The sequence below is a fragment of the Felis catus genome, chromosome F2 (assembly GCF_018350175.1).
Source record: "Felis catus isolate Fca126 chromosome F2, F.catus_Fca126_mat1.0, whole genome shotgun sequence".
Classification (NCBI taxonomy): domain Eukaryota; kingdom Metazoa; phylum Chordata; class Mammalia; order Carnivora; family Felidae; genus Felis; species Felis catus.
This window is the reverse complement of record NC_058385.1, coordinates 16,940,400-17,084,578: the sequence shown is the minus strand read 5'-3', so window position 1 is coordinate 17,084,578 and position 144,179 is coordinate 16,940,400. Positions and strand designations below refer to the sequence as shown.

Genomic DNA, 144,179 nt, shown 5'->3' with positions numbered 1-144,179 from the left:
AAAAATCAGCCATAAACTCAATATCCAGAAACAATGAGTTAACAGCCTGGTACATATATTTTTTTCTACATACAGACATACCCACATACATGCATGTATATATCAATTTACATAAAAATATTTTGTAATGACATAGGATTATATCATATATATTATTTTATAGCTTGCTTTTTAAATTTAAGAATGTTTTTGTGGATATCCTTGGATGCCAACATCCACAGGCCTCCAGCATCACCTTTCATCACTACATGGTATTTTATAGTGTGTACGTTCCACAATTTATACAACCCAACCCATTCTTAATTGTTAGAGTTGTTTCTAAGTTTTTGCCATCATGTGAAAAGGTGGTGCTGGGAACCTTTGAAGTCTTTGTCTTTGGGCCCTTCTGGATTGCAGTCTGGGACAGTCTTAGGAGTTAGGAATTGCTGAGTCAGAGGCAAGCGCATTTTAATGCATACTGCCAACTCAATGGGGTCCTGGGGCTGGTCCATCCTGGGGCTGGTCCATCCTCTTTCTCTGGCTGAGAGCCATAACCCCCGCCCCCTGCCCCGTCACCTGTCAGTCCTGGGCTGACAAACCATGCTGGTGCCCGCCCTGAAGCACAGGCCCACCTCGCCAGGCACGGCCTTTGTCTTCCTCCCCTGAGTTGCCAGCCGGTCTGAGTGCCTGGGAGGCCCCTGGGCCTTGGCGCACGCCAGCAGTGCGCCCTGTCGGGCCTGGCAGGGTGGGCCTAGTCCAGGCTGCACAAATGCACAAAACTGCCCAGAGAAAGGCCGGGGGCGGGGCTGGGCCGGTGGCCTTTGTGTGTGCCAGACACCAGATGGGACGCAATTAGGGACCTGCGGAGCAGGTCAGATGGCAGGCTCTCCACGGACCTGCTGCTGCTGCTGGTACAGACATTTTGGCGGGAAGAGAAAATTCTTTAAGCACACACACACACAAGACTTCTCCTCTGTGACAGGCCTTTTGGACAAATGTCTTTTTGACTTTGTGTGTGCTTAGGGGCGTGGTTGCTGCTCAGAACTGAGCTCTTTCCTTCTGAGATAAAAGACTTTAGCTCTGTCAGATGTGGCGGACAAATGAGGGGGAGTTTCCATATGGCCTTTCAGGGAGCAGAGAGCAGAGCCCTGTTTGCACTCGGGTGAGCGCCCGGCTGGCCATTGTTCAGAGAACTCTTTGAAGGCAAAGGATGTCAGTGAGGGATGGGTTTGTACTGGGTCCAGGCTGTGTGAGCTGCAGAGAGAGAGGGTAATGAAGAGGAGGGAGGGACACGGGGACCTCCCAGAGAGAATCCCCCCTGTTGATGTCTTAGGCCAGGGTTCATGGGCAGAGCAACACCTGACATGTAGGAGATGTGGCCAGCTCCTTGACCAGGTGTTGATTTGTAGAGTGTTTGTGTGTGTGGGAGTGAGGGAGTGGGGAGCAGGGGGGGTAGGTTGGTAGGAGATAAGTGGACAGAGCCTTACTCTATCCGCAGCCACATGCCTCATGGCCCTACCACCTGGGGTGATCCTATCTCTAGGTCTGCAACAGAACTGATTCCAGTAAATGGGGCTTACCCCAGTCTGAGGCTTGGGCACTATTTAGACGAAATGGTAAATGCCCTATAGTTTAGGTTTGAATGGGGCATTCATTTCTGGAGCACCACTGACCTGGAACAGTAGACTTAAAAGGAAATGATGTGAAGATCCCTCTCTATCTTCTGAACATCTGCACCACTGATTTACTCTCTTCAGGTCTAGGTGTTCTCTCCAGAAAAGGCCCCTGTTATATCTGCTGTGGTGACTTTGAGTCCAACACATGAGCATACTTCATCATTTAAGCAGAGAGAGCAGTGTGTGTAGGTAATGACACTTGGCCCAAATGTACTATGGGGCATGAGGAGCAGGGAGAGGTCCATAGTGAGTGAATCCAGGGTAAGAGCCCAGTGCAGGGGTGAAGGGAGGAGGTGCTCCAGAGGGGACACCAAAAAACAATTCTGACATGTTTGTCCATGGCCAGCCTTGCTTGAATCCACCTTCCCACCTAACCCCACATTTCTAGAAACCATCCTGGATAATATACACAGACGCCCATCTCTGTTGGGTTGATGTGTCATTGGTCTTCTAAAAAGAGAGTAAAATCTGTGTGGGACAGGCAGAAGGATGTCACAGAGAGTCCCCTGGAGTTTCAGGAATTGTCTCCTGGAAGTGGGGCTCTTCCAGAGCATTGCATGGCCAGCATGAGGAGTCAGGAGGCCTGGGCTTGAATCCTATATCCACTTATTCCCCGGGGACTTTGGCCCAGCCTTTAGACTACTGACCCTGTTTCCTTATTGTTAATCAGGAGAGAATAATATCCAGTTCACAGGGTCAGGGTAAAGATGAAATAAACTCCATAAAGACGACGATGTGGTGGCATCTTCCCAGAGAAGCCATCCCCCTTTGCCTCGACTGCAGTAGGCAGGCAGGCTCTTTTCAGAATAGTGGTGTCCTTAGATTATCTTTCTCATTTATTTTTAGTTCTCTGACTCTGAGGGGTTCAACACAGTGGCCATTAACCACGTGTTGCTATTCATCACTTGTAATGTGGCTGGTTTGAATTGAGATGTGCGATAAGGGTAAAATACACACCAGGTTTTGAAGACTTAGTACAAAATGGAATGGAAAATATATCCCTAATAATTTTTATATTGGCCAGATATTAAAATGATAATATCTTGGATTCATTGTGCTAAGTGGAAATATTAAAATTAAAATTAATTAAAATTAATTTAATTAAAATATTAAAATGATAATATCTTGGATTCATTGTGCTAAGTGGAAATATTAAAATTAATTTCTGTTTCTTTTTGCTTTTTAAAATGTGGCTTCCAGAAAAATTAAAATTCCATACGTGGAATGCATTATATTTCAATTAGACAACAGCTGACATAAGTATTAGGAAAAAGATGACTTTCTTACTGTCCAGCCCTCATCCTCCCTCATCAGGCTGGCTGCTTGGGTGACACAATTCTCTGATCTGTCTTTATCTTACTCTCAGGAATCCCAGTCTTTCTGACTTCAGTGTTTTTTGTTTTTTCTTTTAATGTTTATTTATTTATTTTCAGGTGGGGGAGCAGAGAGAGAGAAAGAGAATCCCAACAGGCTCCATACTGTCAGTGCAAAGCCTGATAGAGGGGTCAATGCAGGGCTCAATGTGGGGCTCGATCCCACAAACTGCAAGATCATGACCTGAGCCAAAATCAAGAGTCTGACACTTAACTGACTAAGCCACCCAGGCGCCCCTGGCTTCAGTGTTTTCTAGTACGAGATTGTTTTGAAGCTGGGAATCTTGCCTTGTTTCTAAAAATCAGGAGCCAAGCAAGGCTCTGCCCTCCGGTTGACTGGCACTGTTCTGGAAATGAATTCTGGCTCTTAGCCTTGTGTTTTAGCACCGGTGATTAGACAAAGCCCAAGTCAAAGGAAAATCTGCCAAGAACTTTCAATGTTTGTTGTCTTTTTATCTCACCGTGTCTTTTCTCTTTTATAAGTTTATTTCTTTAAAGTTTATTTCTCTATTTTGAGAGAGAGAGAGTACAGGGGAGGAGCAGAGAGAGAGGGAGAGAGGGAATCCCAAGCAGGCTTCGTGGAGGGATTCCACAGCCCAGAGCCCAATGCAGGGCGGGATCCCACCAACCTATCTGTAAGATCATGACCTGAGCCAAGATCAAGAGTCAGAGGCTTAACTGACTGAGCCACCCAGGTGCCCCTCTCCTTTATAAGTTTAAATCAAAGTGTAAGACAGTTAAGGCCTGAGGGGATATTTTGATATGGTGAGATCTGTGGCCGTGACTTGGAGAAGGTGTCTGTGAGCAGCAATAAGCCCTGAACACTTCAGCAGGGAATTTCCCCACGTGTGGTGGTTCTCCACAAGGACTCAGAGAAGGATAATTCCTTCTCACCTCTGCTGGGAAGCCACTGAGCGTGTCTCACATAGTTCCCATTGAGGAAGTGATTTCACACCAACCTCTTTGTATTTTGGTCTAGGCCAAGCAGAAGAAGTTGTGTTTTCTTAACGTTGAATTCCCTTCTAAATAGTTTATAATTCCGTTACATTTCTGTTTTTAAGAGGAGTGAAAATGGGAGTCAGGCCAGGGGTGGGGACATCCAGGCCAGGCCCTGCGGGCAGGTCTCCTGCTTCTGCAGTCAGAGGGTCTGCTGACCTTGGCACCTGGTGTAAAGGAGCCTTCCCACTGGCCTGCAGCCCACACTGAGGCTGGAGCTGGGCCTCCTGGGCACCCACCCAACAGACTTGTGGACGTGGATGATGGGGAAGCCTCCCCACTTCCGTTCCAAGTGTGTGTGTGGGGTGCTAGGGACCCTCCTCCAGGTTTTACATTTTGTTTATTTTTAAAAACATTTTTAAAAGTTTATTTATTTTGAGAGAAAGAGAGGTGGCACAAGCAGGGGACAGGCAGAGAGAGAAGGAGGGAGAGAGAGAGAGAGAGAGAGAGAGAGAATCCCAAGCAGGCTCCACACTGGCAATGTGGAGCCCCAAGTGGGGCTTGAACCCACGAACTGTGAGATCATGACCTGAGCTGAAACCAAGAGCACATTCTACCTACCGAGCCACCCAGGCACCCATATGTTTTGTATATTTTTAAGAGGTCCTGTTCTCGCCTGGCTGATAGCAGTTGGGTAAGTCGCCCAGCCTCTCCAACACATGATGGAATTGGCAAAATGGTTCTGCAGTCCTATCCAGTTCCCAAGTCCTGTGATGTGAGAAAGAAGAAACAGCTGGTTCAGGGGAATCAAGTTCACCAGAAAAGGGCCTGGATGTTCTTCTCAGAACAGCACATACCCAGAAACAGAACAAACAGAAACAAGTACAGGTGAAAGGAGATTGTTGTCAAGTGGGGTTTCTTATCTGATCATCTTCTCATTTCTGATGATGAACATGCCCAGTGGTAGTCATCACAACCCCAGGCTGTGATAAATCGGAGCCTTTAATATTTACTGTCATAACACACCTGTGTTCTGTGGCCATCTCCCTGGGAACAGGGCTCGTGCCACTTCCCAGCCCTCGGGCATGGCCTTGGGGTGGGGGGAGGGGTGCTGGACTCCACTCCAGCCCCTGTTAACGTCGAGATGCTGAGCAGGTATTGACTGCATGGTCGTAAGGAAGTGGGGGGAGTGTGGGGATGGTCGACTGTGAAGGAAGGGGATAATATCTATGTCTTCCACTGGGAATTGCAGGAAGCAGAAGTCTCATAAATTGTTATCCTTTCCCACTCACTCCCTCACCTGCAAAGAATGCCTGGCGTACAAAAACTCCAAAGCACAGATATGGTCATGTCACTGCTCTACTCAGAAATCTTCAGTGACTTCCTGCTGTCACATTTGGGCATTTGGGACTATGCCTGAACTCCTGGCCTTGCTTCTTGGCTTGCTCCCTCACACTCCTCAGTCGGCTTCTCTCATCTCCTCAGAGAAACGCTTCATTTTCCCGCCCCCATACTGCTTCTGGGCTAGCTGTTCTTTCTAAAGTGCTCTAATTCTATGTCTACCTCTTGAAATCCTAACCATCATTTAAGGCCCAGATGGGTCTGCTGACTTCTTCACAAAGCCTTCACAAAGCCTTCCAGGATTTCCTGAGCCAGGAATTTTCTCTCCCTTATCTGAACATTCATCGTCTTCAGTTTCTTTCTTTCTCTCTTTTGAGAGATACTACTTGCTTTCTACCTATTCTTAGAATTATTTCTACACATCTTTGACCACTCCTTTATGTACCTGACAGCATTTAGCTCATGTTAGGTACTTACAGGTACTTAATAGGTATCCCCTGCAAATGTTTCTGGATCCACATATGAGATGAAACCAGCATAAACATGCACGCATTGGTGCTGATGTGGCAGTACAGCAGGACAGCTGCCAGGCCAGGTGAGACAGGGATCTAAGAGCAAATGGCCTCAGACCACCTCAAAGCACAAAGGCTTTCTTTTCTAGAACTGAATCTGCTGGTAGCTTGCCAGCCCTGTCTGCCTCCCAGACAGGATCTATTTTTTTCTCCTTCTCTTTTCTTTTTTGAGCCTCACACACCTGCATCCCTCTCAGATTGAATAAAGGAAGAATTGGAAATACAAGATGCACTTAAGGGAAAAGAAGGACTAATTTTGAAAGATTATGTTGTGGTTAGGCTAATCTCACAATACAGAGAGTTTAGTTCTGCGTATTGTTTACCTTAAAAAAAAAAAACATATTTAAAACAAGCTTTAGAGCTGTGTGGGCTCGAAACCAGTACTTCTCAAGCTTGACTGCACATCCACACCACCAGAGGGTTTTAGTAAAATGCAGATCCTGGGTAGAGTCTGCAATTCTGGATTTCTTACAAGCTCCCGGGTGATACCTATGCTCCAGCTGTGTGGCCCACACCTCTAGAAGCAGGGATCTACACATAATTTTCAAATTGTGCATAGTAACTAAGTTTCTCAAACCACTTTGCTCATTTTGAATCCCCATAATATCTTCTTTGTGCTGTTCTCAAGGCACATTTGGTGGATTTCATTTTCTTATAGCTATGGTATATATCAAAAGAAATCTCCCTGAAGACAGAAGCCCCAGAAAAAACTAGCAAGTCCTCCTCGGGGCCCCTGTCTCTTTGCTCCTCATCTGTTTCATGTTCATCCCATTATGTTATTGCCAGAGCTCTACCTCTGTCCCACCTGCCTTCTCTTCTGTGTCTTCAGTCTTCTGTGGGCACTTCACTCATGGCTATTGAAGACATGAAGTCAACAAGGGAAACTAAATCACTGAAAACTTTCTGAAGATTTTGTCTGCAGATTTGGGACCCAGAATTTAGCCATAGGCTAAAAATTGGGGCTCTAGGGACCTAAATCCCATTAAGCATGCACTGAAAGCATGTGCCTCCTTAAAAAGGCTGATTGGTTGGGCAGGGAGTCTGTCGGTGGCATCTGAGTCACTCATTCCTGAACCAGGACTTCCGACGTCGAGTGGAATTTCCCCTCTTTTCCATCCCTGGTACATTCATGTGACTCAACCTGAGGGCACAGTAAGTAGGGAGCTCACTGACTTGGTAGGTATGACATTGAGGGTGGGGCAATATTTCTTAACCACAAGTAGCCAAATTATTTCCCCTTTCAAGAGGGTTTATTGTTGCTCATGGTCATGTAGCCATCGTTTGAAAACATTTTCAAGAAATTTTTTCTTTTTCTTTTCCTGTTAAATTTAAAGACAAATGGTTTCATGCTTCTTGTGTAGTTCTTTCAGATACACTACAGCTGTGGGTGATGGGCCAGTCTAGGATTGAGGCCACACACAGACACACTGAGGGTCTGTGTGACCTTTGGCAAGTTCCTGAACCTCCCTGAGCCTGTGTGTCCTCATTTAGAAAATGAGATTGCAGGGAGGGCTACCTCATAGCACCTATTTGTGAGAACAGGTGCCGGGCCTATAGTAGCCACATGTACAACATCAAGGGAATCCTAATGTAAACTGTAGACTTTCATAATTTATAAATACTGGCATATCAATTGGAAGGAATGTACCATACTGATGCAAAGTATTCATAATAGGGTGTGAAGGGGTGAGGGAGTACGTGGAAATTCTGTACTTTCTGCCTATTTTTTTTCCTGTGAAACTAAAGCTGCTAAAAAATAAATTTAGAAAAAGGTTTTTAAAAAAATAAGTAAGAGATGCATATAGTAAAAAAAACCTCAGAGTTCAAAAAGATATGTTGTGAGGAGTGATGTTCTCCCCACTCTTGGTCCCCTGTGCCCTACATCCTGCCCTAGAGGTAATGGATCATTGTCTTTCAAAAAATGTCCTTCCAGGGGAACCTGGGTGCCTTAAACGGTTAAGGGTCTGACTCGGTTTTGGGTCAGGTTATGATCTCACAGTTTTGTGTGTTCATTTGAGCCCCACATTGGGTTCCGTGCTGACAGTGTGGAGCCTGCTTGGGATTCTCTGTCTCCCTCTCTGTCTCTCTCCGACTTCTGCTGTCTCTGTCTCTCTCAAAATAAATAAATAAACTTAAAACAATTTTAAAAATATTCCATAACAAGCACATATAAATATAAACTGCCTACATTTTTAATATAAATGTTGCATGTTGTATATAATTTTTCATTAAAAAGAAATAAAAGACTAATACAGGTCAGAAAGTAATAGAGTAAGCAAAAATCCTCCATAAATGATGGTGACGGGGACAGAGCAAGTGTCAAGTGTGCCCATGGGGTTGGTTGATGGGGTGGTTTTGATGCAGCTTTGTCAAATAGTTGTCCTGTCAAAATAGCTGCGTCACAAAATCTGTATGCAAATAGTCTGCTTCTGCCTCTGATCAGATGGTAATATGACGATCATATGAAAGCTGTACATTCTAATGTGGGTTATTTTCTCCAAAACCTTGGCCAGCAGTCCGTTGATTCTGGTGATATCATCTCCCAAATGTTTTTGGAACATCTCCTTTGTAATTGCTCTTCAAAGCCTGTGAGACAATTTGTTTTCTTGCATTTTTTTAATAGTGAGAAAAGGGGTCCTCTGATGACTGAACCCTGAGGGTGTAAGCCCTGGGACACCTGATGGAGCTGCCTGTGCACCTGAATTTGCCAATATAGTTACTCTGTTGTTTGCTTTTTGTATAACTGGAGCAACGGACAAAGCAACAACCCCAGCTTACTCCCACCACCTGCATCGTGGTATAAAAATGTGGATGCAGCGGGCTGCTTTGCATTTGAGAAAATGACTGCTAACATCGCCACTTGATTTGTTTCTGACATTTCCCCCCAGATTAAATTAAATGAAATCCAGGGAATTAGACATGAGATCTGTGTACTGTCCCATACGATAGTTATGAGCCACATGCAGCCATTGAGCATTTACTACTTACTAATATGCTATATCCAATTTACTTAGTTATTAGTTTATTGTTCATTGTTCCTCCGTGGTCCCGCATCTCTGCACCCCACACCACTAAAATATTAGCTCCACGAAGTCAAGGATCTTTGTTTTGTCTGTTTATGTATCTAAAACAGTATGTGCATATAGTAGACGCTCAATAAATGTTTGTCGAATGAATGAAAAACCTTACCTCTACTTGAAGAGATTTTACTCTGGCTGAAATGTGCAGGGAAGAGCATAGGATATATATATATATATATATATATATATATATATATATATATATATTTCAGATCGTGTGATGTATTAGAATTCACAGAAAGAAAATAGTGAGATCTGGAGCCAGACTTGAAAAAAAAAAGTGTAAGAACTGGGGGGTCTGGAGTTTGGTATCAAGAAAGGATATGGATCTTTAGTTACATGGATTGTAGGTAATGCTCCAAGAGGGTGATGGTAAAGCAGGAGGAGCAAAGGGCTGAGGCCTCAGTGTCCAGGGACCTACAGTTACAGCATGCGGGTGGAGGAGGAGAAACTAGCCAGGAAACCAAGGAAGAGAACCTAAGGAGATGAGAACCTAGGGGAGGCTGGCCAAGGAAGCCTAGCAGGCAGAGTCTGGAGAAAGGGAATGTGCAATCATGAGGGTTCCATGCAAAAGCAGGTATGAGATGTAAACACAGTGAGGGTCAGTTTGGGGCTGAGGGGAGTTACTATTTGTTATCACTTACTAGATTTTGATTGCCTGGCTGGTTTTCCGGGTAGTTATTGGTATTTGGATAGCTGCCCTGGTTTGATTGGTTCGTGAATAACTAAGAAATCATAGAGGATCCTACAGTCCATTCTCTTAACTGTTTCCTTGAAAATGTGTATCTTCTTTGTAAAATAAGCTATTATGAATTTATTCTCATAAAGAGATCCATAATCTAAAGTAAATACAGGTTAAATTCCATTGTTGTTAACCTTGATTATTAATTACCAGTAGCTACTTAGGTAAATCTTGGCTTGCTTTTCTTTTTTCCTAATTTAAAGGAACTATTAGAGGCACCTGAGTGGCTCAGTTGGTTAAGTGCTAGACTTACAGCTCAGGTCATGATCTCATGGTTGTGGGTTCAAGCCGCATGTCGGGCTGTGTGCTGACAGAGCCTAGAGCCTGCTTCAGATTCTGTCTCTCTCTCTCCCCTCCCCCGCTCTTGCTCTTACTGTCTCAAAAATAAACATTGAAAAAATTTAAAGGAAATATTACATTTTCTTTCACTTTTTAGAGCAAAATCATAGGTCCCGGTTTACTTGGAACAGTCCTTATGATACCTCTTTTTCTCGCATCCTGTCTGGATTAGCCTTTGTCTCAGATTTCCCTTTTTACTTTATTTACTTATTTATTTTTAATATGTTTATTTTTGAGGGAGACAAGAGACAGAGAGAGAGAATGTGAGCAGGGGAGGGGCAGAGAGAGAGGGAGACACAGAATCTGAAGCAGGCTCCAGGCTCTGAGCCATCAGCACAGAGCCCGATGCAGGGCTCGAACTCACAAACCATCAGACCATGACCTGAGCCGAAGTTGGACGCTTAACCAACTTGAGCCACCCAGGTGCCTCCAGATTTTCCTTTTTATTTTTTTTTATTAAAAAAAATTTTTTTTTTTCAACGTTTATTTATTTTTGGGACAGAGAGAGACAGAGCATGAACGGGGGAGGGGCAGAGAGACAGGGAGACACAGAATCGGAAACAGGCTCCAGGCTCTGAGCCATCAGCCCAGAGCCCGACGTGGGGCTCGACGTGGGGCTCGACGTGGGGCTCGACGTGGGGCTCGACGTGGGGCTCGACGTGGGGCTCGACGTGGGGCTCGACGTGGGGCTCGACGTGGGGCTCGAACTCCCGGACCGCGAGATCGTGACCTGGCTGAAGTCGGACGCTTAACCGACTGCGCCACCCAGGCGCCCCCAGATTTTCCTTTTTAAAAAGGAGGTATTAATACTGCTGGTTCCAAGAGAAGAAGGGATGGTTTTGGTAGCCTCTACCGTGGCGTCTGGCCTTGGCAAGCAGTGTGTGAGATACAGCACAGCGGCCAGAGTTCTTCCTTCAACACGTGGCTAAATCTGAAAGACGGCAAGGCACACCGGTCACTTCTCTTCCAGTTTTCCAGATGCAGCATAACCAGCAGCTTGTTTTCAAGGACAGTGTGCAGCACGCTTGCTGAGAAGATGAAGTGTTCTTGGACAACAGCAGCTAGGGATAATTAACGCCCTCTTGCCCCAGGTGGTGGTCGTTGCTGCTGCTGTACCAGCTATTGATCGCTCTTGGTGACTCGGTGTGCGAATCAATTGTGCGGTGACCCATGCTTTGGCCTGTGGGATGCCGTATGCTCCAAGTGCCCAGGCTGACAGTCCATGTGGCCAGTGTGAAGTATGGGGAAATACAGGCTAACATAGGTGCACTTGAGATATGTTTAGGATATAAAGGCTAAGAAGTTCCACTCAGAGCATATAGGGAGTATCTGAAAGTTCCTGCTACACTGGCTGTGTCATTTATTGTACTGTGTGAATCTGCATCTAGTTTTTACATTGCTTAGTGTGGTAGGCTGAGTAATGCCCTCCTTCTCCTGAAGATGTCCCAAACGCTGGGAACTGTAAATATATCACCTCACATGTCAAAAGGAATTTTGCAGATGTGACTAAATAAGGATCTTGATATGGGAAGGTTATTCTGGATTATCCAGGTGGGCCTGATGTACTCAAAGATCCTTATATGAGGGAGGCAGGAGCTCAGAGTCAGTAACTGATGTTACCACCAAAAAAGAAGTTGGAATGATGTGAGGAAGGGATCATGAGCCAAGGAATTCAAGTGGAGTCCAGAAATAGAAAAACACAAGGAAAATGATTCTCCCTCAAAGCTTCCAGAAGGAACCAATTTTTTAAAAACATTAATTTTTAAAAACTCCAGTATAGTTAACATACAGTGTTATATTGGTTTCAGGTGTATACTACTGTGATTCAGCATTCTATACATTACTCAGGGCTCATCATAAGTGTACTCTTTAATCTCCATCACCTGTTTCACCCATGCCCCCACCCACCTCCTCTCTGGTAACTATCAGTTTGTTTTCTATAGTTAGGAATGTTTTTTTGTCTCTTCTTCCCCCTTTGTTCATTTTGTTTTGTTTCTTAAATTCCACATAGGAGTGAAATCATATGGTATTTGTCTTTCTCTGACTTAATTCACTTAGCATTATACTCTCTAGATTCATCTGTGTTGTTGTAAATGGCAAGATATCATTAAGATTTCATTCTTTTTATGACTCAGTAATATTCCATGGTGTGTGTGTGTGTGTGTGTGCGCGTGTGTGTGTACACACACCTTCTTCATTCATTTATCTATTAATGGACATTTGGGTCGCTTCCATAATTTGGCTATTATAAAAAATGTTGCAATAAATATGGGGATGCATATATCTTTTTGAATTAGTGTTTTTGCTTTCTTTGAGTAAATACCCATTAGCGGAATTACTGGGTCATATGGTAGTTTTATTTTTAATTTTTTTGTTTTAGTAGGTTTCACACTCAGTGTGGAGCCTAAAACAGGGCTTGAACTCATGACCCTGAGTTCAAGACCTACACTGAGATCAAGAGTTGGATGCTTAACCGATTGAGCCACCCAGGCACACCAATTTTATTTTTAATTTTTTGAGGAACCTCCGTACTGTTTTCCATAGTGGCTGCACCAGTGTGCATTCCCATGAGGTTCCTTTTTCTCTACATCTTTACCGACATTTGTTGTTTCTTGTGTCTTAACCATTCTGACTGGTGTGAGGTGATATCTCATTGTAGTTTTGATTTGCATTTCCCTGATGATGAGTGATGTTGAGCATCTTTTCATGTGTCTGTTAGCCATCTGTATGTCTTCTTTGGAAAATTTGTCTGTTAGTCTATTCTGCCCATTTTTTAATTAGGTGGAAGGAACCAGTTTAACTGATGTTTTGACTTTAGCCCAGTGAGACTGAGTTTGGGCTTCTGACCTCTGGAACTGCAAGATAATAAACTCGTCTTGTTTTAAGCCACTAAGTTTGTGTTAATCTGTTATACCAGCATGGGAAATCTCATACACTTGGAATGCTTTTTTGCTTTGGCAATAAATCATTCTGCCATAGTCAACTAAAAAATGAAAAGTTCACGTTTTATGAAAAATTAGACACTCCAATTTATGTGTCTCAAGATAACTGATGTAACTTGTAACATGTTCTAACATGTAGCTGATGTAACATGTAACTTGAACAAAGTGTCAACATTTATTGTCCACAATGGAAGGCCATAGTGGCCACAGGAAAAACAGAAGACACAGGTCCACTGAGGATGCATCAGCATCTATTTCAAAAGTTTTTTTTTAATTTTAAGACTGGGCAGAAAGATGATATAGCTGTAGAAGATGCATTTATGGATCACTCAGTGAAGCATGACTTTTCATTAGATCAAATTCCATTTCTTCTAGATGAATTTCAGTCACTTTTAATTCCAAGTTTCATGTATGTATTCAAAAAGTGAAACCATTGATATTAATGTGGTGGCTTCTTTAGTAGCAGAAGAAATGTTTTTTGGTAAATGAGTCCTTTGCATTTAGATTAAAATAAGTTTTAAATGTTTAATCAAAGTATTCAATGAAGGACCAAAAAACTTCAGAATTGGAAATTTATAACAAATTGCAGCTATTGAAAACAAAGTTGCAAATAGGACAATAGTGAAATTTACCCTCACAAGGCAAAGGAGAAATTTAACAATTAAACATTGAAGCCTTAAATGTTGTAGAAGTTTTAATTTAAAAAATCTATAATTGTGCTGATGCTTTGGAGAATTTTGACTTGTGCAGTCTTTTGACAAAACACCTACTTTTAATTGGATGAATTTAGATTCTGTAGTGGAATGGAATGATAGCTAGAAGGCCTATAATTCTGCAACATTTATTAAAATATTTGTGAAAGAAATGTACTTTGACCTTAGGAAAGATGATAATATCCATGAAAATATTTGGTCTGAATTATTCATTTCAATGTAGAAATTATACATTTCAATATAGAGAAAATTAGAACAGTGAATCCTTCTATTTAGCAGAATTTGTTCTCGGTTTACCAGGTATTTGAGCACCTGTAGAGAGTATTTTCCCAACTAAACATATTGTTGTTCATAGAGGAATCAATTGAAGATGTACACAGTTTAAAATTTGTTAATCATAAAATACAACTTTGCAGAAAATTGCAGGCAACTTCATCAAGTAAAACTTATAAGAATGTAATAAAAAATACACTCTTCAAATTTTTTCAATGAGAAAGATATGACTAAGTAACTGATTACACAAATATGTACTGAGAATGATTTTATTTTTAGTCTTCAGATAATCCATATGAATACATTTTTTTTCTTAGTTTCCTTTAATATACATGGTCATTGGCTGTTTATTTTAAAGAAAGAATTTTAATTCAGAATATAACTATTATATAGGTCCACTCATATAAGAAATTCAATTTGTCCATTAAAATAAATATTTCGAAGTGTATATAATTTTAATTTATTTTTATGTTCACTTTTACTTTCAAGAGTGTGTAGGTTTGGGAGATAAATCAGATGGTTAGCCAGCTATGATTTTTCTCATTGCCTGTAAGTCCTGGGCCATTGGCTGCCTATGACCCCTTTGCTAGTGACATAGATTTTAGTTTTTGTGTTGCTCTCCTTGACAAGCATTGATGGCCTTCCTGCTTCATGACTGCACTTGGGGGTTAGCTTCCTCCAACCACTTAATGCTACTCTTGATAAAACTAATTTGCTCATCTCAAGGAAGCCCTTAAATTCTCTTTTCTTAGATGTAGTACTACTTCATATTTCCTCTTCTGGAGGAGAACACACACACGCGCGCGCACACACACACACACACACACACACACACGAGCCTATCTCTTGACTTAGTTCCAATGACTATTTTTTTCTAACCAAAAATTATTTCCTTGGAAATCAAGTTTCTGCTAATTTTGGCATCTCTCTTTTCTGTATGAGTTGCTTTGCATCAAATCACTTGCAATTGCTTAAGTAACCCAGCAATTACCAATTCTTTAAACTATGTAGAAGAAGTTTTATCTTTCCCTCCTGCTGAATATTTAAAATGTGTTTAACGGGGCGCCTGGGTGGCGCAGTCGGTTAAGCATCCGACTTCAGCCCAGGTCACGATCTCGCGGTCCGTGAGTTCAAGCCCCGCGTCAGGCTCTGGGCTGATGGCTCAGAGCCTGGAGCCTGTTTCCGATTCTGTGTCTCCCTCTCTCTCTGCCCCTCCCCCGTTCATGCTCTGTCTCTCTCTGCCCCAAAAATAAATAAACGTTGAAAAAAAAATTAAAAAATAATGAATAAAATGTGTTTAACAAAGTGAAGTAATTTTAAGAAAAAATTTCATACAATTCTAAAATGTGGTTTTCAGGAGATCTGGTCCAGTGAATTGACAGGTGAGGAGCCAATCATTGGAAAATGATACAAGTTTAGATAGATCTTTTATTTATTTATTTATTTATCTATTTATTTATTTATTTATTTAATTTTTTATGAAAATTTTTTTCAAACGTTGATTTATTTTCGATACAGAGAGAGACAGAGCATGAACGGGGGAGGGACAGAGAGAGAGGGAGACACGGTATTGGAAGCAGGCTCCAGGCCCCAGAGCCCGAAGCGGGGCTCGAACTCACGGACCATGAGATTGTGACCTGAGCTGAAGTAGGACGCTTAACTGACTGAGCCACCCAGGCACCCCTAGATAGATCTTTTAGATAATGACTGATAGTAGTTGTTTGTTGACATAAATTTTAATAAGTAACTTCAATGTCTTTTATAACATTTTATTTTATGAATAGGTATTTATTAAGAAAAATACTTTAAAATATAAGATCAAAAATTTTGTTTTCAGTTTATTTCTTTTGAGAGAGAGAGAGAGAGAGAGCACAAAATGGGGAGGGGCAGAGAGAGTGGGAGAAAGAGAATCCCAAGAAGGCCCCATGCTGTCAGCACAGAGCCCCATGTAGGGCTCGAACCCCTGTGAGATCCTGATCCGAGCTGAAACCAAGAGTCAGATGCCCAATGAGCTCAGCCACTCAGGCGCCCTATTAGTGATTTTTTTTTAAACATGGATTATTTCATTTAATCCTCAAAACAATCCTTTGAGGAGGGTGAAATTATTATCCCTATTTGCAGAGAAAGAAGCCGAGATTTAGAGAAGCCAAGCTACTTCCTGAGTTTATGTGGGAAATTATGGAACTGAAATCTTGTCTCAGAGGTGTCTGATTCAACCACATGTTCTAACTACTACTTTATAACGAGATGATTAGGAGAAATCCAGAGGCAGCCCTAGCCAAAACCAGACCAAAAATCATGATCATCTTCAAGAATCAAACCAGGTAGCTTCTGTTTGTTTTTCTCTCTTCATTTACATCTCCCAATTTATTTCAGTTCCTTCTGCTATTTTTTCAACCTTTTTTAGGCACCTAATCATAGTCTTTTGCTGCTTTCTTTTAAAAGTTTCCTCCAACCTTGTTCTCCACCTGTATTTATTTTCTCTGGATAGTAGTGTGCCTTATGAATAAAAGTTTCTCAAACTGGAGGTCGAACAGAGGCATCAGTGAGAATTTTCAAATATGTGCTTTCATTTGTGATAATCTAACACTTCCTTGGTGATCTGGGTAATTGTCTTGTTACTGAAGTTATGACCATCCCTTCTCAGTGTCAGGCTTTGGTTGATGATGTTATAATGGCATCAGTGTCAAGTAGGTAAGAATATCTTTAATTGTCTAATAGAAGAAGAATGGAGGAAGATGGAATATGTAAATGATGTGTTGGAGCCAAGAGTTTGGACCGCAGCTGGTACAATGGAGGCTTCGTGGTGATTCAAATAGAAAGTGGTAGGAGCCCTGCACACTCAAGTTTCTCTAGCATAACTTTGCTGCTGTGACCAGCACTGCATTCCTGTTGTGTGCCATGAATTAGCTTCAGCAAAACAGTTCAATGTGTCACATGAGAGTATGGAATAGTTTGGATTTTGTTAATATTTACATTTTCCATATTCAACATACAGTTCCATATTTTAAGGTCTATTTTCCCACCTAATTATATGTTTGCACATATTTACGTTGCCTCAGAATAACACTAAATTGAGTCAGTACTGGGGATACAAGTGATTTTTTTCCTTTAAAAGGAGTCTGTGCATTGCTCATGTTTGGGAAGAACTGTAATAGATACTACTCAACTTCTTCCTTGTATCACAACATGTAATGCCTTCATCTCAGTCCCTTGGGACTCCTTGCTGAGCACTTATGTGCTAATGGATTAATAAGCTGTTACCCTTGAATCCTTTTGTAGATGATACCTGACTATGGGCAGCTACTGGTGGTGGGGATTTGAGGGCCTCTTGTTGGACAAAGTAAGAGATCATTTTGGCTGGAGGGTCTCTGGACTATTTATGTTACACAGTACAGGCTGAATTTGCCTAAGAGTGAACTGTGGTCTGTGCAAAACTTTGACGCGTTCTGTAGAAGACAGGGTGACCAAGTCCTTATGAAGCTCCACGAATGGACACAGGCTTCATTTCCCTGGACCACCCAACATGAATGTCTAGAAAGCGGGTCTGTGGCCTCCAGTGCAGGCACCACCCAGGCCCTGGTGTCAAATTGCCTGCTCCCTCTCAGCCGATCTTGGATATTGGATCTTCTCTTCACATAGCAGGACTTAGGGCTGGCAGATAATTTGGGGATTTTATTCTAAGTGAAATCCCCTTGTCTCAGGGGTACCGAGGGAAAAGTCCCTGTGGCTCAGGTCTTCTCGAGGGTCCTTCTTTTCTTCTAGGTGCAATCAGCAAGGGAATGAGTTTAAATTCTGTTGTCAGAGTCTCAGTGAGCAACAGTTCTGATATTCAAACACCACAAGCAAAGCAAAATAAAACATTCCCTATTTTACGTTATTATAACAATACGCATTTGTTGTAGGAGATCAAGAAAACACTGATGTGAAAGTAATAAAAGTTAAATCATCCATAATCCCATTTTCAGAGGCCATCTCTATAAATGTTTTGGTGTATATTCTTTGTTTCTAAATATGAAGTTAGATCTCATATGTTTCTGTTTTTCATTCATATATCCAGCACATACTGAATAGGAGACCCCTGTGTGCTCTTGGTCATAGCAGAGTGAGACACAGTCCTGGTTTCTCAGGAATTACAGTTCGGTAGAGGAGATAAAACATTTCCACAAATATCCAACCCTGATTTCCACAACTCCCAAAGCAGCCAGCATCATGCTCTCTGCAGGGTGGTCGGACACCCACCCATATCATGAACAAATAGTGTGCTGGGGGATATTGGCTTGGAGAGATCATCCGTGTGGCATGCGAGGGTCGGGGGTAGGGGGATTAATTTGCTGGGGCCGCCATAACAAAACACCACAGACTGGGTGGCTTAAACTATAGAAATTTGTTTTCTCACAGTTCTGCAGGCCAGAAGTTTGACATCAAGTTGTCAACAGGTTTCGTTTCTCCTGAGGCCTCTCTCCTTGGCTTGCAGGTGTCTGTCTTCTCATTGTGTCCTCACATTGCCTTTCCTCTGTGCTTGTACACCCCTGGTGTCTCTCTCTCTCTCTTCTTATAAGGACATAAGTCCTGTTGGATGAGGGTCCTGGCCCTTATGACCTAAATTAACCTTTATCACCTATGTAAAAACCCTATCTCCAAATATGGTTACATTCTGAGGTACTGGGGGTTGGAACTTCAGCATATGAATTTAGGGGAACACAATTCAGCCCCTAACACGTGGGGCACTTTAAAAATTATTTATCTAATTATTCTAATAAACCAAGCCTGTGAATCTGCTACAAAGCAGACACAGTGAATATGGAAGGGGACAAGCACACATGGGGAGCCTGCCTACTTCCATCCCAAATATCTCCTCCATAGCCTCCTACTTGCTCAGGGCTTCAACATTTGACTACAGGCCCTGAGCTGTAGGAAGCTATCAGTTTCTTAACATCTAGAAGATTCTCTGCAGGGGAACAGAGAAGTTGTTTCCTTAGAGATATACCAGCTTTAGTGCACAATCCATCCAGCTGTCCATCTGATTCTACGATTCCTGGGACTTTTCATCCATGTCTACCCACTGGCATTGCTTTATAGTGACACAGAGTCTTCCCAGCATATAAATTCTTCAGGGTAGTTTTCCTTAAAGTGACACCCCCAAGATTGCCACAAGAATTTTTAAATTCTGGGATTTTATTTCAGTGGATAATCTTAATGCAGAGAACATTTTGTTTTGATTTTTTTAATTCTACAAGAGCAGAAAATATAAATGTATGCTTGATTTTATGTTTGTAACTATTTTTACTAATATTTATTTATTAATTTATTAATTTTATTTTTCACTTTTGAGAGGAGAGAGAGAGAACAGAGCATGAGTGGGGGAGGGGCAGAGAGAGAGGGAGACACAGAATCTGAAGCAGGCTCTAGGCTCTAAGCTGGATGTGGGGCTTGAACTCATGAACTGTGAGATCACGACCTGAGCTGAAGTTGGATGCTTAACTGACTGAGCCACCCAGGCACCACTATTTTTGCTACTTTAGAGATAATTAAAAAATAATTTAAATTGCCATGGGATAGGTATGGAGCAAGAGAATGTCCCCCTCCACCCTTAAAAGGAATCTATCTGTGCATCATTGAAATTTGAGCACCACTTGAAGGGGGCCTCAGTAGAGAATGGAGCAGGGCTGGCACCTGTGTTAGTTTGCTAGGCCTGCTGTAGAAAGTACCACAGGCTAGGTGGCTTCAGCAACAGAAATTGATTGTCTCACAGTCTGCAGGTTAGAAGTCTGAAATAAAAGTGTCTGTAGGGTTGATTCCTTCTGAGAGATGTGAGGGAAGTCTCTGTTCCAGGCCTCTCTCTTTAGCTTGTAGATGGTAGTCTTCCCTCCACATCTCTTTGCACTCTGTTCCCTTCAAGTGTGTCCAAATTCCCCTTCTTACAAGGACATGTATTGAAGAAGGGTCGGCCCTAATGGCCTCATTTAACTTCATTACCTCTGTAAAGACCCTATCCCCAAATAAGGTCACATTCTGAGGTACTGGGAATTGGGACTCTAATCTGTGACTTTTTAGGGGGGACACAATTCAGCCCATAACAGCATCATTCCCCTGAAGTTTGGTTCCATGTCTTTTGCCCAGAGTTTCTTCTACTAAGAGGCACAACCAGGAATGGGGTGACATTTTTTTCCTGGGCCAGGGTGCCATGAAGTGGCACACTCTGGGCAAGAGCCTCCATCACTGCAGCTACAAGCACCATGCCTCTCAGCCTCCCACCTCTCCATTCAGGAATGATCTTGGCAGTTCCAGGGTAATCTGCCTCATGTTCCCATGGAACCCATGGTCTGTGGGGCCACCACCAATGCCTCTACTGTAGTTCCCCTCACATGGTTGGCAAGGCAGGAGTGTTAAAAGGAGTGGTTGGCAAGGCAGGCTCTTATTCCCTCCTTTGGAGGGCATAGTACCAACCCCACTTTCTTAGGAATTCTATTTTCCAGGAAAGCGATGGATTGTCTTGATTTCCTCTAGGTAAACTGATATAGTTAACTTTTAGTTCAACAAGTATTTATTGGGTCCCTACTTAAAAAAAAAGAGTATTTAGTGATCACTCCCCCCAAAACATGTTAGAGGTGTGGGTATCCTTACCACGTATATTATTATCTCTATTTTATCGGCAAGTAATCTGAGGTGAAAGCCTCAGATTTTATGCAAAGTATAATTAAGACCATTCTCCCTCGCTTCCCCTGCTCACCATGCTTTTTCAGTTTAGACTGATCTGTAGTGTCATTTTCCAAAGCCCTTAACAAAGAGTCCAGACATCTTGCCCAGGATGCTATCTGCTCTCATAGTAAGAGGAGTCTCCCTGAACTGACTTCTTTGCCCTTTGCTTCAAGTTCTTTGTAACTGACTTACCTTTGGAAGGTCCTCAGGCCCTTTTCCTTTCTTGGCAAAACTTGTATCATCCTTTCCTTTCATCCCAGCTTGAATGTCCCTGACTCCCCCAGTCAGATGCTTATTCCTTTATTTTTCCTTGGCCTCTAAATTCTCAACTGTGACTAGGATCATGGGGTTTTTGAATTGGTTTATGTCGGTATCTTCCACTAGACTGTTTCATTTTTCAAGCAAGGACTATCTTTACGTTTTTGTATTCTCCATGTCCAGGATAGTTTGCTGAATGGTCAGTTTCTCCTGTCTGAAATCATCCTGCTTTCTGATTCTAAGCTTCTTTAAACTCCTTGTCTTTTCTTTCTACCTGCCCTCCCACATTCTCACATCTGATTCCCTGAGCTCACTTCTGCTAGCTCATATCTCCTAACTTCCTCTTCCTCTTGCTTGCCCAGTAATTCCTATATAGGCACCATTAAATTTGGTGTTTCCTTAGGATAAATTTGCTTTTTATTGTCTTATAGGAAGGCAGGGGTTGCATTTCAAAACAGTATTAAATTGTGGAGGAGGATGTGCTTCGTAAATCCCTGTCACAAATCCAAGTTTCATGTGAGGGAGGGGCTGTCATTCTGAAGGTCCTGTATAAATGACTTAGGTGGGAATTGGGCCCACGGTTTCTTATTAACTGTATTTCTAGGCAAAGTAAGGGGCCTAGAAGTGTTCCAAGACTGGAGAAGTGTTCTCACGTCAAGAAGCGTACCTGTTTTATTCTGTGCTCTGCCCCCTCTCAGCACACATGAGGTAGGAATTTTATGTGAGGGAGTACTGACCTGAACACCCCCCGCACTGTTTGTGCTGTTGCCCTGGACACTGGGACAACTGTCTTTCGCAAACAGCTCACCTGCTGAGTAACAGGCTGGGAACATCAGGCAGCATTTCCTTCCTCTGAAAATTAGCTGTGGTTCTGGTCAGGAAGGCTGGAGTTTCTACCCTTCTCTTGGTCCTTAAAATGAAAGACTATCCGACAGAAACAGATTATTGGAAATGCGGAAAATATCCATGCCCTTTGCCCTGAACGCAGAGGAGCAGGTAGGCATGATCTTCATGGTGTAGAAACTGGATAGGGACACCATTCTAGGAGCCTGGACAGTCCCAGGCTGGGGACATCATCATTAGACCTGGCACTTTCTCATACCTCCCTCCCTCCCAAGACATTTCTCCATCAATATTAACTAATTCCAGAAAAGTTCCTGCCTTTGGAGAGGAAACCCAGAGTACAATGACCACTTCTTCTTTAGGGTGATTGTTGCAATCAATAAAGTGTGGTGAGACCTTGCAGGCATTTTTGCTGCGGGAGTGGTGGGTGGAGGCAGGGGTGCGAGTCTGGGCAGTAGAGAACCTGGAGGCATTGCTGTTTAGGTCATCTTTTCTGCTGGAACTCCCAAGTGGAGGCTGGAGGGCGTGAAGTGTCCCAGGGAGCATAGATCCACCAGGAAGGAAACCTCCACTCCCTGGGGACACTCAGAGCACCTGGTATTTCTAGACAGCTTGGCTTGGGTATGGCCAGACTCCCCAAATACCCTTACTTTAGTGCTTCTAATGGCAGAAGACCATGGAGATACGCCCTGGGGGTCTCCAACCTAAGAGCAAATTTTCTTTCAAGGCTTATGTTTGGTTTGTGTGTGTTTTCTTGTTAATTTTTAAGATATGCTGAAACAATCCCAACATTACATTGCATTACACACATTACACACATACCACATTGCATTACAGTGCAAATAACTGCTTTCCTCTGAAACATGTAAAAGTCAACTGGCTATATATTTTTTTTCAAAAGCAAACTATATTTTATTAACCTTTTTTGACTTTAACAACCAATGTAATGAAAGTTTCACAACAGTATTTTTTTGTGTGTGTGTAGTGAGAATTAAAAATTTTTTTATTATTTTTACTTGGCTATTTTACTTTTTTCAGTTTTATTGAGATATAATTGACATATAACATGGTATCAATTTAAGGTGTACAACACAATGATTTGATATATGCATACATTGCAAAATGATCACCACGATAAGCTTAGTTAACATCCATCACTTCACATAGCTTCCATTTTTTTCTTGTGATTAGGACTTGAAGATTCTTTCTCTCCCTTATATGTTTGTATTCTATGAAGATATCACCTTGATAATAGTGGTAGCTTCTGACAAAGGCACTGATAATTGAAAGGGAGGGAATGGTATTTTTATTTTTTAATGAATAACTTCGGTATTGCTTGATGTTTTTTTCACAGTGAGAGTATATGCATACATTACGAGTTTGTTTTAAAAATAAATGAAAAAGGGTTCTCTTGGCCTTAGCACCATCTTCTTGGACACCTCTGTGCCATGAGAGCCAAATGGAGGAAGAAGCAAATGTGCAGACTGAAGTGAAAAAGAAGAAAGATGGGGCAGAAGTCTAAGTAAATTGCTAGCTTGTGCACCCATGGAAGCCAGCAGAAATAAGGAAAGCCAGAGGGACAGATTGTTGGACTGCATGCCTACTTTCTAGAACTTGATTCAATGCATCTAGAACATCCATCCACCTTTGAGAGATCCACCTTCCTCATACTAAAAGAGTCCATTTTGGTCCTTTACCTTGAACCTGTGACTCTCAGGACTAATTCTATTTTCATTTGTGGCTGAATGTAACCCATGTACAACAAATCATCTCTTTGGCTGTCTTAGCTGAAGGAAAAAAAAAAGTAAACAAAAAGGTAAAAATAGTAAAGAAGAACATTTTAAAAGAATAAGTCTCTGGCATCATCCCCCACCCCCCACAAAGACATTACCTTATAAAACCCAAAAGACTCATCCAATCAGGAAACTCACATGGATACATGACTGCCATCTGCAAACCCCACTCGAGTTTCTCCAACTGACCCAGTAGTGTATTTTACCTCAAAAGGATCCAGCCTGCCTTCTCACTGGGTCACTGTGGCTCTGCCCCCTCACCCTGCATGGGTACCTAGCTTGCTCTAAGGGGCCAAACTACATTAGGACTGAGTTATTTAGGAAGGGAAGAGCAAGAGGAAGAATGAATATATATATATATATATATATATACATATATATATATGTATATGTATATATATATGTATATGTATACATATACATATGTATACATGATTTATATTTTACTTTACATCTAAAAAATAAATTGTATGGATTAGATGTTTCATATAACATATATAATTTATATTATTGTTTGATACAACACACTCAAAGAGACCTCAGGCTTTAACTGAAATATTTGAGTGAATTTTGCCTCCACTGAGCAGGTGCCCCTTCAAGGCAAGCTGACAGGTGCTTGTGTGTCAGGCTCCTGAGCCAGGGCACATGGCACTCGCCCCTAGAAAGGCCCTTTAGAGCACTGAACAGACTGGACATGTGCATGTAGTGGGCTCTGGAGTCAGGCTGCCTGGGTTTATATCCAGGCCTGCCACCCACAGCTGTGGGAACTCTCTAAGCCTCTGTGAAGGGAGGGAGTAAAGGAAAGAACTATATCATAGCACTGTTTGCAGCACTGCAGGAGCTGAGGTACTTTAAGCACTTAGCCCAGTGCCTGGAACATGGTAAACACCCAATAAGTGTTTGCTCTAATACACCTGTATTTATCTTAATGTAATGAAGTCCACCACGCCCCGCTGGAGGGCTTAGGGAGATATGTAGGTTTAAAGCCTGTGGCTTCAGGTAGACCCTGGCACACAGCCCTGGGCAACTGCAAGTGAGTTTCTCCAGTTTCTGAAGCCAGGATGGCTTTCCGCCGTTCCTCTCCTCCCGCTGGAGGAATAGAGCGTAAATAGCCAGAGCATCCAGGCATTCCTTCTCTTGCCCACTTCCTACTTCTTCCCCTAATCTCCACCTCTCGCCACATCCTGAGGAAGAACAAAGTAGCAACAGATGGGGGAAGTGAGACAGGGCCAAGCTGAATGCACTCAACAGCACCCGCTCCCCAAGCTTGCCCAAGGCAGCATGATGATGGCTCAGAGCCTGGCCAGGGCCCTAGAGAGCCCAGATGACAGATAGCTTTGGCTTTGTTTTGGTTTCTTTATGTTGTGGCAAGAGGGAGGACCCTGAGGTGGAAAATGACCCCCCTGCCCCAGCCTCCAGTCCCTACCCCTCTGCCCTGGAATGGTGGTTTCTCCAGACAGTAGGAAAAGAAAGCTCCCTCCCTGCTCCCAGCCTGCTTCCAGACTGGCCACCTGCTCATTCTACACGGTAGGCCTCTCTGGGACTTTTCATGACAAACAGTCTCCTGGGTTGTTTGGGGATGTGGGGTGTGTGTGAGACACTGGGGAGCCTGCTTTCCTGATGAGGTCACTGTTCCTTGAGTTATTACCTTGCTTTCCTTGGCCTGAGCCAGCAGCAGGAATGCCTGGGAGCAGTGTTTGTTTGTGAAACATCAAATCCCTGCCTAGTTACATCCAAGCAGGCCAGCTTGCCTCCAGACCCCAATCCCTCAGTAGGTCTTCAGTCTTTAGTCCTGTGGGTACAGGTGTCTGTTACCTGCCTTGGAACAAAAGGGCTGGAACATGGTTGGGGCAGGATGGGCAGGGGCCAGCTTCCTTCCTGGAGCGGGAGCATGTGGGCAGGGCCTGTGGTCCCCTGGGCCAATGTACTTTGTAGGTTTCATTTGCAGGCTAATTTCGCTGGTAGGGAATACGGGCAAGAGGCCAGGGCAGCATTTGGCAGCAAGGGGATATCTAGAGAGGGAAAGCCGTTTGAATTCACAGTGAAGTCACCCGAGTTGTCACTGCCCTTCACTTCCTGCCTGTGAGCCGATGGCCGTTGGCCTGCACTGACCTGGCCGAGGCACAGCCACCGGGCTGCAAGCACTGGCCCCACAGGCCATGTCAAAGGAGCAGGTAGCCTGGGCCCCTGCCAGCCTGGAGCTCCTGGCTGCCAGCTGCTGGTGGGCCTGGTCCCGCAGTCTGGCCCCAGGCTCTGAACATGATTCTATTTTAGGTTGCTGACTAGCTCTTCAGCCCTCATTCCTGTCTTGAGCTTCCTGAGTCACTTCTCACTCCCAGCTCTGTTTCTTTCTGAATGGAGTGGATTAGCATAACACCATATGTTAGAAGAGCAATTCACAATTTATAAAGCCTTTTTATGCACCAGCTCTCTTCTGGTCTTTCATCAGCCTGTGAGGTCCACCGGGCAGGTAATTTAATCTATGTTTCACAGATGAGCAACAATGGAGGCTCAAAGAAACTCAGGCAGCTTGATCAAGACACCCATGCACACAGGCACACTGCAAGTCAGTGTGGAGTTGAGTCTTAAGAACCAGGCTTCCTGTCTTGAGTCTGGTGTTCATCCCTACCACTCTACCTGTCCAGGTGTGTCCAGGATATAGGGCACTGGCAAATGAGACACTGCAGGACCACCTGTGGTGGCCATTTCTTTTCTTCTTGATGGAGGAAGTTTGCTTCTGGGGAGCACTGCACTTTGGATCCAAGGTATTTAAAATGCTGGTGGGGGATAAGCAGGACTATAGACAAAGTAGAGGAAGTAGCCTGAATTTGTTCCCCCATGAGGGTCCCTTTCTAGATGTTCACTCCTTCCTCAGCACTTCACCCATTCCTTTCACCTTACCTCCAGGTTCCTAAGAAAACCTCTTCTCCCTTCCTTCACTCTCCTAAGGCATAAATGATTGACTACAGTTTAAAGGGCTATTGCTCCAGGCCTTAGCTTACCTTACAATTATGTAGTTTATGCCTCAACTTACAAGAAAAGCATATTCAAACCCACAGTCTTGTGAAAATGAATTAAAGAAAGCGTCACTAAAATGGAGTCAGGAGGTTCAGGAGGGGAGGCTCTCACACCCTTCCACTTCACTTCAATTGCAAATTCAATAGGAAAAGGTGGACTTTGCTTGTGGATACCACTTCACTACAACAGCAGGAGGAAGGAAAGCTTTCTTCTCCCCTCGGTAACAGCCCAGCCAATGAGGGACAGTGACAACTCAGCCAATGAGAAGCCACTATACTTCAAACTCCCAGTTTATTCCAATAGGCTTGCTGTTTATAACAGCCGCCTTCTATAAAAGAGCGGTCCTTTCCTTTGTTCCCTAAACTTGCTTGTGGTGTTCGCATAGCTTCCGCGTCCCAGTTTGTAGTTCTCTGCTATTCCTTAATAAGTGCATTTTTGCTGGTTAAAGAACCAGAAGTTTTATTTTTAAGGTTATTAGTCTCCAAGAGAAAGTATAAGTTTTTAGCGACTGGCATAGCCTGAGCAGACAACTAGCGAGAACAAACAGCGGCTAGAGCACGGAGTGGGTGTTGAAGCCTCTTGTCACCCCCTCCGTAGCACCAGGCACCACCTCAGCTGCTGATCCATGGGGAAGGTCTGCAAGAATCCCAGGAGGGGGCTGGGCAACCAGGGCAAGTGTGGCGCCTTGGGGAGCTCTGGGCATTGGCCATTGCCAGCTAGTGGGGAAGCGCTCTGATATTTCCACACTTGTACCACCATGCTTGGGGGCGCCTTTGTATATTGATGCCAGTTGTCTTGTTTAGTCTTTTCTAGGATATTTGGAGGAAGATACTACATTTTCTTTTCAAAGACTGAGGAAACGATATCCATGAGGTTCAACAGCTTCTCAAGCTCTCACAGCTGGTGAGTTTCTGGCAGTTGGGTAAGTTTAGAGCATGGGGTATCCAAGATGGGAGGCTCTTTGTGAGACAGAGGAGATGGGAGCCCTGGGCTGGCAGAGGGCACCACACGGGCTCTAACCCCAGATGTCAAGGAGCAGATTGTGGGGAAACAACAGAAAGAAAAGGGTGTGTGTGTGTGTGTGTGTGTGTGTGTGTGTGTGTGTGTGTTTTGATGCTGGCTGGGAAGATGAAGGGGGGTGGAGGTGGGCAGACATGGGAGACATTGTTGGCTTTGCTTCTTGCCCTATATGGGAAGATTGTCACCCAGAGAATGTGATCACATTTGGAGCATTAGGTGTGGCATTTGATTTTAGAAATAGCTGTGTCTTGTTCATCAGGGGCTGCTGATTAACTCCTGATGCCCACCCCCACCCCCTCCCCCACTCCCTGCAATTGCTAAGCTGCGTAGAATCCTGAGCTCTGTGGATTGTGATGCGAGCAAAAACCTGGTTCATGTTGGAGTAGGGCCTCTCTTTGAAGAATTGCTGGGGCCTAGGTTGTCAAAGATTAGGAAACTCAATTTGCTCCTCTGTGGATGGAGTCTGAAATGCTGATCAGCACTTGCCCAGAATTCTAGGTACCACCCCCCAGCCCTGCTATTTCGGGGGCTAGATGGGGTCCAGATTCCTCCTCCCCTCCCCATTCTTCCTGGAAAAGCACATATGCTTCTTAGGGTATCAGGTAAAGGCCTGGCTGCTTGCCCCCCTGGGAGGAGAGTTTAGCCTCATGACAACCTGTGCTCCAGTGGCTCTGCCCAGGACTCAAGATTTATGAGGTCTCTAGGAGCACCAGGGGTGTGGGAAGGACTTATGATGTGAAATGCTATGAGTCTATCTACTTGGTTTCCCCACAGATCCTGACTAGGGGCTAGGAACCAGGTTGACATGGGTCCTGTCAGTGAACAAGTCCCATGTCAGGTTTCTTTTGCTGCCACTCCCTTGATAGCACATGGCCTTTCCCCAAACTACATGCTCCCTCCCAACAAAGGATATTAATAGGTGTGAGTCTTGTGCCAGGTCCAAAGTGACTAAAAAACCCCCAAAATAAAAAACTTTGTTTCTAGGCACATGGCCTGTCTGCAAAATGAAGTTTTTCTTCCTCTGCACTTTGGCAATGCATTCACCACCAGCCTCTCAACAGAGGCTGACATTTCTTATATTAAAAACTACATGCAATTCCTAAGAATTAGAATCCTTAGGCGAGGTATCTTCGTGTGTTTTTCCTTGCTTGTCCCTAGGTCTCTGCCAATTTAGAGTCAGAGACAACACATCACATGATTCCTTTTAAAATTGGGCTCTGGCTGCTGCTGCTCTGCCTGCCCACTGCCCATCTGCCTGCTCTGAAGGCAACCCAAGTATTGGGAGGGGTGGGGGGACTTCCAGAGAGCACACAAGTAAGAACTGAAATATTTGACTGGACTTGGTCCTAACAGAGGCGATTTTATTACCCTAAATGTCCTGGAAACCCTGTTGCCTCTGGCACAGGAAGGCTCGGGCTCCGTCATCCTGGACAGCAGTCTGCAGCTGGCCTCAGCGTCCTGCAAGTGGCTGCAACGTGAGTCACGGGGCAGTCTCCAGCGAGGCTGAACGTGAGGTGGGCACAGAGGAGAAAGGCTCTTCTTCCCTCGCCTCAGGGGAGAGAGAGACCAGCAGGCTGGGATGGCCACTGGCCCCCCCTGGACATTGTGGTGGGACTGAGGGCTCAAGATCAGGGAGGAGGGTGAGCCCAGAGAGGATGGGTCATGCCAGGCCAAGCCCTGTCAGAAATGGCCCTAGTGTTGACCGTTGGGCAGGGCCTGTAATATCAAAACCAGACACTGCCTTAGGATGGAAAGAACATTCTGGATTCTTTCTCACAATCCTTTTCATTTAGGTAAAGGAGCAGTGAGGTCCAGATTCATAATTCTTTCCCTTGGTGAAAGCTTCTCAGTCTATGAGGGAGCCTCATACTCTTGTGGTGGTTTATTGAGGTCACAAACAAAGCATACTTTATTTTTATTTGAACTGGTCAGTTAGGATGTTTTATGCCAGGCAAACACTTAATCGTGAAATATTTAAATTAAAAATAAGTTAGTTCCTTATAAGTTAGATCCTACAGAAATCTCCAGGTGCCACATACAAATAGAGAACATCAGCTATAAATTAAATAAGTTAAAATAAATAGTAGAATAGATACTCTGATAGGTCCAGCATAAATCACCACCCCTCCCCCCCCCCATTATCTATACTGTGCAAGACTATTAGTCCATTGAGACTAGGCCCTCACTGAAAGAGAACTCAATGCCCAAATATTCAAGTCATGTTCCAACGTGAGGATTGGGTGCTGAGAGTCTAAAACAATGGCTGAAGGGCAGGGATCAGCAAGGTGAAAGACCAGAAGCCCAGGCCTTTTATTCCTCCATGCCTCCTTACAGTTGACCTGGAGACATGGAAACAGGTAACTCAGCAAAAGGCAACATGTGGCCACAGAGCAGTAGCCTATGAATAACCATTGAGTCTGAGACTGGTAATGCAGCCAAATTCTTCATTGTACCAAGACCTGACAATTTCCAGCCCAGTCTTGGACTTAAATTTCATCATGGAGTGTCTGATTTTGTTAAATGGGTTGGATTAATTGAAGCTTCTGAATTAGAAAACAAGCCTTTTGGGGGTAGAGTTGACGCTACAGATGACAGATATTTAGGACATGTGCAACTAATGCCCTCCACAGGCAGGCATTTCTAATGGACCACCACACTCTTTCATCTCAGACTCCTCCCCACACAGCACTCTAGGCAGCCTCTGCCCATCATCTGTGTTTAGCCTTTGAGATGAAAATTGTTTGCTAACCATGATCCTTCTCTGTGTTCTGAACTATTCTGTGTAAAGGGATACAAGCACAGGCACTGATGCCTGACACCCATATGGGTCAGGCACCTTCAGACTAATCATGTAACTGCTTTAAACTGTCATCCAGTAGATAGATAAGGCCATCTAACTTAGAGTTGTTAGAAAGATAGGGAGGATGTATGTAAAGTGCTCAGTGTCACGTCTCGTGCATGGTAGGCATTTAACAAATGAGAGCTGTCATTATCACATTATCATTGTAAGTCTATTGATATTAAAGATGGGATTGATGACATTTCCATTAAGAGAGGGAAAGCACAATATTATATATTAGGTTGAACCATATGAAATAAATGATCAATTTATTTTTGACCTATAGAAATGGCAATTTCTTCTAGTTCAACCTACTACATAATGTGTTTCATTTAAGTCCCTTTTTCCAACTTTATCAAAATTTTCCTTTCAAACATTGCCCCCAGAGACATACGTCTGTCCCTCAAAACCTTCCTCAGTTACTAGAGTAAGCAAAGCAAGGAGTCTGGTGGACTTAAGGACCTAGTATCTAATACCACTAACTATATCCAGTCACATAACTTCATAAGGCCTTGGCTTCCCCATCTGTAGATTGGGAATAATTGTGCTTTCTTTAACAGGGATTTTGTGAAGATAAGAGATATTGGATGGGAAAGCACTTTTAAAAGTTAAAATCATTATACCAATGCAAGGTATTATTAATTTCACTAGACTATGCCACTTCAGAAAACATTAGCATTCAACATTTAATTTTTAATCATGTTTTTCGATAGAAAAACTGCATGTAAAAGAATAGAGAATTCATGCAATCATGCCAAATGATCAATATCAATCTTGACAATACTGTCAAATGGATATTAGAAGTAGAAGTAAATATATAGTGCTTTGTCATTAAAAATTGTACTTTGTCAAGATGAAATAAATGTGATAAGAGGAATAGTAAGAACCACTGTGTTCACAAGTGCCTCAAACATCAAGCTCTTATATTTATACCAGAAATCACACACATTAGAACAACTCACAAGGAAGACTGAGGAATTGCCTGCTTCCTTCCTTGGAGGTCTTTAAAATGGGTCGAGAAAGTTTGATTGTGGTGTGGTTTGCTTAAAGATAGGTATATAAACTCCATGACCTCCCAAAGCCACTTTCAGACCGATGGCTTTATCAATTCTAAGAAGGCACACTTTTCTTTTGCCTTCGAGGGAAGTTCCTTGCCTGTATCCTAAGCCGGGGCTATCGGTTAGTAAGGGGCGGTGATGTGTTTGGACCAGCTACTAGCAGAGGTGAGTGTGTCTCAGTTCCCATCTGGAAGTTTTCTTCCCTTGTACGGTGAACTTTGGCCAACGCAGGGCACCTAGGGAGGGTCACCTTTAGTCAGCCTCAAAGGCGCTGTTAGTAGCTCCCACATATTCAGACTTCTTCTTGTGCCTTGTCCACATTTTCCGGAGGATGCTAGGGACACCGCAGGAAGCACTTCCTGTCAGCGGTAAGGAGGCTTCTGCCCCCTGGGGAAGGGTTGGATACTCTTCAGTCATCTTCTTGAGATGTCTGGATCTAAAGAGAAAAGCCAGGGGTGGGTAAGGAGGACAGTCATTTCACAGAGCCAGACTTTTAATTTTTTCCCTCAAGGAGTAGACCCCATTCATCACTTTTCCGCTATGTGCAGTATGGAGGATAGTGGCAGGGGCATAAATGTACATGTTGACTTGAGTTTTGCATACATGCTTGCCATCTTAATGCAACACTGAAGGCAGTGAGGGAGTTCCTGGTGGGGGGATTATCCGCTCCTGCTATTCTAGCTGCTGGTTCTGGATCAGTTAAATCGTGGGGGTTATAAACTTGATTAGAAACTTTTCTCACGTACCTCTTTACCTTTGGGCAGGAGCCCTTAACCTTATTTATGAAGCATTTCTGAGACCAGTGTGCCTACCAGCAGGCTCTGAATATGACCTGTAATTACATTTATCTAATTAACCAAAAAACCCTCCCAAATGACACTTCTCTAAGTCTACAGAGTGGTGTTAATGAAGTGGAAACCATCAAAAACACTTCAGCTTAATCCTAGGGAAACAGTTGAGAAGACACTGCAGAGACCCAGGATTATTGCCCTCATTAAAAGGTAATTTAAAGCTGGCATGGATTTTGTTTTAGCATCTTGAGAGTCTGTAAACCAGGCCACCTGTTACTGTTCTGTGACAGGACCAGGACTGTGTGGGGAGCCCTGCAGGCAGCAGGCGGGGAGACAGCACTTACCCTCTTGTCAGAACAGCTCCGTTCTCTGAGCCTGTGGCTGTCGCCTCTAGCGTGGCTGGGGCTTTCACGGAGATCCGGGCCACCGGAGGAATCTGGGTTGTGTGGAAGGGGAAGGGAATATGAGGCTGTGGCCATGGTCCCAACTCTGGCACTGACTGGAGCCAGTTGACTAAATTGATCCACCACCTAGGACAATGGTCCTCACACTTTGCCAAGCATCAAATCTCCTCTGTGGGGCTTGTTAACACAGTGCTGGGCCTACCCCAGTTTCTGATTCAGCAGGTCTGATATGGGCCTGAGAATCTGCATTTGTAGCAGGTTCCTAGGTGCTCCTAGTCCCAGAACCCCACTTTGAGAACCACTGACCCAGAGAACTTGAGAGAGTTCTTACCTGAGAACCTGTCCCCCCTCATGTTCCTGTTGCCTGTGTCCACTTTGTTGTCAAATCCTGCAGATTCTTGCTTTGAAAGACTGCCTACATCAGTGCCATTCTCTCCATTTCCTCTGCTGCAGCCTTCAGATCCTGTCACCCGGGACCTCCTTGCTTCCAACCAGACCCACCACTTATCCCAGCCCCGCTGGATTTGCAGGGCCTCCCCGCTGCAGGCCAGACCTAGGCCAGCTCTGCAGCCCACACTTCCAGGCTCCTCAAAACTGGGCTCCACCTCATCTATGTGGCTCCAGCTTCTGGGATGCCTGTGGGTACTGTGACAGCTCTGGTCCCAGAAGGGCTGGTCCTGTCTGTCCTCGTGCTCATGCACAGCTCTGCATCTTCCCTTAGCTTTTCCTTGCTCTCTGGATTGAGCCTCATCTCTGCCTGTCCTTCAAGGCCACTTTTTCCAGGAAGTCTTTCCTCAGGCTGGTGGCCCAAGATGGTTTCTCTCTGCCCTTGTGTCCCGTGTCCTCGCAGCTCTGAGTACTTATGTGACATGTTTTGGCATTTCACCAATTCTGTCTTTGTTGTTGTTGGTTTTTTTTTTTTTTTTTTTTTTTACCAATTCTGTCTTTCTACCGTTCTCTTCTTGTGTCATGTGCTTGTCTAGTCTCCTGATTCCCAGAAACGTGGCATGGTGTGTGTCAGGGTCTGGGACTTAATCCCTTTGGTGGGATTAAGAAGGTGGTGAGTGCTCAAGAAACATGGATTGAATTGAAAAGTAACTGAGGGCCTAACCAGGGCTAACTCCAGAGTTTGCTCAGTCAATGGGTATACACTATGCTTTGTTCCTTCACCCCAGCCCCATTGAAAGCTCAGGGTCACCACATTCCTGGAATTGCTGGGAAATTCCAGGTCAAGGACATCATGATTTCACAGTCCCTTTCTCTCCTGAGCTGGCCAAATGTGTGGGCAGAGTTACTGTGCCACCTTGTGGCCTCTCAGGAGCTCTCCTCCCCATCAGGCCAACAGCCCAGCCCTGGGAACATACATACATACATCCCTCCTCTTCCACTGTCCTTAGTCCTCCTCCAGTGCATGGCAGCATTGAATCAGATTTAGCTGTGCAAGCTCTGAATCAGTCTTTCACCCACCCTGGGATAAGGGGCCTCCTAAGAGCTGCATGACCCCAGCAGCACTGTCTCAGGCTCAGAGGAAAGGGTCAGTCATGCTGGCCTGCCTCCTTGTTCTCTGCATTAGTATTGCCCTCCTCCTTTGAAACTGTGTCCCCATTACTACCCTATCCCGTCTCAATTCATTCTGGCCTCTCAAATGCAGTTACCTCTCTGCCAAGGGTACTGTCTGACTGCAGCCCAGAGTCTGGGGGCAGGTAATCCAAGACTGTGAGCCATCCTCTACCCCTTAACCTTAGTCTTTTCTGGGCTGAGCTGTGGGCAGCTGTTAGAACTGTTGCAGCCTGACAGTCTGCATTCTGTGGTAGTAGCTCAGCCATCTTCAGTTTCTCCTAGGTACTAGGTGGGGGCAGGGGGCTCCTGATGAAACAGCTTGTCCCATCCCTACCCTTTGTAGGGTTTTCCTAGTACAGGGATGACCTAAGTGAGGTATTTAGATTAGATTTTTCTCCTCAGACTGGGAATGAAGTGCTCACTGCCCACTTTGTTCCTTAAGGACGAGGGGGCTGGCCCACACAATCTCCAGGATCTTTTCTGGTCCTCACATGGAATGATCTATCAATCTGGAGAGCTGATGCTCACACAGCCCAGGATGCCTGAGCTGACCTCACCTGTAGCCAGAATTCCACTCCTACTGTGCTAACGCAGGGTACCCACATTCATGCCCAGAAGACAATGTAGATGTCTTCTGTGCTAGATCTGGACATGCACCACCTGATCTCCCTTCAGGGAAAGACAAGCTGCCCAGCTGCTAGGGGGCAGGCAGCAAATGGCTCTCAGCTCCTTTGGGTGGGCCTAGGATGCAGAGGAACTCTCACTCCAGGGGATGCCCTCCCTGCTGACCCTGACCCACACTCCATGGGGCAGCCCACATACCATAACAAAGCAAGGAGGAAACAAAGGCTTGGCCAGTTGGGCCCAACTCAGGACAATCTGGATGGGTAACACTTGCCCTGGAGCTCCTACCAGCAGGTATCAGGTGTGCATGGTAGTTTAGCAGTTGACTGTGCTCAATCCTACTTCCCTTCTATCACACATATTGACCCCTAATGTACATCTCATACCCCATACCCCACATCTGAGTCTGCTTCCAGAAAACCTCACATGGAGCAGATGTCCTCCAGAGTTGTCCTGACCTAAGATGGCTGGTGTTTTGTATTTTCACAATGTTCAAGACCCTTACATCTCATTACCCCTGCAGCTGCCCCTGGGAATCTGTCAGGCATTTCCACCTGGCATGTGCCTACCACAGAAACCACGCCTTTCCCCACCATGTTTGAGATGTCCACTAGGTAATATCTTCTGTTTGCCTAAAAGCTGAATTTCTGGCAAGAAAGAGAGCAACATCCAGTGGTGTGCTATAAGATGATAGACTTGGGGAGCAAAGAACCCTCAGGGAAGCTCTTCTGACCATCTTCAGGCCTGGAACCAAGGGCAGGGCAAGAAGTTTGAAGCACACCAGATAGAACTAACCAGGCTTATTTTACTCACCAAAGACTTTCCATATGCTCGATTCCCACACAGATTTGATGATTTGGGTTCTGAAATCCCCACTGCAAGGATGAACAGAGGAGGCATTAGTCAGTGGAACTCTGTGTTCTACTTCCCCCCTAGTTCTGTGTCGATGATTTCATTAGCTAACTGATCACAAGCTGGGAATTTCTAAAAACCTTCGTACCAAGCAGCAAAATCAGGCAGTAGGGTCAGGCAGTGGGGCAACTGTTGAGTGGGTAATCTGCACCCCTGGCACTCTTCCAGGGGGTGCTGAAACTAAGGTCTAATGAGATCACATGTGTGGAAGCATTTGATACTGTGTGTGCAGTAGGTACTCAGAGAATGTGCCCTTAGCTTGTCCTTCCCTCCTAGGGTGCAACATCACAAGAGGTTATCAGGAGTTAAGTCTTTACAGCTGGGATCTATTCAGCCTGCTGATCCTGGATGCCCCTCTGTGGAAATGAGCAGTGACGTCCTGCCTGTGTTGGGAAGCACTGCTTCAGAGTGTGGGGGGGTTGGAGTTTATCAGAGTTCTGAGCCATTGGCTATGGAAGACACATGAGAACCTTCTTGCTAGGCCTTTATTCCTGAGCCCAACCTACTTCTGAATAATCTCTACCCTGACGTCTGCAGCTTCTGAGAATCAAGTTGTTGAGCTGAGGTAGCCAATAACAGGTGGGGGAAAGTTGCCTTTCAATAGAATTCTCTCCTTGGGCAGACATTCCAGAACAAGCCCCATTCTTCACACTATAGCGGATAGAGATAAAACACTCCCCAACCCAAGGAAGAAAACATTTCAATGCCAATAAAATGAAGTTACAAGACTCCCAAGATTACATCATAACGTACAGTGCTCTGGCATAACAGCAGCTCATATTTTTGAGTATTTACTGTGTCAGGCACTGTGCAGAGTGTAAAACACATAAACATTGTCTCATTTAATCCTTACCATATAACCCCGTCAGGTAGATATCATAATGGTCCCCACTTTCTAGATGAGGAAATGGAGGCTTTGGAGATACATAACAATTAGAGGAAGCCGGGTGAGGATGACCTAGGGAATGGCAGACTGCTTTGGGGGTCTTGCAGGGCTGGGGAAGCTTGACTGAGGGACTCTGGGAGGTGTTTGCCAGGTAGAGACAGGGAGGGCAATCCAGGGTCAGGGAAGGACCAGGAAACTGAATATAAGGAAGTAGTCACAGAATCACCCCACAGCTCAGGGTTGCTGCTTGTATGGACAGGCAGGGACAGGAGTGTCACAGGAGGTGGCCCTGGAGAGGTCAGCAGAGGGGGGTTCTGGGGGGCCTTGGGCATGGTCTGCAGGGCAGTGGGGATGGGAAGGACACTGAAGCAGAAGGATGGCAGAGGCAGATTTTTCTGCTTAAAAGGACCCCTTTGGTAGCCTTGTCTAGGGAGAGGGACTGGTGGCTGAGGGCCACGGTGAGGTGCTAGGCACCAGAGATGAAGGGGTCTGAGTCCAGGTAACCTGAGGTAGGTACCAAGAGGGAGAGATGAGACATCCAGGAATTGACATTGTCAGTATTTAGTATGTGGCATAGGGGGTGGAGTAGGGATGGGGAGGACAAAGGGGATGTTAAGGAAAATATCCTACTTGAGGAAGGAAGAGCGGTTTGAAGGAGGAGGATGCATTCCATTTAAACAAGTTGATTCTCAGGTGCCTGAGGACATCCTAGTAGAGACATTCCAGAGACAGCCAACTCTCTTGGGCCTAGGAGGTGGGTGTCCCTATTCCAGGCACTTGAGGTTCACCTGCTCAGGGCCTCATGGTGAAGGCGTCTTCCTTCAGAGTTCCTGCAATTTCCGAGGTCCTCAGAGAATCTTTCTCCCATGTGAGAAGTCTATGTCATCCAGGAACCTTCTCCTGTAGCTCAGAAAAGAAGCATGCCCCCAGATCTGAGATTCCTGGAGACACACATCCTTTTGATGGGAGGATGGGAGACTCATTGCCCAAGGCCAATACCAAGTCTTTCCCGTGGAAAGCACTGGGTCTGGCTTTGACTCAGAAACCTGCTGTCTCCCCCAACCCCCTCTGGAGTCTATCAGATTGGGGGAGCTGAAGGAATTGAATCCATGCCCAGCTCGATCTTTTTTTTTTTTTTTTTTTAAACCTGACTAGCACATTCCCTGCATGAGCTGACTGTCACATGTTGGGCAGATTCTCTCCATTTCATTACTTACTGTTTTCTTTCAGAATAAAAGACTGACTTGGGCAGTTAAGCTTCCACAGGCTGCTTAAAAAGGAAGGAAAGTGGCCCCTAAAACTAGACAGTTGGGAAGACATTGTTCTCTAGGGGTGGAAATGAGGGGGGTATAGAGGCATTAGCTAGGAAATTAGAAGACCTAAGATTTACTCTCAGTTCTATTGCTAATAAGCAGTGTGACTTTGAGTCAAACAGTTTCTATGGTTTCAGTTTCCTTTTCTGTAAATGGGCATGGGGTGGTTGCAGATCAGTGGTTCTCTACCTTCAGTGTGCTTTAGAATCACTTGGGAGGCTTGTTAAATCAGAGATTATTGGGTTGTAGCCCAGAATTTGATTTCAGTAAGTCTTAGGTGGGATCTAAAATATGCATTTACAGCAAGTTCCCAGGTGATTCTGCTGCTCTGGAGACCCCACTTCAAGAACCACCCATTAGACCATCTCTAAATCCTTGCTAATCAATATATTGTCTTCAGACCAACGTCATCAACATCATGGGGAAGCTTCTTAGAAATCTGGGGCCCTGCTAAGTCCCAGTGAATTGAAATCTGCATGAAAACAAGATTCCCAGGTGATTCTTTTGCGCATTAAAATTCGAGAAGCATGGCTGTAAATTCATTTTATGATTTTGGAGCGAAGACATTCTCTTTTTCTCTTTCTACACACACATGCACCCACCCACCCTCCTATATATAGACACAGAGAAAAATTTATCTCCTCTTAATTTGCAAGGCAGATTGTGGTTTTCCTAATGCTTTCACTCTACATATGTGTATATGTAATCACTTAGCTAGAGAATATGGCTTGATTTATGTGTTATTATATGTAGGATAATAAAAACAGGATCAGGGTGTTAGTGATCAAAGAAATCTTAGAGATCCAGTCCAGCATCTATGGAGAGAGTAGATGGATGGATAAAGATACATATTCCGTGATGTATTATTTCAGTTCTTATATAAAATTGCTGACACTTGAGAAGGACATCCCAGACTTTCTTTTGTGTATTTTTGGAGTTAAATTATGAATTAGTTTAGGCTGTGGACATAACATAAATAACTTAAACCAGCGATTGAAGGTGAAATACCATCACAGACTTCAGTGGGCTAGATGCAGAATCCTGTTTAACTGCTTGGGGTGGAAGCCATTTTTCAAAATAGTGCTTAAGGTTAAGACTTACAATGTTTCCGGTTTCCAAAACAAATTTGTCCCTAAATTCTTTTTAGAGATTGTTGAAATAGCCCTAAGTCATTCACATTTACAATTCTGAGATCTTAAGATGGCAGTTTATGAAGGATTGTATAATTTACACACACAGCCTGTAAAATAATGTAAGCTTCTGTTTCTTCATGAGTCATGTCTACACTGGTTTTCTGTCCCCAAAACATAATGATTTTCATCTCCTCTTGAATCCAGCAGGACTTCCTGTGGAGCAAGATGGTAGATGAAAGCATTTGCTCATTACACACAGCCAGGAGTGTTTTTCAGGTAGAAGGTGTTTTGTGTTGCAGCTGTAGGTGGGGCCCGAGAGCGGGTGCATTCAGAGCAGGAACATAACGCGCCAGCCCCGGCGGCGGGGGCGGGGGAGGCGGGGGCGGGGGAAGCGCACGCCCCACGCCACAGGTGCTGCGCTCACCTGGCGTGATGGAGGACGCCAGGGAGGATCGTGAGGTTATTGGACAAAATGCAAGCCAGGCCACAGACACTGTGGCTGCTGGTCTAAGCGCGTCGTTGCCCCCCAGGGAGATTCTAGGGACTCGATCCAGGACGCACATACCGGGTCTGGCTGGGGCCTTGGCAAGGTGGGGTCCCTGCTGCCGAGCACCGTGGAGCCTGCCCGACCTGCGGCCCTCGCCGTCGCGGCGGTCGCTGCGATGTGGCAGCAGCTCCAGGGGCCTCGGAGTGTAGAGGTCTGACTCGATCACCACCTGCCGGGAGGAGGAAGGACAGTCAGCTTGTTCCTCTCCTCCGATCTTCAGATGCACTTTGTGCCAACAGTGAATTACTGGAGTATTCCTTACTCCAGCGAATGCTACCAGCAGTGAGAGAACTTGGGTAAACTGGCCTCCAACAGTCAACTGTTTTATTCAATTTCAGCATGCCAAATGGTGCCATGGTGTAGGAAAATGAAGGTTCTGGGGGTTCCTCACCAGCAGCCCTTCACAGTCAGCAGCCTGAGCCATCACCTGGTTTGGTAACAGAACAGGCTATTTGAAATGAGAACAGTTCTGGAAATCAGGGTCTTCCAGTCTTTGAGCTAGGCAGACACCCTTGTTCACACAGAGAACAGTTTTCTGAATGCTCTAGCAGAGGGAAGAGCTAGGGAGAGGACTCGGAGCCCATCTGATTCTGAGGTTTTAAAAAGAAAGAAGCTGCTGGCCAGACGGAGCAGGCACAGCCCCCCTGCTCGCGTTTCCCCTCCTTGCAGAACGCCTGTGTCAGGTGGAGCTGGGAGATGAAGTTCCACTGTGTGTGCTTCACTAAGTGGAAACTCCAGAAAGCCAGACAGAATGCTAGGAGCTAAGGTGTTTTCAGTAATGATCACCTGCTGAATAGTTATCTTGGGAAGTACATTAAAAAGAAACACCCCTTTCATCAGGACCCACCAAAATGGGCCTTAAAAGTTATAACAAACATACTTAAATCACTGGAATAAATTAAATGTAAAAAGTTGAGACAAATAATACTGTATTTTATCGTAATACCAGGAGTGATGAAGGGAACCTTAGCAGTTCTTGGCTCATACCCTGCATAGTATTATACATATCTAGGACATTGGGGTCATTCATTCTGAATTTCTTCACTTCTTTGAAGCTGGTTAGTTATCTCCAGTAGTACACCATGGCTTCTCTGAGGTTAGCATACACTCATTCTCTTGCTCCTTCAGCAAATATCCTGTGAGGCCATGTTCTGTGCCAGATCCTGGGCACTGGGGGCATCTGTGAATTAGGTGGACCCACCTCAGCCCCGTAGTCTGACCTGTGATAGATCCCCCTCAGTTGTCCATACAGAACAACTGTGCTGCTTTTGGAGGATGCTGAAGCAAATAAGACTAAATTTATAAATATTTTAATAGGGTTATAATTCAATTTAGTGGAGAAAAATTGGATTTTTAATAAATAGTGTTAGAATAAATGTCAGGTCACTGGAGGAAATGAATCTGTGTTCACACTTCTCATACTAAAGTAAATACCAGACAGATAAAGATACATGTTCAAAACAAAACAACAAACACTAGAATTGAATATGGCTCAATACAACATTTGTTACATATGAGGAGCAATTATCCCATGTATGTAGAACTCTTACAAATCAATAAAGAGGAAGAAAAATGGGGCAAAAAACATGAGCTGGCAATTGACCATAGAAATACAAATGCTAAACATGAAAAGGTGTTGAATAATAATTAAATGCAACTGAAAACAAAGTTCTTTGTTTTGTTTTTTGTTTGTTTTCTCCTCTCAGATTGTCAGTGATGAAGAAGGGAACTCCATTTGGGGTCGTGCAGACTGGAGTTCACACCTGACTTTTGACACCTTGTGGTTATATGAAAAGGAGATCGATATTCTTGTGTGTCCTTGCTGTATTGGGGCATGGTAAATGCCTGTCATTTGTAGAGATTCTATTAGCATGGCTTGTGCTGTCTCTTTGTGCCACATATTTATCTACAGAATCAGAGAGCAGTTCATATCTCCCAAAGAGTAAAATGGGAGAAGCTGTCACTCTTTGCTTCAGTTTACCACAAATAGTCCTTTGCTTAGAAAATTAATATATCCCAAATTTGGTCTTATCTGGATTAGGAAATTAACTCTTCTCAAACCCATTTTAGGGCCCAGACTCATTCATTCTGTGCCTTTGGAGAAAGCTGATAATTGAGGAGCATGTAGGATTAGTCCTTTTTCTCCTCTGGGCACTGCAGAAGGTGGTCCCTCCACCCCCCCTTCCCCGATAACTTCAAATATTTATTCCTTTTTCCTCCCATTGTACCTAAGGTATACAATGTGTTGATTTGATACGTTTATAAATTGCAGTATGATTAGAAGGCGGTGTTTCCATTGAGCTGGGGGCAGCATGGATCCACCTTGCACCAGCTCACTGGGGACTGTGAAGCACAGCAGTGGGTGTCCAGCACTGACCACCCTGTACTAACAGTCCCCTCTGCTCTCCCCTTACCTTCCTTACCCTTGGCACTGTACTTAGCCATGATGTTGCCCCAGAATACTGGAAATTTCTGGATTAATGGTTGTTCAGGGCTCCATTCCCCTGGACACGTAATCTTTGGCCTAAAGGCCTTCCTCTGGAACATGAACCTCCAGGTTGAACAGGACAGACCTGAACCTCATTACTGACACAGGGCTCTCAGCTGTCAGTGGTATTTCTGGTTTTATTTTCATTCTGTCAGCATTCTTCTAAGTGAGGAGGAGTGAAAACTGGTATGTTTTCAGATCTACTTTGTACAAGGAGAAAGTAAGGCAGGTAATGAGAGCCTGAGGAGTCCATGGGGGAAACCCAACATTTCCTCCTCTGAAAGGGAAATGTTCCCTTTCAGGAACAAGAAACCACCTCCGCAGTCCCTTCTCTGCACTGTGGGTTGGAAGAAGAGAACTGGGGTGGAAGAAGAGAACTGGGAAGGATAGAGGCATTAGCTGCTCAGCCCTCTGCTGGATGCAGGAGGTTTCCTGGGGATGGGGATGAGGTTGGTTACTTCCCAGGTCATGACTTAGGGCCAAGTGCCTCTTCTGGGTATCTTCTACAGTCCCCAAAGGATGCCAATGGCAGGAAAGGAAAGAGAGAGGTGTTCAGCTCTAAGAGGGCTCCAGAGGAGTACATTGGGCCCATATCAGGGAATGGACAGCTGAATGGATGGCTGTGGCCTTCTGAAAGCCTGGGTTATTTTCTGGTCTGTAGGGCACAGTTTGAACTTGCTATTGCTGCTGGTCTTAGAAAAAAATGATCTGAGAGCAGGCTCTTTAGCACCCTGAGTACAGGGGTAAGACAGGGGAATGAGGAGAGGGAAGGGGGAGACCAGGTTAAATGCTGGATTTTCCTTTCCTAGTTAGCAAACTGCCTTCTGAAAGTAGGGGAATGTACTAGTGCAGTATGCTGATGATCCCCTGCTGGTCTTGGGTCAGAGATTGGAAGAACAGAAGGCATGGGCTAATACCGAAGCCTCAGGATTCCATCTACTGACATCCTTGATTCACACTTCTGTTTGAAGTCTAGGGGGCTGGTGGGGCGTTGGAAAGATAGGTGAGACCTAAGTGATGGAGAATCATCATGATTTAGGGCTGATGGGATCCATAGCAATGTTCTAGCCAACTCCCTAATTTTATACATAGGGAGGCTGAGGCCAAGAGAGGTCATGTGTCTTCAAAGTCACAGAGCTATAAGGGGCAGAGCCAAGGATGAGAGCCATGATTTCATGACTTCTAAGTGAGTGCTTTTTGTAAAACCTGTAGAAATGCCTACATCCAGATAAGAAATTTCAAGTACAATTGATTGCTCAGTGCATTTTGAAAAATCAGTAGATTTCTAGACCAATTTCTCCCCGGCAAGGTTGAAATCTGGGAAGAATGTGACATTTACACATTTTATTTCTCCATCTTTCCTGGTGGTGGTACTTATGCTGCTCATTATCCTGGGGCTGGCAATCAGTGGCAGTGGCTCCATTGTACTGGGAGGCCTAACTGACCATACCTTAGTGATGCTGTGGCACTAAGGATGGCTTAGAGAGGAGAGATATTTGTAAAGGAAGGAACCTGACTCCACATGGTAGCCCAAGGAGTGGGAATAGATACAAATAAGAATTTCAGGACAAAGAAAGTCATAGACATTGGTAGGTTTGAGCAGTTGCAAAATACTGTTTTTCTTGGGAACTCAAAGGGAAGCCAAGAGCCAGTTGGATGAAGAAACAAAAAATCCGACAGTTCTTTAGGACTCACTTTCCTCATCTTAGGTAGACTAAAACCTTTCTTGTCTTTTCTAATTTGAATGTTCTGTACAGCTAGGCTAAGTTTTGCAAGCAAAGGATGAGTCAGGCTGTTAGGGGAAGTGAGAAATTTAGAGAAGAGATCAAAGGCCAGAGGGTCTTATTAAGTTGTCTCACCCAGAAGGTTGCATAGTTGAAAACAAGACCCTAGCTTCCGATTTTATTTTTTTAATCGAAAGCAAATTTTAATATGTATTCATATACTTGAGTCATTTTTTTCTCTGAGTAAAAATATTTTGGAGAGGGAAAGTCGTAAACCATAAACATAACAGTCTTTCTCAAAAATTTCCACTCCCAAGAAACCTGAGAGCCTGGTTCTACAGTGCCCCGTTGAAGTCAATTGGATATTCCAGGAGACTGTGCCCCATGTTTTGGTTCTTTTGTGTATCTTAGGCCTGTGTGGCTTCATCATCACTACTGAGAGTTGTCTCCTTTATTTAGTTCTAAATCTTAACTATTGGAAAGCATAATGATTTAGTTTCCATTTTAAAAGCTTTTGTAAATACTGTTCTATCATTATAAAGCCAGTAGGTATTGGTATTAGGAGTGATTCAGACAGGGACATAGAAATTCAAAGCAAGAACTTGGTTGAGAACCAAAGATTCCCAATTCCCAAGAGATCTGCTCTGATTCTTGAATGATTTGTGTCTCCTTCAAATCCAGATGCCCCTTGAGCGAAAAGTGTGTTGTGAAACTTTTCTTAAATTCTAAATTACCTGCAGACAACGATTTCCCTTTCCATTTTTGGTAACATTCACTACTCCTTGAAAGTCAGGAGCATTTTTCTTTGAGACTGTGGGCTTAAGTTTTCAAGGACCAGGAAAAAGGTAAGAATCTCTTGCCCTACCACAAAGAAATTTTCCATCCATTAAAAGCCCTTTTTTGGAGCACCTGGGTGGCTCAGTTGGTTAGCATCAGACTTTGGCTCAGGTTATGATCTCGTGGTTTGTGAGTTTGAGCCCTGCATCAGGCTCTGTGCTGACAGCTCAGAGCCAGGAGCCTGCTTCAGAATCTGTGTCTCCCTCTCTGCCCCTTCCCCACTTGGGCTCTGTCTCTCTGTCTCTCTCTCTCAAAAATAAAATAAAAAAAAACTAAAAAATTTTAAAAGTCCTTTTCTTTCTTAATATATAAAATATTCTTAAAAGTCATTTTAGAAAGATGTACAACAGAAAAATGGGCAGAAGACACGAATTAGGAATCTATAGAGAAAAAATATTCAAATCCCTGAAAATGTGAAGAATGATATGAATAATTAAAGAAATGCAAATTAAAACAAGATATTTTCACCTATCAGATTGTCAAAGATTAAAAACATTGTGACATACAGTATTGACTTGGGTATTCTGGTAAGAGTACTTGAAAACAGTTGCTAAGAATTTGGCAATGACTATACATTTTCTTCAATGTTCATATCCTTTTAGCATTTTCTTATTTAAAATTGGATATAATTGATATATAACATTATGTAAGTTTAAGGAGTACAGTGCGTTGATATGATGACCCAGTGGTTTCATATCTATGAATTTATCCTCAAAAATATTTGCATAAGAGCATGAAAGATATGTTCAAAGATATTGCTTGTGGCATTGTTTTAGTAGAGAGAAAAATTACCATTTGTTGGTAATTTGGTTAAATAATCTAGAAGACTTCAGATTTGATTTGGGTAGAAAACTATACAGTACATTCATATAATGGTATGGTATGCAGTCTTCATAAGGAAGAGGTAAATCTATATGTATTAATTGGCACGTAAAGATATTCAAGATTTATTGTTTAGTGAAAAAAGCAAATTGCACAACAGTATGTTATTGAGCAATGAAGCACAATAATGATATGCTAGTATATGGGAAATTTTCACTTAAAAAGTGCCAACTCTGGGGTCCTTGGGTAGCTCAGTCGGTTAAATGTCTGACACTTGATTTCGGCTCAGGTCATGATCTTGAGGTTCTTGACATCAAGCCCTGAGTTGGGCTCTGTGCTCGCAGCATGGAGACTGCTTGGAATTCTCTCCCTCCCTCTCTCTCTCTCTGCCCCTTCCCCACTCATGCCCTTTCTCTCTCTCTAAATAAATAAATAAACATTAAAAAAAAAGTTTAAAACGAAAGTGCCAATATTAATTGAATGCTTAATGTGTCACAGGTTCTGGGCTAAGCACTTTACATGTATTAAGTCATTTGCTCCTTCCAATGGTTCTTGAGATGTGTGCTCCTATTATTCCCATTTGAATGCTCTTTAGCATTCAAATTGAGTCCAGTATGGTGGGCAACTTGCTCAAGGTTACCTAGCTAGAAATGGATAGGACTGGAATTTAAGCCCAGGCAGTTTGACTCAAAGTCTGTATACCTAACTGTTCTGTTCTACAGCTTTTTAGAATTTTCTGATATTATACTTTATATGTTCATATTATTTGAAATTTTATAATGGGCACATATTACTTTGGGAATTAAAAAAGTAATGTTTATAAAACAATGACTAAAACCCCGTCTCATTCCCAGGACACTTAAATTCTTTTTTTTTTTTTTTAATGTTCATTTTTGAGAGAGAAAGCATGAGCAGGGGCAGAAAGAGAGGGGGTCAGAGGATATGAAGCAGACTCTGCACTGACAGCAGTGAGCCCGATGTGGGGCTCAAACTCACAAACTGTGAGATCATAACCAGAGCCGAAGTCGGACACTCAACCAACTGAGCCACCCAGGTGCCCCTCCCCAAATTCTTTTTAATGGAGAAGAGGCTTTAAAAAATTGAGATACTTAGAAGATCAAAATGGTGTTCTATGAAAAATTGTGATAGAAATAGAAACTCCAGCATAACTGAGGGGAAACAATCAGCAGTTCAACCTTTTCAATGAAAGTACAAAGATGTATTGACAATTTTTGTATAAAGAAATCTGTAAGTAAAATGAGAAATTTACAGTACCATTTGGCTTTAATGACATGTAAACTAATTTTAAGGTAATGTATATGCTTATTAGAATAGCAAAAGATAATACAAAAAAATGAAAGTTGATGTTAGTGAGGTTGGAGGCAAATGGAAAAGCATTGCTGGAAGCCTGGCAGCCATTCAGAATTCCTGGTAATATGTGACAAAACTGAAAGCAGAAACCATTTTTTAAAAAAAATCACTATTCTCCACATCTAGCAGTGTCTCTTACATATAGTAGGAATGCAAATATGGGATGGATGGATGGATAAATGAAACTATTCTTATCCTTTTACTTGTTAATTCACCAAGGAATTAATCCAAAAGAATAATATTTACTACAAATTAATTGCACTGCTATTTATAATAGTGAAACAATGGAACATAGCCAATTGCCAACAATAGAAGAACACTTAGGTCAGGGATGCTATACTCACATCTTGGACTCTCTTTAAATAAGAACAACAATTTTTTAAGAGAGTAAGATTTACTCTATGTGTCTGGGGAAAATGGCAGAATTGGGGTGGTGGAGTCCAATACGGGGCTGTTTGCTGCCTAGTTGACATTTGTCAATCATTTTGGTGAAGTGGAGGACAAGAAATACAGAACAGCAGTATGCGATAGAGAAAAACTTCATGGTTATTGAGAGCAGGGCAGAGGGAATGAAGAAGCTATATGCTGCTTTTGAACTGAAAACCAACAAAAGGGATGAAAACTGAAGTTTTCCTTACATTCTTGGTCAAAAGGTGTTGAGAACTTTTGACTCTTCTTCTGGCTGGACTGGACACTGCAAAGAGAGAGAAAGGGATAGTTTTAGAGAACACTGGTGAGGCTGATGTAGCCTCAGAGAGGGTTTGCACCTAGAGTGGGGAGGGGCAAGTGGGGAGAATGGGGTGTGATTACAATTTTAGGTGTTACTAAAATTCATAGCAGCATTACTCACAATAGCCAAAAGGTGGAAACAGCCCAAATGTCCACTAACAGATGAATGGGTAAACAGAATGTGGTATATACATACAATGGAATATTATTCAGCCTTAAAAAGAAGTAAAATTCTGATACATACTGTAACATGGATGAACCTTAAAAACATTAAGCTAAGTGAAATAAGCCAGACACAAAAGGACAAATATTGTATGAGTCCATTTATGTGAGATACCTAAAGTAGTTAAATTCAGAGACAGAAAGTAGAATAGAGGTTACAAAGGGGTTGGGGGAAGAAAGGAATGTGGGTTGTTATTTAACAGGGATGATGAAGAGTTCTGGAAATGGATAGTGGTGATGGCTGCACAACAATGTGAATGTACTTTGTGCCACAGAACTGTATACTTATAAATGGCTAAATGGTAAATTTTATATTATGTATGTTTTATCACTACAGTAAAAAGCTTAAAAAATCAACCATTAAAACATGTTAGTTGGTGGGAAAAGGTGTGTACTTTGTTGAAATGGAGATACTCAGACATCTGTTTTCCATATTGCTGCTAAAATGATATACTTGGAACTGAAATCTTCCATGTCACTGCCCTGCCTAGAACTGAGATGACTTCTTGTCACCTACCAGATAAGTGATCAGAGGAGTGCTGGCTGGTGGTATTTTCTGCAGAGCACCTACAGCCATGAAACCTGGAGTACGGTGTGCTGGTTTATAGCCAGGGTTCCCGATTCCTTTCACGTGAGGATGAATTGGAACAGGACCCTTTGCCAGTAACGTTACTTGGGCAAATTACCCATCCTTTCCACACCTTACTCTCCTCATCTGTAAGACAGGGTAATTAATAGCAACCATCTCAGAGGGCTGTGACAGGTATTAAATAAACTAATTTTTATAACGCCCTTGGTCCAGTGCCCGGCAAAGAGAAAGTTCTCAGGAATTAGTGGTTTTTACGATTTTCTTTCTTCTATCTCTGCGAACTGAAGGCAGGTAGAAAGAATAGGTGATAACTTCTAAGTTAGCATTCCTTCAGGATTTCTCTTTCTGGAGTTTTCTCCATTTCTTCCTACTGTCCCCTGACTCCCCTCACGAATGCCTCCCCATTGCTGTTTATCCTCAGAAGAATTATTTTGAATGCTGTGGTATTATTCACCCTAGAATTAAACCCAATTTAGTGTGTTGCTCAGGAAATAACTTCTGGTATAACTTCTTGGTAAAACCACAGCTTTTATCTTTGGTATTTACTGTGAATTTTGTCTATGAAATCTTTCCCTTCAAGTAAGGTTCTTTCTCTCCAGAAAGTAAAAATCCACACTTATTCTCAGTCATAGACTTGATCCCATGCCTTTAAGCTGAACCCAACATATGTATGTATGTGTGTGCTGGACAGGAGGATATAATACAATAACATAAATGTAATAATAGCTCGCATTGAGCTTTACCAGCTGATGGCTAATTTGCCTTATCTCATTCACTCTTCTAGCAACTCTGTGAGCTAGGTATTCTTTATTAACTACGTTTTATTGGTGTGGATACTGAAGGTTAGGGGCCGCACAGCTGATTGTGGAACAAGGCCCTATACTTTTAACCATTGGCCACACTGCCCATGCTGCTGAAGCTGTGCTCAGAAACTGTTTTGATCATTTTAGTCATGCTAAACGATAGCATTTGGAAAAGGGCATACCAGGGAGGACTGTAACACTTGTTAGATAAAATTAAGCCAACTTCTATTTCTGCTGTTAAAGAATGTGGGGACATAATGAAGAGTTACCAATCTCTCTTATAAGCAGTGACTTAAGAAGACCTAGCACAGTCTTCTCTCACTGAAAGCCCTCTGCTTGATAGCTTTGGAGAAGGCAAGATGAGGCAAAAAATAAAAACAAATAAAAGAGGTGAACTTCTTCCATTTATGGTTCAATGTAAAACTGCAAATACTCCTTTTCTAGAGAACTTCCTGAGCAGTGACATGTCCATGAATACTAATGAATATTTGGTTTATTACCCGGAGATGGCCATGAATGAAAATGGCAAGAAAGGAATATAGGATTAAACATTTGTCTTTGACTGAATATTCATTGCTCTAAATATGGAATGAAAATAGAAATCATTTTGTAAGTGATATATTTAATGGTGCTTACTACATGCTGTTTTAGATGCATTATATATTTTATCTGTATTTCAGTTTTCCCTCCATAATAACCCTGGGAGATAAATTCTAGCTCTCCCTTTTACAAAAGTGGAAACTCAGACCCAGAAAGGTGAAGTAGCCTGACCAGGGTCACACAGTGCGGAAGTGGCAGTTGTCTCTTGACCACTATGCTAAGCAAATGGGATCAGAGGCCATATTTTAAATTATTTTAGTCAGGTGAAGTGTGACATTGCTCTTGAATTGTTGAATAAGTTTTTAATTAAAAAGGGCCATTGGGCTTTGATTTTTTTTCTCCCTTTAAAAATTGTTAAATGGGAAAAAATTACAGAAAATTGACATTTTAACATTTTCATATTTGCTTCCAATTTGTTTTTTCGTGTAAAAGAAATAAAAAAATTAGGCAAGTTTAGATTCCCTTTCTACTCTCCCCCAATTCTGCTTCCGTCCCTCCCCCGGGCTAATAAGATCACTAATTTTATCTGCATCTTTCCAGCCTATGTTTTCATACTTTCTCTGGATATATATCCATAAATAATGTATAGTGTTGTTTTTTATTTCCAGATGTAGTAACTGTTATCATACATATAAAATTTTTCAGCCTGCTTTTTTTTTTCACTCAACATTATGCTTTTGAGATCTGTGTATACACATAGATCTAGTTCATCCCTGTTGACAACTGTGGAATATTCCATAGTATGATGATACCACATTTTACCCCTCTTCTCCTCAAGGACATTTATTTTCAGTTTTGCTCTCCTAGAATCAATGCCACTGTGAACGTCCATGATAAAAAAGTATCCAGCAGTGCAACTGCCGGGTCAGAGGGTAGGCTTTGACTTTCAGGTACTTTTCAGAGTCTCTAGAGTTCCAACTCCTGCACGTGGGCAGACTCCTAGCTCTTTTTTCTCTCTCTGTATGTGGCAATAGATGTCAAAAGCTTTATTTATGTTCTGCTGGCTGTCTCTTTGTGACCAGGCTGAGTCTCTCCCTTCCCCCCCTGAGCAGTGGCCCTGTCAGTGGCTGACACGGGAAGAAGAAAAGAATTGTTTGAACAGGGGGTCACAACACCAGCAAACATCCAGCCCCCTTCATTCAAGTCTGACAATGAAACCAGGGCTAAGCCAGAGTCCCAGGCTCTCCCAGCAAGGCAGGGGCTGCAGGGAGGGACAGAGGGAGCAGGAGAGAGGGCTGAGCTTTGGAGGGGATGGACGGGGGAACTGTCCAGTAACCAGACACCTGCTGTCCTCTGAGCTCGAACACAAAGCCCTTCCTGGGACTTGACACCATTCACCCTGGAGCACAAGGGCTTACAGAGTCACACTTTTTGGCAGTGCTAGCTCGAGGTGAAGTTTGGGAGCATGGCCCTGGGATCTGTGTTAGAGGCCAGCCCTGGGTCAGGGCACTATTTGACCACTTTGTTAGACTTTAGGCCAGTGCTGGGAGTATTTCCCCTCACATTTCACAGCATAGCTCGGAATCATACTTTTGAGCCAGCTGGTTCTCATTTCAAAATCCACTTGCTCATTGGAGAACATGAAAGAATCTCTCTGGCTGCCCTGGGAATTTTGTTTTCCTCTCTCTTTCCTAAAACAATGGCTTGCTGTTACTTTCATTCCGTGGCGTATTGGGTTGCCAGTGTTCAATTAAGTGAAACTGGGAGTATTTAACCGCCCTCATTCCCACCCCACCCCCTTGATCAATTGTTTCTCAATGATTAATGTCTATCCATGTACCTTATTTTAAACAACAACAATACCATCAAAACAGAGAGCCCATCAAACCCTCTGAGAGACCCGAGGAAAACCATAGTAAAACAGCACGTGATTGTCCTTACCCTCCGGCATAAGGTGCCGCTAAGGAAACAGTCAAGGGCAATTTTACTCACCCTTGGAAGGGATCACGGTGGTGAAAACTTCTATATTTTCATCACTGCAGCTGTAAATCTGATGCATCGTTTCAGCCTTCTCTCCCCCAAAGTGCCGGGAACCGGAAGCCTCTCTCTGAACCCCTAGTCGCGAGGTTTCCTAATCCAGTCTGGCTCGGGGATCATTGTGCAGGTCCACAAAAGACAGGCTGGTGCTGTGATCTCATCTCATTCCAGAGTCTTCACTGCAACATTTTCTAATCCCATCTGTCTTTTTTTTTTTTTTTTTTTTTTTATGAATCCTATTATTGTAAACCTTTGATTGAGTGTGGAGGCTTCAGTCCCCTCCCAGCCAGGATGTATTTAACATTTTTATTTTGCCTGTCTGCCGCAGTGATTTTGGAAGTCTTTTGTGAAGTAATGATGAAGTGAAATTGCCGACTTGGTTAACGCCAAGCTTGGCTGGAGGATTTCACCCAAAAGGAAACATGAATTTTGGTACCAGCAATTACTCTCTTCATTTTAGAAATGAAGGGGCTCCCCCCCTGCCCCCCCTTCCCAATAACAGGATATTCAGTAATTTGTGTGTTAATTTGGCGTCCTTCTATGTTTCTATTTTAAACAAAAGGACTATTTTTCCAGAGCCTTTTCGCCTCATGCCCGTATGTGACAAGGCTGACAGTTCTAGAGAGCCGTGTACAACCTTGCAGGTGCTTGCAGAGACATGGTGACAAGCAGTGCCCCGACACTCAAGGTGTTACAGGAAGATTAGATTTACAGGAAGATTATGTTTTTGTTATCCTAAATATGCTAATATATCTTATCCTATATATTTTATTATCCTATATTTATATAGAGTAATATATATATAGCCTATATTTTGTCTTATATTTTCCATATATATACATACACACACACACACACACACACACACACACACACACACACAAACAAGGTATGGTTGAGATGTATGTGTATTATGTCAAACCCACTGCCTTTCATTACACGGTGACAGACTTCTTCATATTGGTAATGATGATGTAATCATATTAATAATGACAGTTGAGGGGCACCTGGGTGGCTCAGTCGGTTGAGCATCCAACTTCGCTCAGGTCGTGATCTCACAATTTGTGGGATTGAGCCCCTAATCAGGCTCTGTGCTGACAGCTTGCTCAGAGCCTGCAGCCTGCTTCAGATTCTGTCTTCTTCTCTCTCTCTCTCTCTCTGCCCCTCCCCTGCTCATGCTCTGTCTCTCTCTGTCTCTCAAAAATAAATAAATGTTAAAAAAAAATTTAAAATAAAAAAATAATGACAGTTGATATTTATCAAATGCTTGTTAGGAGTTAGGAAGCATGATATATAATTATTTTTTAATGTTTTATTTATTTTTGAGAGAGACAGAGACAGAATGCGAGTGGGTTAGGGGCAGAGAGAGAGGGAGACACAAAATCTGAAGCAGGATCCAGGCTCCAAGCCATCAGCACAGAGGCTGACATGGGGCTCAAACTCACAAATTGTGAGATCATGACCTGAGCCGAAGTCGGTCACTCAACCGACTGAGCCACCCAGGCGCCCCTAATCTCACTTAATATCTACAGCCACCCAATGAGATTAGCTATTATTTTTGCCATTTTATAGGTGAGGAAACTGAGGCCTGAAGAGATTGAGTAATTTGTCCAAGATTAAAATACCTAGTTCATGGCAGAATTAGGATGTAATAACTAATTTGACTCCAAAGTCAATGTACTTAATCACTAAATTATATTCCATTCTTTACCTCCAAAGCCTTGCCCCCTAGTTTGAATCTGGGGGTTCAGAGCTGCTCTTAGATTTGGACTTGGTGTCCACTGCTATTTCTAGAGTAGACAAATTTGGGGCATTTACTTATCAGTTAGTTGTCAGTATAACAATTGTTTCAAAATTGCATCCAGCCACAGAGGATGGCTCTGGGAAGCCATGTTTATTCTATCAGAATTTGTCCCCTTGACCACATTTGATTGGACCAGGTAGACACCTAACCCAGACTGCTACTTCCTGGAAACAGAAATTGGACCTTAACCTGGGGCTAGAGGGAAGGTATAAACTATCAATATCTAGGTGGTTCTCAGGGTCAATGGGGATGACATTGAGGGGAAGCCAGTGGAAAAAAATGGAGCCCATGGTCTGGAAGGGGCCTGAGGCCTCAATGCAAATCCAGGGTTAAGAGTTTTTTCTGGGGGAAGGAAGCAAGTACTTTCACCTTGACCTACACTTGGTGGGTCTGTTGTTACCTGCACAGGTGGGTGAGAGCCAGTGGGAGAGATGGGGGGTTGAGGGTAAGGAAAGCATTGAGAGAGTAAGGGGTGGGTATGGGAGATTGAGAAAGAGCATGAAGAGACAGAGATCAGGGAGGGAGAGTAAAATGCTCCAATTTGATAGTTTTCCATTTCCTGCCTTGTCTCTCTCTCTCTCTCTCTCTCTCTCTCTCTCTGGCCTAGTGTCATTCCTACTTTGGGGTCAATGAAATACCTAGGTCTCTACCTGATAAAGGTCCTTTTTGTTTAAGTAGGTTTTGGTCACTTTAAGCTAAAAATAGTACTGTCTGAAAGACATGTCTATAAATTTTATAATCTCCACACTGATTAAATTTTTGAATAACAGATATTTAGAGGAATATATAATGCAATTGAAAGTAAGGCCCAAAATTATGTTAACAGACTGAAATTATGTTAACAGACTGTAGGTAATAAAACATACACGGAATTTAATAAAACTAAATGTAAACATTTACCTTTATATTAAAAAATTATACAGAATTGGTTTAGCACTGGTTTAGCACTATTTTATTAAAAAGAAATTTGGAGTTTTGGTTAACCACATGCTTATTAAGAGGTAATAGTAAAGGGCAGGGGCTAAAAGACACAAATGTAGTTTCAAAGACCTGATACTAAATTAAAATTAAGAACCCTCTAGGGTACCCAGAAGCCAATCAGGGTCACCTGGATTTAATCTCAAGGAATCCAGGCTGGATTATTTTTTTTTCTAAAAAAGCCCAAATTTAGTCAATTAGAGTATGTTGTATTAAGTCTAATGAATAAGCCTGAAACACAGAACTAAATGAGCTAATGTAAGGAAACACACCTAGAGAAAAACAATTCTGAAGAAATCATTTTTACCTGTTGCAAATGTTTTTTAAACAATAAAAATAATACATGCTTTTTATAACACATTCAAAAATTATAGACATGTATACAGAAAAAGTGAAATCTACTTCCCCTATTCTAGCCTCACTTCCTAAAAGCAATCATTGTTTACAGATTGGTGGTGCATTTCCAGATTTGTTGTACTACACACACATGCATGCATGCATCTGTTCATGTGTGAACATTTATAGTTCCCTTGTTTTTTTAATTTATTTTTATTTTTTATTTTTTACATTTATTTGTTTTTGAGAGACAGAGAGAGGCAGAGCACAAGTGGGGGAGGGGTAGAGAGAGAACACAGAATCTGAAGCAGGCTCCAGGCTTCGAGATGTCAGCACAGGGCCTGACCCAGGGCTTGAACCCACGAGCCACAAGATCATGACCTGAGCTGAAGTCGACGCTTAACCAGCTGAGCCACCCAGGCGCCTCCATAGTTCCCTTGTTTTAAATTTTTTAAAATGCTTATTTATTTTTGAGAGAGAGAGAACATGAACAAGGGAGGGGCAGAGAGAGAGAGAGAGAGAGAGAGAGAGAGAGAGAGAGAGAATCCAAAGCAGGCTCCAGCTCTGAGTTGTCAGCACGGAGCCCAACGTGGGGCTCAAACTCATGAACTGTGAGATCATGACGTTAGCTGAATTTGGACGCTTAACCGACTGAACTACCCAGGTGCCCCTATAGTTTCCATTTTTAAAATGAATGTGCAGAAGACTACTGCTCTATAAGAATTTATCCATTCCTTTCTTGATAGATGTTATAGCTTATTTAAAAAGATTAGAAACAATGCTGCAAAGAACATTCTTATGTATATATCTTTATACATATCTTCTAATTTTTTTTTTTTTTGGTAGGATACATATCTAGTTGTGGGAGTGTGGGTCATAGCATATGGGCATTTGAAGTTTTGAGGGATTTTTCCACATTGCTTTCCAATAATTCTGTATGAGTTGACACTTTCACCAATTGGATATGAGGGGCTTATTCCCCACACCCTAGGCAATACTTATTAAATTTTTGCTAATGATACTGTTTGGCTTTTGGGCTCTGAGCTAAGAATCTTGATCATACTAGACAGTTATGGGGCTCCTAGCCCAGGTACTTTCCAATCCATGAAGGGGTGCATGGCTGAGACCTCGTTTTGGGACATAAACTCCATAATCTGTACGCAACGCGAGTGCACACTGCACTTGCAATACTGGTAGCATTCTCTGCCCCTAAGCCTAAGTAAGGCAGTCTGTCCTGGTCTGGAATTCGCTTCTCTCAGATTCTGGGAAGTCACTGATGAGGATTCTACACCCCTGGGACTTGGGCGCCTACTTACTTTCATTTAAAAATTTTGCTTCAACACTTACTCCAAGGGCAGGCAATGAGTGTACTGGAAGACTTTATTTTTTGCATGCTTGACTACCTATCTGGCTGATGGGAAGGGCTGAGTGGTGCTAGCTCTGTGTTTTTCCAACCCAGAGTTCTGGAGATCTACCTTCACAAAGGTACTAGGAGGAGTCCTGTTAGAAGAAGTTTCATTTAGGTTGAATCCTAAGCAATGCTTCTCAGACTTTAATGTGATAGGAATTAATGCCTTGTTAAAATGCAGATTCTGATTCCACAGGTCTAAGATGGGGTGGGGCCTGAGAGACTGAGTTTCTAAGGGGCCCTGGGAAGCCCTTGTTGTTGGCGCCAGGGCACGCTTTGGAGTTAGAGCAGAAAGCTCACTTAAGAGGGCGGATATTCCCTGGCCCAGAGGCACTAGAATTATGAGGGGCTCAGGTCCCTCACCAGACCATTTAAATATGATTCTCCAGGGCCAAGGCATAAGTATTTAAAAACACCCCTGATGATTAATGTGCAGCTGGGGCTTGGATGGAGTGAGGTGGTTCTCAAATTGTCTTCAGACAGCAGCAGCAGCATCACCTGGGGGCACGCAAATTCTCAGGCCCACCCTGCCTGCTAAAGCAGAAACTCTGAGACAGAATACAGCAATCTGTGTTTTAAAAAGCTCTCCAGGGCCTCTGATCTTCTCTCCAGTTTGAGGACCACTCTTGACAGCCATCCTCCAATTTTGGACTCGTGGTTCTTAGCCCTGATTGCCTATCAGACCTGCTAAGCCACTTGATATAGCCTGGGCTGCACTCCCATTTTTTTCTGATTCCAAAGATCTGGAGTGGTTCTTAGGAGTATGTGGCGTTAAAGGCACCCAGGGGATGTGGATTTAGTGGCTGGCAGAGGGGTGATAGCCCCTCAACATGAATGGTGGCCTATGGTCCCTGGCTCATGCTGTACAGCATTCATCCATTCACTCCACATTTAAGAACCCCATTATGTGTCGACACCATGTTGAAGATATCACTGTCGAACACCTATTATGTACCGGGCGCTTTATACGGTAGTCCTACCACAATCTGGCAAGGCGGACCTACTACCACTTCTCAGTAGAGTGTCCCTAATCCAGGTCAGTCGTGACTCCTTACAACCCCACAGTGCTATTCTGTGCAGACTTGAGGGGCCTCTGTGTTCAATCTTCAGTGGCTCATTTTGTAAAATTGGAGGTACATTTGTAATTTTAGCGGGTGTAACATTCACCTTTCAGTTCCTCTGAGGGAAAGAGAGACGGTTTCAATCTTTAACTTATGCAAATTGACGTTCTTTGTGTGTGTAAAAGACTCTCTTTGTCAGAGGGCAGGTGCTTGGAGGGTAGGGTGATCAGATAAAATACAGGTTACCCAGTTCCATTTTAATTTAAGAGAAATAACAAAAAGTTTTTCTAGTATAGTATAAGTATATGGTTTTCTAGCATAAGACATATGCCCCATATATCGCATGGGGCATACTTACATAAAAAATTATTTGTTTTTTACTAAAATTCAAATGCAACTGGGCATCCTATAGTTTTATTTGCTAAATCAGGCACAACTATCGCAGTGGGTTTTCTGGCCTGGTGATGAACGTACTCCATCTCCTAGTGATCAGTGATGCTCCTGTGTTAGAAGCTTGCAGCTAAGGCTGGAGGAGGGGCAGAAGACAAATTCACCCAGTCTTATTAGGTTCTGTAGTAATCAAGATAATCAGACATAGGCTTAGCCTAATAATACTTTTTAAAAAAATAGCACTTATTATGTGCCAAGCACTATGCTTGAGCCTTTTGCTCACTTTTTACTTATTACCACAAACCCGTAAGTAGGCCCAGTGCTAGTATCACCATTTAGCAGATGAGAAAACCAACGCCCCAAATAGCTTACTGATTGCTCTAAGACAGGGTTTCTCAACAGTGGCATTATCAAAATCTGGAGCCAGGTAATTATTATGGGGACTGTCTGTCCTGTGCATTGCAGGATTTTTAGCAGCATCCCTGGCCTTTACCCATTAGCTGCCAATAGAGCATTCCTTCAGTTGTAATAATTAAACTTGTCTCCAGACACTATACCAAATGTCCCTTGGGGGGGGGGGGGAGGGGCAGCTGGCAAATTCACCCCTGGTTGAGCACCACTGATCTAAGGTTTGTTAGCTGTTCAGATGTTGAGCCAGGATCGAAACCCAGGCAGCCTGCCCCAAAGCTTGTGTTCTGAGACACTGCAACAATTTCATCCAGAAAAAAAGTTCAGGAATCATGAGAAATCTATCATATCACATTTATTTGGAAGATAATCATTTGAAAATGATATGCAGAGATTTTGCATGACCTGTTACTGCAGCTTGATTTCTTCTTTGGGGTGCTGTCACAGGGCTCTGTACAATTCAGAGTGGATCATGCCTGGACTTGGTAGGCATTTAATATGGTTGTTGAAACATGGCATGAATGAGAAGGGCGCGTTCTCCTTGCCCTGAAAAGAAAATGCTTTACCATGGTTCTTAGGCTGTCCTCCTGTGGCCTGAGGAAGGTACAACACCTCTCATCACTCCCCATTCAGTACTGAAGACAGCAAAATCCTGAGATGTCCAGACCTCCCTCACCATTCCACAGCTGTTCATTCATATTTGAGTTTTTGCTTTTTTTTTTTTTATTGAGGTCAAATTCACATAACATAAAATTCACTATTTAAAAAAGTTTTTTTTTTAATGTTTATTTTTTGAGAGAGAGAGAGAGAGAGAGAGAGAGAGAGAGAGAGAGAGAGAGTGTGAGCAAGCAGGGGAGGAGCAGAAAGAGAGGGAGACACAGAATCTGAAGCAGGCTCCAGGCTCTGAGCTGTCAGCATGAGCCCAATGTGGGGTTTGAACTCACAAACCACAAGATCAAGACCTGAGCTGAAGTCGGATGCTTAACCAACTGAGCCACCCAGGCACCCCTGGGATTCACTATTTTAAAGCATACATTTAAAGCATACATACATTGGTATATTCACAATGTTGTGCTATCATCCCTACTATCACCACTACCTAGTTGCAAAACATTTCATCACCCCAAAAGGAAACTCTGCACCCATTAAATAGTCATTCCCCAGTCCCCCTTCCTCCAGCTTCTAGCAACGACTAATCTGTATTTTGTGTCTGCAAATTTATATATTCTGATATTTCATATAACTGAAGTCATACAAGTTGTGAGCTTTGTGTCGGGCTTCTTTCATTTCGCATAAACTTTTTGAAGTTCATCCACATTTCATTCATTCATTCTTCCAAACTGCTATTTATTGAACACCTACAATGCTTCAATCCCTGAGGATGATGAAGTGTAAACTCATGGAGCTTACATCCTATTGAGAGAGACAGATGATAACCAGCTGCTATGGTCTGAATGTTTATGCCGCCAAAATTCATGTTAAAATCCTAATGCCCAATGTGATGGTATAAGGAGGTGGGACCTTTGGGAGGTGCTTAGGTCGTGAGGGTGGAGCTCTCATGTGTGGGATTAGTGTTATAAAAGAAACCCCACAGAGCTCCTTAGCCCCTTCCATCATATAAGGACAGTGAGAAAGCATCAGCTATGGACCAGGAATAGTGTTCATCAGAACACAACCAGATGGTGCATTGATCTTGGCCTTTCCAGACTCCAGAACTGTGAGAAATGAATTTCAATTGTTTATAAGCCACCCATTTGTAGTATTTTTTTTTTAATTTTTTTTTTCAACGTTTATTTCATTTTTGGGACAGAGAGAGACAGAGCATGAACGGGGGAGGGGCAGAGAGAGAGGGAGACACAGAATGGGAAACAGGCTCCAGGCTCCGAGCCATCAGCCCAGAGCCCGACGCGGGGCTCGAACTCACGGACCGCGAGATCGTGACCTGGCTGAAGTCGGACGCTTAACCGACTGCGCCACCCAGGCGCCCCCCCATTTGTAGTATTTTATTACAGCAGCCTGAATGGACTGAGACACCAGAATAAATGAGTAAAATGTAAATGTATAAATTATAAAAAGGTAAAAAAGGAGAAAAAATACAGTAAGGAAGAAGGAAATAAAGGGTTGATTTGAAAATTTAAAAGGGGTGGCCAAGGAAGATCTCATCCCAAAAAATGATTTTGAGTAGCCTGAGAGGCACGAGGAAGTTAGCCTGCAAATAACTGAGGGAAGAACACTTAGGCAAGGCAACAGCAAGTGCAAATATCCTGAGGCAGAGGTTTGTCTACCTGTTTGCAGAATGTTCTGGACTTACTGGAGTAGAGTGGACAAGGAGACAGGAGATGAGGCCCAAGAGGCCACCAGGAAGCTAGCTACATAAAGGGCCTTATAGGTAGGCTAACTATGTAGTTTATAATCCAAACTAGGCTACTTTTTTTTTTTTTAACGTTTATTTATTTTTTTGAGACAGAGAGAGACAGAGTATGAATGGGGGAGGGTCAGAGAGAGAGGGAGACACAGAATCCGAAACAGGCTCCAGGCTCTGAGCTGTCAGCACAGAGCCCGACGCGGGGCTTGAACTCATGGAGAACTCATGGATCACACGGACCGCGAGATCATGACCTGAGCCGAAGTCGGACACTTAACCGACTGAGCCACCCAGGCGCCCCCAAACTAGGCTACTTTTGATGGAGAAAGCAATTGCTATTAAAATTATTCTGGACAATCAGGTATAAACTGGGATTGTCCTAGTCATGCCAGACCATAGCAAGGATTTAGCTTTTACTGAGTGGAGCGAGAGGTCACAAGTGGGCTTTGAGCCGAGCTGAGCCATGGTCTGGCTTGAGACCTTCACTCTGGTTACTCTGTTGAGAGAGACTGAAGGGCAGCAAGGGCAGAAGCAGGGAGAGGCATTGGGAGGCCATTGCAATACCATAGGGGCTTGGATCAGGGCAGTGGTGGGAGATGAGGTGAGAACTGGTCACATTCTGGACATAGTTTAAGGTAAAGCCAATAGAATTTCTGACCAATAGGCTGTGGGTATGAGAGAAAGAGAGAAGTTAAAGATGGAACCAAGAGAAGAAAGAGATTTGGAGGGCAGATCATGTTGTAGATCCAGTTCCCAGGAAGCTGACTCTGAGATGAAATTTGCAGGTAGCAAGTTTGCTGACGAGGACCTGCAGGATCAACACTTGGGGGCGAAGTGAAGGAAGTGGGGTCAGCCAGAGGTAGCTGCTAGGCTGCCATGTGGTCCCAACAAGGAATTTGGCCAACCCCACGAAGGAACTTTGAACCTTGGCAGCCTTCAGAGTTACCCAAACTGGTTCAAGTTAGTTGGTCAGGCCTCCTAATTGACTACCTATTGACTGGCACTGGTTGGAGGCCACCTTGGGAAGGGCATGATCTTGGGCAATGTAGTTCTTCCCAGTGGAGGACAAGCTCTGGTGGAAAGTCAGCTGTGAGCTGTCAGCAACCAATACTAAGCAGCTGGGGGAAGAGTGTGTTGGTCCAGGAGAATCTGGGTGGCAACCACAGCATGCACTATGGATCAGGACCTAAGTTTTGAAACTGAAGTTTGATATTTAAGGGAAATGTTAAATGACTCTTGTCCCTTTTCTGATACCAGAGGACTGTACAGTCTCTCAGTTCCTTCAAGGTGGCTCTCAACCCATAATGTTCCCCCATTTTACACTGAGCCACTAGAACAGCACTGTCCCATAGAAATATAATGCTAGCCACATATGTAATTTAAAACATTAAAGTAGTCACACTTAAACAGTTCAAAGATATAAGTGAAATTAACTTTAACAATATATGGGTTAAAAGAAATTATTTTAGGGAGAGAGTGCACAAGCAGGGCAGAGAGAGAGAGAGAGAGAGAGAGAGAGAGAGAATCTTAAGCAGATGATTCCACACTCAGCATAGAGCCCAATGCAGGGGCTCTATCCCATGACCCTGGGATCATGACCTGAGCTGAAATCAAGAGTTGGACGCTCAACTGAGCCACCCACGCACCCCAATAATATATGTTATTTAACCTCAAAGATCCAAGATATTATCTTTTTATTATATAATCAATATAATAATCCTAATGACATATATTATTTTTTTATGCTAAGTCTTCAAAATCTGGTACGTATTTTACACCTATATTACAGCACGTTTCAACTTGGACTGGTCACACTTCAAGAGCTCAATAGCCATGTGTGACTAGTGGTCACCATATCAGACAACACAGGTTCTCGACCTGCCAAATCTCCCCTGGCTCTTGGGCTTTGCACTTGACATTCTCAGTTTCAGCATCACTTTTACTGGAATATTCCTGAGGCAGGTCAGGGGTCTGGACTCCATTGTAGCACTACACTGAGTAGTGATGGATTGTTTCTTTGTCTGCCTGCCCCCAAAAAGCTGTGTGCCCTATTCATTGTGTTAACTCCAGTGCCCAATGCAGTGTTGGGCACAGAGTAAGTTCTCAGTATAGCAACACTCTATTTGTATATAATTTGGGAGTTGGGAGGCTAATAGTGGCCCGGATTTTTCTCTCTTTCTCCTCTTCAAGACTTCCAACAATATCAGAATTGATAGAGACATATTTAGAGCTTCCTCTGCGAATCCAGCTGAACTTGAGACAATGTACCCTGGGTGACATTAGGAGGCTTTACCTAACAGAAATGAACTGAACAGTCCTTTGCAGAGGGCAGTATCATTTTCCTTTTGTTGCTTTCCTTTCCATTTGTTCTTTCATTTTCCATTTCTTTACAAAAGCCCCCAAATTAAAGACTGAACATGCATGAAAAGCCACAAAATGCAGAAGTGATGGTGACAATAGGTAACTCACTGCAGTGGAAAATAAAAAGGGTGAGAGGTGGGAAGACTGTTGACACTTCCCAAACATAGTAATCTCCTGGGCAGTAGAGCTTGAGCTTCAAGTGATGTGGATTCCTGAAAACTCATAGCGGGTGTTGCCTGATCTCTTCCCTCTGAAATGTGTTACTTTCCTCTTTGGTGATGATGACTTACTTGCCATGTTAAATGCTTGAGCTGTTGTGTGAGTATAGCTTTTTTTTTTTTTTTTTTTTTTTCTTCTTTAAGAGAGAATTTGGCAAGGTGTGCCTGGGTGGCTCAGTGGGGTAAGTGTCTGACTCTTGGTTTCGTCTGACTCTTGTTTTAGGCTCAGGTCATGATCTCATGGTTCATGAGTTCGAGCCCGGAGTTGGGCTCTGTGCTGGAACCTGCTTGGGATTCTGTCTTCCTCTCTCTCTGCCCTCTCCCACTCACTGTCTTTCTCTCTCTCAAAAATAATTAAGGAAAAAGAATTTGGTAAAAATGTTTATGCTAAATAATGGACACTCCCATATCCTCAATTATTTATTTATTTTTAAATTTTATTTATTTATTTATTTTGAAAGAGAGAAAACGAGAGTGGGAGAAAGGCAGAGAGAGGGAGAATCCCAAGCAGGCTCTGCAGTGTCAGTGCAGAGCCTGATGCGGGCTAGAACTCCAGAACTGCAAGATCATGACCTGAGCTGAAGTTGGATGCTTAACTGACAGAGCCACCCAGGCATCCCCCCTCCATATCTTAAATTAAAAACAAAACAAAACAAAACAAAACTTTTCATCATGAATAATTTTAAGCATATGAAAAAGTGAAGAATGTATTATAAGGAACTCCCAGATTCCCATCACCAAGCTTTTACAATGATCCACTCATGGCCCATCTTTTTTTTCATCTGTATCTCTGTCCACTCCCCCCATTTATTGTATTTGGAAACCAATTCCAGATATCAATATATCTGAGGTATCATATATCTCATCTGCAAATATTTAAGCATGCTGCATCTGAAAGAGCTTTCTTTCTTTCTTTCTTTCTTTCTTTCTTTCTTTCTTTCTTTCTTTCTTTCTTTCTTTCAACTTAGGAAAATGACTTTGCCTTCCCTTGCTACCTCTGGTTTTTTGGTGAGATCAGAATTGCAAATCAGGTCTCTATGCTCAACTTTATGGTACATTCTTAGGTATTTAAGTGGCTGGCGAGTTAATGACATGAGCAACCAGAGTTGCTATTAGCTCTTGATTTATGAAGCCACATGTTCAGCTTGTATGACGGATGTCATTAACATCGGGCGTGGCGGGCTCATTCATCTGTCTCTGCCCAGCGCTCTTCAGTCATGAACCACTCAACAGATGGGGGATTTCATGGCCACAAATGGAATTGTTTATCCTCTCATTGTCCCCGTGTCAGCAATCAAACTAAATCCATTACCCACCAATAAAAAGATCAGCCTGCTGCCAATTCAGCCATGGAAGGAACCAAGCTATGTTGAAGGGATTTAGAGTTTTAGAGGGGATAAAAAAGTAATAAGCCCCATAAAAGTTAAGACCCTAGAGAAGAGTTTGAGTCTCTCATTCTAAAGCTGAAGGTTTTAAGAGATTTAAAAGGGAAGGCCTAGAAATTCAATCTTTTCTGTAACATAAAATATACTCTAGAGACCTCTAATTATAAATAGTGCATAGCTTTTATTGTGTGTTGATGGCTTTATTTCATTAAAAAAATCAAAAGCACTCAAATTGGGCTTTGAAGAAAAAGAAAATGTCAGATTCATAATGGAAAAGCTGCTAAGATGTTAATGGTGTTACTAATGGTAGGAAGATTTTCTTTTGTGTGGGTAAATAGTTGTCTGTTCTTTACAAAGTTGTCCCTCATTGGCCTAGCTAGGGGGTTCTCTGTGCATTGATCTGTAAGAGGGGGGCTCCTAAATTCTGTGGACCCCCCCAGGCTACCCTCCCAGTATTCTCAATGGACCAGGACTTTAAAAGACATCCTAGAATACTTTTTGCTTTTTGCCAGGTTGTTTTTATATCAGGATATAAAAAGATATCTCTTTTTGCAAGAGATATCAGTTCTACTGCTTGTTCATTGCAGCTGAGGGTCTGGGACATGCAGTCTTTGCATTTATTTACTTGAAAAGTTCAAGACTTTGGCCAATGAAAGGTCAGATTGTCTGAGTAGGAAAAATATCAGGCTAATTGTTTCATGTTCTCCTTTCCATTCCTTTCTGCCAAGTTATCCATGACTTACTGCTGTCATGCTAAGTGATAAGGATCTAGAGATGATTAGGACAAAGTCTTTTACCCTCTGTTAACAGATTAAAGGGGGAGATAGACAAGGAAATACATGATTGCACAAAGAATAAGATGTATTTAAGAACAACAAGAAACAGAGTGGTAAGTAGAGGCACACAGAGAATATCATGGGAATTTGGAGGAGACCCCTAGGGAGGAGGGTGATGCGGCAGTGAAGCGTTCGTGTGGAGACAGGAGTCTGGGTAGGGAGGCAGGGGCAGCCTTGCCTGCTTGATATGGAGTATGTGCCCTCTCTTGAAGGACATGAGAAGCCACTGGAGGATTTTAATTAAAGGAAAGACATGGTCAGACAATTTGTGTTTTATAAAAACTACCCTGGGGGTAGTGTGGGAAATGGATTGCAGGGGTTACGAAATGGAGGCAGGGAAACCATTAAGAAGGTGATTGCTGTAATCCAAGTGAAAGGTGGTAGGCCTGAGCCAAGGGGGTTGTGTATGTGTTTGGGGTAAAGAGGAAGGTATAATAAGTTGGTTGTAATAGAAAAGTTGTTGAAATGACAATATTGAAAAATATGTAAAGTGCTTAGAGTAGAACTTGTACAATCTACACTCAGTTAATGTTAACTCCTATTTCTTTTTCCTCTTTGGGAATGAGTATTTCCTAGTGGTCATAGCATAGCCCAGAGTAAGAACAGGGAGAGGGTAGGAGGAGAGGGAAAATTAGGGAATGGGAAGGAAGAAAGGACACTGTAGTGAGAATACAGTTCTCCGCAGTGTCTCCTAGAGTCTCTGCCCTGCAGGAAACCTTACCTGTGGATGAGTCTCTATGAAGAAGGAGAGGTGAACTTGGTGTTGGAGATCTTGTGAGATGGTGGCAGTTTTGGAAACCCTGTGGTCAAAGTTACTTGGAAAGGAAAGCCTACCATGGGCTCAGCCGTTCCTTAGCCGTTGTGGCTGAGCCCTTCTATTCCATGAAGCTGTGTGCGAAGGATTTACTCTTCTTTCTGGATGACCAGCTCCTGCCATCTTTTTTTTTTGTTCTGATATTCCATAATATTGCTGTCCCTTTCTTTATATTTGATAGTTTTTAGTCACTGTTACCCAGCACAATTGTGCAAACTGACCAGGCTGGCTGAGGTAGGTATATGATTGGGCTTAAGGAACTCTTTCTACTTCTGGAAAGTAGAAAGTACTTTCTACTAGAAACTTCTATATAAGATAGGTCAAACAGTGTTAGATTTGTCCAAGAAACCAGGAATATGGCTTCCTTCCTCCTTCCCTCACTCCTATCTACTTCCTTCTTTCTTTCCTTCCTTTCTTTCATTTAGCCATCCAATCAATAAATATTATTGAGCTGCTCTAACACTTGTGAGATATTTTACTAACTGGGGCTGTGGCTTGCTTCTTCAGGAACCAAGCTACAAATATGCTGATCTGTTTCTCCTGCTGGATTATTAGCTCCTTCAGGGGCAGGGGACTCTCTCCTATCCATCTTTGTATCCCCAGAACCTGGCACAGGATTTGGCACTGAGTGGTTGTTAAGAACAAGATCTGTGTTGGGGCACCTGGGTGGCTTAGTCGGTTGAGTGTCCGACTTCAACTCAGGTCATGGTCTTGTGGTCCATGAGTTTGAGCCCTGCGTCAGGCTCTGTGCTGACCGCTCAGAGCCTGGAGCCTGCTTTGGATTCTGTGTCTTCTTCTCTCTCTGCCCCTTTCCCGTTTATGCTCTGTCTCTCTCTCTTTTTTCAAAAATAAAGAAACATTAAAAATTTTTTTTTAAGAACAAGATCTGTGTCTATGTTCAAATTACTTGCTACCATTTGCTAGTGGTATGACCTTGGTCAATTATACAGCTCTCTGAGGCTTGATATTATCATCTGTAAAATGGGGATAATAGTAATATCTACCTCATCAGGCTGTTTTGAGCAATTAAATGACATAACACACCTAAAGCACTTACAGTGCCTGGCACATAAGGGTTCAACCATGTTGTCAATATTAGGTTTATAGTCAATATTATTGAACTAGTTCCCTAGGACTTAGTGTAAATCTGCTAATTGGCATGTAAGTTGGGGCAAGACATTTTACCCCTTGGAGTCCCTATTTTTTTTTTAAGTTTATTCATTTATTTGGCGGGTGTGGGAGGGAGAGAAAGAGAGGAAGAGAGAGAATCCCAAGCAGACTCTACACTGCCAGTGTGGAGCCCAACGAGAGAAGGGACTCCAACTCACAAACCGTGAGATCATGACCAGAGCCGAAATCAAGAGTTGGTTGCCTAACCAACCAAACCACCCAGGTGCCCCTGCAGTCTCTTCATTTTTTATTTTTTTAATTTCATTTTTTATTTTTTAAAATTTACATCCAAATTAGTTAGCATATAGTGCAACAATGACTTCAGGAGTAGATTCCTTAGTGCCCCTTACCCATTTAGCCCATCCCCCCTCCCACAACCCCTCCTGTAACCCTCAGTTTGTTCTCCATATTTATGAGTGGCTTCTGTTTTGTCCCCCCTCCCTGTTTTTATATTATTTTTGTTTCCCTTCCCTTACGTTCATCTGTTTTGTCTCTTAAAGTCCTCATATGAGTGAAGTCATATGATTTTTGTCTTTCTCTGACTGGCTAATTTCACTTAGCATAATACCCTCCAGTTCCATCCACATAGTTGCAAATGGCAAGATTTCCTTCTTTTTGATTGCCGAGTAATACACCATATCTTCTTTATCCATTCATCCATCGATGGACATCTGAACTCTTTCCATACTTTGGCTATTGTTGATAGTGCTGCTATAAACATGGGGGTGCATGTGTCTCTTTGAAACAACACACCTGTATCCCGTGGATAAATGCCTAGTAGTGCAATTGCTGGGTCATAGGGTAGTTCTATTTTTAGTTTTTTGAGGAACCTCCATACTGTTTTCCAGAGTGGCTGTACCAGTTTGCATTCCCACCAACAATGCAAAAGAGATCCTCTTTCTCTGCATCCTTGCCAACATCTGTTGTTGCCTGAGTTGTTAATGTTAGCCATTCTGACAGGTGTAAGGTGGTATCTCATTGTGGTTTTGATTTGTATTTCCCTGATGATGAGTGATGTTGAGCATTTTTTCATGTGTCAATTGGCCATCTGGATGTCTTCTTTGGAGAAGTGTCTATTCATGTCTTTTGCCCATCTCTTCACTGGATTATTTGTTTTTTGGGTGTTGAATTTGATAAGCTCTTTATAGATTTTGGATACTAACCCTTTATCTGATATGTCATTTGCAAATATCTTCTCCCATTTTGTCGGTTGCCTTTTAGTTTTGCTGATCCCTGGAGTCTCTTTAAAAGAAATCTTTAAAAGGTTTCTTTGAAAATGGAAATTATAATACCTGCATGGGTACCTTAACAGGATTATAATGAATAGAAAAGATTTCTTTTTCTATTAATTACAAAAATAACCAGCTCTAATAAATTAAGCATAAACATCAGAGAATAATAAAAGCTACTATGTTATTATATTATTTTTAAAAGATGACGGATTCTTTCAGTTTGTAAAGAGCACCTACAAAACTCTACAGCTAACCTTACAGTAATGTGAAAATCTGGATGCTTTTCCCCTGGGATCAGGAACAAGGCAAGGATATCTGCTCTCACTCCTCTCACTGCTCTCACTCTTACTCAACATAGAACTGGAAGTTCTAGCCAGTGCAATCAAGCAAGAAAAGCATAAAAAAGACATACTTATTAACAATGAAGAAATAAAACTGTCCCTATTTGCAGATGACATGATTGCCTATGTAGAAAATCTCAAGGAATCTACAAAAAACAACAACAACAACAACAAATAAAACCCCCAAACTTCTAGAATTAATTAGTGAGTTCAGCAGTGTTGCAGAATATAATATAAATGTGCAAAAATCAATCACAGATATATATACCAATGATGAACATGTGGAAACAGAAATTTTAAAACATACTATTTATAATTGATGTAAAGGAAATGAAATACTTAGGTATAAAAGTAACAAAACATGCCTAGGGACTATGTCCTAAAAATTACAAATGCTGTTGAAATGAAATGCTGATCTAAATAAGTGGAGTAACACATTGTGTTTGTGGATTGGAAGAATATACTAAAGATGTCAGGTCTCCCTGAATTATCAATAGGTTTCATGCAATTCCTATTAAAGGCACAGTAGGATTTTTTGTTGGGATAGGCAAGCTGACTGTAAAATTTATATTGAAAGGTACATGATATACAATAGCTATAGCAATTCTGAGAAGGAAGGATAAAATAGGAATCATCTTAACCAATACTAAGGTCTATTCTATAGCTATAGTAATCAAAACTATGGCATTGGTGAAGAGATAGACATATAGAACAGGATAGAGAACACAGAAGTAGATCCATACGCATATGCCCAATTGATTTTTGACAAAGGCGGAAAAAAAAAAAAAACCAATGGAGGAAAGATCATCTTTTCAATATATGGTGCTGGAGCAAGTGAACATGCATAAGGAATGAAAAGAAAACCCTCGGGACGCCTGCGTGGCTCAGTCAAAGCATCCGACTTCATCTCAGATCATGATCTCGTGGTTTGGTTTGTGGGTTCGAGCCCCGCATTGGGCTCTATGCTGACAGCTCAGAGCCTGGAGCCTGCTTCAGATTCTGTGTCTCCCTCTCTCTCTGCACCTCCCCTGCTCGTTCTCTCTCTCTCTCTCTCTCTCTCTCTCTCTCTCTCTCTCTCTCTCACTCTCAAAAATAAATAAACATAAAAAAAAAAGGAAACCTCAATCTAAGTTTCATACCTTATACAAAAATTAACTCAAAATGGATCATGGACTTAAATATAAAACCACAACTTTTAGGAAAAACTTAGGCTAAAATCATAGATCTAGATCTGTGGCTAGTCAGAGTTCTTAGACATGACACCAAAAGCATGATGCATAAAAGGAAAAAATGATACATTGGACCTAATCAAATTAAAATTTTTTGCTCTGTGAAAAAGCATCCTGTAAGAAGATGAAAAGACAAGCAATAGACTGGGAGGAAATATTTGCAAACCTCGTATTTGACCAAAGACTTGTATCTGGAATATATAAAGAATTTTCAAAACTTAACAGTAAAAAAATAAACAATCCAATTAGAAAATAGGCAAAAGACATGAACAGACATTTACCAAAGAGGATATACAGATGGCAAATCAGCACTTGAAAAGATGTTCAACATCATTAGCCACTGGAGAAATGCAAATGAAAACGGCAGGGAGAGCTCACGGCATGCCTACCCAAATGGCTAAAACAAAAAATAGTTGTAACAGCAAATGCTGGTAGGATGTGGGGAAACTCACACGTTTCTGGTGGGAATGTAAAATGGTGCAGCCCCCTGAAACAGTTTGTCATTTTCTTATGTAACTAAACAAGTGTTTACCATATGGCACTCTTAGACATTTAACCCAGAGAAATGAAAACTTGTGTTCATCCAGAAACCTGTGCACAATTGTTCATAGCAGCTTTATTTGTAATAGCCCCAAGTTGGAATCAATCAAAATGTCCTTCAGTGGCTGAATGGTTAACAAACTGGCCACATCCACACCACGGAATACAACTTAGTAATAAAGAAGAAGGGACTATTGGTAGACACCGCAACCTGGGTGAATCTCCAGAGAATTATGCTTAGTGGGAAAAAAGCCAACCTCAAAAGGTTTCACGACTCAAACGTACAAAATTATGGAAATAGGAAATAGATCAGTAGTTGCCAGGGATTGGGGAAGGAGAGAAGTGGCTATGGCTCCAAAAGGGAAGCACAGGGCATCCTTGTGATGGAACTGTTCCAGATGTGGCCTGTAGTGGTGGTCACGTGAATCTGCACATAACACTTGATAGAACTAAGCACGTACACAAACGAGTTCATGCAAAATTGGTGACATTGAGTAAGGTGCAAGGAGTGTATCAAGGTCAATTTCCTGGTTGTGATATTATACTACAATTGTGCAAGGTGTTACCATTGGGAGAAACTGGGTGACAGTATATGGGGTCTTACTTCTTTCAGTTGCATGTGAATCTACAATTATTTCCAAATAAGAATTTTAAAAAAGGTACAGAGAAAGATGAAAGAAATATTAGATTATTTATAATTATCTTTTTTTATTCTCTAATTGTTAATCAGTAACTACTTAATCTAACTTCTTGTCCAAGTGACCGATCTGTAATACAGATCTGTCTGTGGCATACCAGCCAGTCCCTGATGGTCTTCTGCCACCTTTCTGAATACATTCCAAGTCCCAACAAGGCACCAGACTTGAGCCATGTTTACTTCTTCAGCCTCAGCTTACCACCTCTTGCCTTGCATGTGACACTCCAGCAATACTGAATTGTTGAAAATTTTCTGCACACCCTATTTTTACTCTGTGCTGTCTGTCATTCCTGCTGTTCATTTTACTTGGAATGTCTCTGTGACTTCCTACTTCTCATCTAATTCTGACTTTCCTTCAAGGTTCAACACAGGAGTCACCTCCTTCATGAAGCCTTTGTGAACTGTGTGTGTGTGTGTGTGTGTGTGTGTGTGTGTGTGTGTGTGTGTGTAAGTGTGGGTAATTATAACCTTAACTCCTTGTAGTTGAATCAGTCTTGGCTTGGTGTTGCATTTAGCAAAAGTATCACAGCAAAAGTCTGACATGCAGAAATAATTTTAAAACAATCTATATCATTACTGCCATCTCCCAAGAAACTCCAAAAGGGGTTCCATTCATAACACAGAGCCAAACTTTAAAAACCAAACCAAACACTCTCCTTCCCCTCTTTACCTTCCAGTGCCTTGCTTGTTAGCTGCCCATAATCTCTCCTTCTCTGCTCACCTCCCCCAAGACTCTCTACACTCAGTTTGCCACACATCAAGGTTTTCCTTCTCTTTCCTGCCTCTTGACTAATTACTTTCTTTTCTGCCACTGGCTCTTAGCCCTTTCTCAAGTAAATCCTTCAAGACTGTCATTTGCCAGCAAACCCTAGGTTACTAGGGTTACCATAACAAAATCTGCAGACTGGGTGGCTTAAACAACAGAATTTTTATTTCCTCACAGTTCTGGAGGCCGGGAGTGCGAGACCAGGTGTCAGTAGGTCTGGTTTCTCCTGAAGCCTCTCTTCTTGGCCCACCTTTTCACTGTGTCCTCACATGGTCTTCTGTGTGCATGCATCTCTGCTGTTTCTTTTGTGTCCAAATTTCCTATTCTTATAAGGACCCAATCAGATTGGATTAAGGGCCACACATATGACCCCTTTTAACCTTATACCTTTTTATGGGTCCTACCTTCAAACACAGTCTCATGCTGAGGGAATTAGGGCTTTAACATATGAATTCTGGGGAGACAATTCAGTCAAGGGAGGCTGAGAATCCAAGCTAGCAAAGATAATATCCCTCCTGTTTGTCATAGGGAGCAATCGATGAAAATTTGAGAGCCTCTCCGTCTCTCTCCCTCCATAAAGTTAGGGAATATCTTTTTGTACTCAATTTTAAGTCAAAAAAATTAAATCTATAGATTTTGGTGTTTCAGGAGCATGACAGCCCTCCTGGCCAGTGCTCATTTCTGGCGAGCTCATCCGAAACCTTTTATCAAGGGTGTGAAAATTAATAAAAGGATATCTTGTTTAGAGTAGAGTTGGATGCCAGCAGGGGGTGCTCTTAGGCCCCACCACTTGTCAATTGCAGACCCAACAGGAAGAGCCAGATCTTGCAGTGGACACTGCTGTCCCAGCTGGAGGAAGAGATGCCCAGCCAAGGAGAGACAGTCACAACTCAGCCAATGAAAAGCCACTATACCTTAAACTACCAGTTTACTCCAATGGGCTTTTTGTTTATAATCGCCCTCCCAACTTCCCTCTTCTCCTTTGTTCTGCCTACTTGCTTCTGTTTTTGCAGTAGTATGCTTGTCCTTGATCGTGATTCCCTGCTATTCCCAAATAAAACCATCTTTTGCTGGTAAAATAACTGGTTGTTATGGTTAATGGGGGCATGTGGTAATTAATTAATGTTCAATGTCAGCAAGAAGAGCCAGAACCGGGAGCCCTGTGGTGCCTCTCAGTGAGCAACAGGACCACTGGGTTGTCTTTTTCTAACTGGATGGGAGTAGTCGTTCTTTTCTCCACTTTGACACTTTTGCCCTTGAAGCACATTCTGATTCCAATTTGTATCCAAGGAGCTACTGTACCAATAATTACATGCACCACTATGTATGTATTCACTCTTTCAACATTCCTTTCCTGTTAAAATGGAAACTGTTAACAACATAACTTTTTTTTTTATTTATTTATTTTGAGACATAAAGGGAATGAGAGAGAAAAAGAGAATCCCAAGCAGGCTCCACACTATTAACACAGAGTCAGATGCAGGGCTCAAACTCACGAACTGTGAATTCATGAGCTGAGCTGAAATCCAGTTGGACACTTAACTGAGCCACCTAGGTGCCCCCAACATAACTTTTAAAATAATAGAACAAGGAGGATATTTCTTTCTTTCTCTCTTTCTTTCTTTCTTTCTTTCTTTCTTTCTTTCTTTCTTTCTTTCTTTCTTTTCTTTCTTTCTTTCTTTCTTTTCTTTCTTTCTTTCGCACAAGTGAGTGAGGAGCAGAGAGAGGGAGAGGAAGAGAGAGAGAAGCAGGGCTCCCCTGATGTGGGACTCGAGCTCACGAATTGTAAGATCATCACCTGAACTGAAGTCAGATGCTTAACGACTGAGCCACCCAGGTGCGTTATTTTCTTTTTTAAACAAAGACAGAAGTTTTATCAGCCTGGTAACCTTGTAGCTGGGAGTTTTACATTCTTTAAAATAATTACACTGAAATGAAACTCAGTGTTCTGGTACTTTATATACTTTTTAATGGTCTCATCATGGTTGAAACAAATACCATCAAGTCTAGAGTCATAAGCAAGCGTCTCCTTTCTGCTCAGGCTTTGATGGGCACATCCCGAAAGGTCTCAGCCTTGAAAATAAAGTGGAAACAAGAGGCAGAAGCTGTGTGGCGAGCCAGTCATGGTGGGGAAGAGATAGGACAGCGCTCAGGCATGGGTTCCCAGTCTGGTGAAGTCCTGAGGTAAGTTTCTGGGCGTTGTCCTGACTCTCCTCGGGGTTTCATGGTCTTGCCACACCCTGGGTAGAACTAATTCCAGCTGAAATCTGAGCCAGCTAAGTTTGAAATGTGAGAAAATTGCAATCCTCTCAAAGTGTGGTTCCTGGAGCAACAGCATTACCTGGGAACTAGTTAGAAATGCAGATTCTCACTCCCCACCCAGACCTATTGAAACAGAGACTCTGGGGACCCAGCCCAGCAACACATGTTTTACTAAGGCTTCCAGAAGCTTCTGATGTATGCTGAAAATTGAGACCCCCACTGCTCTGTTTCTGTCACCACCTATGCCAAGAGGCTGCCAAATAGGCCCAAGTGCAGTTTAACTTTCCTTTACAAAATCAACGCAACCACAGACCCCTGGTTCCAACCCAGGTTGGCAGGATTTGAATTTCTGGAGGGACAGGAGGAAAAGACTGACCTAAAACTAGCGTCCCAGGTAATTCTTGTTCTGAGGGAAGTTTGTAAGCCCTTAGTACCCAACTGACATCGCTGCAGTGATCTGATAGTCAGCTGCTGGTGTAAAAGTCTTCCTGCAAGCTTAGCATTCAGGAAAGGGAAGAGAACTAACATTTATGAGCCAGGACAATGGGACTATGGGCTAGCCACTGTTCTAGACATGTAGCATATATTACTTCCTATTGCTGTTTATAACAACCCTATGAGGTAAAGTTTGTGCTCAGACAATCTAAGTGTTTACCCAAGGTTACTCAGTAACAAGCAGGGCTGGGATTCACCCCCAAGGTGGTTTTGTTACCTCTAATGCCCTTCTGTGTGGCCACCAGCATGGGCAGCTCAACTTCTCTCTGACATGTCAAAGGCTTGCAGAATCTTCTTTTTCTCTTCCTTTTCCTTCTTCCCCCTTTAATAAAATAGAATCCTTTATTTCACAAGTACTTATGGGGTCCCTACTGTGTTCAAAGCACTGTGCTGTACACAAGTGTATACAGTATTTAAATACAATTTAAGAAGCTCTTAGACAACAGAAGGCACTTGGAAGGCAGTGAACTTGGTGGCTGGGAATGGAGGGTCAGGATGACCTTGGGATCAAGTGATAGTCTTACCCTTTACTAGCTGTGTGAAGTTGGCAGGTGGGGTGTGTGTGTGTGTGTGTGTGTGTGTGTGTGTGTGTGTGTGTTTATATAACTTAAGTCTTAGTTTCCTCATTTGTGCAAAAAGAACACAGCAGTGCCTCTTTTATAGTGGGTAAACCCTTGATAAAGGGCCTGCCACAGGTTGAGGGTGCATTAAATTGACTCAATAAATAAACTGTTAGTGTCTTTAGTTGATTATTATTGCCAGCTGTAGTAGATGCCCTAGTAAATTGGCTGCTGCATTTGATAAGAGTTGATATTTGTATTTATAAAGTGACAATAATTTGGCTTAAAAATACTACTAAATGTCATGTTCCTATAATCATTCCTTAGCACCCCCAAATCACCCCTACCTGCAGAACCCCCATCCTCCTCTCCCCAAATCCATGGTCTCCTTCCTCCTTTGGAAAACTGTTTTGTTAAGGTATCAAGCTATGTTTTGAGTATATAATAGTTAAAGGAGATGTGAAAAATGAAAGGAAATTAGCCTGTTCTTACTCAGGTGGCCACTCCAGCCTGGTAGTACTCTTTGGACATCTTTCCATTTATATGTTGCCTTACAAACATTCTTTTCTCATATATAGTGCTTGGTATACCAATCACATGGGTCTCCAGTAAATGTTGCCAAAGCCACTGGGACCAATGTGCGTAACTGCAGAGATTAGAGAGGTTTTTGATGAGAGAAGCAACTTAGACCCTTGGGAGGGATCTCGGTGGAGATGGTTGTTGGTGTTGCCTCTTCTCAGTGCAGCAGTCCTTGCACTCACAGACCTGGATGGTTCTAGAACAGCCTTATAGAAAAGGATATTTATATCCTCCCTTGGGTCTTTTTTCTTGGCCAGGAAAACTGGGAGCCATGAATGTACTAACACAAACCTGTAGGTTTCGGGGCCCATGGAGGGTTCTAGAAGGAAAAAAAATGTGAGTAGCAAAAGCAGACTTGGTGGTCTACAGTTTCACTTAAAAAGCAATAATGTAACACTAAAGTAAGTTTCATAATTGTATTTGGGAATTTAAATCTGTATCTGTTCATGTGAACTGTTTAAGATATACTGACATGAAAGGAAAAAAAACCCACAGGTGACTCTTGCAAGTCTGCACAAATAGCCCAGTACTGGTCGCGCATGTGAGCTCTGTTTCATTTCTTTCTGGTTTGCACTACTACTTATTTTGAAGAGAAGATTGAAGGAGAGGGGAAACAAAGTTAAGACAACAGCGGAGTATAAATAATTTGACGGTGTGAATCAAAAGCCATAAAAATGCCCATATTCTAATTTTTTTTAATGTCTATTTATTTTTAAGAGAGAGAGACAGAGTGCTAGCAGGGGAGGGGCAGAGAGACAGAGAGAGAGAGAGAGAGAGGAAGAGAGAGAGAAGCAGGCTCCAGGCTTCAAGTCAGTCAGCCCAGAGCCTGATGCGGGGCTTGAACTCACGAACCGTGAGATCATGACCTGAGTCAAAGTTGTATGCCCAACCGACTGAGCCACCCAGGAGCCCCAAAATGCCCATTTTCTAATATAAAAAGTCAACTTGGGGATTAACTAACCTAAGAAGTTAATTTAGAATATGAAAAAAGCCAAATATACATTATTCATTGCTATGTCATTGGTAGGAGTAAAAATTTGGAAGCAATCTTGATGCCCTATAATAAGGATAAATTATTAAATTTCTATTCAACAAAACATTGTGTACTTTTAAAAATAGTGATTGTGAAGATTATGTGGCAACATAGAAAATACTTAAAATGTCATCCCTCAAGGGAAAAGAGCTGAAAATTACACTACCCAAATGAAAAAGATGGAAAGGAAATACATCAAATGATAACAGCTGTGTTTGGGTAATGGCATGATGGTAGTTTTTTCTTTTGCGCTCATGATTATTTTAATCAGTTTTCCAATTTTATAAATTGGAAAACCAATTAAAAATACCCAAATTAAAAAGCCAATATTTAAAGCCAGAAAGAATGAAATGTGGTTACTTTAATGTTGACTGTTCCGCACAGAGCTTCATGAGGGATTTCACAGGGGACAAAATTGCAAACAGTTATTGCGATTTGTGGGGGGTGTGCATTTATTCCGAGTTGTTACGGTGGTTGGAAAGACAGTGGAATAATAGCAAGAGAAACTAGACCCTCCCACCCCCAGCTGCCAGTAATTCAATCTAGGGCTTCAAGAACCAATTTCTGCCCGTTCAAAATGCGGCTCATCCCTGGAGACTACCTCCTGCAGGCCATTGTGATAGTGATGGCGGGGATGTGGGCTGGCCTCTGCAACAGCTCCCAGAGGGTCAGGCGTTTGATGGAGGGCCTGGGCAGCTGTCTGGGCTTGGGGTTGCTGGTCATCAGAGACAAGGCAGCCTGTGCAATGTTGACCTGGAGGTGAACAGTCCTCTTTCTTATACCCACTCCCTGGAGGCAACAGTCCCTCATTAGGGTACAGTTTCTAATCCAAACAGCCATTAATCTTTCTCAGGGTTAAAAGGCCAGAAAAGCAAGTTTTGCTCTCTATTTTGGTACTGTACTTGTCTGTCTTTTGCAAGAGCAGACTTACTTCACTGACCACTGGAAAACACCCCACAGCTGTGTCCATAGCTATGCAAAAATGCTGAGCCCAGCATGGACCTGGTGCACAGAGAAGGATACAAGTGCAAACCGAATAGTCTGTTTATTGTGACCCTTGACAAAAAGGATAAACATGACGTACTTGAAACAAATTAGTATTCTGTAGCATAGGGAAGCGCATGGATTTTAAGTGAAAATTCCACCATATATGATAGTTGACTGAAAGTGATATTATACAAACTTTTGAATACTATTCTTTTAATTTTTCTTGCCTTAGCAAGTAAATGCATCCAAATAAATAGAGCTATAACCCCTAACAACTTTTGGTCTTTTAAGGGTAATCAATAACAGAATAGGATTTGAATTAGAAAGATGCACTTAATTGTTATCTCAGAAACATTAGAGTGTTTGGTTTACAGAAATGGGCTTTCTTATCTCAGACTCTTTTAATAGCCAGTAAGTCAAGAAACACATCTTTTCCATATTCTCAAAGTGTAAGGACCAGCACGATGGGTATAAAGATAAAAAACATGAAGCCTTCCTCAATCTGTTTCTTCATGCTTGACCTTTAAATCCTTCCTCTACAGAGTGATCATCACTGTGAATACCAAACACTTCTGGTGAGTCACATTTAGACATCTGGCTACTGATAGTAAAGGCAGCGAACGTTTAAGAGATAGAGAATTCATTTTTATGTCTCACACTATTTTACATTAAATTTCCCAAACTCAAAATTTCACATTAAGGATTAGGTAATACATAAAATCTAGTCATAGCATATTCAAGCTGGAAGAGGCCTAGGTTGAATAAAGTAAAACTCAAGACAGACCAAGGGACTGGAGTGGAACCTAGGGCCTTTGACCCCTAGCCTAATGCTGTTCTAATGATACCACATCACTTTGTAGAATGTAAGAGTTCTGGAACTTACCTGGACTTTTTTTGGGGGGGGGGTGGGGTGGGTTGGTGGGGAGACACATATATGTTTTTTCTCTGCCAAATGTATTTTGAGACATTAACAACTTTTACTAAGGTTTCCTGAAGGATCTCAGATTGGCAGAGAATTTAGCTGTATTCTGCCTGGTTCACACAGCTTCTGCTTTCAGAATCCATGATACTCTTGAAATGGAGGGAATTTTAGCTAGATGTGGTCTGCAAGGTATAACTGAAATTCTGTTGGCCCTGTCCTATGCTTGCCTTTAGAGCACTTGATATAAATAATTTGAATGTCCTATAGGAATTAAAACTATATCTTAATGATGCCATTTCTAAGTCAAAAATATATGCACACATATAATATATATAATAAAAAACATCTACCAAATTTTTAACAGTGGCTATCTTTTGGATGGTTCAATATTAACAAATATTTTCTTTTGTGTTTACCAGTTTTGGGTACCAAATGTATTTTATGTTTATAATTAGAGAAAACTCTAGAAACATTATTTCAATGTTATTTAAAAGATCTCAAGGACATAAAGACTTTTATACAGATAAAGTGGGCCTGGTCTGGCTGAATGGCACAGTAATGCACTTCTTTTCCATTTTTAAAAATCCTGATGTAATTATATATAGCATTACTTCTTTGATTAAAACTTTAATTCAGCTTAAAACACAGATAAATCCACAAGGGCACTGAGATCCAGACTGCCAAAGACTTGAGCCGGCAAAAAACATCAGTGTGGTTACCTTTGTGAGGCGAAATGAGCCGTAGAAGTTTCTGTAGGCTGGGATTGACAGAGAGGCAAATGATCATGCTACTTAGATTCTACTGGCAAGGCTGAAGTCTATTAACTACAACATTGCTTGCTTTTGAATTAATTTATTCTGAGCACCAAAAACATTTTCCAAAGAGGGAATTACCATGTAGGGTGTTAGTGTTTTTCTCCAAAGAACAATTTGTTTATTTACCACAGGGGGGCGCCTGGGTGGGGCAGTCGGTTAGGCGTCCGACTTCAGCCAGGTCACGATCTCGCGGTCCGTGAGTTCGAGCCCCGCGTCAGGCTCTGGGCTGATGGCTCAGAGCCTGGAGCCTGTTTCCGATTCTGTGTCTCCCTCTCTCTCTGCCCCTCCCCCGTTCATGCTCTGTCTCTCTCTGTCCCAAAAATAAATTAAAACAAAACAAAACAAAACAAAACGTTGTTTATTTACTACAGGATCAGTCTCTCATATTTTACCTCTTTGGATCTGCTTTAATCTTTAAGTATTAGTTACTAGTATTTTCATAAGTTAAGATGAATCTGACCTAAAACAATAAAATGGTATTTCTCTCTTTTCTCTGGTCCTTTTAAAATGAGAAAATATGTGCTTATAACAAATCCAAACAATACAGATGTTTATAAAATAAAAAGGGGAAGTATAAAATATAAGGTGAATATTTTCTCTTAATTTTCTATACCCCAAATTCTATTTCTCTAGTGATAACTTTTGTTATTTTGATGTGTATCATTCTTCTTCCTATATATAGACAAATACTTATGTATAATTAAAAAGTGAAAATCAGACCATGCAAATATTTAATTGTTCTGCTTTTTTCCAACTTAACAGTATATCATGGGCATATTTCCAATATGTTTATCTCATTTTTATTGATAGCACTATAATATTCCATTACTTCATATACTCTGATTTATTTATCTGTATACTATTAATGAATATTTAGGTTCTTTCGGATTTTTTATTAGAGTGCTGCCAGAAACATCCTTGCCATCTTCCTTAACACACTTGTGCTCATATTTCTATAGGCTCAATTTCTAGACTAGGGATTACTGGGCACGGGATATGTGCATTTATGTTTTTGATAGATACTGAGCTTTTGCCCATTTTATAAATAGAGCAGTTGAAATCCGTGTGGTTTGGGGCAGGAACACGAATGCTGATGTCTAGCCCAAGGTCCAACATAGTGGGCATTCTTCCACTGTTTACAGAAGTATTTGACTTTGAGCAATAGGGAATCTTCTGCAGGATAAACTTATTATCACATTCAGATTGGTAACAGGTATGTCATGTGTGGAAATAAAAAGACAAAGTTCTGGCTAGTTTGGCTTCTGTTGTCAGGACTGTGATGGCCAGTGGTAATTCTTTCAGTGAGAATGAAAATTAATACAGTTTCATTGAAGCTTCAAACAGAGCAGACAGGTCCTCTTCTGACTGAGGGCGTGGTGCAAGCTTGGTGACCCTTTCCTGAAACAGTAAATAAAAGCAGTTACCCAGGGCTTTGAAAAGACAGTTTGTAAAAGGTACTAGGTTATGTAAATTAACTTGGCCATAAGAAACAATGACTTGATAATAGTTATATCTTTGAAATCATATTTTGGGGCACCTGGGTGGCTTAGTCAGCGAAGCATCTAACCCTTGGTTTTGGCTCAGGTCATGATCTCACGGTTTCATGGTTCAAGCCCTGCATCAGGCTCCACACTGACAGTGTGGAGTCTGCTTGGGATTTTCTCTCAATCTCTCTCTCTCTCTCTCTCTCTCTCCTCCCCCCTCTCCCTCCCTCCCTCCCTCTCTCTCCCTCCTCCTTCTCTCTCTACCCCTCTCCCACTCACGCTGTCTCTGTTTCTCTCAAAAGAAATAAACTTAAAATCCTATTTCTTGTTTGCCCTATTCTAGCTGATCCCCAAGTCAGAAGTTTATCGAATGACACCTCTCCCACAAAGCCTTCAAAAGCCATTATGCTTACGTTCTGGCAATAGCCTGCCCAAAGTATAGAACCAAATCAACCTCAGGTAGAACACCGCCTATAATGACCAAACTGCATTGGTCAGCAGCCTATGCCAGGTAGGTCGTCTGGGCAGAGAGCACTGTCCCAGGCATAGCATGTGCTGCCAAGGAAAATAGAACTGGGTTGTCCTTGACTTCAAAGACTGTATACTTTGCAACTTGGACTTAACGTATATTTAAAAAAGATTTCATTAGGACTTAACTCTCAGGCTACAGGCAACAAGTGACTCCTTTTTTTCCTTTTTAACGTTTATTTATTTTTGAGACAGAGACAGAGCATGAACGGGGGAGGGGCAGAGAGAGAGGGAGACACAGAATCGGAAGCAGGCTCCAGACTCTGAGCCATCAGCCCAGAGCCCGATGCAGGGCTCGAACTCACGGACCACGAGATCGTGACCTGAGCCGAAGTCGGACGCTCAACCGACTGAGCCACCGAGGCGCCCCAAGTGACTCCTTTTTAATATTAACTAAGGTTTTCTGCCTTCCCAAATGAATTCAGCGACTTGCTTAATTTCTCCAATGTTATTGAGTGGAGTTAGCAAAGACAGCCAGCACATCCTATTGCTATATATACCCCCATCAGTGTCTTCTTAATCCCAATGGGACAGAGGATTAAAAGATACTATAATGACCACCCTGTGTCCAAATTTCTGGGCCTAAATGAAATTAAGGTATAGGGATTGAGTGTCCAACTCCTGATTTTGGCTCAGGTCATGATCCCAGGGTCATGGCATCGAACCCCATGCCAGGCTCTGCATTGAGGGTGGAGCCTGTTTGAGATTCTCTCTCCCTCTCCCCCTCTCCCCTGTGCTCTCTGTCTCTCTAAAATAAAAAATTAAAAAAAAAATTAAGATGTATGCTATATTTTTGGTTCCATTCTCACGGGTCTCTCAGTTTATTTTCTTTTAAGCACCTATTTGGGAGCATAGCTGGTAGATGAGGCAGCTCTATGAGGGCAGAGCTGTGTTCAGTCTTCTTGCCCAGTGCCTATGAGAGTGCGTGACATGCACATAGGTGCCCAACAGTTATCTGATGAATTAATGACAGTGGTGGGAGGGGGGATGTTGACATTTCAAATATTCACATATTCAAGACAGAACTCTGCCTCCTGCCTCCCATTTTCTTCATCTCAGAAGTGATACCCAGTCACTCAGGCAAAAGCCTAGGAGTCCTCTTGATTTTCTTTCCTTTCTCTACAGGTTCACTCCATCAGCAAATTTGTCCAATCTCCCTCCAAAGTAAATCCCAAATCTGACCACCTCTCACCTCCTGTTCCACCACAACCCAAGTCTAAGTCATCCTCACTCTCCCCTCCACAAGTCTGTTTCCACTTTTGTTCTACTCTCGCCCCCTACAGGTCATTCTCCACAGAGCAGCCAGGTGATATTCCCCCCCCCCCCCCCAGTATAAATTGCTCCTATCATTGCTTGCTTCATGCTCTCTGATGACTTCCCACTGCAATTACAAGACTATGCCTCCAGTGCCACCCTGTTCAGGCCCTGATGCTCACCTCAGCTCTGACTCTTCTCCCATCAGTTCATCTCACTTAGCCCCACCATCCCCTCTCAGTCCCACAAAAATGCTCATCTTCATGCTGTCTTAGGGCCTTTCCCCTCTGCCTGGAGTGCTTCTCCCAGATCTCAACGTGGCTGCCTCCACCTCTAGTCAGACCACCCTCGCTGTGACCACCCTCGCTGGAGTTCCCTCTACACTGTCCCATGTGAAATCACTATCTCATTGCCCAGGTTTTCCTTCATATCATTAATCATTAACTGGAATGATTTCATTTATACCTTATTTATAGATTTGATTAGATGCCCATTGTCTGTCTTCTCTCACTAGAATGTTAGGTCTACGAGGTAGGGAAGAGACTTTATTTTTCTCCTTACCATATCCTGTTCAATGCATGTAAAAACAGGACCTCAGTAAGTAAAAGGAAGGTAAGGTAAAAGGAAGAATGAAAATAAGAAGGATGTATTAAAAAAATTAACTCAGGGGTGCCTTGGTGGCTCAGTTGGTTAGATATCTGACTCATGATTTTGACTCAGGTCATGATCTCCCAGTTTGTGAAATTGAGCTCTGCACTGGGCTCCGTGCTGATAGTGCGGAGCCTGCTTGGGATTCATATACAAACTCTCTCTCAAAATAAATAAACATTAAAAAAAGTTAACTCAAAAAAGATCTAAATGTAAAGACTTACATGTGAGATGTAATACTAAAACTCTTAGAAGAAAATAGGGGAAAATTTCATGACATTAGATTTGGCAATATTTTCTTGGCTATGACACCAAAAGCACAGGCAATAAAAAAAAATAGGTAAATTGGACTACATCCAAATTTGAAACTTTTATGCATCAAAAGACACTCTCAAGAGAGTTGAAAAGACAGAATGAGAAAAATATTTGCAGATTATACACCTGATAAGGGAGTAATATCTAGAATATATAAATAATTGCTACAACTCAACAGCAGAAAACCCTAAACAACCCAACTCAAAAATAGGCAAAAGACTTGAATAGATATTTCTTCAATGAAGATATGTAAATAGCCAATAAACACATGAAATCAGTCATTAGCAAAATGCAATTCAAAACCACAATGAGTTCCCACTTCCCATCCATCAGGATAGCTATAAAAAAATGGAAAAAACAAATCTTGGTGAAGATGTGGAGAAATTGGAACCCTTGTGTGTTGCTGACTTCACTTATTGTTGGTGGGAATGCAAAATGGTACAGCCTCTATGGAAAACAGTTTAGCAGTTCCTCAAAAAGTTAAACAGAGAAGGTGTACCCTATGATCTATAATTTTATTCCTAGGTATATAGCCAAATAGATTGAAAGCAGGGACTAAAACATATTCATACAACCAATGTTCATAGTAGCACTATTCACAATAGCTTAAAGGCAGAAACAACCCAAATGTCCATCTGAACATAAATGGAAAAGCAATATGTGGTATATCCATGCAATGGAATATTACTCAGCCATAAAAAGGAGTGAAATTCTGACATTAAGGATTTATGCTAAGTGAAGTCATTATACAGACCCAAAAGAACAAATATTGTAGGATTCCACTTATGAAACGAGGTACCTGTAACAGGCAAATCCGTACAGACAGAAAGTAGAATAGAGGTCATCAGAGGTTAGGGAAGGGGAGTTATTGTTTACCATTAAGCAATAGAGCAGAGCTTCTATTTTCTGGAAATGGATAGTAGTGATGGTTGTACCACACTAAATGTACTTGTTGGGACTGAATTATGCACTTAAAAATGGTTAAATTAATACATTTTATATTAGATATATTTTACCATGATTAAAAAAAAATAATTAAAGAAAGGAAGGAAAGGGGCGCCTGGATGGCTCAGTTGGTTAAGCATCAGACTTTGGCTCAGGTCATGATCTCATGGTCTGTGGGTTCGAGCCCCACATCAGGCTCTGTGCTGATTGCTCAGAGCTTGGAGCCTGCTTCTGATTCTGTGTCTCCCTCTCTCTGTGCACCTCCCTTGCTCTCTCTCTCAAAAATAAATAAACATTAAAAAAGACAAAAGGAAGGATGGAAGGGCAGATGGGAGAAGGATGGGGGACAATATGATGAATGTGGGTGAAACCAAATAAGAGTTTATACTGCAGCAGATCTTCAGAGATTCTAAAGAATTTTGAGAATCCAGAGCAAGGCAGAGACCTGTTCATGGCGACCTACATACCTGTGAGCGGCAGGGTCAAGAACGGAAATTCAGCATTTGCTATGGCCGACAATTATTGCCACAGTATTCTGTTTATAACAGGAGAGAATCTTATCTGGTGATCTCAGAGTCCCTTAAGATGATCCTGTTCATCTTTGGTGAAATAGTTCAGGATTCTCAGAATTATTTCAGGCCAAGTGATCGGGGTTTCTCCTTCACATTTCTAAAGCTCCATGATTGGTTAAATGGGGGCAAGGATGTAATGTTTGTGATATATCCCCTCATGTATCATCTATGCCATAGAAAAGCCAAACTCTCAGAATTAAGATGTGTTCAGCACTATTATTTATAGATGCTTAAAACCAAAGGACAACTGATTAACATGGGCACTGAAATAAATCCTGACTACTACTTTTAGCACATTCATAAAATAACAACATTTTGACTGGCCTGTCTGCCAGGGCGTGGAAGTGCTCATTTTGGTAGACAGCTCTCCTCAGAAATGAAATGTTTGGATTTGAAATGTAAATGTTTTTTTCCAGAGGTTTCAGAAACCCCACTTGGAAGATTAATTTATTCTTGCCTGCTCCCCTTGCAGCCTGGGTATGGCGGTTGGAAGCCTCTGCACACAGGGCTGCTGTTTGCTGCCATCAGTATGGGATGTGGTGTTCGGTCAAGAATACTGGCCTGGTTGTTCCTTCCAGAGAAAACTGATCCCTCCTTGCTGAACATAAAAGAAGCTTTATCAAATGTCGACTACATAAATAATCTTTCTGGCAATATTCTTTGCAGCAACCAATATATCCCTCTCACTACCTTAAATCCTGTAGATACTAATAAGTGAAGATTAGCTTGTGCATGTGTAAAATTCTGAAGTTGCCATAGCATTCCTGTAAAATGTTCACTGCTGCCAAAAATACCAAACAAAAAACCCATAGTAGTTCTTCATCTGCAAAACAGACAAGCTGATTTCTAAGATGCCTTCTAAGTTCCGTGCATCTCTCCTGTCCTCTCCATATATAGAACACATTGACTCAATTACATGGACTCCAAAATGGAACTAGTGCTACTTTATTAAAATTAACTATGTATGTTTCTCCCAATCATAGAAACATGATTTAAAAAAAAAAAAGCAGGATACGTGTTGGGGCTGCTTTATGAATACAACTTGAGGAAATCCTGGCCGCCTGCTTTTTGACTTGTATTCAAAGGATTCAATTTGTTTTGCATCTTTTGTGAAACTAAGAAATTAGCTTTGTCTAATTAAGGTTTTGCTATCTGTGATTTCCCAGTGTGACATGTACACTGAGGCATTTAATATGATACCTAATTAACTTGCTATTTTAGTGGATGGTCTCAAATGTTAGTTTGGATTGCTATCTGGAACAGTTTCTGAAAGTAAAAGACTGAGCACAGTAGAATTTAAACAGTAAACACTTGCCAGTGTGTGCTGATGGCAAGAAGATGCGTTGCCACTAGCAATCAAATGGCCAAGAATATCACACAGCTTCATCTGAAAATCATGGATACCATCCCTGGAGGTTGACAAACACACATTCCTGAACAAACAGAATTCTTCAGAAATCCCCTCCTCCCCCAGTCTTGAAGAATGGACACTATCACTGGAACTATGCTATAAGAGCCAAGCACCACGTCAAAACTGTGGTGACCACTTGGTCTCTGGTATCCCTGGACAGGCTTTCATGGCTTCTTGTCATTAGTTGACTCCTCTTAGGTGCAAGGAAACTTCTCAAAAAATTACTACCATTCAGCCATTAAGCTCACTTGCCCAGAAGACTTAGGAGGAGAGAGGGCTGCAGGTTTACAAACATTTGACATGTTTACTAGCCTGTGCTAGGTGCAGTAGAGGATGAAGGAGCAAAACACGTCCTTGCGCTCCTGGAACTTACAGTCTAGTAAGTTTGGATAAAATAACTGTGATGGTCATATTCTTTGGCTATTTAGTCCATTGGACTTGTTGGTTAGAGCTAAGTGTTTCTGAGTTAGCCTAGGAGCTCAGTTACACTTTGAGATGTTTCTTTTTCTCATTCATTTGTATTTTCAGATACAACTGAGGCTACTGGATTTGAGTGTAAATGAAGGAAACTGCTGGCCCATGGGCCATGTTTGGTTTGTACAGTGGGTAATACAGGGAACACAATACAAACATCCAGATTGCTGATACATATATACTTTTAATTGGATGCTCTATGAACACTGGGACCTGAATTTCTGCTTGGAGATAATAAATTGTAACTGAAAAGATGCTCACCCAATGAGATGGATTATGAGCTTTCCAGTTCACGAAAGTCCCTGCCACTCCCTACTGCTTTAAATTACTTTGTTCATTCCAATTGCCTACCTACCTCCTGAGGACATGTGAGTCCGTTAACCCAATCCATACAAATAACATCTTATGTGAGTGGTGAGATCTTCAACATTCTAAGCAGTTGCCAAGTGGGGAAGAAGCTAGTGTGAGGCCTTTGTTTAACCCGAGGGATGAGGGAAAAGCACTGCTACTTGTGGTAAGCGGGAATCTGTGTAGCAACATTTAGATAAATAAGACCCAAAGTGACACAGATGTGTATACAGATGTTATGTATATAAAATGTACACTCTCCCAGATATGTTAAAAAGTGATTTTGTAATGGTATCCATTTAAAGGCCATGCCTATTTTTCACAAAATAGTAGGAATTTTAACTGTTTATAATATAAAACAATATTAGTGGCCCTTTTGGAATGGCTTCACATAGTTTTATAGAGGACTCTTAAAAGAGCAGAAATGGTAAAAAGGGAAATTCTGCTACACTTCAAGACAATTATGGATGTTTTTGCCTTGATTTTTTATAAAAGATCCTTTCAGTTACATCATAACAGCTCCAAAAAGCCACAGGTTTATGGAAGAATATATAGGTAAGGGAGGCTGGCCCCTCCCATAGGGGAAGAGAAGAGCTGTTCTCTGGTATGGAGGAGACCTGGGTTTTCCTCTCCCCTAAGACCCCCCCCCCCCCCAAGTGGACCATGTTTTTCCAGCAGCTTTGTGCTTCTCCGAAAGGCATGAGGACGCACTGCATCTCTTACCTGGGGCAGCGTTCCTTTCACTAACGCAGGGATATCAGCCTTGGAGTAACCAATGGCAGCTAGGCCATCATCAACATCCAGATCGAATAAGAATTTCCGGAGCGTGTCTGCCAAAATAGGCCCAGCGTCTGGGATCCTGGCAGTGCGGGTGTCAGCTCCTAGAAGACACAAAGTGCTGACTGTAGAGAGAGAGGGTGTCATTCAGTCACACGATAGCTGAATACATAACCTACTGCTGGCTCCCTACCACCGAGGACAAGGGCACCGCTGTGCCTCCACATGGAGGCCAGCCCAGCATCAACCCTGCAGAACACAGATGGGCCAGGCCAGCCTGCAGGACCCTGATATCCTTTGCAGGGAAGTCGTCTGGGGTGTGCTAACCTGGCTCTCATATTTCCAATGGGCTCCTTGCCCCTAGTGTTGTGGGAAGAAGAGGAACCGAGCCAAGAGAAGAGACATAGGGAGGAGACCAAAAAAGAAGGCTGGTGTTTGGATGAGGAGGCAGGAGCATTCGCAGGAGAAAACACAGGTTATGTAACTATCAAGGCTTGGAATTTGCTGACATCTAGAGGTATATGTGTTCAACGTCTTTTCTCCCAGCAACATCTTAGGCAAAGAAGAAAAACCCTTTGCAAACACCTTGTGAGGCAAGGATATATTCAAGTGCAAAAGCTCCAACACTGACTGCCCAAAAGGAAGAAAATGACAAAAATGGACTATGTGTGGCCAGGGGAGGAAATACTTCCTCTCTATTGCTATGAAACTTTTTATTTTAAGGGCCAGGGCAGGTTACTTTACATAAATATTACAGGACTAGTCAGGCGGAACCAAGAACAAGACTCTGAGAAAACAGTGTTCAGTATGCAGATAATAATGATGTTGGTGAAGAGTGGAGAAGGTTGCCAAGGGTTGGAAATTTGTAAGGAAAAAATGTAGACACGATTCATAGTTAATACATGAAATCATAGAGACATCAGTCTGGACGAGCCAGGGGTTCTGCCCTCAGGCAGGGGTAGCAGTGAGAGGTCCAGACCCTTAGCACTCCAGCCACCCTCCATTCTAGCTGAACACATTTACTGCCAGGAAGTGAAGCACTCTCCAAACAGATGTAGCATTATTTATTATCCAAAATGCCTCATGTTGAGTCTAAGTCCACTTTCTCTGTATTGTTCACCAGGAGTCTAGAATGTACAGTTTACCTCCATGCTGAAGCACACTATTAGTTTTAACCTTTTTCTTCAATGGCAGCAAGAACTGTTTTAGTAATCCAGAAAAAAGTATAAATAGACCCAGATAGAAGGCTAGTTGGGAGAGCAGCTGGATGGAAGGTAAACCTTGCCTGACAAGACCAGTCTGTATTACACAGTGGCAGATGAAATATGGATTAGGTGGAAAGGTGACACACGATACAAGGTTTATGAGGTTTTTATGTTCCTGCGATTGCTGCCATAAAACACACCATCAAAGCCTCTGGGTTTTCCTGTGAAGTGTTTTAGAAAAAAAGAGAGGGTGGGAAAGAGAATAAATCGGTATAAAGCTAAGAGAATCTAAGATTACACAAGGAATTAAAATAGTTGATGGCTAAGTATGGAATAACATTAAACAAAACTTCCTATGCAAGGAGGAAGAAGTGGTAGGTTCTTCCACCCTGAGCTTTGTCTACCAGAAGAATTGCTTTTCACAGTAGTGTTGTTGGTTGCCTGGAATTTTATTTACCTTTAGGTTTTCTAAGACTTTCCCATTTCCCAGACGTGTAGCTGACTACTTGGGCTCCCTCCTACTTACACTGCATATTTACAAGGCATCTAGGCATCTGAGTCCCCAAAATGGCTGAAAAATAAACCCCAGTCCGAAAGGGAAAAGAAACAAGATCATTGGGAAGGTCGACGCCATATTTCCAGCAGAGCATGCTGGGAAATCAAGCCCCTGCACGGCTTCTCTAGCCTGGCTTCTCTCATTAGCATTCCCAGCACAACACCTGGAACTCTGTGAAAGCACAAACGTCAGAGTGTGAAAGAGAAGTGGAGGGAGCAGCACACGTGGAAGGAATCTGTGGTCATGCCTACCTTTTTGGAAATAACCTCTCCCAACGGCTGGAGCTAGAAGAGCATAATGAAGTTTTCTTTTTAGCTTTTCCCTTCCTACCCTAAACACAAGTAGGGAATAAAATGCTTGGAAAGTTAATCAAATACTCAAAGTCTACTTGAAAGAGTTCTCATCTTAAAAAATACCAAAATTTTTTACTTAACACTAAAGCTATCCTGAATATAATTTTATTTCTTTTTTTTTTCTTTTTTTTTTTTTTTCAACGTTTATTTATTTTTGGGACAGAGAGAGACAGAGCATGAACGGGGAAGGGGCAGAGAGAGAGGGAGACACAGAATCTGAAACAGGCTCCAGGCTCCGAGCCATCAGCCCAGAGCCCGACGCGGGGCTCGAACTCACGGACCGCGAGATCGTGACCTGGCTGAAGTCGGACGATTAACCGACTGCGCCACCCAGGCGCCCCAATATAATTTTATTTCTTATAAGATTCAAAAAGCACTGTGGGTGTCTTATTATAGACATTATTTATTCGACAGAGCAGCAAAACAGATTCTTCTTTTGGGATCTTTTTATAAAGTTTCTAGCTGTTTAGATTCTTTATAATTGGGAATGTGCTGTTGCGTCCAATTTAGATTCATTTTATTATCTACTAAACATAGCAAAAGCCAGTTGTAACATTAACAGTATATAAAGAGTCACTTTTCTTGGGGATGAAAACAATAGAAATATTATTACTCCAAATTTAACATAAGCAATATTTGGTTCCATTTCATTGTTAATAGAAGCAAAATTACAGAATTTTAGTGCTAGACAGACTTCAGGTAGGTTACTCACATTTTATTATTAAGCTATTTCAAAGCAAATTTCTAGGTATATTATCCTTTCTGGATTATCTTCAGAAGCAACCCTATGATATGCTCCACATATGTGGGTCACAGATTTATGCATCATGGTTCATACCCAATATTTCTGCCGTTTCCAGGTGCCGTTCAGGAGACATCTGTGCTGTGAAAGTGAACACTGCTGGGGAGGTGAGTACCACAGAAAGGCCATGAGGCTGAAGAGAAACAAACTGTGGTGACCAGTGGGGCAACGTTGGTTTTCAACATGCATTTTCTAGATATTAAATTACTTTACCCTATACTCCAAACAATCAAGAATTGACAAATATATTTAACAAATACATTTATGGCAACTGCGAGGAATATGAAATTAAAAAAATTTTTAACATTTATTCATTTTTTGAGAGACAGAGAGAGACAGTACGAGCCAGGGAAGGACAGAGAGAGGGAAACAAAGAATCCAAAGCAGGCTCCAGTCTCTGAGCTTGTCAGCACAGAGCCCAGCGCAAGGCCAGAACTCACGAACAGTGAGATCATGACCTGAGCTGAAGTTGGGACGTTTAACCAACTGAGCCACCCTGGCGCTCCAGGAATATGAAATTTAATTAAAGGGTTTATGTTTTTACCACCAGTGGGTGATCCACATTATAATCTTTTGCTTTGTATGTCTTCACTAAGCCTGAAATTGGGTAGGACATTCCATGGCTAGAAAAGAAAGAAAGTCCTTATGTTGACACATCGATACCAGAAATTCAGGTTAACAAAACAAAGATACTTTTATGGGAGAGCCTTCACAGTCTGTTGAGCATATAGTTATCTCACAAAGTTATACATTGTGTTTTCTTTGATACAACAATATATGATGATGCATTGGACATTTTGTGTATTCATTAACAAAACCTCTGAAATGTTCAAATTCAAATGCTCATGGAATTGTATGCCACTAAAAAGTGTTCATGCAGAAGTTGATCCCCAAACACATTGATTAACTTGATGATCTTGAAGAATTTACTTTGAAGTTTCTTTAATAAGCTTCAGGGCATGTGTTTTCTATTTTGCTCTGCACTGCCTGGCAGCATGTTCCTGCCCAAGCTCATGATGTGGGTGGGAGTTTTAGGAGCCAAGATGTGCTGCATTAGATATGCAAGCTTGACCTGCCAGTCATCTGTCTCATCAATAATTGATATATCCTTTCAAATGTTATATACTAACATAGTTGGATCATAAATGATTTTTGCAGTTTGAAAGGTTATCAAGAAAAGGCACCATGGTTTTTATTTGTGTTTTTTTTTTTTAATTTGTTTTAATGAAAAAAGAAAAAACAAAACCTCTTTATATCCTCTTGAATTCTTAGCGAACAAATAGGACAGTATTATAGTTTACTAGATGACCCAGAATATATATATTGTGAGAAGTTAATGTATTTATAATTAAAATATTGAAAGTGAAATGCTTTATAATAGTAAAATGGTCTGTAAGTCTTTTTGTGTGGGTTATTAGACGACTTTGGGGTTATTCACCAAAAGATTTACATTTCATAGAAAGATGAAGTATTTTGGTGAACTGTATGAGTACTTATCAAAAAAGGTATCCCTTGCCTATTAGTCTTCATGAGACAGATCAGAAGCTGTTGGTTCTCTGAATTGCTGGGCACTTAGGAATGTACTTTACCTTTCTCAGGCTTCACAGTATTTGGAAAAATATTGTGTAGTGTCTTTTCCTGAAGTGAAAGAGTTCATGTATTTTCCAAAAGTAACTTTTTAATGATACTGAATGACTTTCCTCGATTTATTTTAACAGTTGTATATATTCCTTGTAAAAATTAGAATGATCCATAATCCTATTTCTTCAGGATAACCATTATAAAGTACATCTTCTGGTCTTTTTATGCATATCTTTAATTTATGATCGTATGTGCATACAGTTTTAAACATTGCTTTTGTTACTTAATATTCTTTTTAAAAAATGTGTATTTATTTATTTTGAGAGGGAGGGACAGAGAGAGGGAGAGAGAGGATTCCAAGTGGCCTCTGTGGGGGAGGGCTCTATGTCATGAACCATGAGATCATGACCTGAGCCAAAATCAAGGGTCAGACACTTAACCTACTGAGCCATTCAGGTGTCCCTGAATTATACATTTTAAATGGGTGAATTTTATAGTGTGTGAATTGTATTTCCATAAGTCTGTTACCAAAAAAAAAAAAAAAAAAACTTAGGGGCTACCTGGCTGGCTCAGTCAGTAGAGCATGTGACTCTTGATCTCAGGGTCATGAGTTTGAGCCTCACATTGGGGGTAAAATATACGTAAAAAGAAAAACTTAAAAAAAATCTATGACTCAACAAATCATATTTGAATTAACAAAACATTCCAGTACCTAAAGTTAAATTTCTTCTTTCTATGGCATATTTAGATCTTACACTTGTCCCAAATTATAAACATTTTAAAAATAAAAGCAATAGCTTAGGTGAATAAATATAGTCTCAGATTTGCTCACCACAGATGAACACCAGCATTTCCAAAGCCAATGCCAGCAAAAGCACTTGCCAAGTGCATATTAGACCTTGCTTCAAGATCATCAGGATTTCTGACAGCCCTGTGGATGATATAAATATCTACATCAACACTGGCATTTCCTACAAAGAAAGGGCAGCCTTAGGGAAAGATCTGGGGAAAAAAGAAATGCTACTCAGTAGGAAGAAAAATTAGGTAACTTATTCAAATGACATCTTGTCTTCTAAATGAAAACTGAAGGGAAACATATTTTCTCATCAATGGTTTTGGGCAAAGGCATAATAAATACTCTGTCAGGCTGCTCCTGTGATAAAAGTGCCAGGGGAAGAAAGCACTGACCCTTGGGCTGTGAGCTGCTCTAGAAAAGTGCCCTGAGAGTCATTCTTCTTCTTCATTTGTCAATGACCTTGACTGCAGCTGTGAATGGACTTCAAGTAAACATATACTCAGAATGCGCTTCTCAGAGTCCCTGCTGCCTCGGGCTACCTGCAGGCTAATTACAGCCTGCCCAGCCATCTTTTTTTTTTTTTTTTTTTGTGACACTACCCCAAATAGAACCCTCTGGAGGCCTCTTAGTATCTGTGGAAACTATACATGTTATTTTAATATTTATCAATATAGAAGTGGGATGTTATTGTAGGACAAGGCTTTGCTCGCTCTAGATGTCCCCAGTGCCACTTTGGAAAAGCAAATTCTCAAAGGTCCCTTGCAGATGGAGCTCAACCTTCTCATACACACTTGCTTAGAAACCCTGCCCCAGGGAGGAAGCTGAAAACTGCCAAATGAACCCTCTGTCGCTTGCTCTTTCTGATTTTGCCTGGAGTAAGGGTTTCTGTTATGTAGAGTGCTATAGCCTTTTATCTCCTTTCATTTGGAATGGTGAGGCTTCTGTGGCCCCTTTCCAAACCGGGGTTAGTTTCTTATTCCTTGAATAACAAGAAGAAATAGCAGATGATGGGGCTTTAGCTTGTCCTCTGTCCATTTTACCCCCTTACCTTCCACCATGCTCTGCCAAGCCTTCTGTCCCTGTTGCACACACTGGCTGACCATTATCTGGATCTGCATCTACCCAGTGAAATGCTGCCATGCTCTCTGATGGTCTCCTGAAATGGTTCTATGTCCCCTCCCCCTGCTGTACTACAAAATACAGTTTGAGCTCCCTCTCTAGTACAGCTTCTAACCAGGGGCCACAGGAAGCACCATGTTCACATCTAGGTCCAAACTGCTGTGTTCTTTCCTTCCATTATGTATAAGTACAGAAGTGAGTCTGATTTTGCATAGTTCCTAATGTTTCAGGGATCAGCTTTCATCTCTAAGTATATCTTTGCTTTCTTAGGAGCCAATCATGGATACATCATTCATAAATCTTTCAAAATCTTTTAGGAAGTTTTTTATATCTCCTGGGACAGACAACTCTACACATGTATTTCTTAAACTCAGTTCATATGAGTTTGCTTAATGGGTTGACTCAGTGTACCTTTGGACAGGGTCTGCATGGGCACAGCCAACATCTGCCTCTCTGAGTCTCATTACTGCTGTTGGTGTAACCAACTCTCAAAGGACATCTCCCTTCACCTTAGCTTTGGTTTTGAGGCTTTGATGAATAATCCTTCTATATGCATCCTTCATAAATCAGGGGCTCATATTTTGTCCCCTTGCCTTTGCCTTTCAGACTGAAGGATCCAGGTTTCATCCATCCTCATGTGTCTCCCTCCCCGACTTTTGCATCCTTCCGGAGCTTGCTGGTCTCTGGTGCTTCTCTATGTCCACTGAACTGATCTTTTCATGAACAGACTTGCTCAGGATATTTCAGGATCTGGCATGCTACATTTTATGTGAGGGTGGAATGTGGTTTTCTGTTCTGTTTTTTTCCTTTTTTTCTAAGATTTTATTTTTAACTAATCTCTGCACCCAATATGGGGTTCAGACTTATAACCCTGAGATCAAAAGTCACATGCTCTACTGACTGACCCAACCAGGCACCCTTTCTGTTTTGTTTCCATCTCCTCTGGGCCACATACCTCTTCAGATACTTAGCGACGATCCGTAGTGCATGGACAGCCCAAATATCACTGACTGGGTTGCTGCCCTGGTATGCTGGCCGGGTGATGGGATTTGAAGGGCAGGGGCTCCGCATGTGGTAGGGAAGGGCAGTGTAGGACTCCAGGGCATGGCTAACAAGAAATATTGAAAACACACAGATTGAAAGTATCTTCTTCATTTTCCCCCTCCATTCAGGTTACAAACTCTCTTGTTCAGTACTGACTCCGCTACAGATGTGCTATGTAGTAGTGATAATCACAATGCTTTCCACCAGACTCTGGTCTACAATAGTCATTACTTATTATAGAAGTTGACACAGTGAAGTTTACATTAATAGCACTATAGTGTTTTTTGACCAGTGTGTATTACTGGATTACATACGACTCTTTTCTGGTGCAAATAAATCTTCATGATGTTGACTTTTTAAATATTTGAGTCATGAGGAAAAGCACTGACTCTAAAAAATGATTTCCTTTTAAAATATATTTACCATTTTATCTCTTGTATTTGATCAAATACCATATTACTCAAGGAGGGTCATAGTTACACAAGCCTCCTATTAAGAGTATGCTGCAGTGGTGAGAACACAGACCCTGGGGTCAGCTGTAAATCCTTCTCTCCACTTTCTTGGCAGGCAATGTAATACAGTGAGAAAAGCAGACCATGAACTTGGGTAGTCCTGGGTGTGAATCCTAACTCTGCCACCTCCTGCTTGTGTGAATTTTATTTGAGAGATATTAACTGAATACCTATGATGTGACAGTCCCTGTGCCAAGGGGCGGGGATGGAGAAGGGAGTAAGATGGTCCTGTCTTCATCAAGCTCACAGTGCAGTGAAGGAGATGGGCATGTGAAATGGAGGTGTCTCAGAAAGAATGTTTAGGCCTCCCAGTGGGGAAGAGTAAAGAATGGAGTGGTCACTTGTACTTCAGGAAAGGAATGGGGAAGGTCACCAAAGGTTCCATCAAGGCAAGAATGCTCCAGTGGAATTGGAAGATAAATTCTCCAAGCAGATAAACAGCTGAGCACTGGGGACATTCCAGGGCCAAATGTGGCCTTCAGGCAGTAGAAGTGGAAAGCCACTGAAAGACCTGTCAGGTAGAGGTGTGTGTATGTGTGTGTGCATGCATGTAGATGTGTGATGGTTATATTGCATTCTGAAAACTTGCTAAGGCCAGTATGGAGAACAGATAGAAGGACTAGAGGGTGGAAGCAGGGAGACTGATGAAGAGACTACTGCAAGTGTCCAAGCAAGAGCTGGACAGGTCTGAACCATGGCGGAAGTAATGAGGCTCGAGAGGAGGGAGCAGACAGGAGAGAGATTCAAGCGGAATAAGTGGTAGGAAATACCAGCTGTGTGTGGGCATGAGAAAGAAGTTAAGGGACTGCTGCTAAGTTAAGGGACTCGGGAGGAGAGGCTGTGAGGGTGGGGGTGGGGGGTTTAGATAGTTATCAGATTTCATCAAATTTAAGATGTCATCCATTATAAGATACACAATTAAAAAAAAATAGTACCACTGAGGAAGAAAACCATACTGTCATGCCACAGATTTTAAGATGTGTTCTGAGTTTAGATATGTTAGAATGTGAAAAAAAATGTGCATGTGCAAGTGGATGAAATAGGCAGCTCGGGACATGCTGAACGTGAAGTGTCTGTGCGTCTCTGTGAAGCCGCTGGAAGGAACACTGCTCAGGGATCCATCAGCACATTGCAGCTGAGGTCAAGAGAGCCTGCAGTACGGCTCTGGGAAGTTACTAAACATCTCAAAGCCAGGTTTCTTTTTCGTATGGCACAGAGCTGTGGTGAAGTGGTGGTGTGTAAAGTGCTGACACGGTGAGCACAGTCCAGCTTGGGAAACATTAGCTCCCTTTCCTGCCTTCTTCCACAGTGTGGCAGCCCTGGGCATTTCCTGCTTCGTGTAGCCCTAGAGGCAGGCGTCGTGGGTCTGAGATGCTGCATGCCAGCTCCAACTGCTCCTTTCACTGTGTCCCTGTGGCTGCAGCTATGGCTGGAATGGTCAATCCTGAACAGCAGCTTTGTGGCGCACCCAGGAGCTCACCTAGTCACCAACCTTTATAGGTTCCATGTTTTCAACTAGGGAAGGGAATAATGAGAACCAAAGCTGGGGTTGTTGTGGAACACTAACCAATGAATGCTTAGCAAGTGCTTTTGGCAAGAAAGCACTATCCATACTGTCCATAGACCCAGGAACTGGAGAAGCCCCTCCAGATGGCACTAGTACCTACCAAAGCACATCGAAGCCACTGTTGGCGACCACCCGGTCAGGCATGTGCAGGGTGTGCAGAGGATCAATCAGTCCCAGCGTGGGTTTGATGGCTCTGGAAGCAATGCCTAAGACAGGGATTTTCAATAGAGGCTCTAGGTATGGACACCATTTTAAAAAATTAGATTACTTTAGGATAACTATTCTTAAAAAATTAAAAATATGAGATGAGATTCATTCTCATGAAGGGAGGCAGCAAGACCAGTGGAAAGAGATTTGGAGCCAGAAACCTGGGTTTTACAGTGGGTCTGAAGCTCCTTCTGGTTTGAAAGAGTTGAGTATGTGCATCTCTTCCCAACTCTGGGTGGAATGATGCCACTGGCTATAGTGGGAGTATTATACACCAAAGAAATTGGCCAGTACTACAAATCAGTGCTTACTTGCTGATTAAATTCCCAAGAGCTGGTTTACTAGCACACCACCGGTTTGTGTCATCATTCTGCAACTTACTATGTATCTTTGGACAAGTCATTTAGTCTGAATTCTTTGTTAGATTAGCTCATGACAATGTAGGGCTTCTATCCTTCATAGCTGTTGTAAGGATCACATGAGAAAATAGTATGTAAAAGTCTTAGAAAAACTGTAAGGTAGAATTTAAGTATTGGCTACTATTATCTTTAATAATGTTAAAGGATAATGTAATTTAATTTTAAAAAGAGAAGTTACTGTAAATGTGCAGTTGAATATCAATTTATTCTGCTACAAAGGCCTGGGACCTCTGGACCTTTCAGGAGTGATGGGAATGTTTTGTTATTTTGATTGGGGTAGTGGTTACATGGGTGTATCTATTTGTCAAAATTCATCAAACTGACAATTAAAATGTATGCATTTTATTACATAAAAAATGTATCTCAATGAAGTTGATTTAAAGTGTAGAAAAGATGTCCAAGAAAGGGAATAATCATTTACCACTGACATACAGTTACTAACTTCGGCCGAAAAATGGCCAATCGAGATTATGGCATTTCAATATCCTTTTGTAGGTAATTCTCAGAAAGAAGTCTATTGGACTGTTTCATAGTTTATATGTACTTTGAAAAAGAAAGAAAATGTATAGGGGCACCTGGGTGGCTCAGCTGGTTGAGTGTCTGACTTCGGCTCAGGTCATGATCTCCTGGTTCCTGAGTTTGAGCCCTGCATTAGGCTTCTGCTGTCAGCATGAAGCCTACTTCAGATCCTCTGCCCCCCTCTCTCTCTGTACCTCCCTGCTCATGCTCTCTTTCTCTCAAAAATAAAAAAATAAGAGAGAAATAAAATGTATATGTATACACATAACCCTCCCCTTAACTCTATAACTCCTTGATTTTTAAATATTAAGATTAAAGAAAAGGAGGTGGGGTTGAAAGGTAAGAGAGAGAATTTTTTAAAAAGTTACAGGCAAAGTTCTTACCAGTTTTTACTTTCAAGTGTTCGTAGTCAAAGATGGCAACTCCTGTAGTTTCACTCCCAGTTCCTGAGGTGGTTGGGACTCGAACAAAATAATATCAATTTAAATAATGCTTCTAAATAAAGGTCAGTGGAGATACTTAATTCAGCCTTGGGAAGCAAGGAGCAAAGTTAGAGAAGGAAGCTTTGCTGCGTCTGTTGCTCACCTGATGTCTGTATCTATATTAATAAGCATGTATGCTTCACATGTATAAGGGTGCCTGCATTTACATGCATGCATAATAGTATGCCTGTCAGCACTAACGTGCATGTTTAACATGTGGATGTGATGGCACCATCCACATTAATACACACACATGTTTAACATGCATCGTGTCCATGTCTGCATAACATGTAGGCATAGCTAACGTGAATTGCCCCCTTTGATGAGTGTGTGTGGTACTTGTATCTGTATTAACACACATGTATGAAATCAGTGCCTGTGCTAACATGTACCTACACCTAACATGTATGTACAGTGTCCATGTCTATATTAACATGTGTGTATATTTAACCTGTATGTGTGATGTCTGTTTCTGTATAAACAGCTAGGAACTCTGGGAACTCGAGCAACAGAACTTTAGCAGCTGCAGCCGGGTATTCAAACACAAGCTGCTCAGCATCTCTGGTTAGAAAACTCATATTCGCCTTTTCTAAAAGACATCTTTATTCCCTCTTGGCAGCAAGCACAGTAATGCTCTGCCTTTGCTGGGCTCCGTGGTTTTGTAGTTCTGTCAAGTTTCTAAACTTTACTAATCACCCCTCTGTGTGATGCTGACACAGTTTCACTAGAGGGTTCCATTTTGCAGACATCAATTATGTTGCTCCCTGCTGATTGCTCATTCATGTCAAAGCAGTTCATCTGCCTTCAACTTACTCCTATACCATCACAAGGCCCATTCGCAGTAGGGGCAGACAGGAGGGAGAAGAAAAAGGACAAAACTTGAGACAGATATTTTCCAGTTACCAGTTAGTGCATTTTAACTATAAGACTTTACACAGTAATATGCTAACAGCCATAAAATGGGAGGAAAGAAAAGACCCAAAGATCCTAAGGTCTGTGTGGGACAGACAAGCTATTCTGATCTGGATTTGCATGCATGTCTGTCCCCAGGACAGCCACAGAGCAGATGTTGCCCAGAGTGATGCAGCCTTGCTGGCCACATGTCCCAGGGCAGAGACAAAGCCCCAGGTCAGCTGAAGAGCCATTGTGTGGAAGAAAGGGTTGAGTCAACACCAGAAAAATAATAGCGAATGTTCCCCTTAAACTCCACAGTGGCTGGCAAAATGGGACAAAGCAGAGAGGGGTTTAAAAGACAAACCTGCCAATAGAGGGATCTAATAATATAGAAATGATAACCTTCCCCCCTCCTCCATACTGTGACTTCCTAGCATAAATCTGCAAACTTTCCTACACTGACCCAAATTGTCTCTATCTGTACAATAATGAAGATCAGAATTGTAAACATAAATGAACTGATATCTGTTCTGTTCTCCAAACAATGTAGTGCACTGAAATGAAGAAATCAGAAAGCTTTGGAAACATATACCCTAAAATCCCTGGCTTGTATCTTTCCTAAGGCCTTTTGCCAACTGCAAAATAAAACAGCCAAACAGACAAACAAACAAACAATTTTTACCTGCAATCAGAGGCTTAAGAGGCACAGACACAGGCTTTCCCATCCCAATGGGGGCATTGACATAATCTAGGAAATCAGAGTGAGGGCTAGATGCATACAGATTAGCAGCTTTACAGGTGTCCATGGTGGAGCCACCACCGACAGCAACGTAGGCATCAAAAACTCCCTTTTTGGCAAACTCAATAGCTTCCATGAAGCTTGGAGAAGGGAAAAATAAAAGCCATTATGTCATATTTTTTCAGAAATAAGTTGCCGTGCCATTAAACAAGACTTGGGGCAAACTTTAAGCAACGGTGGTGTGTTGGCTTCTACATAAAGTAAATAACAACAATAAAATATACCTTCTATCAGTTGGTTCCACTCTCACATTATCATACATCTTAAAATTTATGCCATTCTTCACTAGGGAATCCATAACCATTTGTACAGGAGGGAGCTGGGAGAGGTTCTTGTCTGTCATCAAACAAACATTTTTAGCACCCATATTTTGTAGGTCCTACAATAACAAAAATAATTTATAAGTTAGGTTTGATTGCCCTAGAACTGTAATAGGCTCTCTTTCTCTCTCTGGTAAACTTAACATTGTACATTTTTCAAAACAAAGGACTCAATTGTTGTTAATTTGTACTTGTTTTAAAAGATATATAACATTTATAGTAGAAGACTGTAGGAATTCTTAAATACTTGCCATTCCCACTTCCTTTGTAACTCCTGCTCCATATCTAATATTTGAAACGGCCATCTGAAAAAAAAAGATTCAGGTACAGGCTGTGTTAGAGGATTGGCCATTTCATTTCTAAAAACTATGAATGAAATGAATGGTTCCTTATTGTGTAGAGAATAAAGTGTATGTTCTTAGGGTGGCCTTCATTTTAACTTATGGCTCCTGAACTAGGAGGGGACAGAGATAAAAACAAGTGATTATATAATTGTAGTGTGATAAAAATTCATCAGAATTCATTGCTCCTTTGTTTTTGCTTCAAAAGATTACTTGGTTCTCTTTTGGGATTGTTATAAAACTAAAGAAGATATAACATACAATGTATATAAGCTAGAGAGTTTGTAGAACTGGGAATTTGTCCTATTTTTCTTTTAATTTTTTCACATTTGTTTCTTTGTTTATTTATTTATTTAGACAGGGCAAGCACAAGCAGGGGAGGGGCAGAGGGAGGAGGTAAAGAATTCCAAACAGGCTCCACACTATCAGCGCAGAACCCCATATGGAGCTTGATCTCAGGAAGTGAGAGATCATGACCTGAGCCGAAATCAAGAGCTGGATGCTTAACTGACTGAGCCACCCAGGTGCCCTGGGAATTTGTCCTATTTTGATGGCTGAACAAAAGACTGTATTTTAGACATTACTCATGTTATCAGAAGAATTATATTCCATTACCCCAACAAAGTACTTTTCTAAATAAGGTCTGATCAAATAATGAGATTAGGGAACATCAATTAATAGCAGATTTCAAATGAGACAATAATGCATTAGCAAAATACTGGAGTTTTTTTTCAAGTCATTCCTAAAGGAAAGAATGGACTTATTATATCTACCTCAAAGGCATAATCTGTTGTTTTCCCAGAAGGTGCAAGTCCAAGAGCTAGAAATGTAGAAAACAGCATCAGCGTAAGCCTCAAAAACAAAGCAAAAATATTTTTATTTGATAGTAAATTGGTATTTTGCCAGTGAACATAAGCATCTCCCTTAAAAAGCCTTAACTAAAATATATTTTCAGGTTTCATTGTTTCAGGTTTCATATCAAATTGGAATTAAAACCTGCATTTTAAGAGACTGTAATGCTAACTTGATGCTGATTGTGTGACAATAAAGTTATTAAAAATATTTTCTTCATTGAAGTTAAAATATACTTTTGAAACAAGGTGTAAAAACCCTCTAGAAAAGAAAAACCTTCTAGATGCTAGAGTTGGGTTACTGTTATTAGTAAATTCATTAATTAGAGTCCTGCTTATACTTCTTATAACAGCTGTGATCAGTTGTTTGAATTTAAAGTTTTTCCATGGAAAAAATTATCACAGTAAGATATTTACATTTTTTCAAGTGAACCCATGTGGAAATTTTAGTTTTCTTTGTGAAATTTAATAAAAATTTTTATAAACTGATATTTCTTTGTAATGTATCAGGTTTTGGTTATGGCAGAAATGATTTCCTGTTGTGTTAGAACAAGAAGGCTCCACTTAATGAGTCTTAGCCTTGTTTTAATCCACTGATTTTTATCACTCTTGGGTAGGCATAAGAGTGAAAAAAAGTCTACACAACAATTTTTACTGCCTTTTTTTTTTTTTAAAGGAAAAGAGACTACACTAGACAACAGTCTACTTTTGGCTTCCCAAGAGCAAGGGTATCCTTAATTAAAATTCAAATTTCTTTGATCCTCGTCAACTTTAAAGAAATAACCTATTACTCTTGCTACTGAAGTTTAGAAAAAGACCTAAATCGAATCTTAGAAAACAGCGAGGTTATCTTTCTTTAAATTATTAATTTTATTCTTCCAAATAGGAAACTACTAATTCTTTGTTGAAATCAACTAATAATTGGAAAAAACCAGCTTGAAGACAAAATTCTGCATATGTCCCTTAGGACCTAAAAGGCTGGGCAAGCTTTCACCTAGTAGAAGGTCCTTAATGACTGGGAGGTCCCTTGGCTTATTTTATTCTAAATGGTGAGCAACACCAGTGGCAGGAAAAAGCCTTCAGTTAGTTACTCTATCTGTTCTATTCCCCAACAGGCTTCTCTGTGGGTTCTGCTTAGTTTCCCGTATGGGCAGGCCCCCTCGTTTCCATTCTTCCGGTGCCCTTTAGATTTGACCTTTTCTTCTACGAGGTGAAATCAGTTTTTGTGTCAGTAATTCATGTGACGTTCTGAGGATAACGCTGAAGCTACAATGAGCTTCCTGCTGTTCTGTGGACAATGGTGTTGGTAAGGATTAAGACGTTTGTGGGAACTGAAAACTTAAGTCATTATTTTTAATTATTAAGAAATAGAATGTTAGTTTTAAAAAAATGATAGACACAAGTTTTTTCCTTCTAGGAACTGCTTTGTTCTTTAGCGTCTTCTTTTTTGAGATAAATTAAAACCTTCCAAAGATTTCATCTTAATTCTGTTTGATTGACTCAGACAGTATTAAAATCTTATCTGTGCTTTTACAAAGCACAAAGCTTATACAAATCTTATTTGTAGCTTTGGCAAAGAATTCTGTTTGAAATAGAAAAACAGCATAAATAGTATTAAATATATACTTAAGCCAAACATATAATCAGTAGCATGCATTCAGCTACCATCATATAATTAGAACTACATATTACCAACTGCAAGTGAAAAGGCAACCATTTCAATTTTCCTCTCATATCCCTTGATTTTCTTGATTTATCCTTTGCCTAAATGTAATATGAGTGTCAAAGGGTGGGGTGGGGTGGGGGTGAAATTGGAAATTTTGGCCAGTTTAAAAACACAAAATATATTATTACCTTGGGAGTAAGTATGAGAATGAGTAGGGCACTGGCATCTAGGGAAAAGAAAAAAAAAGTGAAAATAGAAAAGCAAGAGAAGAAGCTTTAATGTAACTCCCACTACAGTCTAGTCTTAAGATGCTGTCAAAACAGTAGCTATTGGCAAACATTACATAGGAAAACCCAGAAATCATCATGGACAAAAAAGTTGACTCAGGATTTTTCCGGTGTTGCGGGATCCTTCTTTCAAGAAGTATTCAAGTGGTACTTAATAAATGTCTGCAGGGAGCTGAGATAAGCCCTCTGGAGATACAATTAAGTTTGAGATGGGGTCTCAGTGCTCTGTGAGGTGTCAGCTCTTTTACTAGGTTAGGTGCTTGATCAAATTGACTGCTCAAGTTAGTTGAGTAGGTTAACTACTCACTGTGCCTCCCCTCCCATTCCCCCTACCCCTGGGGAACTGGAACTTGTATTTCCCCATTGTCTTCAAGGTGTTTAATTTTCTTGAAACTGGCTCTGGACCCCGCCCTATGAGAAGCCCTCACTTGCCTGCAGGCCACCAGTAGGTCACCACCTACTGCTTCCATCCTTCCTCCTCCCAGCCTCAGCGACCTGCCAGCCCCTGGGCGCCTCGTGCTGGTCCCCTCTGTGCCACCCCCTCCCCAGCAGCCTGAAGTGTGCTCATGCCCATCACCCTTTCCTCCCCGAATCCCTCACCTTATCTCAGTTCCCAGTCCACTTCTCTACCCTTGGCTCCATGTCCCTTCCCAATCCTGGTTGCCTCCTATTTCCTGGACAGTCCCCCTTCCTCCTGTTCGCTTATGCATTTGAGTGTCGCGTAAGGTGTTTTTTTTTTTTTTTTAATGTTTCTATTTCTTGCCAGAGGATCTTGTCATGGTGGGATCCCAACAGATACGTGAATGTATGCCCCCCCAACTACCTTGTTCCCCCTTAAAATTTGGAGCAAAAACATCTGAGGGGGAAGATGGGGAAGAAAGGAAAAGTGCTGAGCTCAATAGTGTTCAAGACCTCCGAAACAGACTTAAGTCAAAGCTGACGTGGGAAGTGGTGAGAGCACTACCATGAGTCAAGCCTGCCACCTCCTGGACACAGCTGAAAACGTCCAGTGTGGTGGAGAGTCCTGGGAGCATCCCAGTGGGGTGAGCAATCCTCAGGCTGCTGCAGAGAAATCCAAGTGGGCAAGGCCAACTTTGTTGTCTGTCAAAGGTGGGTTTTACTTTGGAGAACTTTCCCTGCTTTACCCCCTCCAAGGACAAGGAAGCAGAGGCAAAGGGAAGAAAACAGCCAGACTCAAAACTTTCCAATGCCCACTACCATGGGAACACATGCTTCCTTATACCCTTCCCACTTGTTTTTATTTTGTTTTTAAGGTTCTGAGGCTACCTTGATTAATCATTTCTACTTCTTACTTATGGTTTGAATCCCATCCCCTCTTCCCTTCTTGGGACCTCCATTTGTCCAGTATTTCCTGGTCTTCCTCCTCACTCAATCTTTGTCATCATATTTAAGAGTTTCATGCTTAAAGGTCTCAACCTCTTGTCCCCTCTGGCTTGCTCACCCTCTGGGTCTCCCCTTCTGGCATACATCTGTTGGCTCCATTTTCTTGCCTCCCACACATTGCTTGGCCCCCTGAAATCAACAAGTTCCAGCTTCTGCTGTACCCTCACTTAGACCTCCTCAGCACCTTGCTCTCCTAGCAATGAACACCGTGGACCACATTCTCCTCAGGTGGGCAAAGTGCTCTTCTCGGCTTTCAGGACTCCCTACTCACCTGGGCTTCGACTAATTATTCTTTCTGCAGCTCTTTTTCCACCCTCCCCATTCCTTAAATGTTGGGTTCAATACTGGGCTCACACCTCACCTCTATGGCAAACCACGCATCAAGGCCTCAAATATTTCTCTACCCAAATCCATCCATTTCTCTTGGGTCCTCTGCCAATCTCTGGTTTCAATGTCATCTCTCATCTGGATAACTACAGAGTTCCTAACAGGCTTCTCTTGGCTCCACCTTTGCCACCCAGTGGTCAGGGGCTTATTTCCAGTGATGTCACTCCCTTGTTTAAACGTACTTTGATGACCCCCCTCCTCATCACTCAAACCCCACTCCCCACCGCCCTGTTTCAGACATGGCCCTCTGGGCATCCTCACTGGTCCAGCTAATCTCTCTAGCCTGGCCTCTCATCTTGCTCCATCTCTGGAGCTCCTTGAAAATTTGTTCTTTTCCTTGAATGGGCCACACATTCTCTTTCTTGCCTCCAGAACTGAACTTTGTGCTTGCTATTTCCTCTTCCTGGAACATATCTTCCCCTGTTCTTCTGGGTAATTAGTGTCCTTTCTAGTGTCAGTGCAAATGTCACTTCCCCTGGGCAGTCTTCCCTAGGGCTGGAGGCCCCAGGTAGGTACTGTCTCTCTGTGGTCTGTACCACGCCTCCCTCCCCAGAAGAACTGTTATCACATGTACTGTTGGCACCATTCTCCTGTTTCCATCTGCCTCTACATTGTAAATTTTGTGGTTGCAAGATAAGATCTCCCTTGATCATGACTTTATTTGCAGTGGCTACCATTGTACCAGGCACAAAGTAATACTGACTGAAGAAATACTGACTGAAGGCACGAGTAAATGAAGAAATAAATAAATGTAAACATTTAAAATCCTCTTAGCTTCTTCTCTCTTTTCCTGTGTACCAAGACACAGAACCTGACATGGGGTAAGGAGAATAGAATAAATTGTGGGTCCCCCCACTTTCTTAGGATAGTCTGAAACCACTGGTGGGCTTCTCTCCTCCTCCTGAGAGGCAGAGGAAACCACAGTTAGAGCAAGGCTCTCATCTACCTACCTTTTGGCTCTGGCCTGATTATTCTGGCCTTCCTCCTGGTATCACTGGCCAGGATAAACTAGCCAAGCTTTCAGCAAAGGTCAGTTCCTCTCCTGTGGAATCTCAGCCTCATTTACTCAAGGATAGCAGTGCATCATCTGTCTCCTGCATCATCAAAATTTCCCTCTCAATAGATCTTATTCATCAGCATAAAATATTATTTTTCCTGTTTTATACTCACAACAACCTTCACTTGTCCCTCTTCCCTCTCCTGATGTCGCTCCCACCTCTCTTCTTGATTTTAGCTGACTATACATGCTCTCTCCAATTTCTCTTCTCCCATTCTCTCTGGGACTTCTTCCAATTGGCCTTTGCTCCATGACTCCACTGTCTAAGCTTACCAGGTCACTAATGCCTTTCACCCCACTAATATATCACTCAGTTCTCATTTCAGTCCTCATCTTACCCAACCTATCAGTGGTATCCTCCAGTCCACTCTCTTCTCCCTGACAATACTTTCTTCCCTTGGCTTCCAGGCTGCTCCTGGCCTAGTTTCTTTTCATGCTATTGACTCTGAATGCTCTTTTCTTCCCACACTCATTCCCTGAGTGACCTCACCTTGTCTCATGGTCTTGAATGCCTTCCATACTGACGGTTTCCACCTTTGTCTGATTTAGACATGTTGCTTGAATTCCAGATTCAGCTGCCTACTTGACATCTCCACCTGAATATCTATTAGGCATTTCATATTTACCTGCCTAAGACTCAGCTCCTGGTCTTCCCTTAAAACCTCTTCCCCACCCGAGTTTAATGGTAACTTCATCCTTCCGATTGATCAGGGCAAAAAAACCTTGTACTCCTCCTTGGCTTTCTCTATCTGGCCCCCAACAACTCTGACCTTACTTCCCCCTCACTCCTCTCCAGTCGTCATGTTCTGAAACCATGTCAGGTATTCTCAACCTCCACGTACCTTCCCAGAGAGCCACATGGCTCACTCCTTCCTTCCACTGATCTTTCCATAACAGTTACCTTCTCAGTGAGTGTGGTTGGCCGAGACCCAGAAGATATTCAGGTCTTAATCCCTGAAGCCTGTGAACATTATAAAGCAAAAGGGACCCTACAGATGTGATTATATTAGGGATTTTGAGATGGAAAGATTATCCTGGATTATCTGGGTGGGCCCTAAGTGTAATCAGAAGCATCGTCCTAAGAGGGAGGCAGAGGGAGATTTGACATAAAGGCAATGTGACCACTGAAGCAAGTTGTTACATTGCTGGCTGTTAAGATGGAGGAAGGAGCTATAATCTAAGGTTGCAAGAAGTGCATCTCCAGAAGCTGGAAAGAACAAGATAATGGATTCTCCTCTGGAGCAGCTGAAGGGACTGTGGCCCTCTTACACCTTGATTTTGGCCCAGTAAAACTGATTTTGGACTTAAGAACTGTAACAGAATAAATGTGTGTTGTTTTAAGCCACCAAGTTCATGGTAATTTGTTATAGCAGCAATAAGAAACTAATACAGTGAGGTCTTCTCTGACCATCTTCTTTAAAATTGCATCCCTTCTTCTAACCCATCCTCCTTTACTTTCTCTTTAAGTAACATGTAATATACTGTAAACTTTACTAGTCTGTTGTTCACTCCACCTGCCCCACCTCTGCACTTAAGCACCAGGGATATTACGCTGTTTTGTTTCCTGCTGTACCCCAGGGATGAGAACACTGCAAATCAGCAGTGGAGGTACAGTCCTTCTCTCCTGGGCTTTCTCCTATATATCTGGCTATGTTCCTGTCCTTTAATGCTGGCTCCTTTTCCTTCATTCGAAGTGCAAATCATTTGCAACCCCAAGTGCCTAAGGAGGCTGGCAGATAATGTAAATGAGAGGCTGCTGGCTGGCTGTGCAGCTGCTATGCGAAGTAAGTGGTGGGCTGCATGCCAGGGCCTCTCAGGAAGCTGGAGGGCTTGCCCTGTTCAAAGGAGGTGGCCCCCACTTCACCTCAGCCTTAGCAGACTTTCCCCAGATGAAATGTGGGCCCAAAGATGCCATTCCTAGTTTTCTAAAATTTTTATCTGAAATCTCCCACATTTTAAATGCTTACCCTATTAAAAAAAAAAAAGCCCCATTTTGCTACTCTGCCTTAACAATGCTGCTCCCTAGGACCTATTCTCAACCCATCTAGGTTTACAGTTTGCCAAGGACTTTGCTTCCACATCGTCTGTACAGTCCTCTATACACATGGGTGAGTTCCTACTTGCTCCTCAGCTCCAGAACTATATAGTCAATTACCTGCTGGAGGTCTTTGTCTGGACTTATGAGGGATGTTCAGTTTGAAATCCCTAAGGGAAGTTATCATTTCCCTCCTAAAGCTAGGCTTCTTCTAGTTCCCATCTTGGTAAATGGCCCTAATGTGTACCTGCACCCCAGCCAGAAACTTCAACTTCTCCTTCCATCTCACTAATCAGATCCAAAATCCTGCTGATTTTAACCGACTCCTCAATATTTCTCATATCTACTCCTTGTACCAACTGCCTCTCTTTGGTACCTGAAGCTATCACTTTTTAGCTGGAGCATTACAACTACTTCTAGTCTTTCCTCTCCACTGTACACTGCCACCAGAAAGCTCGAACATGATTTTAATCATGCCACACTCCTTTGTCATCCAACCATTCCAAAAACATGTTCTACATGACACTGGTTCCAAAGGATATGAATGGTGTTCCTTGTTAGAAAGATTTTTATGATAACACAGATTTAGAACAAAGAGTTTAAATACACTAGTTTAAAGAGTTTAAACTATTTTTTTATATCCTGTAGGACTTCTCAGAGCCTTTCGTGTGCTAATTATCCTGACTCTCCAAAAGCACTATGCAGCAAAGAACAGTTTCCCATTTATTTGGCCATGGAATTTTTTCCCCCCATGGGGCATCTCAAAGTATTAGTGGTTCACAATGAGAACTATTGCTTCCATAGCTTTCGGTATCTATAGGACATAATTCAAATTCTTTAGTGTAGGACTAAAAACAAGGACTTGTGAAGCTAGAATATCTGGGCTCAAATGATGGCTGTGCCATTTGCTTAGCTGTGTGAAACTGGACAAATTCTTTTTCTTCATGCTTTTATTTTTTTAATATGTAATATGAGGATAATAATACAGTCTGGCATAGGGTTGTTCTAAGGATTACAGTTACTATTAATAGTACATGTAAAGCCTGTAGGGCAGTGCCTGGCACATGGTAAGTGCCTGATAAATGCTATATTCTTATTCAGGGTGGGTCTTCTCCATTCTCATCTCCTTCTATGAAACTAGGTCCAGATTTTAACTACTTTTAGCTCCTGGAACTACATCTCTTGCCAAAGGGGCTGCTCTTTGCAGTTTGTCTGAAATTCCTCTCTAATCCCTCTCCTTTCCCCTTACCTCTACCTATTGGCTCAAAATTTTACATGTTTTTCCCAGGCTGACTTGTGCATTTGCACATTCCACAAGGATTTATCAGGTGGCTACTATACACCTGGAATTTCTGGAGGGGGGAGTCAGACATGTCATAACATTTAATACCTTGACTGCCTGTACATGCCAGGGAGTGAAGCTCCTGGTGATTTCACACAGCCATCTTTCTCTTCTACGTTCTCTGTCCCCTGAGTTCCCCACAGGCCCATTTCACAAACCCTGTTCCTTCATCCAATTACTTGCTAGACTTTAAACTGCTCCAGAATCTTTTACCTTTGTACCCGCAGCACCTGGAATAGTTTTTGGCATGTAACATACACCCAGTACAAATGTGTTGGTTGGACACATGAATGTGTCTTTGTCCACTGTGTCAAGACCTCCAATGTTTGCCACGACATGGGATCAGGCACTGACCTCTCCGGGCCTTTGTTTCCTTACCGTAGACCTAGCAGGGTGCAACCTGCCTCACCGCGCTGTGCATGGCTGCTTGGCACCCTGTGACAATGCTATCCCACCGGGCGCACGGCTCTGACGCGGAGCGGGTGCAGGCAGCAGTATACCCTACCCCAGGTTCTTGTAAGTAACCCGAGGAAGAACACGTGGAGCCCGGGTGGCTCGCCCCCGGCATGGGCACGCAGGCATCCTCTGGCCCCCCGCCTTCCCGCCCCGCACTCACGCTGCTCGCTGCAGTTGCCTCAACAAGTGCGCGACCCGGGCACGAGTGGCTGCAGCCATGGCCGTGGGGTCTCCTCAGTAGCCAGCCCCTCCTCCTACCCCCTCCACCCCCTCCACTGGCCAATCCTGGCCGCCGCCTTACTGTTCCCGCCCACTCGGCCGAGCTTGCCTATCCCCTCAGCTAAGTCTCCTGTCACAGCATTAGCCCTTTTCCGGATCAGGACCGTTTTCCCACGAGCCAAAATCTCCGCTGCCTTAGCTGCAGTCCCACCATCCACCTCTGAAATTGCGGTAAAGGTAACTTCTCTGTAGGATCTTGGGTACTTCCATAAGTCTCTCTACTTAAAACCCTTTATTTCACATGTTGGGGACGTAGGGTAAGGGAGAGAAACAAGGGCATTCTTTTTCCACTGATTTCTTTAAAATGCTACTTTGCCTTCCTAAAGTGTTTTCCTAATAAATTATTAAGACACTGCATTTAAACTGTTTTAATAGTAAATAAGGACCTTGCAAAAAGCCCACCAAGGGTTATCTCTTACAGGGCCAGTGCTGTGTCTGACTGCTGAATCAAGTCTAAAAACAAAAAACCAGAAATATCCCCAAACAAAACAGTAACAACATACCCTGGACGGTTGAGAACTTAAAAGATGTTAAGTGCTCTATGAAAAGTTTGGCTTTTGGTGAAGTTAATGTACCATTAAATGATTTCATCAGTAGTTGCAAACTTGCCAGGATTTCACTGTACTCTGTGGCTTAGCAGGGCCAAGTGCTTCACGTCCCTGTGGAAGAGTTGATCATTGATGGCAAAGTATCCTAAGATAGTAACAATTGGACATCTGTGTTTTAAGTAACGTATTATGAAATTTGAAATTTAATGTATTATGAATTTTGAAATTTTTGTTACGTATGAAATTTGGAATATGAAATTTGCTTTTTTTCCATAGCAATTTCTAAAGGTAACTTATAAAAATGAGGCAACACTGGAAAAAAAGACAAAATGAACTCCCAACTTTAATTTCCTATCAATTGACAGACCAAAAAACAGTAAGAGTGGCTCACAGGGCTGTAACAGCAGCAAAAAGGCCCTCCTGGAATCTAGATCTACTATGAATCCTTTAAAGAAGATATTCATTTTTACAAAGACAAGTTACTGAGATTAGGGAAAAAGACCCATAGTAGCTATCAACATTTGACCTCCTCATCAAACCAGGTCAGTTTGACAAATGAATCAAAGATAACAGCGTACCAATTATAGATTTGGTGGGTTTTTTTTTTTTCAACGTTTATTTATTTTTGGGACAGAGAGAGACAAGAGCATGAACAGGGGAGGGGCAGAGAGAGAGGGAGACACAGAATCGGAAACAGGCTCCAGGCTCTGAGCCATCAGCCCAGAGCCCGACGCGGGGCTCGAACTCACGGACCGCGAGATCGTGACCTGGCTGAAGTCGGACGCTTAACCGACTGCTCCACCCAGGCACCCCATATTTGGTGGGTTTCTTTATCTCTTCTTTTTTTTTTTTTTTTTTTAATTTTTTTTTTCAACGTTTATTTATTTTTGCGACAGAGAGAGACAGAGCATGAATGGGGGAGGGGCAGAGAGAGAGGGAGACACAGAATCGGAAACAGGCTCCAGGCTCTGAGCCATCAGCCCAGAGCCCGACGCGGGGCTCGAACCCACGGACCGCGAGATCATGACCTGGCTGAAGTCGGACGCTTAACCGACTGCGCCACCCAGGTGCCCCTCTTTATCTCTTCTTAAAACAGACCCCACTGAAGTTAAAAGAAAAATTGGGGACATATATGTTGAAGAGGATTTAATTATTTTCTGGATTGATGAGGATTAGTACTATTATTTAGTGAAGCCCAAATTTATAATTTACAGCAAGGCAATGTTTTCACAGTATAAAAAAGCAATAAAATCTTTTTACAAAGAGGTATCAGTTTTACTACACTTTCAATATTATATCTGATACCAAAAGAAGTATGAGTTTTCCTAATAAGCCTCACTGAAATCATCATAAATTAAATGCTTTATGTTTTTTAGAAAGTAAATGAAAATAATCTGAACCAGGTATCCCCTTGGTTTTACTTAGGATTTCTACCAACACTCAAAAAGTCAAAAGCAACATTAGACACAGACACTTTTATTAAATAACCTTGGTTAACAGTTACTTGTAAGTCCAGTTTTGAAAATGTAATCTTTCTGTTCCCCCCTCTGCTTTGATACACTTGTCATAAAAATAATGCAGAAATCAATTACAAGTCTGAAATATGACCAACTCTCCTCTCCCTCTCACCATATTCAAAGTTAAAAAGAAAAAAAGATTTGTTTTAAAAAATAGAACTTGTTCCCAGTTTCCACCAAATTCTTTCCCTGATTCTTATGTCCTTAAATACATCCTTTAATCTCCAGCCAAATTCTTGGTTGTGGGAAAAACATTCATTTGTAAAGTCCAACATTTACATCTGTCTTGTGGGGGAGGTCAGCCTATCCCTTCAACCTCAAGTTCAACGAAGGCAGCAGAAGCCGCTTTCTTTGATCCCCCCCCGCCCCCCGAACTTAACATTTAGTATAGTTCTTTGTTTACAGGCGGGTCCGAGGATGAAAATTACTTCCTTCTCTTTCCTCCTTGGTGTTGTCCTCCTTTCCTCTTGCCACCCAAGCGAGGCGGCCCGGAATTCACCTTGCCTCCCAAGCCCCCTTTCCTCTTCCCTCCCTGGCTGGGCGGGCCACCTTTCCTCTGGCCGCCAGCACCCTGCCGGCCCCCCTTTCTCTTGCCCTTCTGGCTCATTTTCCTCCTCTTGGCCGCCTCCTCCTGGTCCTCCTCCCTCATCTGTTTATTGGTGGCCCTCGTCACGTCCAGCTGAGGCTTTTTGCTATTCATCACACGCAGCAGCTCCAACTGGCTCTTTTTCTCGGCTGCAAAATCCCCGAAAAGGGGCTGAAACTTCCTCTTTTTGCCGGAGCCCCGGGGCGCCTTCTCCTTGGGTAAGCGCTCTTGGAAGCGCCCCACAGAGGCAGTGGAAACCTTGGCCACCTGCATGGCGCGGCCCAGTTCCTCCTTACTCTGGTGTCCCGTAGGGTGCATGCCCCCCGTGCTGGGCAGCTGCATCTTGTGCGCGCGGGCCAGGTTACGCAGCCGGTTCAGCTCATTTTTGGCCACCCGTTCCTTCTTAGCCTGGATCCGCTTGGCGAACTGGTCCTCCAAGGGGTCGGCACCGCCGGGCACCTCGATCAACCACTCCTTGGTGTCGTCGCGAGCGCGCTGGTAGCCCCAGCGGCGTCGCCACTGGCCACTCACCTCGTCCCACACCAGATTGGTCTTCTTCTTGGGACGGATGCCCTTCAGGCGCGCGAACTGCTGCCAGCGTGTAAGCGGCCGTGGCCGGGGCACCGGCTTCTCGCGCGGCAGGCGAGTGGTGGGCTCCGGCAGCCGCGCAACCAGCGCTTCCTCTACGCGCTCCGTGGGCAGCTGCCACAGCTGGTTGATGAGCAGCTGCGTGTTGTCCCGCGCCAGGGCCTGCAGCTCGGCCTCCGGCGAGGGTCCCGCGCGCCGCAGCCCCGTTGGGGGGTTCCGGTCCGAGGCCAGCAGGTTACCCAGGTCGAACTCCAGCTCCAGCTCCTTGTGCACTGTGATGCGCTGCAGCTTCTCTGCCTCGTCCCGCTCAGCCTTTGCCAGCAGCTCCTCCACGTTCTGGCCCTCCATGGCTCCGCCTGGGCTCACTCGTTTCGGGGAGACAGTCCAAATTACTTCTCTGCAAACGCCGGCAGAAGCCCGGGCAACGCAACCACGTGCGGTCGCCCAGACGCTTGTTCCGGAAGAGAAAGCTTCGCTTCCGGAGCACCCGGAACGGGTTTACAGTCCTGGCAACCTGAGAAAAGGCCGGCAGAGAGCAGCATTGGAGAGCAGATGGGATTATCAGAGGCCCTTCACCAGCGGCCCGGAGGTAGGCGGTGCTGGCTCGAGGAGTCCAAACTACAAATTCCAGGCCTAATTGGGACTGTGGCTCCCAGGATGTAGCGGCGTTAAGGGGGCGGTGCAAATTTGGGGGGTCGCGGTTTGAGGGGGTCCCGCTGCGACTGTTAACAATTTCAGTGTAAATCAGTTCTCAGGATGTTTAGCTTCTCAGTTTTTTCTGGGATTAGACAAATTATATTTTGCCAGAGCCCTGACGTGTTCATGGGGGTCCTGGGTGTGAGCCGAGAAAGACACTTCCCACAGGTACACATAAAGCTAATTGTGGAAGATTTGATTTGCTTTGCAAGCGAGCAGGGGCTGGCAATTAGACCTCCCTAAGTGGACGCGAGGGTGCGCCCACGTCGGCGAGCTGGTGTCTGGTAGCCCAGAGCCCTGGAATCGCATCCTCTCCAGGCTTGTGGTAGAAGAGCACTGAGCTCTGCCGTGAGACTGCCTGAGTTCCAGTCTCTAGTCGTTGAGACTGCCTGAGTTCCAGTCCTGGCTGTGCTGTGGGATCTTTGGGTATTTGGGCCTATTTAAAAACCTGTAAAGGGCGCCTGAGTGGCTCAGTCGGTTGAGCGTCCGACTTCGGCTAAGGTCATGATCTCACGGTTTGTGAGTTCAAGCCCCGGGTCGGGCTGTAGGCTGACAAGCTCAGAGCCTGGAGCCCACCTCAGATTCTGTGACTCCCCTCTGTCTGCTCCTCCGCTGCTTGCACTCTGGCTCTCGCATTGTCTCAAAAATAAATAAACATTAAAAAAAAAAAACCCGCACCTGTAAGATGGGGTGCTAATAGTACCTACCTCTTAGGGCTTTTATACGGTTAAATGAGTTAATATGCTTCCAAGGGAGCTTGGTCTGGAACATATGAGCGCTCAATAAATATTAGGTGAATACCAATTGTTATTTATTAAAAATTTTTTTAAAAATGTTTATTATTGAGAGAGAGAGACAGAGCATGAGCAGGGGAGGGGCAGAGAGAGAGGGAGACACAGAATCCGAAGCAGGCTCCATGCTCTGAGCTGTCAGCTCAGAGCCCGACGCGGAGCTCGAACTCACGGAATAGTGAGATCATGACCTGAGCGGAAGTCGGACACTCAACCGACTGAGTCACCAGGCGCCCCTGAATACCAATTACTTATCTGTGTAATGGCTCTAGGAGCTAAAAAGTCTTACACAGAGATTATACACTAGGTTCTTGACTCAAACTACCTAGAATCAGATCTAGCTTTACAGTACCTGCTTTGAACAGGTTGTTTAACCTAAGTCCAATTCAATTTATAAATTGATAAATATGGAACATTAATTCTTGGTACGTAGTAAGCACTCAGTAAATGTTAGCAGTAGTTAATCACCATATTCCACCGATGGCAAAAGAAGGCTCAGAGCTGTAAGATGAGTCTGTGGTTATACAACAGGAAATGTGGGAGCAAGAGGGATCTTAACTCCAGCTTTAAGATTGTATACATACTCTCTGCAATGTCTTTCAGGCTCTTGATACATAAAAAGTGTGGTCTGTTGACCAGCAGCATAGCATCACCAGGAAGTTGTTAGAATTGGTTTCTGGCTTTAACTGAGATGTAATGATTCAGAACCTTTTTTTTTTTTTTTTTTTTTTTGAGGACAACAAAGTAGCTCCAAGCTTTAATTGAGGCAAATCTTGAAAAAAAAAAAAAAAAAAAAATGAACTGGCAATATTACATGTAGGATAATCTTAACCAATAATTTGGATGTGTTTTTTTGCTCCAAAAAGTTTATGTTCCTTGTCATTGAGATCAGGAAATTCTGAGTTCAGAATGCCTAAGAGGACAGACAGTAAAAGTTTTGAGCACCCTATATTTTTGAGATGTCAGTTCTCCTTTTGAGATAAGGCCCCCATTATGCAGCATTTACCTTGGAATGCACTAAGTTTTATGTATCTTAGATTTCTACACTGGATAGTGTAAGTCTCTTTTATGAGAGGTTTCACCAGAGGGAGATAATCAAGTGATTATATCTGATGGCTTCTTCTAGGTTTTAAACCTTTAGCAGGGATCAGATATGGGGATGGAAAAACATCCCTTGCTTTCAGAACCTTCTTTTATGAATTTATTTTTTTAAATTTTTTTTAACATTTACTTATTATTGAGAGACAGAGAGACAGAGCATGAGCATGGGAGGGACAGAGAGAGGGGGAGACACAGAATCTGAAGCAGGCTCCAGGCTCCGAGCTGTCAGCACAGAGCCCGATGTGGGGCTGGAACTCACAAACCATGAGATCATGACCTGAGCTGAAGTCAGACACTTAACCGACTGAGCCACTCAGGAGGCCCTCAGAACCTTCTTTTTAAGGAGATCTCTGGGTTATGAGTATGTACATCAAGTTTGGGAGGCATACTGCTGATTTTGCAGTTTATTGGCTTGGTTTTTTTTTTTTTTAATTTTAATGTTTATTTTTGAGAGAGAGACAGATAGAATATGAGCAGGAGAGTGGCAGAGAGAGAGGGAGACACAGAATCCAAAGCAGGCTCCAGGCTCTGAACCGTCAACACAGAGCTTGACACAGGGCTTGAACCCACGAATCGCAAGATCATAACTTGAGCCGAAGTTGGACACTTAACCAATTGAGCCACCCAGGTGCCCCCTTTATTTATTTTTTTAAAAAGTAATCTCTATCCCCTACGTGGAGCTCGAATTTACAACCTTGAGATTAAGAGTCACATGCACTACCAAGTGAGCCAACCAGGTGCCTGTTTTTTGTTTTTTTGTTTTTAAGTTAGGAGTAGTGTAGAGGGGGTTATGCTGGAAAATTAACCCATAGATATCATAGCCCTTAGGAAGCAGAGTCGGTTGAGTCTCAGCTAGAGAGGACATTAGACACAGCCCTATCTATTGTACCTGCCCCCTGAGTTTGGTTTCTGGAGCTCATTGTCTTTCCTCAGCTCTCCTTTGTTCATTCACTCATCAAACATTTAGTGAGCACATTTCATGCATCAGACAATGTGATACAATCTTCTTTCTTCTTCTTCTTCTTCTTCTTCTTCTTCTTCTTCTTCTTCTTCTTCTTCTCCTCCTCCTCCTCCTCCTCCTCCTCCTCCTCCTCCTTCTCCTTCTCCTTCTCCTTCTTCTTCAAGTAGGCTTCATGCCCAATGTGTAGCCCAGTGTGGGGCTTGAACTCACGACCCTGAGATCAAGACCTAGTTGAGATCAAGAGTCAGATGCTTAACTGACTGAGCCACTCAGGCATCCCTCTTCTTTTCTAAAAGCATTTTAGGATTTTCAGGAGTTTTTCTGCCTTTGTCTTAACACTTACCACCAAGTTTTTAATAGCACTCATATTGTGGGGTTAAGGCTAGGTCGAAGGCCGTAGTAGGTAACTGCCTTGACCCTTAAAAGGTTTTGTGATTTGCCATAGGAGAATGTTACGAACAGTGGTAAAGCTGTTCTGGGCTTGGCTTAGCTTCTGATTCATTCATTCATTCAACAAACATTTGAATGATTGCCATATACCAGACACTAGATACAAAGATTACTGAGACCATATGGAACAGTGGAGAAGAAAAAAGGTTAAGAGAAATTTACAGTGTGGTATGATTGAGCTTTTAATAGGAAGTACATGTTTGTAGGTTTTAGCTCTTCTGTCAATCTTCTGAGTTAGGGAAAAAAAAAAAGCAGATGTCAACAGGTGTTAAATGGTATGAATTCTCACTGTATGAAATGCTATTTGGTTTGAATCATATGTGTCAGCTCTTAATTGAACTCTAATTGTTTTATTTTTTATTTATTAAAAAATTTTTTTTTAACGTTTATTTATTTTTGAGACAGAGAGAGACAGAGCATGAACGGGGGAGGGTTAGAGAGAGAGGGAGACACAGAATCTGAAACAGGCTCCAGGCTTTGAGCTGTCAGCACAGAGCCTGATGCAGGGCTCGAACTCACGGACCGCGAGATCATGACCTGAGCCGAAATCGGCCGCTTAACTGACTGAGCCACCCAGGCGCCCCTCTAATTGTTTTATGATGAATGTTTTTTATTCTAATTTTTTAAAAATTTAAATAGAAGTTAGTTGACATATAGTGTAATAATGACTTGAGTCTCCCATCATTTACTTTGCCAATGATAACTCTGGATACATAACAGGTGTTTGATACATGATTGCTTAAATGAATAAACCTATTAAATAGACTTTTTTGAATTCAAAAAAGGATTAATGTTGGCTGTTAGATTCAAGATGAGCAAAATTAGTAAAATGGCTTAAAAATTTCTTAGTGAGGCAAGTAGGTAAGTGCTGGTCTCCATTCGTATCATTTTTATGTTAGGTGAGACTTGGTAGTGTCAGGAAAAAGGAAGCCTACCAAGGATGTGTAAATATATGGGAATATATTTTAGCAGTACAGCCAATGGCTGTACATCGTTTGTTGTTTTTTCCCCTTTGCCTTTTCTCTTTGTTTCCCTTCTTTTGTCCCATAATACAGACAGATCCCAAGTTTGGTCATCAGACTCTGCTTTTGTCTTTATACCTGCTCTCTATGCCATTTCATCCACTTTCATTGTGTCAGCTGCCACTTTTGTGCAGCTGGTTCTTAGAGGTACATCTTTATTCCTTTCCTTTTCAGAGTTCCAGAATCAAATCTCAAACCACTTGGTGGGCTCTTTCACAATACTCTAAACTCAATACATCTAAGACTAAATTACACATCATCTTCCTGAAAATTTGTTTCTTCCATCATCCATCCATCCACATTTTTTTCTCCCAATAAAAGTTTATGGAAGTCCTTTCATGGCCAAGGTACTGTGTTGGATATTGGGAATACAATGGTTAGTAAAAGCACCTCAGTTGATGTTATCATCATTCTAGGCTAGTTACTCAAGCTTGAAACTATGATGTTATCCTTGACTTTTCTTTTCCCAGCTCCAAATCCAGTCAGTCTAAAAGTTCTGTTAACTTTGACTCTGTACTGTATCCTTCTCATTCTCACTACTGCAACCTTGCCCTTAGACTGGGTCTCTTCCATCTGCTTCTCCAGATCCTCTCTCCACTCTGCTCTCTGTCCCTGGCTTCCAGTGAGATGTGGCCAGCAGGAGGCAATGATCCAAGATCACAGGGTATAAAGAGGTTAAGGTGAGGGCGTCTGTGCCTCTAGCTCTCTGCAGATTGCTGTGGTTGGTTGGTTCCTTCTGAAAGGCCATAGCTCCAATTAGGCAGCGCTCTCCATTTAGCTACCCTCTCTTAGATCCTCTAGTTGGCTACCCTGGTTGCTGGAGGCCTAGAGGTTGGTATGGCTCTTGCTGTTGTAGCACTACTCTTTGTGAGTTTCCTTAAACCATGCCCACATCTTTGTAATATTCCCTTTGTTGATCTTTGTTAAGTTACCTGGCTTGACTGCTACCTGTTTCCTGCCAGGACTCTGACCGATACCCAGGGAGCTATTCTAGGAGCATCCTTCCAGTTCCTTGCTTTCATTCTTCAGGTCAGTCCAGAAGACTTATCTTCCACCCATCTGGCAAAATCACGCTTCTCATAAACTCCCTTTTCTACCTATCAAAATAATGATTATTCTTGGTCTTGGATGGTCATGATCTGGCCCCGAATAGCTCTTTACTCTATGGCATCATAGTGCTCCTTAGGCTTGTTTTCTAAATATTTATTCCTCACTCTTATTTTTCTATCTTAGCTACCTTTCTAGAGCCTTAAGAACATTTCTCAAGAATGGCAAAAATGAGGCACAGGACAGAAAAATCAACAATTACATTTTCGTAGCAACTACTGAGAAATATTTCAATAATAAAAGTGAACCTAGAAGGAGATTTTTTTCTCCCCAGTCAGGGGCAAGAAGGCACGGAAGTAATACCTTTATGTTTCCTCAAAACATAACTTTGTTTAGTAAAACATTTTTGTAAGCGTTTTTTTTTCCATTTTTTGGATGGTGCGTTAACTTAGATTTACTTTCTAAATGTTTCTCAGTTGCCCCTTTTTGGTAGCGGAAATTGCTAGGGATGATTCAATCTTTAATCCTGCTGTGAACATAGTTATTTTGATTGTTTTTGTCTAGGAAGTTCAATGTGCCAGTAATTTGATAAAATAGCAGAAAAGGGCCCTTGAAATGCTTATGTTATTTCCACATGGTTCATTTTTACTGATTTATAATTTTAATTTGGAAGTACTTGAAGGTAAAAATTAATTTTGAAAATTTCTTCATTATAGACAAAATCTGCGTATTCATGTGCAGTTTTAGTCAGAAACCTATATAAAAATCCATTGTTTTGTTTTACAAATGAACATAGAAGACATAGCATTCAGATTTTGTGTAGTTAGTACTGAAGCAGATAGAATAATTACCAAACATTGTACATTTGCCTAGAAAGAACTTTGGATTTTAGGATAGAAAAATGATGGTAGCATTTTAGAATTGACTTAAGTTGATTGCTGTCTGTAAAATACACAATGGTTTCTGTTTTTCAAAAATTGGCAAATGCAGTTTTCTGAGAAAACTGCATTTCCCAAAATCTTATCACCACCTGTATGATATGTAAGCACCACTGGCTGATGGTTTTCATTCATAAGACTTCTTCACTAAATCACAAGGGATTGAGATTGGTGTTAGGCTTTATATTTTATCTCCGTAAGAAGTTCAATATAAGAATAAAAGATTGATATAAAAAGAAAACTAAAGTTCCAGAACTTTAGGATGTTTGCACTCAAAGAATCCAGTAACAGAAAATTTAGATCCATTTATTTAAAAAATCATTTTTGGGGCGCCTGGGTGGCGCAGTCGGTTAAGCGTCCAACTTCAGCCAGGTCACGATCTCGCGGTCCGTGAGTTCGAGCCCCGCGTCAGGCTCTGGGCTGATGGCTTGGAGCCTGGAGCCTGTTTCTGATTCTGTGTCTCCCTCTCTCTCTGCCCCTCCCCCGTTCATGCTCTGTCTCTCTCTGTCCCAAAAATAAATAAAAAACGTTGAAAAAAAAATTTAAAAAATCATTTTCTATTATATTTTAACTTATGAAAGTAAAATTGCAAAGAACAAAGAATCTCTTTGTGTTTTTCTTTTCTTTTTTTTCTTTTGAAGTTTGTTTTGAGAGAGAGAGCACAAGCAGGGGAGGAACAGAGAGAGAGGGAGAGAGAGAGAATCCCAAGCAGGCTCCTCACTGTCAGTGCAGAAACCAATGCGGAGCTTGAACTCATGAACTGTGAGATCATGACCTGAGCTGATATTAAGAGTAGGACGCTTAACTGAGTGAACCACCCAGGCGTCCCTGTTTTTCTTAATAGAGTCTGAATGATTTTTGTAAAAGTTTAGAGTAGATTTACTCTAGGCATCTGAGTCCTGAATTTCTTTCTCCTAAGGAAAGCAACTTCATTGCCATGCAGATTTCAATTTGTCCTTGCAATCATCGGCCGTGTGTAAACATGTATTAATCTGCCAATAAACTTTTTCTGCTAAATTTCCCACATAAGCAATATAAAGAATACATGTGAAGCTATTGTTATGCCAAATAAACAGTAATTCTTGGTCCCTCTTAACCTAGAATTGTTTCTAATCTTTGTTAACTCCATTATTTTTAGAATACATTTATGAAAAATAAAAACAATGGATAGAAACACTAAAAGTATGACCACATATAGGGTAAATTCTGTAGCCTACACTTTTTCTAGGTGTTTTTACTTGCTAAAGAAAGCAAACGAAAAAAGCCTTAAGGACAATTAGGTGTGACACTGTATCCTTGTCAGCATCCGGAAGTGCACTGCAGTCTAATCTAGGTCCCTGAGCCACTTGTAATGCAGACGATCCTGTTGCTTGTGGTGTGTGTACTTTCCTCCAAGGCTTAAGAAGGACTTATTATTGAGAATGTATAAATAATGTTCCTGGAATTTTCCAGTATTTATTATACTTGCCTCATTATCCAAGACAGCGTGACTTTTCAGCTGGGCAAGCTGACTTCTTTAAAATTTTTTTCTTTTTAATATTTATTTTTGAGAGAGAGAGAGAGAGAGAGAGAGAGAGAGAGAGAGAGAGCATGAGTGGGGAAGGGGCAGAGAGAGAGAGAGAGAGAGAGAGAGAGAGAGAGAGAGAGGAAGAGGAAGACACGGAATCTGAAGCAGGCTCCAGGCTCTGAGTTGTCAGCACAAAGCCTGACACGGGGCTCAAACCCATGAACCTCAGATCATGACCTGAGCTGAAGTTGGACACTTAACCGACTGAGCCACCCAGTAGCCTCTGGGCAAGCTGACTTCTTATGCTGGGTTCTCAGGTTCCCTTCTCTGGAAAGTGTATGAATTTTAGAGGTGATACAATTTAGGTTTCAGGCTTCAGTTTATTCATCTGGAAAATGAAAGGTTTTGGCTAGGTGGGCTTCACCATTCATCTCTAAGATATTTTTCTTTTGTTGAAAACTTGTGCTCTTTAGGCACTCCACTATTATTTTTCTATAAAGTACTTTCTTTTCTGTGTTGCTAATTAAAGTTTTTGACCAATATTCCTCATTTTACAAACCTCCTCCTCTTCCTGAGTCATTGATCTCATTTCCTAGGCTGGTTGTATGACTCCACATAGTGAAACAACTCCTTGAATGCACGAGAAGACTGACTACATGAGTACTAATCAATTTTTAAAAATGTAGAGGTTGATTACTGTGTTCTGTAGGTTATTTATGACGTTTTTCTTTCTTTTTTTTTTTTTTTCCTTACTATTAAACTTCTTTGAGACTTGGAACATAGGGTAGAGAGTGAGCAGGGTATAATCCATATTACTATTTGTTAGTTGCTCTGGAAAAATGTCTCAGAGGGAAGAAGATAGACGACATATTTATAAAATGTTTGTATTTATAAAGTCAGGTCTGAGAATGAAAGATTGTGAATTGACTTTATTTGTGTCTGTCTGCGTCCAAGATCTAGACCGTATCTAGATCTTTGAATGTTGCAGTTGTAGAAAAGTTTTTTAAAAAGCTTCGAAGTTAATGCCCTCACATAATAAAATTGGGGCAGTTTTGTGTTTCCTGGTTTGGTGTTGCTTCAGATAAAGCTAATGAGAGAATTTCAATATCAGGAAGGGAAAGTAGAATAAAATACCATAATATTGCTGGTATGTTTAGTAACTATCATTCTGAGAATAAATCTTGCTAATTTCTGGCCTGATTACCTGGGGACAAATTATCTAAGGGGTCATTACCCACCTGAAAAATGGGCTAACATTATATCTCAATTTTAGAGTTCTGTGAGTTGGGTATAAATTATTCAAGCCACTTTTGCAAAGAAACCTAGAGGGATAATCAGGAGACAGATTCTGGCTCCATCTCTGCTACTCTATACGTTTGTGTAGTTTTGTAAGTCACTTCACTTCTTTGTCAGTTTCCTTATCTATGAGTTGAGTTTCACTAGCTTCTTTATGCTGCATCTAGCTCAATGTAGCATCTTGTTCTTTTGTTAAGATGGTCTCAGGTAGAAAGAATGAGTGATGGTGAAACACACTTGAAGACACAAGTTCTTTTTAAATTTTTTTTAAGTTTATTTTATTTTATTTTTTAGTAATCTCAACACCCAACATGAGGCTGGAACTCATGACCTTGAGATCAAGAGTCGCATGCTCTTCCAACTGAGTCAGCCAGGCACCCAAATACAGAGATTCTTAATTGGGGTTCCATGGGTGAACTTACGAAGGACACGAATCCCCTGATGTTTTATGCAAATGTATGTGTGTATGCATGTGCATTTTTTGTGAATAGAAGATTGCCCCCCCCCCCATTAGATTCTTTAAGGCATTTTTGACTCTCTCCCCCTCCTCCACATGGTTAATAACTACTGTACTTTGTAGAAGAGGGAGATAAATGAAGTCTCCCTTAGAGTAATGATGAAGGCTTTTTGAATTTTTTTTTTTTTCAACGTTTATTTATTTTTGGGACAGAGAGAGACAGAGCATGAACGGGGGAGGGGCAGAGAGAGAGGGAGACACAGAATCGGAAACAGGCTCCAGGCTCTGAGCCATCAGCCCAGAGCCTGAGGCGGGACTCGAACTCCCAGACCGCGAGATCGTGACCTGGCTGAAGTCGGACGCTTAACCGACTGAGCCACCCAGGCGCCCCTGATGAAGGCTTTTTGAAAGAAGAGGTACTGGAGTTGGCCTTTGAGCCTGAGTAAGGTTTGAATAGATGGGAGGACGAAGAGGGGTGTTCTAGTAGATGGTAACAATATGAATAAAAGCATGTGTCAGTGTTTATGGAGCAGGTACAATATACCAGGCACTGGTTATCTTTATAAATTCTCACAATAGGACTAGGAGTTAGATATTAACAGTGTCTTGTTTTATCAATAAGACTGATGATCATAAGGGTTAAGTAGCTTACCCAAGTTCATGAGGTTAATAAATGGTAAACCAGGATGTGAACCTTTTTAATCTAATCCCAACCCAAGCATATAAATGCTACACGATAGAGATTCCATTAGCAGTTTGGTTTGCTTAGGACAGATGACTTGTATTGGGGACAGGTAAGAAATAGGCTTGGATGAATGTGTAGGGCAGTACCAATTTGGAGTACTTTTAGGATCAAGAATTAAGGAGCCATGGAAGATTTTAGACCAGTGTAGACATAACTAAAATGGTATTTTCTTTTTTTTTTTTTAATGTTTATTTATTTAGAGAGAGAGAGCACAAGCACAGGAGGGGCAAAGAGCGAGAGAATCCCAAGCAGGCTCTGCATCATTAGCGCAGAGCTCGACATGGGGCTCAATCTCACGAACATGACCTGAGCCAAAATCAAGAGTGGGATGCTTAACTGACTGAACCACCCAGAAGCTCCAAACTGATGACTGAAATCCTTTTTTTTTTTTTTTTTTAAGCACAGAGCCCAGTGCAGGGCTTGAACTCACAACCCTGAGATCAAGACCTGAGCTGAGATTAAGAGTCTGACACTTGGGGTGTCTGGGTGGCTCAGTCAGTTAAGCATCCGACTTCGACTCAGGTCATGATCTCATGGTCCATGAGTTTGAGCCCCATGTCAGGCTCTGTGCTGACAGCTCGGAGCCTGCTTCTGATTCTGTGTCTCTGTCTCTCTCTGCCCCTCCCCTGCTCATGCTCTGTCTCTCTTTCTTTCTCAAAAATAAATAAACATTAAAAAAAAAGAGTCTGATGCTCAACCAGCTGAGCCACCCAGGTACCCCTGGTGGCTTTTTTTTTTTTAAATCAAATATGACAGTTTTTAATCAATGCATTTAGACTAATTAGTACATTGTGATTACTAATGTATTTATTTCAGTTTTATTATATACTTTTTATTTACCTGGTATGTTTTGTATCTATTTTTTTTTTTTTTTTGCTTCTGTATCTTATTAGCTTGATTGAGATCTCTTTCTTTCTTTTTGTTTAGATATAACTGATATATAATATTAGTTTCAGGTGTACAACATGATGATTATGTATTTGTATATATTGTGAAATGATCACTACTATAAGTCTAGTTAGTATCTGTCACCATACATAGTTACGTTTTTTCTTTTTTTTTTCTTTTTTTAATGTTTATTATTTTTGAGAGAGAGAGAGAGAGAGAGAGAGAGAGAGAGAGAGAGAGAGAGAGAATGAATGAATGAATGAGGGGCAGAGAGAGAGGGAGACACAGATTCCGAAACAGGCTCCAAGCTCCCAGATGTGAGCACAGAGCCTGATGTGGGGATGACCTGAGCCGAAGTCGGACGCTTAACTGACCAAGCCACCCAGGCACCCCTCGTTTGTTTTCTTGTGATGAGAACTTTTAATATTTACTCTTTTAGAAACTTTCAAATATACAACACAATATAATTAACTATAGTTGCCATGCTGTACAATACATTCCCAGGACTTATTTATTTTATAACTGGAAGTTTATACCTTTTCATCACCCACACCCCTTTGGCCTACTCTCCACCTCCCATCTCTGGAAACGACCAAGGTTTTCTTTGTATTTATGAGTTTGGGTTTTTGTTTGTTTGTTAGATTCCACACATAATTGAGATCATATGGTGTTTGTCTTCCTTTGTCTGACTTATTTCACTTAGTATAATGCCCTCAAGTTCTACTCATATTGTCACAGATGAAAGACTACTTTCTTTTTAATGGCTGAATAATGTTTCATTATATGTATATATCACACGTTCTTTATTCATTCATCCATTGATGGACATTCAAGTTGTTTCCATGTCTTGGCTACTATTGTAAGTAATTGTAAGCAATGAACATGGGAGTGCATGGGTCTTATCAAGTTAGTGTTTTTGTTTTCAAACACCCAAAAGTGGAATTGCTGGGTCATGTGGTAGTTCTACTTTTAATATTTTGAGAACTTCCATACTGTTTTCCATAGTGGATGCACCAATTTACATTCCCGCCAATAGTGCACAAGGGTTCCCTTTCCTCCACGTCCTCACTTGCACTTACTATTTCTTGCCTTTTTTGATACTAATCATTATGACAGGCATGAAGTGATATCTCAGTGTGGTTTTGATTGCATTTCCCTGATGATTAGAGATTATGAGCACTTTTTTAGGTACCTCTGGGCCATCTGTATATCTTCTTTAGAAAAATGCCTATTTATATCTTCTGCCAATTTTTAAAATTGGATAGTTGTGGGTGTTTTTTTTTTTTTGTGTGTGTGTGTGTGTGTGTGTGTGTTGTGGGTTTGTTTGTTTTTTTTTTTTTTGCTATTGTGTGGTATGCGTTGTTTATATGTTTTGGATATTAACTGTTTATTAGATATATGATTTGCAGACATTTACTCCTGCTCAGTAGGTTGCATTTTCATTTTATTGATGGTTTCTTTTGCTCTGTAGAGGTTTTTTAGTTGTATGTAGTTCCACTTGTTGATTTTTGCTTTTTTTGCCTTTGGTTTTGGTGTCAAATCCAAAAAGTCATTGCCAAGATTGATGTCTGGGAGCTTATTGCTTATGTTTTCTTCTAGGAATTTTTTTTTTTAATTTTTTTTCAACGTTTATTTTTGGGACGGAGAGAGACAGAGCATGAACGGGGGAGGGGCAGAGAGAGAGAGGGAGACACAGAATTGGAAACAGGCTCCAGGCTCCGAGCCATCAGCCCAGAGCCCTACGCGGGGCTCGAACTCACGGACCGTGAGATCGTGACCTGGCTGAAGTCGGACGCTTAACCGACTGCACCACCCAGGCGCCCCTCTTCTAGGAATTTTAATGGTTTCAGGTCTTACATTCAAGTCTTTAATTCATTTTGAGTTATTTTTGTGTATGATGTAAGGAAGTTGGGGCAGTGGAGGTGCGTGGGTGGCTCAGTTGGCTAGACGTCTGACTCTTGGTTTTGGCTTAGGTCATGATCTCACGCTTCGTGAATTCGGGCCCTACATAGGGCTCTGCACTGACAGTGCTTGGGATTCTGTCTCCCTCCCTCTCTCTTGTATGCGCACTCTCTCTCTCAAAGATAAACTTTAAAACAAAACAAAAAAAAAAGTGGTTCAGTTTAATTCTTTTGCATGTGGCACTGCCTACTTTTCCAACACGATTTGTTGAAGAGACTGCCCTTTCCCCATTGTATATTCTTGACTCCTTTGTCATAAAATTAATTGACCATGTATGCATGGGTTTGTTTTTGGTCTCTTGATTCTGTCTCACATATCTGCTTTTATGCCAGTACCATGCTGTTTTGATTATCATAGCTTTGTAATATAGTTCAAGATCAGGAAATGTGATGCCTCCAGCTTTGTTCTTCTTAAGATTGCTTTGGCTATTTGGGGACTTTTGTGGTTCCATACAAATTTTAGGGAAGTTCTATTTCTGTGAAAAATTCCTTTGGAATTTTGATAAGGATTGGAATTTTCTTTATTAAATTTTAACACCCTGCTGGTTTGGATATTCAGCATTTTATTATTATTCCTTTATGGTGACCCTTTAAGTGCTAAAAGTGTAATTGACTTAACTATGCTAAGGTCAAACAACTTTACATTCCTCATATCAAATATATGAATCTTAGGATAGTTTAACTCTGATGGCTCCCTTTTCATTGCACATTACTATTTTCCTGAGCTTTAATTCCATCTTGTTTTTATACCTTCCAAATTAATCGTCTTAAAAACACATACAGTTAAATTTAGCCATATGTTTATATATTCCTTTGCTTACTAGTTCTTCTTACATTTTAGCCCTCCCTTGTGGGTTCATTTTCTTTCTTTCTGATATACATCTTTTAATAGTTCTTTCAGAAGATCAGTTAGTGTTGAGCACTTTTATTTTTAATTAATTATTTTTGGCATAGCTTTATTTCATTTTTACTCTTGAATGATGAATTGGTTGGGTTTAAAATTTAGGTTGCCAGTTACTTTCCTCGTTTTTTGAAGTTACTATCTGGTTGTTTTCTGCATTTTTGTTGTTGTTGTTGTTAATAAATGCTGTCTGTTGAATTGTCATTCCTATGTAGATAACTTCCAGGGTAGATATAGAGATGTACCAGATCCCCATTCAAGGAGAGACATGCTCTCCAACTGTGGGGACATCACACAGCATCTACCTGTCAGCTCTTTCAGGGTCTTCTTCAGCAGAAGAGAGCTGCATTGCCTGAGTTCACATCCTTCCTGGGTCAGCCTGTATTCTGTGACCAAACAAGATAGAGATATAAAGGCCTAACTATTTCAGTCCAATGTAGGGCACTCTGAAGGTTAATTCTAGATCCTGAATCTCTGCTGGGTTGACTGAAGCTTTGTCAGGCCACATCAGTGTGTCTTTTTCCTCTGCTCAGTCTTGCTGCCACTGGAGTTGATCTCTAACAAACACTTTGTACCCAAAACTCTGTCTCACTGTCTGCTTCTGGAGAACCCAACCTGCATAACTTCCCTCTTCTCTATGGCTTCATTTAAGGTCTTCTCATTGTCTTTGGGTTCTGCAGTTTCCCCATGATGTCTCTAAGTTTCAGATTTTGTATTTATTTATCACATTTAGGATTTTTTTCCTGAATCAAAGGGTTCATGTCTTTTATTAGCTGTGAAATATTCCTAATCATTATAATTTTGAATATTACATTTGCCATTTTCTGTTTTTCCTTTCTGGAACTACAGATAAATAAATCGGAACTTGTTCTGTCCTCCAAGTTTTAATCCTTCTTTCTTATTGTCTATTGCTTTGTTTCTGTGTGTTGCCTTTAGGGTAATTCCTGAGATTTATTTTCAGTCCACTGCTTCTCCTTTCAGCTAAACTAACTTTTTTTTTCAGCTAAACTAACTTTTAAAAATTATCTATTGACTTTTAATGAACACGTTATACTTTTGATTTTGGTTAGAAAGCCTAATTGTTTTGTTTTCAAGTCTTTTCACATAGTATCTTGTTCTTTTCATACTTCAAGTTTCTTTTTTGCTTCTTTAATAATTTAGGATATTTATTTTATAGTCCTTTATCTGTTCTAATATTTGAAGTTGTTGAGAGTGTAATAGTGCTTTGGTTGTGTCTGCTGATTGGTTTTTCACATGTTTGTTAGTTTTGAATTGTGTGTTTGTTTTCAGCAGGGCTTTCTTTATCTGTAGGCATCCTATGTGGTTTGGATGCAGGGTATGTCCTCCCAGTGAAGTTTTGAGTTTGCTTCATTATCAGCCTGGAACCCTTTTTATATTAATAACTTGGTTTGGGGGCTTCTAATCATTTGAGTTGTATAAATCCAAATCCCAAGTCTACATGAGAAGGAGTCCATAGCAAAGTTCTAGGTAACACTTTTTTTCCCCCACAGCTGATCCAGGCCAGGTCAGATAAGATTCTTTATTATAGGGGTGCCTGGGTGGCTCAGTCGATTAAGCGTCCGACTTTGGCTCAGGTCATGGTCTCACGGTTCGTGAGTTCAAGCCCCACATCCGGCTCTGTGCTGACAACTCAGGGCCTGGAGCCTGCTTCAATTCTGTGTCTCTTTCTTTCTCTCCTCACGCTATATGTCTCTCATAATAAATGTTAAAAAAAAAGATTCTTTATTGTAATTTACTTGTACTAGTAGTTAGATTTGTTTTCTAGTTTACTCTTTCATCATAAATCCTGGCTTCTTTGGGCATCTTGGTTTCAACTTCCTACCTCATGTTGCTCGAGACTTTATTCCTCGTGAGCGGTAAAACCAAATCCTTAGTAGGTTATGGAGAAGAGTGCTACATCATTTTCACCTCCCAGGGCTGCTATCACATCTACTTTTTAAACTACTCTGGTTCCAGTTCTTTATTTGCTTTTGACCCTTGAGATGATCTTTTCCTTTCCATATCCTTTCCACTATGAATTTAAGATTATGTTTTCCTATTTTAGCCAATCATTTTGAATGTTTTGTAGCAGGAAGATTTCAAGCTATCTAGTCTATAGTATAGTTGGAAATGGAAGTGTGGTGTTTGCCACTTGAAATTCGCAGTGGCATAATGTGTGGTATTTGTAAGAATTTTGAAGTATGGGGGCACCTGAGTGGCTCAGTTGGTTAAGCATCCGACTTTGGCTCAGGTCATGATCTTGCGGTCTGTGAGTTCGAGCCCCGCGTCGCGCTCTGTGCTGGCAGCTCAGAGCCTGGAACCTGCTTCGGATTCTGTCTCTTCCTCTCTCTCTGACCCTCCCCCGTTCATGCTCTGTCTTTCTCTGTCTCAAAAATAAATAAACGTTTAAAAAAAAAAAAAAAAGAATTTTGAAGTATGAAATGTGATGGGCCAAATATCAACTCAGCAACTTTGGATATCAGCAGTATTTTTATTTTTTGCTAGTATTGTGATAAAAAATGGTATTACTTTTTAATTTGCATTTTTCTGATTAGTAGTGAAATTAACATCTCATGATATATTTATTATCTGTATTCCTATATCCTTTGACTATTTTTCCATGGATTTTTTTTCTTTTCCCTGTTTGGAAGAAGTTTCTATTAATGTATATGTGTGTCTGTGTGTTTAGGTGTGTGTATATGTGTATGTGTGTGTGTGTAGTCTAGCTTGTGGATTATGTTTTAACTTTCTTTTTTTTTTAATTCTTTTTAACATTTATTTATTTTTGAGAGACACACAGCATGAGTGGGGAAGAGGCACACAGAGAGACACACACACACACATACATACATACACACATATACACATACATACACACAGAATCCGAAGCAGGCTCCAGGCTCTGAGTTGTCAGCACAGAGCCCGATGCGGGGCTTGAACCTGCAAACGGTGAGATCATGACCTGAGCCGAAGTCAGATGCTCAACCAACTGAGCCACCCAGGCGCCCCTGTTTTAACTTTCTTTATAGTGAACTTTATGGGCCATTCTTCATTACTGTATAGTCATATTTATCATTCTTTATGTTTTATTAGTGATTTTTGTGTCTGGTATAATAAATCTCTACTCTGAGGTCATAGATTTACTATATTTTCTTTGAAATGTTTGAAGTTTTGTCTTTTATACATGAATATGTCTAGAAGTGATTTTTGTTTTTGGTGTGAAATAGGAATCCAATTTTATTGTTTCCTTATAATCAGTTGTTCTAGCACTATTTAATTAAAAGTCCATTCTTTCCCCTTATAACCAACAGTGCCATCTCTGTCTTTATCATTATAATGTATACAGAGTTGTGTTTCTTAGTTTTCTACTGTTTCGTTGTTTATTTTGTCTCTCCCTGTGTCAATAGCAATACTATCTTAATTAGTATAACTTCCAAAAAAAAAAAAAATCTAACCACTAGGAAAAATCCCATTTCATTCTTGTTAGCAATGCCTTGTCTAATTTTGGGTTTTGCTCTCTGATATATATTTTAGAATTGGTTTTTATAAAAAAGCATTGTTGAAATTTTTATTGTAATATCTGCATCAGTTTGGGAAGAAGTCATGATATTTCAACATTTTTGAATCTTTCTATGTAGTAACATGACACATCTCTCCATTTACTTAGGCTTTCTTTAATGTGTCAATTATTCTTCATAAATGTCTTATTCAGCTTTTTTCAGATCTGTTTTTAGGTACCATATCTATTGGTTTCTATTATAAATGATATTAATAAGCTATGTTTGAAAGTTGCTGTTGTGTAGAAGTACAGTTGATTTTTGAATATTTTATATCCAGCAACCTTGCTAAATTCTTTATTAATTCTAATAATTTATTTTATTTATTATGTATAAAGTAATATCTTCTGTGAAAATGATTATTTTTGTTTCTTCCTTTACAAACTTAAACTTTTTATTGTTTCTTATTTTACTGCTGCTGTTAGGACCTTCAGTAAAATGTTTAGTAGATGGATAATTGTAGGTATGCTTGTCTTCTTCCTGATTTTCAGAGGAATTCTTCCATAATGTTTTACCATAAATAATCATGCCCTGTACAGGGTGAGGAAATTCTACTCCTAGCTTACAGTACCTTTCTTGATGAGTTAGTGTTGAATTTTATCAAAACTTTTCTGTATTAATTAAAACTTTCATATAGTTTTTCTTCTTTGAATCTGTTAATGTGGTTAATTATATGTGTATATATATATACATATATATATATGTATATATATATATATATATTTGATAGATTTTGCATTCTGGGATAAACCCAGCTTTCTCATGATATACTATCTTTTTATACTGCTAGTTTGGGTTTGCTTACATTTTGTTTACATTTCTACATCTATGTTCATGGGTGAGGTGGGCCTGTAATTTTTCTTTTTTGTATATCCTTGTTTTCTTTGGATGTGACTATTATATAGTAACTTCACTGGCTAAATTGGGGAGTAGTCCTCTTTTTCTGATCTCTGGTGGAGTTTGTGTAAGATTGGAACATCTGATTATTTGAAAGTTTGGTAGAATTCACCTATGAACTTAGCCACCAAGGTGCCTCTTAAAACAGTTTTAGTAGGATATATATTTCTAGAAATTTGGATATTCTTACATCTAAAATTTATTGGCATAAAATTTTTATAATAGTCCCTTTAAAAAAATTCTTCTTTATCTGAAGTTACAGCCATCATCTCACTCCTAATATTATTTTATTTATTCTCTTTTTTTCTTGATCAATCTTACTAGAGGATTTTCTATTTTATAAGTTTTTACAAAGATCTACTTTTCAGCTTAATTGATACTCTCCACTGTATCTTCATTTTCCATTTTATTAATCTTCATTCAACTTAGATTTTATTTTGTTATTTTTTTTTAATTTAATTTAATTTTTTTTTTTTTTTTAATTTTGAGAGAGACAGAGACAGCATGAGGGGAGGAAGGGCAGAGAGAGAGGGAGAGAGAGGATCTCAAGCAGGCTCCACGTTGCCAGCACAGAGCCCAGTATGGGGCTCAAACCCACAAAGTGTGAGATCATGACCAGAGCTGGAACCAGGAGTTGGACACGTAACCAACTGATCCACCGAGGCACACCTTGTTAATCCTTTTTTTTTAAACTTCTAAAGTTCAACTTAAGTTCTTTAGTTTTCACACTTTATTTTTTAATATGTAAGTATTTGAAAGCTGTATCTTTCCCTTCAAGTAATGCTTTCACTGCTTCTTATAACATTTTGATTTATGATACTTTGAATTTCATTTATTGCTCTGTATTTTCCTGGAATATATTTTTGTTCCTTTTATATTCAGTTTTTCTATGTCTTTATGATTTAGGTATGTTTCTGGTGAGTAGTATATAGCTGGAATTTTAAAATCCACCTGACAGTCTTCATCTTTTAACTGGGAAGTTTAAGCCATTAACATTCAATGGAATTTAGTATATATTTGCATTTGTCTTAATCTGCCTTTTAAAAATTTGTCCTATTTTTCTCCTTTCTTATCTCCTCTTGCTCTTCATTTTGAATGATAGTGTATTTGTTTTCATTTTTCCATTTTTTCTCTAATTATTTAGAAGTTAGGCATTGTTTTTCTTTTCAAGGTTTTATTTGGATTTTTTCCATTTATATGTATTAATGAAGTGTGAGGTTAATCAATGTCTTAACACTCCTGACTGAATAGTAGAAGGTACTGAACTTTGATCACCCTCCATCAAATTATGTACTATTCTTGGCCAGTATTTTTGCTTGCTTGCTTGCTTGCTTGCTTTATTTATTTATTTATATGTTTATTTATTTTGAGAGACAGAGAAAGAACACATGTGAGCGGGGGAGGGGAAGAGAGAGAAGGAGGGAGAGAGGATCCCAAGCAGGCTCTGCGCTGCCAGTATGGAGCCCAACATGGAGCTCAAACCCATGAACTATGAGATCGTGACCTGAGCTGTAACCAAGAGTAAGACGCTCAACCAATTGATCCACCCAGGCACCCCTTAGTTTTATTTTTTTTAAACTCCTAAATTAGAAATTATTGTATTAAAGATGATATGTTTAAATTTATCAGTTTGTTTAGATGTTTACCAATATCTTTGCTCATTTTTTTCCTTTTGTCTCTTAAAACTTATTTTGGGTCCATTTTCTTTCTTCCTAAGTACATTTTTAAAAATTCCTTCATTAAGTTTTTCTAATGGCAAACTCTTATATATTTTTTTTTAATTTTTTTTTTCAACGTTTATTTTTTTTTGGGACAGAGAGAGACAGAGCATGAACGGGGGAGGGGCAGAGAGAGAGGGAGACACAGAATCGGAAACAGGCTCCAGGCTCTGAGCCATCAGCCCAGAGCCTGACGCGGGGCTCGAACTCACGGACCGTGAGATCGTGACCTGGCTGAAGTCGGACGCTTAACCGACTGCGCCACCCAGGCGCCCCTCTTATATTTTTTTAATCTGAGAATGTCTTTAGTTTACCCTAGCTAGTAAAAGATAGTTTAGTTGAATATGCAAGTCTCAATTGACAGTTACTTTCAGCTCTTTGAAGATATTGTTCACTTTGACTTTTGGTTTCATTCTTGTTCTTGAGAAGTGTGCTTTCTTATACAAACATAATACCACCATGTATTTTGACATAACTATATATTTTGCTAGGTTCATGGACCCCATTATTTCTTCTACTTTAGACCCCTACAATGAATTTATTATTTAGTTTTAATTGTCTTTAAATTGAGGTATTCTGTCATTAATGATTTCCTCAAAAAGTATTCTTATGTGGTATAAATTCTGAATCCTTTTATGTTTGAAAATGCCTTTCTTCAACTTCTTATGGTTTGGCACTGCCCACTGCTAGGCCCTCTCTTCCCTCATTTAAAGGGATTCATGTCAAGACATACCCCACCAGAGACACAACAGCAAGTAATTCAAAGGTTTATTACTCACTCAGGCATAGGCAGGTTGAGGGAGGCCCCGGGGAGAGGGGACCCACCAATGAGAACTCTCTCCAACTTCCATATAAATGATATTCTGGCCAGGCATAGAATTCTTGGATTACATTTACTTCTTTCAAAAGTCTCTAAACAGTATTCCTTTTCTTTTTATTCTCCTGGACTCTAGTACTATCCATGAGGATTGTGATAGCAGTTCTGATTCTCTTTCCTTTTTAAGTAACCTGATCTCTCTTTGAAAGTTTATATAATTTTTAAAATTTTTTTTTTTTTTTTCAACATTTATTTATTTTTGGGACAGAGAGAGACAGAGCATGAATGGGGGAGGGGCAGAGAGAGAGGGAGACACAGAATCGGAAACAGGCTCCAGGCGCTGAGCCATCAGCCCAGAGCCTGACGCGGGGCTTGAACTCACGGACGGCGAGATCGTGACCTGGCTGAAGTCGGACGCTTAACCGACTGCGCCACCCAGGCGCCCCAATTTTTAAAAAAAATCTTTAAAGTTAGGAAATGTCACCAGAATGTGCCTACATGTGTCATTTTTCATTAATCCTGTCTGGTACTTGGTGTGCTCCTGCTATTTGAAAAGTCAAAGTTTTTTTCAGCTCAGGAAAACTCTCATTTTTCCTTTTTATTTGATTGTAGTTTCTCTTCTATTCCTTTTCTTCCTTCTGGAATGCCTTTATTTTCTTAAAAAACTTTTTTTAATGTTTACTTTTGAGAGAAAGAGAGTGTGAGTGGGGGAGGGGCAGAGAGAGAGGGAGACACAGAATGTGAAGCAGGCTCCAGGCTCTGAGCTGTCAGCACAGGCTTGAACTCAAGAGCTGTGAGATCATGACCTGAGCCAAAGTCGGATGCTTAACCAACTAGGACACCCAGGAGCCCTGGAATGCATATCAGGCTTCTTGAAACTGTCTTCCATGTTTGTTTTCATGAATGCTTTCCTTTTATTTGTATTTTTCTTTTTGTCATATTTTTTCCATTTGATCTCATAGATCTTCTGGCTTACTACTCATGATGACTACTTTGTATTTCAGCAGTACTAGTTTTTGGATTATTTTTGTAGGTGTTAAATTCAAAAGTGATGTTTATTTTTTAACTTGCGCAGACATGTTTCTTTCCTTGAAATAAATCTACTCAGGAGTTGTCTTCATCAAAATAGAAATCTTCTGTACAGTGAAGGAAACAGTCACCAAAACTAAAAGACATGGAATGGGAGAAGATATTTGCAAATGACATATCTGATAAAGGGTTAGTATCCAAATTATATAAAGAACTTACAAAACTCAACACCCAAAAAACAAATAATCCAGTTAAAAAATGGGCAGACATTTTTCCAAAGAAGGCATCCAGATCGCCAACAGACACATGAAAAGATGCTCAACATCACTCATCATCAGGGAAATACAAATCAAAACTACAATGAGATATCACCTCACATAAGTCAGAATGGCTAAAATTAACAATAAAGGAAACAACAGGTGTTGGCGAGGGTGTGGAGAAAAGGGAACTCTCTTACACTGTTGGTGGGAATGCAAACTGGTGCAGCCACTCTGGAGAACAGTATGGAAGAGTTGTCATTACGTTTTTATTAAAATTCTTCTTAGGTTTCTTCTGCCATTAAATCTGCCTCAGTAGGAGCCACCTATTCAGGTATGGTCCACAAACTCTGCTCATATCAGCTGTGGAGGGAGATGGAGTTGAATCCAGTGTGGGTCAGGATTTGAAGTCTCTTTAAGCAGTGTGGTTCTCAATGGTGGAGAGGTTCAGTGGGTTCCAGCTCTGGTTCTTCCTTAGGCAATCCTAGCATTGCCCCATGCTTGGTCAGAAAAGCCAATTTCCTCTGCAGTAGCTGGGTCCTCCTGGAGTTATAAACAAGATGTGTCCTACACTGGCTGCTCTGCTCAGTTTCCTTGGGAGCTAAATATCTCAGATGAAGGTAGGATTGCCTCTGTCTTTAGCACATAATCACATACACACACCCTCTTCCCCCATTGGCTGTTTTGCTTATTAAATGATACTGAATGAAGCATGACACTTGGATGTATTTATAAGCCACCCCAAACCTACCTTTCTGGTCTCTTTTTCTGCTTCTCTTTTTATGATACAAAGTGTTTCGTAAGTACTGATTTATCCTTCTGTTTCCTGAACACATGGTATAGTTTATCAAAAGTGGGAGAGATAACCATGAGAGTGTTAGAAACATACACCCAGGCTGAAATTATCCCAGAATCTATTTTCCAAGCACATTTTTACAAAACATAAGGAAACATAGTCTTGTTCAGGATCACATAGCTAATTTTAGTTAATATTAAGTGGTGGAATGTGAATCTTGACAGGAAGGAGACTGGGGGAACAGTGTTCATACAATATTCCTGCCAGTGAGATGCAGAAATAAAGGCAAGGTATTTTGTGAGGGTTGTTTGTTATGCATTCATTTAATATGTATCAGTCAGAAGAACTTCACACATAAATTAGGAGGTGACAGTAGAAATGGGTGAGAAATATTTTAAACAGGGTAGCTCCATTAAAGACCAGAAATGTGAAACGCATTGTGTGTTTGAGAAAACAACAGTTTTGCTGAAACACTTGAGGGGATAGCAGAAAGTGAGGCTGCAAAGGTTAGATGGAGCTAGACTGTAAAGGGGTTTTCATGTTAAACGTTGTGCTGCATTTATTCGGTCATTTACTGAAAACTTGTGTGCCAGGGGCCATGACAGCAATGGGGATACAGGAGTGAGAGAGACAGTGTTTCTGTTCTCTGGGAGCTGTAGGCATTAGGGAGTTGATGCAGTGAGGTGATTTAAGGTCTTGCTGCATCTCAGGTCTTGTTTCTGCTTCTGATGGGCTTTTGGAGAAAGAGAGACAGAGAGAGAGAGAGAGAGAGGGAGAGAGAAAGAGAGAGAGTCTGTGTGTGTGTCTAACTACCTATCTTGCCTCCCATTGCTTGAAGCATTGCATCAGTATTTCCAGTAAACACAGGATGTTGTTAGCTAGGTTAGAGTTCACATTCAACTAGTTAATCATAATTGACTTATTGGAAATGGTCCTGTGGAGAAATTAAATTATATTCAAAGTTTCTACTAGAGCAGTTGGAGATTCCTTTGAGGTAGTTCTGTGAATTATTTCACATAGCTGTTGTAAAAAGAATTGCTAAGTAAGGCAATATTGTGTAATTGTATGTATAAATATATATAGTCTGAAATTTTTAATGACTACTAGTTTTTGTTGTCTCTGTTGTCTTTTAACAGCTATAAAAATAAAGGGGAAATGGCAACTGCCATTTTAACAAAGTATATTTTACCAAATATCCTTTCCCCTTTCTTTCCTTCCTCTTGCAATCTTGTATAAATCTGTTTTCTTATAATATGCAACGAACGGATTTATTTCTTAACAATATATTTAATAACAAGATGATTTAGCAGACACTATGGATACCTTCTAAATCGTAATTTTTGAATTTCTTGTAAGCAAGTAAGTGTTGAGAACATTTTGTTGCATTCTATTTTTCTTCCTGTTTACAGCTCCCAGATTAGCCGTGTATGTAAACTGCGCACCGCAGCTTTTCCATTTAACATTCATGATAGCATCCCATGCTACTTGCAGCTTTGAAAATGGACACATGATAGGTGGGATATCTTTATTTTTTACACTTTCTAGTTTGCATCAGTCATGAATCAACAAATACTTGGTGAATGTCCAATGCAACAGAATACCAAGTGCCATAGAAAGATAATAAGATGCCTATATTGCAGGGATTGTTAATCCAATAGAAAAAACAAAATGCCATTATGGGAAGGCATATAAAAAGTGTGGCAGTAACTCCCAAATAATGTAATGTACCCTGGTGCATGTATTTGCTCTGTCCCTTACATACCCCCTTACTGGCCCCAGTACTCTTCATGGCCACGTGCTTCCTACTTATCATTTGTGGAAAGAAGGGAAGTCACGTACCTCACTATTTTGGAAATAAGATCCAGTACCTACCAGGAGGAAACAAGATCTGAATGAAGTACCATCTAAATAAAGTAGAGGATAGAAGTTTGAAAGGCTATCTCAATATTTATGAAGTCCTTTCTGATCTGTTCAGTAGTAGCCAGTGCAAAATAAAAAATGATATAACTTATAAACTTACTGCCTGCTAAGAGTGATAAGCTTGTAAGTTTAAGTAGAAAAAGTCAGTGTTTCCTTATTTGATGCTGCTGCCCCTTCTGGTTACGTTCAGAGAAGAGGAATGACTTCCCCAGGGAACCTTGTCCTCTAACTATTGTCTTTGGCCTGGGGCCTCCACTGTGCTCTCCTCTCACCTGCATCAGGGCCCAGGCAAGAGCAGGTGCTTAGGATGCTGCCAGAGAGTCATCAGCACTTTCTGACTCTGCAACATTTGCCCTCCCCCTTCCTGGGTCCTGTTCTCTTTGGGTACAAAGGTCAAGTCTGAGCCCATTTGGGAGATGCTCTGGGCCTGCAGTCTGGGACTCATATACCACATGGTCATACATTCTTAGGAACTCTAATTTCTGTTTTGGACTTTCAGTCTTTGTATACTCTTGCTGCATTTAGGTGCAACCTATCAAACTTATTAATGTTTTCTGTAATGAAATTATAAAAATTTAATGTGATATCATTTTAGAATTGAGATAAATGAAAGTGACAACTGTAATTTAAAATGTAAACTAATTGTCCAGTAGAACTGAAATCAGAGATACACAGAATTTTAGAAAATAAAACCTTGAGATACCACAAATACGGGTTTTATAATTTAAAAATGGTCTAAGACCTTTTGTAGCAACTTGGATGGAACTGGAGAGTGTTATGCTAAGTGAAATAAGTCCTACAGAGAAAGACAGATACCATATGTTTATGTGGATCCTGAGAAACTTAACAGAAGACCATGGGGGAGGGGAAGGAAAAAAAAAGTTAGAGAGGGAGAGAGCCAAACCATAAGAGACTCTTAAAAACTAAGAATAAACTGAGGGTTGATGGGGGGTGGGAGGGAGGGGAGGGTGGGTGATGGGCACTGAGGAGGGCACCTGTTGGGATGAGCACTGGGTGTTTTATGGAAACCAATTTGACAATAAATTTCATATTAAAAAAAATAAAAATAAAAATGGCCTAAGAACTTTCTAAAGATTCTCTGATACCAGATTCTCCATAACATAGCATACTTAGTGTTTTTTTGTTTTTATTTTTGTTTTTTGATACAGTGTATTGAAAATGTAGCTCCAAGATCTTGAACCTATGAGAACAATTGATGTAGGTTAGGAATGGTAACTCTAGTAACCACAGGGCCATTCAGCAATGGACCTGAATGAAGCCCATAGCTCACACATTATTACAATCTATTTGAAGTGATCTTTGGTTTATGGCTTTCTTGGTCTAGAAATTTTGAAAATATTACTTAGTTACTATAGGTTAATCTGGGCCTGAAAATGATTACTCAAGAAACCTCTTAAGTGTGTTAGCACAATCTCCTAGAACTAGCATTTCTGTGAAAGGGTACCTGGGTAGGCCTTCCAAGTGTCTCGTGTGTTTTTTTCTCTGAGTAACCAATCACTTTGAAAGGACCTTTCCAGTTTCTGAGACTATAATATAGTCTCATGTACTCTTAAACTTTATCAGCAAGTAAAAAATAATTAAAAAAAATCAAGATTACAAAGAACTGAAAAACTGTCATGGGAATATAGGTTGTTGAATGTTGACACCAGAAAATCAGATATGGTGAGAAACAGCAGCATCTTTCCTGAAACAATGCTCATATGAGCCAAAGTTGTTAGAACTTAGAGCAAGAGATTTTTTTTTTTTTTTGATGTTTGTTTATTTTTGAGAGAGAGAGAGAGACAGCCCACGAGCAGAGGAGGGGCAGAGAGAGAGGGAGACACAGAATGCAAAGCAGGATCCAGGCTCTGAGCTGTCAGCACAGAGCCCAACGTGGGGCTTGAACTCAGACAGGGAGATCATGTTCTGAGCCAAAGTTGAATGCTTAACCAACAGAGCCACCCAGGCGCCCCTCAAGAGAGATCTTTTTTTTTTTTGTAAATGTACAAATGTATCACTATTTTTATTTGCATTTAAGCCAAATTTCTGTGAGCTAGAAAGTTAGACAATGTATAATTCATATTTTATACATTAACACAAATTTCAAAACATAAAGTATAGCAATATTCTCTATTATTCAAATCCACATTTTTTAAAATCTAGAATACAATATTTATAAAACTTAACACCTCCTGCAACAAAGCCAACATTATTAGGAGAGTTGTTTGAGGAGTTTTTAGTGGTTGCAGTGGAGACAATTTCCTCATTAAGTAACTGTACAGGGATTTAACACATTCTTTTTTTTTTTTTTTTTTGGATTTAACACATTCTTTAAGTTGCTTGAATGCAACCTAGAATGTGGTAATGGTAACAAAATACATATCAATTCAAACATTCAAGACAAAAAGACTTATTTTTTACTTAAGCCAATAATGAATTTTGAAAATACGTTAAAAAACACCCTCCCAACCACTGTTAACACACTCCTTTATGCTTTCACAGCATGTTCCAGGAGTTATCATTTTCTGTGCCTCCACAGGTCTTTCTATTGGGACAGTTATCAATCACCTTTCTCATCTTTGCATTAACCTGTCCGTCTGCCTAGCCCGGTACCTATCTCTAGCCAACATTACAGTTTCTTCATTATTTTGCCTTGCAGACTTGTTCCTCACCTCGTGTGGTCCCTCTTGTTCTTTGCCCATCTCTTGGCATTCCTCTGTGAATCTATGTTTTGCTGCCAGTGATGTTTCAGAACTGGAGGGTTTCTCTGAGTTTCTTTCTTTGTCTCTGTTTCTCATTTTATTGGATCTTTCCCAGTCAAGAAACCCATCCTTTGCCCTAGAATTCGGGCTGCTTTCTTTTTTGTCTTGGTTTCTTTCTGGACTGAACACTTATTTCTCGTTGTTCTCTATGTCTGTACTTATCACTGTTTTCATATCTTTCTTTCCTTGCTTTCGCATGCTCTTCTTTGCTTTTCTCAAGAGAGATCTTAAAAGCAAACAATCAAGGTTGCAGGAAATGATTCAGAATATTACCCATGAATATATTTCCTTGAATATTGATAAATTCCATGCAACATGAGTCAGTCTATGGCTATTACAAAATGAATTGGATACCAGGGATTCCTGGTGCCTCTGTCTTTAGGTTCTTTCCATCATGTGTAGCCTACACTTATTGCCATTAAAGTGGAAACTACCAGATAACACTATGCCACACACACAAAGTGTTTGAGTTACATACACAAAGTGGGTGTTTTTCAGACTTGCATATGTGTGAGAATCACTAAGAGTGTTTGTTACAAAGGTTGGTTTTATTCTGATTCAGGGGATCT

General features: G+C 41.6%; 3 protein-coding genes and 1 long non-coding RNA gene across 6 annotated transcripts; 1 reads left to right on the top strand and 3 right to left on the bottom strand.

Moving 5' to 3' along the window:
* Positions 1 to 26,872: 26,872 nt before the first annotated feature.
* LOC109496023 lies at positions 26,873 to 91,857 on the top strand. The gene is made up of 4 exons (XR_006592579.1): positions 26,873 to 27,214; positions 27,384 to 27,483; positions 74,210 to 74,352; positions 91,552 to 91,857. It is a non-coding gene; the product is annotated as an uncharacterized LOC109496023 (long non-coding RNA).
* On the bottom strand, positions 29,501 to 52,047 carry VXN (vexin). The gene is made up of 6 exons (XM_003999858.5): positions 51,785 to 52,047; positions 47,548 to 47,603; positions 39,686 to 39,836; positions 35,690 to 35,751; positions 32,633 to 32,724; positions 29,501 to 31,933 (listed from the first exon to the last, which is right to left on the bottom strand). The coding sequence occupies exons 1-6, from the start codon at positions 51,849 to 51,851 to the stop codon at positions 31,750 to 31,752; spliced, it is 612 nt and encodes a 203-aa protein (XP_003999907.1). The 5' UTR covers positions 51,852 to 52,047; the 3' UTR covers positions 29,501 to 31,749.
* ADHFE1 (alcohol dehydrogenase iron containing 1) lies at positions 80,162 to 111,847 on the bottom strand. Of its 3 annotated transcripts, XM_003999857.4 has the most exons (14): positions 111,739 to 111,847; positions 104,799 to 104,836; positions 102,867 to 102,913; positions 102,004 to 102,057; positions 101,657 to 101,811; positions 101,316 to 101,512; positions 99,641 to 99,718; positions 98,213 to 98,318; positions 95,945 to 96,097; positions 93,907 to 94,005; positions 92,038 to 92,116; positions 91,530 to 91,626; positions 88,524 to 88,681; positions 80,162 to 81,219 (listed from the first exon to the last, which is right to left on the bottom strand). In XM_003999857.4, the coding sequence occupies exons 1-14, from the start codon at positions 111,795 to 111,797 to the stop codon at positions 81,136 to 81,138; spliced, it is 1,404 nt and encodes a 467-aa protein (XP_003999906.2). In that variant the 5' UTR covers positions 111,798 to 111,847; the 3' UTR covers positions 80,162 to 81,135. The 3 variants fall into 3 exon arrangements, 2 of the variants coding, with proteins under 2 accessions (XP_003999906.2, XP_006943307.1); XM_006943245.3 differs by lacking the exon at positions 102,867 to 102,913 and having other exon boundaries at positions 111,739 to 111,817; XR_006592576.1 differs by lacking the exon at positions 91,530 to 91,626.
* Positions 111,848 to 113,865: 2,018 nt separating this feature from the next.
* Positions 113,866 to 115,597, bottom strand: RRS1 (ribosome biogenesis regulator 1 homolog). Its single transcript, XM_003999856.6, has one exon. It carries the CDS (start codon positions 115,442 to 115,444, stop codon positions 114,347 to 114,349), a length of 1,098 nt encoding a protein of 365 aa, XP_003999905.2. The 5' UTR covers positions 115,445 to 115,597; the 3' UTR covers positions 113,866 to 114,346.
* Positions 115,598 to 144,179: the final 28,582 nt, after the last annotated feature.

Excerpts from the sequence above, each read along its gene's own strand:
- VXN (XM_003999858.5), bottom strand. The coding sequence starts at position 51,851 with ATGCATCAGATTTACAGCTGCAGTGATGAAAATATAGAAGTTTTCACC. Across the intron at positions 47,604-51,784 it reads CACCGTGATCCCTTCCAAGG|TGTCCAGTCCAGCCAGAAGA; the intron begins GTGAGTAAAATT and ends CTCTCTTTGCAG. Across the intron at positions 32,725-35,689 it reads GAGCATATGGAAAGTCTTTG|ATTCCTCCGGTGGCCCGGAT; the intron begins GTGAGTAAAATA and ends CACACAACCCAG.
- ADHFE1 (XM_003999857.4), bottom strand. The coding sequence starts at position 111,797 with ATGGCTGCAGCCACTCGTGCCCGGGTCGCGCACTTGTTGAGGCAACTG. Across the intron at positions 104,837-111,738 it reads AGGCAACTGCAGCGAGCAGC|ATGCCAGTGCCCTACTCATT; the intron begins GTGAGTGCGGGG and ends TCTTTTCCCTAG. Across the intron at positions 88,682-91,529 it reads GGAAACGGCAGAAATATTGG|GAGCTGACACCCGCACTGCC; the intron begins GTATGAACCATG and ends TGTGTCTTCTAG.
- RRS1 (XM_003999856.6), bottom strand. The coding sequence starts at position 115,444 with ATGGAGGGCCAGAACGTGGAGGAGCTGCTGGCAAAGGCTGAGCGGGAC.